This window comes from Corvus cornix, chromosome 4 (assembly GCF_000738735.6).
Source record: "Corvus cornix cornix isolate S_Up_H32 chromosome 4, ASM73873v5, whole genome shotgun sequence".
Classification (NCBI taxonomy): domain Eukaryota; kingdom Metazoa; phylum Chordata; class Aves; order Passeriformes; family Corvidae; genus Corvus; species Corvus cornix.
The window spans coordinates 32166017-32283415 of record NC_046334.1 but is presented as its reverse complement, the minus strand read 5'-3'; the positions used below and the strand labels follow the sequence as shown (position 1 = coordinate 32283415).

Below are 117399 nucleotides of genomic sequence, written 5' to 3'. Positions count from 1 at the left end.
ATTTGCTATTAACAGTGTCATAATGACTAGCCTGAATAGATTTTTATCTTGTTCTTGTTTAGCCACCTCTGAAAGGAAACTACAGCTAGTTAGGAAACGTGAAATGAGTCTGTCAGAGATGGTGACAGCCAGAACTCCTTAACCTCATCCTTCCCATTGTCTTACACCAAAACTCATCCCTCAACACTCTCTTGTTGCTGTTTGCTTTGGTCCTCCCCCTTACCCATATCTGAGCTCTGTTCAATATAGTAACTGAAGTTATATTTACATGGTATTTTGTGTTGGCTACAAAGTCATTTGCAAGTGCCTACTCCAATTATGTTCAAGTTGGGGAGCTCTCAGGTGAATCTAATTTGCCTTGTGATACCTATGTCCTGAGGACATTGTAATCAAATAGGCTTTTACCAGCTGTAGAAACTTTGTTATACCAATTCCTTTTCCTAAGAAAGCAACCTGGAAAAAAAGTGAAAAAGAAATGGGAAGAAAATTGCATTTTCCTGAAGGTGGCTTGTTCTAGGTTTTCAAACAAAATGAAAAATCTCTACACAATTTGTTCTGTAAAAATGAAAGGAAAAAAGAAATGCCATCTGCCCTTTGGAAGTCCAGAGAGAAAATTCACTGGGGGGCTTGCCCTTTCCTTGCCAAAGTCATTGCAAGTAGAAGGGATCTTAGAAGGATTCTTAGGTGGTAGGAGGCAGCTACTACAGCTATCATTTCTTCCTCATGGTGTAAATAGGGTTTTGTAGAGAAGTAACTGAAGCTCACAACTGGAGTGAGATCCTGTACCACACCGGGCTTGTGACACAGACAGCCTAGCCCTCACTGAATTATACATAATTAATAATATATTCTCATTTTTAGTCATCTGCAACAAAGAACTGCAAGCCCCAGGGCCTGTTTTATACTGAGAAATCACGAGTTCTCAGAGCGAGTTGAGGTGTCAGCACAAATATAACTGTTACCGACACACCTTCACAAACAACAGTAAGATTAACAGAGTTCATTTCTGCCAAAATTTGGGATTATAGCTAAGGGCATCTCATTCCCAAGAAGAGTAACTCCCAGAGAGGTTGGTTTTTTTAAAATTTATCTTTAAGTTTTAGTAATTGTACCTAAAAAAGAAAAAAAAGGGTAAGTAGGTAAGTAGACTCCTCACCTTCTTTCATCCTTTCTTTATTGTTTGCTGCAGTGAAGGGCCTTCTGCACTGGACTTGTTTTGGAAATTTGCAACTTTCCTTAATGCAGAGGTTTGCACTTGGAAGTGTTTGATCTTGCAGTATGACTATTACTGCTCAATTAAATTTGATATACTGTGAAAATGAGTCACACTTTGATCAGGGCTATAGAGATTAATCTCTTCAGCTGTAATGGGGCTGTTGACTGACCAGATGAAATTGTCCCAATGGTGGCAGCATAACATAAGAAATAAAATACGAAAATATGAAGGGTTTCCTCTTCAGTAAGGTTTTTTAGGCTGAGTCATCATCACCAAAGAGGTATCAGTGTTCTCTGGAGGTGGGATTGCTGTTAAAACCAAAGCACAGCACTTATATTGCTGCAAATTTGGAAAGAAAAACATTTTGTTTTTTGCAGTCAGGAGACCAGGCCAGGTCAGCATTTCACACGAGATGGACCTTGCCTGGCAGCCATCTGGTTAAGATCCTCTGCTAGGATTTCAGAGCAGGAAAGATAACATGCATTAGGGATCTTGTGGTAAAAAAAAAAAAAAAATTCTTAAATGTGAAAGCAAAACAAAATCTAGCACGTGAAATTCACTAGGTGAGGCTGCTGCAGATGAATAAAGGCATAATTATGCAGCTATAAAATGACTGACTTTAACAAGTAAGCTCTTTTCCAGCTTAAAAAACCCCTCCCATCCCATCAAATTTTGTGGGGATTTTGTATGTCCTGATAACTTTCTGATTATACATGTGAAAAACGAGGTTCACTCTCCTGTTAGAATTTAAAGAGTTTAATATAAAGACAATAAGAGACACATAAAATAAAGCAAAGGGATAACGGCCGGGTGCCTTGGCGCTCTGCCAAGAGCACACCTGATGCTCGAGGTGAGTCCTTTTTATACCATTTTTACTGTCTGTTCTCTATTAATATTCAAACTTTTCCAGGAGCTGTTCTGCATAGCCACTCCTTGGTTCCGCCTTTTTAGAGCATGCATAGTCTTCTGCCTTGTGGTTTTATTTCTTTTGATTCTTGGGGTTGGGCCCGCTAGGTAAGAGTTGATAGTAGAGTGGATCTCTTAATTCTCCAGACAGTCAGGGCTGATTGCAGCTTTGGGCCTGTTTGCCCCCCGGGCAGAGCGGTGATAGCGGCTCTCGGACCCTCCTGGCCGCCCGTTCTCCGGGCGGAGCAGCCTTTGGGCCCTTTTGTTCTCTGGACAAAGTGTTGATTAGCAGCTCCTCGGGCCTGATCCTCTGCTCGCTTGGAGGTTATCTTACTTGCTCACACTTGCTAACATTCTTGCTAAAACGAGAGAAAACTACATCCACACAGCAAAAAGCATTTCTAACGTTATATAATATCTACCTTAATACTTTGCGAGAAGCCAATACTATAATATATGTTTATAACATACATCATTGCATCTTTTCTAATTTTCTCACCTGGGCCTGGGCCTGCATGGTCTTGTATTTGTCCCAAATCCATGCATGTAAAAAGCAGAAAAAATGTAAACAAGTTTGTCAAATACAACAATTTACTGGTGAGGCCTTGCAGCACTTGGGAGCAGTCTGAAAGAAGAGAAATATTCAGGACGGGGAGAGTTAAACATCGGAGGTTTGAAAGGCTTTCTTCAGGAGCATCTTCTTTTCTGTGACTCTTCAGGGGGATGTGTATCCAATCCCTCTTATCTTAGTGAAGCAGCTGGGCTACTGCTGCTGTAAATCAGGAGCAAAACCAAGGGATGGTGACAGGCAAGAGTTATGGCAGGGTGGTGGTGGTGCCTGGTGAGAGACAGCAGAGCAGCTTAAAACGAGGTGCTCGGACTTCCTGTGGGAGGGAGAGATGGGGGATACGGAGCCTGCAGTGCGGTGGCGACAGCAGGGAAGGGGCAGAGCTGATACCTGTGGGGCAGATCCTTCTCTGGGGGGTGGGAGCCCCCACCCCCCGAGCTTGGCATGGAGCAGCTGGGAGGTAAGTGTGGGGATGGGCTCAGGGTGGGAGTGCTGGCAGTGGGTGTTATATCACACCCTGCCTCTGAAAGCCACTGGTGCCAGAGTCAAAGCCACAGGAGCTGATTGCACACCACAGCCTCTCAAAATTGCAAGGCTGGTGATGCCTTTCTCAGTTTGAGGAGCAGAGGCTTTTGCTAGCACACAGTAATATGGCATCTTCGAGGGCAGTGATTATGGGTGGGATTTTTAGGCATTCCTCTTGGTCATAATTTTGATCCTGTTCACCTGGCTTTGGCGCATGGGTGATGGTGCAGTCAAAATGCTGGAGCTGCTGCGTAGGAACCGGGTTGCATAAATACATATGCACAGCCTGATTTATCTCCCTCACTGCCTGATTCCCCAGCAGAGCCCCAACAATACCACTGGGCTTCCCTGTGCTTTAGAGCAGCCCTAAGGATGCAGGGTTCAAACATGCAAAGTAGCCTCTGATGAGTCACTACAGAAGAAAAGGGTTTGATGAGCAACTGAGAGTTGTCACGCAAGACTACAAAGGTTGTTTCAGGGCAGTGATCTGCTTCACATCTCTACACGGAGCAACGCAACAGGTTCCCCGTTTTCCTTCCTGCATTTGAGGTAGAGTAATACTTGTTGCCCAGCTGGGGTCCCTGAGGAGCTCTTGGATCCAGGGACTGTTGGTGCCTTTAGTCCCTGGTGCTGGCTGTGAGGGCGAAGTGCTGCAGACAATCAACCTGGAGGAAGTCCAGGGGACTTGCAGCTCCCTCTTACATCCCTTCTGCAGGGAGACCTTACTTCAAAGTGCCCCCCCTCCACCAGCAGCTGTTTCCTTCCTCTCTTGGTCTTGGAGACACTTAAAATAGCACAACGTTTACCTGAACTCAGATGTAACCACAGTGGAGGACAAAGGAGTATTCTTGCTAATGTCTCTGCTTGTGTGGGACTAGCTGTGTTCTTGCAGATGCCTTTTCAGGTTTGGTAGGCAGCCAAGCAACAGCTGTTTGTGGTACCATCTTCCTGAGCTGGGATCAGTGCACTCCAGTACTTTGTGCACCTGCCTTTTGTCATGCATAGGTCTCAGTTTTTCTTACTGTTTAGGAAAAGAAAATAGAAAAAAAACCCCAAACACAAACAAACAAGCAAATCAGATTAGGGATGCTCAGTGGGGGATTTCTAAAGGAACTCCCTGTAAAATGTGAACTTGCCCTACATGTCAGTGCCTACACAACTGCAAAAAGCTGAAAGCCTCCCCTCTGCTCCGTTTTGTTGGGACAAAAAGTGAACATCCAGAGGTTCCTGGGCCACCTGCCTCAGAGGAGCCAGACACAGCATCTCTACAGCTGTGAGGGTAGAGGCTGCCATCAGGGCATGGCTGATCATAATGGACATTGTTGTGGAAAGGTGGTGTCCCACAGAGAGCATATATGTCAGGATGTACCCCCATGGCAGTGGAGCATGGTCACAGAGGTTTCCCCTGTGACCTGCAGCACCTGTCCACCATATCCTTTCCTCTTTCACTTACTTGGTCATTTGTTTGCTGTTACATGTATTGGCTGTACCAGACTCGCAATAGAAACAGCTCCTCCAAAATGCCACTTTTCCTACTCCTTTCCTGAGGCTTCAGACAACCTATCATGGAGCACAAGGGAGACACTGCAGCTGTGGGCATCTTGCAGGTCACAGATCTGCACCTATAAAAGCACTGCCACTGCCTCTTGCAATATGGTGCACCCTATTTCCTGCAGCTGCATGAAACATTCCCGGTCATGTTCCAGCCCCAGGCACTGCAACAGTGACAAAATATCACAGTAACAGCCCACGGCCACTGTGTGAAACCAGACCCTTACTCATCAGCTTTTGCGCTGCTTCAGGAACACTGTCCTACCCTTCACCATAGGTCTGTACTCAGCTTTGCCTGAGGTGGACCTTTAACATCAGCCATGTTTCTAGCAAGAAGCACTTCTTACCAGGAGTATAATTTCCTCCTTTTAAATAAGATCAAAAGCATTCAGCAATAACCAGTTTGATCTATGACTTGCATTTCCTCTTGGACTTGCTATTGGCTTATAGGGATTTACATTCCCATCAGCACTTTCAGAACAGCACCACACAGCCTGAATGGGTATGTGCGTGGGTGTGTGTGTGTGTCCAGGTTTCCTACATCCCTAAGATTATCAGTCAGAAAATCAAATGTTGGGGCATTTGCATGTCATTGTTGCTTACCTATTTTTTCTACTTAGCCTAATTAGCTAACTAGGCTCATTTAATCCCCAGCATTCACTAATCCCAATTAGGGATGGGCCCAAACCAGGACCTGGATCCCAATTAGGAGATAACAAGCTCTTGGCAATCTGCTGCCTCCAGAAATCCCTGCAGCTGATCATGGTGTGTGGGAGTGCAGGAGCCCCCATGAAACAGCAAGGAATTGTAGACCCACATCACCTCTGTGCTCAAGCTATACAGACAACTGAGCAGCAGATCAGGATCTAAATGTGTCATTTACTTTGCAATGGTCTGTGTATATCTCGAGCACTATACCCTCTCCCCCTGCCCCCCAAAAAAGTGAGGGGGAGTTGGTTTTTGCACCTGTCTGTATCAGTTGTATCAAACCATCTATAGTGGCCAGAAGAGCCCCTGGCCATTAAAGCTCATATCTCGTCATCCTTTGCAGCTGCTTCTTGTCCCCTTGGCTCATTCTGAACATGACATGGTGACAAACCCACACACATGCTGTAGCTACTATGCACAGGTAGCTGTAGCAAGAAATTATGCCCAGATGAAAAAGTGACCTTGTTCTGCAACAGCTGTGGTCAATTGGACAGGCCCTGGGGCTTACTTCTGACTTGGCTGTTGAGAAGGGCTACTTGTGTCTGCTCTCCTTCCACATGCACAAGGGAGGGACTGTGGCATGCAGACCACTTGCAGGCACTTCAGCATGTCCCCATGAACATCAGGTCCAAGAGTCCATCACTATTTCACCAAAGCTACAGATCTGAAGGATGAGGTATGAGTGGTCTCCTCCAGATCCCACACCACTGACATGGTTTCTTTCAGCACAGAGTCGCACAGAGAGACTAATCAGCACTTGCCTCCTTGATGTTTTCAAAGAACCATGTCTTCCACTTGGGACTGTACCTCGTCTCCATTTTCCCCCGTACTAGGGAAGGGTTTTACCTTCTACAGGGCTGGCACCACTGGTGAGACACGCTGCATTCCCCTGCAGGGAGACAAAGGGCTTCTGGTAACCTGTGTGGGCAGAAGGCTCCACATGAGCCTCCTACAGCCTTTTCCTAAATATGTTCTTCTTCCCCCAGCCAGGGATATCTGACTCTGCCAAGATGTGGATGCATAAGTTGCCAGCTCCTCTCACTGGAATTTAATAGCTAGCTCACTGACCAAAGAAAATCCAATTTGGCACCAAAAAAAGCAAACAGTCTAATTCTGGTCTCTCATATTTTTTCCCTGCTGGTGCAGTTCATCAGACTTTTCACTGATTTATACCTTGGATGCAACAAGAGTTTCAGACTCAAGGTTATTCTCCTGTCAGGTGTAGACATGTCCTCACTGTAACACAGAATGAAAGGATTTATTAGCTGCGGATGTTCACAAAGGGAGAGAGACATGGAGCTCCTGGAGCAGGTCTGGCACAGGGCGATGAAGATGATTAAGGGATGAGGACAGGCTGAGGAAGCTGGGCCTGTTCAGCCTCAAGAAGAGACAACTGAGAGGGGAAGTCATCAACATTTATAAGTATCTGAAGGAAGGATGTCAAGAGGATGCAGCCAGGCTTTTCTCAGTGGTGCCAAGCACTGGGACATGAGGGAACAGGCAGAAACTGATGCACAGGAAGTTCCACCTGAACATGAGGAAGAACTTTACAGTGCAGGTGGCCGAGCACTGGAACAGGTTGCCCAGAGAGGCTGTGGAGTCTCCCTCACTGGAGATATCAAAGAACTGTCTGAATGCAATCCTGTGCAATGTGCTCTGGGATGACCCTGCTTGATCAGGGAGGTTGGACCAGATGACACCCTGTTGTCCCTTCCAGCCGGACCCATTTTGGGATTCTGTGAATGTTCACATCTGTATGACAATTATGTGGGCAGTGGTGGGCCACAAGTCCCCAGGTACCTGGAGAATGAGGCTCCTTCTGGTAAGTGTCTTTGATGAATTGTTTTTAAAAGCCTGGTGGCACCTTAGGGTTTTTTTCCCCATTTTCTTCAAGAGGACCACTAGAAAATTAAATGATTGTAGTTTCCTTTGCTGTAGCAGAGCTTAAAGGGGAAATTAACTTGGGAGTTCATACACTGCTCACTGAATTCAGCAGGGCCTTTTCTGCCAGCTTCAGTGGAAGTTCTGGAACTGGCTCTCTATCAAAGGTGACTTCGATTTTCTGTGGTTGTGTGGGCCTTTCCTCCCATTTCTCTGTGGGGAATAGCTTTGGGAGGCTTCAGAGCTCAGATGAAGTATTTGCTGTAGCTAGCCCTCAGCTTATTTTCTTCCTTGCATTGTGACTGTTCCTCTCTTTTACAGTTGGCAGCTGTAATCACTGCTGGCCTCCTCCTGCTCTACATCCCGCTGTGCTACGAGGATTTCCATTTCCATGTGGCTCATGTGTATGCTCGCCTGGGGTACCCCAATGCCCAGCACATCCTGGGACAGAGGTATCTGCAAGGTAATGTTTCTCCAGCCCGTGGCTACCTTGCTGCCAGAGTGTGTGTGCTTATAAGCCAGAACCACAAATGTGGCTTTGTGGTACCAACACACTGCTGGATTTGGACACTGTATGTTATAACCTGTCTGTGACTTTGTTGCCTTGTCTCACACCCAGGAGCTGGAGTGGAAAAAAATGAGGACATGGCCATGCACTGGTTCAGGTGAGGCACAAAAATCCCCCAAGCAATTCCTGCCATGGGAAATTGGCTTCTTCTGGGGAAAGGCTACTGTGGTATGGGAGGAGGAAAAAGCTGGCAATGCTTTGCGGGGAAAGCTGCACTGAGCTGTCCTGTGCTGGTGGGAAGGAGGCTCACAGGTGGCAGCAGGGACAGTGGGAGCTCCTGACTTCTCACTGTGGGTTGTATTATACACTTTGCTCCACTTTCCCCACCTGCTAGTATTATTTTTTTTCAATCGGTGGGAAAAAAGGAAGTGTCTTGACAGTGAGAGTGCAGAGGGATCCTGGTGCTGTGTGGCTTTATGGGGAGGTTTGCACTGCAGGTGGGCAGCAGGAAAAATGCACAGGTGCAGGATGGGAGTGAGCCAGGAGCTGCTGAGACTACAGGAAATCAAGTTACAGCAGTGTATTATTTTCCTGCTCTCAGCACACCCTTCCAGGAGGCTTCTGCCATGTAAGTGATGCAGCCATGCCTGGGTGTGCATTTGCTGTGGTACCCATAGTAGTTACACCTGTGGTGGAAGCCTGGGCTGCATCCCCCAGAATACTTCCATTCTTGGTGAGAAATGGGAAGGATTAAGGACAGGGAAATTTACTATGCTACCCAAAAAGCAAGGGGAGAGAAGTAGGCACATTGGATGCTATCTCTGCCTGCTCAAGGCATAGAACAGCATCAAGCTGCAGGACTTTTAGGGTGGAAATAACTATGCCTGTGACAGCAGGAGATGTAAATCAAGAAGGCATCATTAAAGACATCCATACCTAGAGAAACGCTGAAGCCTTCATGCTTTTCTGAATAAGGATGTTTCCCAAATCAGGGCCTGAAATTTCAAAGGAGTCATATTTCAAAAAGTGAATGATACATAACTTTTTCCTTATTTGCTCTGTCATGGTTTAATTTCAACTAGCAACTAAGTACCATGCAGCTGCTCACTGGTTTCTCCCCTTCTCTCCCAGTCCTGTGGGATGGGGAGGAGAATTGGAATAAGGTAAAACCCATGGGTTGAAATAAGAGCAGTGTGATAATTGAAACAAAGTAAAATGTAACAATAACAATAGTAATAAAAGAGAGGAATAAACTCCAAGAAGCAGAGGTGATACCCAGTACAATTGCTCATCATGCTCTGACCAATGCCCAGCCCATCCCCGACAAGCAATCAGCAGCTCCTGACCAACCTCCCCAGTGTATACACTGACCATGATGCTCCATGGCATGGAATATCCCTTTGGCAAGTTTGGGTCTGCTGTCCTGGCTGTGCTCCCTCCCAGCTTCTTGTTCACCTGCTTGCTGCCAGAGCGTGGGAAACTGAAGAATCCTGGATTTAGGGTAAGCACTGCTCAGCAACAACCAAAGTATCAGTGTGTTACCAACATTACTCTCATACTGAATCCAAAGCACAGCACTGTACCAGCTGCTAGGAAGAAAAGTAACTCTCTCAGCCAAAACCAATTCCTACCTTGCTTGAAAACATTCAAACTCAGGTTTTCTTCTTCTGTATTTCTCTTACCATTTTCTGTGCTTGTCTCTTCCTGGCTGTAGGCAAGCTGCGGGGCAGGGCCATCCCCACTCCTCCTTCAACCTGGCAGTGGGGACACTCAGAAACATGACCATGGCACTTGAAGAAGGGTAACCTGAGATAATCCTCTTCCTTCCCATTACAGCTCAATTCCCACCTCCTCTTGGGGAGGGAAGGAAACCTGGTGCTCTAGGTACTCCATGCATGAAGCTACTCCAGCATTTCTAATGCCCTCTTTTTGTACTGTCAGTAATGCAGCCCAACCTGAAGCAGGGAAATGGAAAACCACAGTTAGTCCAAAGACATTTTTAAAATTAGGTGTCACAGTACCTAAAATGCCTGTGGTCTGATTGCATATGTTTTTCCATGATGATTTCCTAGTGAGGGCAAGGGACAAGACCTGTACTGGTGTAGAAAGAGCTATTGAAGTGACATGTGAATTTTCTGCTATAAAGACCTGCCTTTCTCTTTTAAGGGAGTTCCCTTTTCACTCTCCTTCCATCCAGTGGGGTCAATGAGAGGTTTCCTGTTGACTGCCTGGGGGTGGGTTGAAACTGCCTAGGATGAGTTTCTGTCCATGATGTGCACGTGCACACAGCACACACCAGTGTTCCCGAAGACAAAGAAGATTTGCCTTGTGCTTTGTACAGTCACTGTGGAGGTTTGTTCTGGGGCTAAATGAAGCTGGAACAACTGATCCTATCACAGTGAAACCCAGCCCTTTTTTGATTTTGTGTATTGTTTCATTTTGAGTATTTTCATTTGCTCCAAGACTGAAAATTGAAAATGAAGTTGAAAAGAGCAGTTGTAAGCTAAACAAAGCTAAGAAAGCATTGTTTGGGTAAACCTTGTGATTTGAAGCCAGTGCATTCTGTTTCAGTCTCCACTGCATATTGCATGATCAGACTCACATATTGGTGGTATTTCAAGAACTCCAAAGCCATTTCTCCTTCAACTAAGAAGAAAAAATCACCAAACCTAGAACATATGAGCTCAGACCACAGGAAAAAGCAGAAGGAAAATCAGATCATTTTCTGAATAGGGGAAAGTTAACTTTACAGATGTTTAGATGTTTTCAGATTGAGTAGCTCTGTTCCTCTTAAAAAAGCCTGAGTAATTAAAATTTAGCTAGGACTGAATTTAGGACTTCCTCCTAGATTTTCTTGATGAAGGTTTCATGTCCTTCAGGGAAGTGGAGAAACTCCTCAGTGTGGCAGCAGCCCATGGGCTCCAAGAAGCTCAGCAACTTTTGGAAAACATCCTCAAGAGCAGAAACCTTCCCTGAATGACTGCTGCAACACCGATGCTCGTCCAACCTTGCCTTCTTCTGCACTCAGCAACCCCACTTTCTCCTTGCTGAGTGTCTAGTCTTTAGGTTGAATCATTCATTGGACATTACATTTGCTTTGTGCTGCATCTCCATGGTGAGATCTATGGCAGTCACGTGCTGCTGCTCCTTCTCCGTTTGCTTCCTGCCTTTCCACTTCTGAAGACCGCTGGAAAGGGGAGATGGAGGAGATCAATAGCCTTCAAGGTTACACTGATGATGGGCATATGAACATTTTTGAAAAAATTCCCATCACTGTTGCACAAGCTCATCTGCTAATGCTAAGTTAGATCCAAATATTGGTCTGGGCTTGGTGCAGTGTAGTTGCATGTTTGTGCCACCTTTCATGCTCTGCTTAGGCACTGTGATAACTGATCACGACTAAGGCTTTATCACTGTAAATCAGCATGACATGCATGCATGATCCATTTGTGCTGGAAATGGCAGTGATTTAACAGAAAATATAAATGATGCTCTCACTTAACATCTATTGTTCCTTATCAACATTACCACTGTCATGCCAGTTCTGGGGAAAAGTAATTCAATTTAATGGAAGCTGCCTTCTTTTTCAGGGTGGTCTCAGTTTAAAACCACAGTGAGCAATTGCATTTCATGGGAAGTGCACTCACAAAACAAAGACCGGCAGAGTTTTGCTAGCAATAAAATAGTTTCCCAGGGCTTTTGTTGGTGTGCAATGTTTCCTTTCTTCCTACCATGATTATTCAGCTCACTTGTTGCATGACACAAGGTCCTGCATTCTCCCTGGGTGCCTGAGGCCACACTGGTGAGCCCAAAAGCAAGGGGCTGCCACTGAGCAAGTCCATGGTGGGGTCCAGACTTCAGTTTCTGGGAATTGCTACTGTGCCATGACTTGTAGACAAAGGGATGAAGGATTTTATCCACGCTCCCATTTTCCTGTCGTCTCTTGGGTGCCAGCCCCAGTATCTTTCTAGGGTGATCCTGGCAGCAACTGAGGGGCATCCCACAGGCACAGCATGCCAGCACCCCGCACAGTGGAGACTGGTGGAGGCTGTGTGGTGGCCACACATTAAGGGATGGCCGGGCCTTGCCTCTTCTCTGCCTGGCTGTCCCCAGGCTGGGCTCCTCAGGGCCAGCTCCGCATCTTGCTCCCAACAGGAGAGGCCAAAGAGGAGACCTGTGGCCTGGCTGTCCTGCCTCTCTCACTTGTCCCTGGCAGCATGCTGCAGACCAATGCTCTCTGGTGCAGTGCAGCTGCCTGCTCCCCCCACTCATCTCCTTTCTCTTTCCCTTCTGCACTCCCTCCCACACAGCCCTTTATTAAATCTGGTACCACAAACTGCACAGCAGAGCAGAGCTCTAGGTGAGTTTCTGTTTTCTACTCTTCAAGTAGAAAAACAAGACACCATTTGCCAACTCAAAAAGGAGCTTATTTCCATGGCCTCTGCAGTGGCTGTAGACTGGTGCCCTGAGCCAGGACCCTTTGAAGGCAGGATAATATTTCCCTTGGCGTGAGGCTTGTGCTGCATCACATCTCATACCCTGCTCTTTTGTTTCTCATATAGTAAACATGCATGAGCTGTAGCTCCTGATTTGGAAACTAGACCTATGCTTTATGTCTCATATGCAGAGAGATGCACCAATTAAGTGCATCAAGCATCCTTTCCAGGCCTGTGCTACCCTCTTTTCCATGCCTGGGGGCAGGAGAACCTTGTCTTTGTCTCCACAAAACAGCATCCACCCAGCGAGTAACATGAGGAGCTGTCTCAAAAACCCCACTGAAACCCAGAGTCAGTGTGTGCTGCCACTCCTCTACCCCCAAAATAATCCTCCTTGTTTTCTCCATCCTCCCTAACCGCAGCAGCCAATGTCAGGGGGACATCCAAGCATGGTTGCAGAGAGTCATATCCTGTTGCACACTTCTGTCAGCCAGTGATGGCCAAATCCACACACCTTTCCTGTTGCCACCGGCTCCAGGATGATGCTGTTAGTGGCCCAGATGTGACATAAGGCACTACCTCAGTGAGCTAAGGCGTACTAACCTAAGTATGTGAGAAGCAAATACGCTGAGAGCCTGGTGAGCAGGGTCATTGCATTTCACGGTGTGCTGGATAGCCCCTGGCTGGATGCTAGACACCATCAGAGCCACTCTGTCACTCTCTCTGCTACTGGACTGGGGAGAGAAAATATAACAAAAGGGTCATGAGTTGAGATAAGGACTGGGAGGCATCACTCACCAAATACTGTCATGGGCAAAACAGACTGAACTTGGGGATATTAATTAAATTTCTTACTAAAAAAATCAGAGCAGAATAATGAAAAGTAAAATTTAAAACCAACTTCCTCCTCATCCCTCCCTCCTTCCCTGGCTCTACTTCCTCTCCTCCGAGTGGTGCAGAGAGTTGGGGAATGGGGGTTATGGAGAGTTCACCCCAGCTGTTTCTGTCACTGCTTCCACCTCAGGGAGGGGAGTCCTTCTGGTCCAGTGTGGGGTCCCTCCCAGAGGAGACAGTTCTCCATGAACTGCTCCAATGTGGTCCCTTTTCATGGGGTGCATGAAAAGTCCCCTTCTGCTCTTCTCTGGCCACAATTACATCTGTCCAATAACTTTTTTTCCCTTCTTAAATATGTTATCACAAAGGCATTACTATCATTCCTGACTGGGCCAGCCTTAGGCAGTGGCACATTTGTCTCAGAACCAGATGGCATTGGCTCTGTCAGACACCGGGGAAGCTTCTGGAAGCTTCTCACAGAAGCCATCCCATAGCCCCCTCACTATAAAAATATGGCCACAAACCCAGTACAAACAGGACTTAAGAAATCATCTTTTTCTGTCCCCCAGCCAAAATGAGACAGCAGGCTTTTGTATGCTCATCAGTTTTTCCACCTGACAATGTCATTGCCCAGCACCAAAATGTCCATTAGCACCAACCATAAGATTCTGCAGCTACCAGACAACAAGCCAGCCTCAAGGTGCCTTCACTTCAGTGACAAGGTGTAATTCTTTTGTCTGCTTTCTCAAAAAAAAAAAGCTGTTTTGGAATATAAGGTATCAGCTGTAATTTCCTTATTGGTGTACATGGTCTTGTACAATGGGAGAGTGACCAGTGCTGTCCAGGTGGCCTCTTTTGTAATAAAGAGCAGTAAGAGCTGGACAATAAATCACAAGCAACCTTGCATGTGATTTAACATAAAGAAAACAACTTTTAGTTTAATAAAGTCAGTTATCAAACAACAGCAGGAAGAAGCCATTGCAACTCAATGTGGAAATAAGATTTTACCAGAAAAAGATGTACACTGGTTTCCTGCAATTTGCAGGATTAGGTCTTGCATTTTTACCCTTGCACCACCTACCCTTGAGACACAGGTGTCTCCCACCCTAATTGCTGTCCATACAATTTCACCCTGGATTTTCTTTCAGTTCATGGTTTTGCAGTTGATGGCTGAGGGTGCACACATACACATCCCTCCTGCTTTTTCCCTTTTTCTCCCCAGACCTGCTTTGCCATGGCTGTGCTGGCTCCTGGTAGGTGTGGGCACCCTGTCACCTCTTCAGGGAATGGCCCCCAGTTGTGGAGCACTTGTCCCACACAGCACTGGCTGGACCTCCCTGGCAGCTGCCAGCCCTCCCCTCCTTGGCACTGCCTGTACTCAGGCAATTAGAAGGATTTTCTTTCCCAAAACACAGCTCTAATTATAATCTAATTCATCTTATTTGAAGTACAGTTTGGTAGTATTTCCATTATGCAAATATCAATTTATTATCCTTACATTATGTTTTGACTACAGTTGTGTTGCTAATTAGAGGTAATTTAAGTGCTTTTAAAAACCCCATCCTTTCCTCTCCATGCACCCTTACTTCCTTGCAAACCCCACAGTGCAGATATTTAGCACGGAGTCAGTGATGAAAACCTGCAGTTATCAGCTCCGTTTGCATCACTCTAATTGACTTTCATTATGTTAGAAACCACTTAGAAGGCACGATTTTTTCTGATTTACTTGGAATCAGGGATGGAGACACGAAAGAGAGGAAGGTAACTTACTCCAGCTGCATTTCTAACACTTTTCTGCCCAGACTTCCAAGTGCATTTGGTGTGGCTCTCCCAGTAACTGACCATGCTGTTGCCTTTGGCTGAGAGGCAAAATTAGAACTACATTAATGCTGGTCTAGGAAAGACAACACATTCCTGTCATAAGAGAGACAAAAGCTGACTCCAGGAATCTGGCTGAAAAAATCCTAAATCAGGCTGTTGTGGAGGTATCCGTGTGTCCTGTTTAGTCCCACCAGCAGAGGCACTAGGAAACCAAGAAAAACCCCTATGATAACAGCAATTCCCATCTGCCCTGGCTGAAGGCAATGGGAGAACTGTCGGTTTTGGTCATGGTGATGCCTTAAGAGGCCTCCCAGAAACAGAGACTAGACAGGAGTAAGGGAATAAAAGTAGGTATTTATTTGAAAGGCCTTCAAACGTACCCCCTGGGGAGCCTGAAGCTATTCTCAAGATGGACCCCAAGATGGACAACAGGTCACGAGTTCTTCACTCTTTTATAGGTTTGGTTCATTTGTATAGCAGGGTTAATTCTCCAATTAAAGCTTGAGTTTTCCCCTCAGCTTACCCCCCCCTTAGCGGCTCTTTGGTTTATACTTTTGGCCTAGGACAGTCTTAGTGTCCTTGGAAAGCAGGGCCAGAGAGGCTTTGTTATGTCTGCCTAGCATGAGAGAGCAGAAATTAACAGGCTACAAGAAACTTCAGAGTCACACACTAAGCAGCACAGAATTTGAAACATATAAAAGTTAAAACTAAAGGCATCAATGGAGGCTGCCTAACTCATTATGGGCATTAGAAGGTGGTCAGTGGAGATTTTTTTGGGGGGCAAAGGAGGCAGCCATGGGGAGATGTGTGGGAATAGGGACTAGGCAATGGGAGTTTATGGAGGGCTAACACAGTCTGTCACTGACATCCTTAAAAATGTCCACAGGGTTACTTCTCCCAACCCCTTTTACAATAACCATTTCTTCAATCCACTTTTCTTCTGTGGACTTTTCTGTTGGGCATGTTAGGTGTGTCTGCTGCCACAGCTCAGGGCAGGGAGGGATCCTACCTGCTATGCAGGTGGCAAAAAGCTTTCTGCCTCCCAAAGCATCTCCAGGGCCATCCTGGCTTGATTTGGCTGGCATGTTTTCTGACCATAGAAATATTGTTTTACCAAACATTTTGAGGAGCTCTCAGAGTTTCCCAGAAAGATGACTTTTAGCAGAGGGAAGGGAGTGTTATTGCCTCTAATAAAAGCCCACTAGAATGATCAAACCCATACATGGCTAAAGAAGCTGTGCAGCTCTGGCTTTGAAGCGCTTGCTTCAGCAGTAGCTGAACATTAGGGGTCCCCAGTGGACTTTCAAAAGCTTTGTTAGGAAAAAAAAAAAAAAGGAAAGGAAAAAAAAGAAAAAAAAGGCTGAAGCTTTCCTGAATTTGTCTACAATATAAATCCCAGTACCCCACCCACCTACCAGGCAAACTCTGTTGATACCAGGGGCAAAACAACAGCATTAATGCTCTGACGTAAAATGAAGACAGCAGCCGCTGTGCTGGGCCTACAGAAACCCAGGGCTCTTGGAGAGGGCCTTTTCTTTCTGCCCAAAGTCAAGCTTCAAAGCCTCCTGCTCTGTTTTGTTCTTAATTGCAAGTGCTACTGCAGTAGGAAGGGTTGTTTTTGTTTTGCCAATCCCCTTCCCTGCTTTTAGTTTATTTTCCTCAGGAGACATTATCTTTCATTTGCGGAGTGAATTCAGGGTCCTGTAATGGAGACTTAATGGGCGTGGGCAGCTTTAGGGGAAGCTCTGCTGTGGCACTGCCACACTGCACCAAACCTCCTCCAGCTGGCAAGGAGCTGGGCTCTTCCTGTGGGACAGGAGCCAGCAGTGGGATTAGGCAGATCATTTGCACTTTTTGCATCCATCAGATGTTAAAAGGGCATGGGACACCCCAGCTGTTCCCCCATACAAAACACAGCCGGCCCTTCACTGGCACTGAGATGAAGACCACGGCTCAACTTCCAGAGGAAGGGAGGGCAGACGGCGAGGCCAAACACTGGCACTCATGTTTGGATGGGAGCAGCGAGGCTCTGCCCAGCCCACCTCAGCACTGGTGGTATTATGGAGAGTGTCCCCTCTTATCACTCCAATGAGTGCACAGGCCAACACACTGCCAAGCCCCAGCAGATTTCACTGCTGTATGAAGCTGTTCTGCACCAGAGAGGGCAAGGCCTGGGAAGTGGTGGGCTTTGCCAGACAGGGGGATCCCATGCAGGCCCAAGCAGGTCACTTGCAAACACCAGGCAATCACAGAGCATCGCACACAGATCTCCCAAGGTCAGCATTTTGTGGAAGCCACAAGGCCTGGAAAAGGTCTCTGTGTCTTGGGAACCCTGCTCAAAGCCCCTGACTATGGCATTGGTGGGGTTCCTGTATCTGGTAAGGGAGGAGATATTACCTACAGTGCAGACAGCTTCAAGAAAGCCATTTTGTTAAACATCCCACTGCTGAATAGCAGTGCTTTAAGGAGACCCCCAGAAATGGAAGACACAATGGATTTGTCTTCCAGAGGCTAAAATAAGTGTTATGGTAAAAGTGTCTGACAAGACCTGACAGCACTTTAAAGGGCTGTCATTTCAGTGTCCCACAGCTGACAGCTCTGTCATTCAGCTCTCAAACATTACCACATATGATAACCCACATCGCTTTCACTTATGGATTTAAAAGGTACAAGTACTGTAATACTATGTCCTTAGTGCACTAAGAATTTCTTAAGGTAAGACAGATGCAAGATGAGCTTTGCATTTTTACTTGGTTCATGTTCTGCATGGGATGCTCCCTGGCAACTGGTCCCAGAAGGATTTAGGACCTTTTGTAAAACCACCTCTGCCACATAATGGGTACTGCTGGGACAGCACCTGGCAACATCCCCTCTCCACTGGCAAATTCCTTTTTTTTTTTTTTTTTTTAATGGTAAAAGTCGCAAAGCCCTGAAATTACTCAAGGTTATCCAAAGCCTGGATGGGGCAGTGTTAATTAAAGGTGGGTGTGAGCCCTCAGGCCTCCCTGGGAACACATCTTAGCACGAGGCTGAGTGGTTCAGGGGATGCTGCAGCTCTCAAGAGCTGGCAGTGCACTGTCAGCCCCAGTGCAGCACTGCATCACAAGTCCACAGCACAAGCCTAGCCTTACAAGCAAACACCAAGGTGTGTCTGGCCTCATCCCCTGCCCTGGATGTACAGGGAGGAAAAGCAGTGCAATGTAAAAATCGAGGCTGCATGGAAACCTCCATCACAAAATAAAATCTAAATATTTTAAGGTTGTGTCCGTTTCCCTGATATTATCAAGGGGCCTCTGAGTTTCCTGCTGCCAAATTGTCTTTATAATGAATTAGACTGTAGTTCTGCCTCACCAGAAGAAAGGTGTGGATCCACACCTCAGGGAGCAGAGTTTTTCACTGGACAGTAAAATATATAAAGAATACTAACTCTAAATGCAATTATCCTTAGGGTATTCCCAAAGGCAGTAAAGCATCTGTGATTCTCCAGCTCTGTGAACTTTATCACTACCAGGTATGTCAACACATACTCTTCAGCAATCAACAAGACCTGTTTGGGGAAAGACTTAAGTGCAGGCAGAATAAGCATCTTCCAGTGTTATACATCTTAACTGGGACTTTCTGAAAACACAACATCATCAAGCTAGACATTTTAAACCAGGCACCACCATGTTTTCAAACCCGTTTTCAAACCCTTTTCCAAGCAGCTGTTTTCCCTCAGTCACAAGTTGGAGATCAGGGCACCCCTGCTAGCTGTGAGCTTTGCCTCACCCCAGTAAACAAGGACTCGCTACCTTTTTTTCACACTTGAGGCACTGGGAAGGAAAGGCACAACACCTTCCCCCCAAGCCTCCCTTAGAGTTGTGGATAATTGCCATCTGCTTTCATTTGCTCATGATTAGGCAGGGGGATCAGATAAAAACCCACTGCATGCCACACAAGGAGTCTGGAAAACACCTACCTGTGACAGGTTACTAACACTAATCGGCTGTGACTGTGAAGGTGGCACCTCTGCAGTTGTGCACCCCCCAGTTCATCCTTCTCTGCTCCACCAAGTGCCCTGGTGCATGTCCTGTGGCTCTTTTAGAAGAGCACTAAGATGGAGGGGCTGCTGAGTTGAAACCCAGAGAAAGCCCTGGGCATGGAGAGAAGGAAACAAGACCTTCAGTAAAGATAAACAAACTGTACTTCTTTTTCTCCAATTGTAGTATGCTTGCCTTCAATATGGGGTTAATAAGAGGATTGAAGTATAGTCACATTATAACCCAAAATGAGTTCACAAAAGGAATTGAATTGTCCCTTAGGAAAAGAAAAATGTCTGGGCACTGTTTGGAAACTAAAAGCAGAATTATCCTCTGTAGCTGGAGTACAGCAGCAGGTGGCTATGACAGAAACAAGGGGACCCCCACATGCACACTTTTAATCTTGCCTGCTCAGGGAAGGATTGGTAGATTTTGGGAGAAGAGCCTCTCAGAGGTGGAAAGTGTTTTCTCAGAGTTCAGAAAAAATAGATGAATTGGGATGACAGCCTCTACCTGTTGCTACCACACATCCAATGCTTCTCCAATTCCCCACAAAGCAGCCATTTAATTAAGGAGTCAGCTTGACAAAATTAGAATAAACTCTGCTGGAGCTCAATGATGACCAGATCCTTTTTACTGCCAGTTTTCCTCCAAAATGAATAGCAGGCTATCATAGACTCCATCATAGATGGCTTTTGCCTGGCTCTCCTATTTGCCACTCACATCAGTATGGCTGACTGCCTTAAAAATATCAAAATCAGCCAATTTTCCCCCTTTCCCATATGACTCATCCAGCACAACACTGATTGGCACTCATTTGTTTCCCAAAATGCCTGTGTGATTGTGTCCAAGTTATCAGCAACAGCATTTTTATGAAACACTTTTAGCAAAATGTCAGTGGCTTTGCCCAAGCTCTGATAAATATCTGCTTAAGATGAACTGAATCCAGCAGGCACTTTACCCCAAAGTCTCAATTCAGCAACACAACTAAGTCCACACTTAAATTATTTTCTATTAAATTATTTTACAAAGTGGGATGAACAAATGAGTCAGGGCCTTGAGTCTCTGGCATGTTCAGCAGTTCCCAGGCTGTTTGCCCAAAGCTTACTGACAAAACAGCAGTAAAAACTGTAACAGAACTCACCTTTTCAGTGATGAGGGGAAAACCCAGTTGCACACATCCTCCTTCTTATATGAGGTGAGAACAGACCAGTAAGTAGTTTCCTGTACGCATTGAAAGATAAGATTTGGGGTAATTTTTCCCCTATGTATATAATGGCTGAAAAACTGTAGCATGAAAAGCCTTTTGTGGATGCTCCAACATTTAGAAAAAGCTGACTAAAATGAATTCTCATCATCCAAAGGATGAGTGCTCGGCAGAGAGATGGAGGAAAGGTTCCAGTGCCACTGAGGACTGGCACAGCATTGCCAGCCCAGCTGGTCCTTTCCTGACCACCTTTACACCTGGCTGTACGAGGGGAGCGAGTTTTGTGAATAAAACGCATGTTCACAACCTGTCAAGGATGCAGTCTGGTGCTCCATAAGTCCCATTTCATAGCTAATAAAATTCAAACCAAAACCCAGAATCCTGTTGGATAAGTAAATATGAAGCCACTGTGACGTGTTTCCATGCAAACTTTGCTGGAGCAGTGACAAGTTGTCGCTCAAAGACCCTGAAGATCCCTTGGTTTCTTGCCCATATATAATGATGGCACCTGCCTTTGCCACCCTCATTCACATATAGAAATGACCTGCCTCGAAGTTGGCAAGCACTCATCCACCCAGCAATATCAGCTGATCACTACCTTATAAATGGGCAGCTCAGATAGTGCAAAATTTCTTTTCAGGTATTTCTTCTGCGTTCACCTTGGCTCCTGAGGATGGGAATTTTGTGTATGTGTCTCTCTCTGCCTCAGCACCACTGCTGTAGCACCCAGGTCTCTTGGCCAAATAGCAAGACCACACTGCAGCAGATGAGCAGAGCTAAATCTATCATCCATTTGTCCTAAAGCTTGATGGAAACTCCTCTTAAAGCTTTCTTGATCTAACTTGCTGAGACAAAACGACCAAGGCAACTCCCATCTCCATAACATCAACACTAAACTGGGCCAGTCCTGGCAGGCAGCAGGTCTGAGCAGTAACCTGGGGACTTCAGGCACTGCCCTGATTCAACCAGACAAAATAACCTAGCCCTGATGGGCTTTAAGCATCTTAAAACCAGCAGTCACATAAACATCAGAGTTCACTGATACATCTACTGGCATCCTGTTACCTCTTACATAACAGCAAGGGCAGTTTTCAGTGTAGCAGAAGCACAGCATGAATCGGGGGAGGCAGCAGCACCTGTGAATGAGATGCCCACCCCACATCACAGTGCAGGAACTATTATTGTATTTCCTAATTCCCAGCTGCGTACACTCCTCTGCTCCAGAAGCCCTGGACACCAGCCACTGGTGCCTCAGCCCTTGCAAAAGTAACACACCCAATTTTCCAGTTTGCTCTGACCACCATTTGCATCCCTGTGGCAAAACATCCCTGGTTTTTTTTTTTTGCTCGATGCAGGAAAACACTGGCCTGAGGAAACCCTTTAGAGTTCCCTTTCCTCTTGCATTTGTTCAGCATAGAGACACAGGGTACTTGTGTTGGTGAGAGCAGGGAAAACCAGATTTGGGCAGAGGGGAAGACAGCAAGAGACTACAAATTTTCTAAGCCCCAGCAGAAGCATCAGGTGATTACAATGACTCTTCCCTCAGTAAATGCAAGTGGCAAATGTCTTTTGACTATCTACCTTTGAATAAAGGTGCTGCAAGAGGAGGCCTGTGCTTGTGACTGCTCTCTAAATAAACCAGTCTGAATGTATAGTTTACATTGCAGGGTCCCAGAGCATGGGCTTTTCCCAGATGAGAGCATTTTATTAACTAAAGAAATGCCATGAGACCAACAGTAATCCACCCAGGATGCCTGGAGCAAACTCTTCTTTTGTAAATGGATAAGGAAGTTACAGGTGCTTTAATGCCCACAGCAGTAGAGAGAGCACCTGGTTGCCCGTGGCCCAGGCATTCTGGTACCAGAAATCTGGGATGTGTCTGTAAAACTGATACAGCAGTGGCTGAAACTGCAAACAGGCTTTGGGCACAGAGGAGACACCAGAGAAGGTACCCCAACAAGTCCCCTCTGAAGTCTAAAACTCACACAGGGAACTGTAAAGGCTGTTCTGGCCATTCAGGTACTCATCTTTCAGTGCAAGCGATCTGTTCACACACAACAGCTATCAGAGGCACCAGGAACAGATACATCCATAGGTCCTTTCTCCCCCACAGGTACACCTGGCTGAAGGACCTCTGCTGAGAGGCAAGGATCCTGCTGATGTCACATTTCATTACTTGGATCTCCTGGTCACCTCTTTCAGCCTGGTTTTCCTCCTCCAATCCCATTAACCAGCCCACTGCCATACCTAAGAGAAGTCTCTAAAGCCATAGCACGGCAGGATGTCATTTTGAGAAGAAAAAGCAGCATGATGGCTCAGTTTCTTGAGCTGCTCTACCAGAAGGTTGCAGGGTAGATGCTCCTGCACAGGGAAGCCCTTTAAGAACATTACCTCATCTTTAGGACAATGAGTAGGGGATGAGTGCAGTGAATGTTGGAATTTCAGGAGGGTTTTTCTCTGCTTGATGTTTTGTTTGCCAAAAGAGAGGTGATGGGTGGGTCCTACCTTGGCAATGTATTGTTGCTGTCTTGTGAGCAAATCTCTCTTCTTTCCTTCTTTCTGATGGGCAAGGACCATCGTGTCCTCCCCTCTCCAGAGGATGAGGAAATGAATTCAGTGTGAGAAGGTAGCTGAAGGGCCACCTCATCCTGGTAGCCAGCTCAAACAGCAGGATTTGTTTCTCACTTCATGGCATGAGGGTGCATCATGCTGGTTTCTGCTCTCCAGTTCTGAGCAGGCTAATGTACTTCAAACTGAAGTAGGCTCCTCCAAGCTTCGCATGGCTCTGATTGCATAGCCTCTGCAATCTTGAGTAATTATCATTGCCAAGGGCTCCTCAGAGTTCAGCACGAGGACTGCCAAAATTGCAGTGCTGCAGAGAAGTCCCCTCCCTCAAAACTCTTTCTGACCCCAAGTGCTGCTGGGAGAGTTGGGAAGGGAAGATCAGCTCAAAATAAGAAGGCTGGATAAAGAAAGAAGGCCTTTCTTTAGTTTCAAGGGTGCAGCACTAACACACCATTTTTTCATGCTACTTGGCAGCACATCTCAACTCCACTGTTCATGAAGCAGCTTGTCAAGGGAGGAGTTGTTGTCCCCACTGGCTGGGACTATGAAGCACGTCCTTGGTAGTGAGCAGGATTTCACACTGCAGACACCCTCTGTTAAAAACTAAAAGTGTAGTCTCGAGTGTCAACACAGACAAGTTCATTTCTTGAATCTAAGGGTAGGGCTATGCCAGCAAACAACTGCCTTCATGAAACTAGAAAATGAGGGTGGCAGAGGAGGCTAACAATTCATGGCAGTGCAAAGATCCAGCCCCTGCAAATGATACCCACTTGAAGACACTGCTTGACATTAAAACCATCATGATGCAAAATCTACTTGCACTGGGGGCTGGGGTGGGGAGTGGGCACAGGATATTTTCCCATAGCTTGAACCACAGCTCAGCTGTGACTCTTTTGCAGCAGCTCAAGAGAAAAAGGACAATTGCTGGATATTTCAAAAAAATTGAAGAGAGAAGACAAAAAAAGCAGACACTGGTTTGGGGACAAAACCATTAGCTTGAGCTGCCAAAGAAGAATAGAGAAACCAAGAGAGAGGCTCTGGAAAAAGCCAACAGAGGAAAGGTCAAAATACTGATGCTCTGCAGTGGAGCTAAGGGATGGACACCCAGGGCAAAGACACAGACATGCCTCAAGGCCAGAAGGCTTAATCCCTCTGCCACAGGAGCCGCCTTACACTTAGCCCTGTCCCTGAGCAGTGACAGGGAAAACTGCAGGGTCAGGAATACCCCTCTCCCGAAGGGCATTCCTCTGATGCTGCCTCTCCCATTCAGTGTTACTCCATGCCTGGGGAAGCACCACGGCAGGAATCTGCAGAGCCCTCCCACTGCCAGCATCCTCCCCTGCCCTCTGCACGGCATGCTGGAGCTAACTCACCTTTGAACTGCACTTTGTTGAGCTGTGCTTCAGCAAATTAAACTATTTATTAGTCCAGGCTTAATGAAGCCATTCACCACTCAAAAGGTTCACCTGGAAATCCCACAGCGTTACCCTTGTGGTGGGGAGGCTGTAGTCAGTGCTGAGAGCATCCCTGTGCAAGACCCAAAACACAGGCAGTGGTTGTGCCACTGCAGACAGGGTTGCCACTGTCCTGGGTGCAATGCTCAGGCTCCATAGACATATTTGGGTTCTTCTGGTTGGCTGGGGTTTTCTACAGGGTCCTTTCCGGAAAGTCTTTAGGCAGCCTGATGATTTGTAAATATTTTTCCTCTGAGAGCTGTTGGGGTGGATGGGTGGCCAGAATAGCTCCAAAAGAATAAAAAATATTAGTCCATGGCTCATTAAACTAACATTACTGCTCATCTGGAGCACAGGAAACTGCTCCTCCAGACCAGGAAGAGAAAAATCCTCATTTTAGGCACCAAAAGGCTTTCCATGTTTTTTTTCTGGAATAACTGCAGCCACTAAGGAGTAAATTCACTTCCAGGAGAGAACACTCAAGAGCCCACAGGGATTCACAACTGCATTATAGAGAAACAAGTGCCTCAAAAATTTACAGGTTTTTAGGAAAATAAATGTTTGTTTTGCCTCCCTCTATGGGGAGAGAGAGAGAAAACCCCAAAAACATTCAGGCAAACAAGTCTATTAATATTTACATAGAACATAGGCATATATTTGCTCCATAATGTGTTAGCTAGAGAACAAACCATCTGCAGCCCTCCACCCAAAAAAAAAAAAAAGACTCCCAGGTGTGAGTACCAAAAAGTCCTGCTAAAAATCTCCTGACCTGGTACAGCTCCAGACCAAAAAGGAAAGAACAGAACCACCCTACCACTACTCCCTTGGAAATGGTTCATATTAGCAGTGGGGGCTTTGCTCCTCCCTGAAGCCACCTGTGGACAACTCCTATCAGAGCCAGCTGGTGCAGCTCACCTAACCACAAGGCTGGGGTTTTCCCCTTTATTTGAAAACCAGCTTTGCTACTGGCTTGGTTGGGCTCCACGTGGAGCATCGTGCTCCTGTTCCTTATGTTATGGTTTTAAAGGCAGTCACAGTGATTCACCTGTGAATGATGTTTACTGTGTCCCACTAGTCTGCCAAGGTTTCTGTGCATGACCTTGGTCCCAAGAACAGAAGTGACAGGTAAAAATGCCCAAGGAAGAAAAACTGAGAGGTTTTCTTATTTTTAAAATACTTTTTGCTTGTTTTTAAATAAAGTTTCTGCTTAAGCCAAGGGAAAATCTGAATTTGTGGCCTGCCCACTCACCTGTGTACAGCAGCAACCCTGGCCCCTTTGTGCACCACTGGGCTCAGGACATGTGGCTAGCTGCAATGAAACACAAGATTCAGGAGACCTTGTTTACTTTCTGCCTTCCTCAAAAATTATTACTGATATTTTGTGGAGTTGGTTGAAGTATTTAAGAGATTGAAGTCATTGACCATGATTTCTGACAGTAGATTCAAAGCTGGTTATAGTGTCTCTCTGTGAAGTTTTGCACTGCTGAATTAGATCAAATGCTGATGCCCTTGGGGACAATAAAAATAATTCCAGCTTGTGACAGAAAATGAATTATAATTCAGAATAATTCTTAGTAGAAATCATATATTGTTTAATTACAGCCATAATGGCTATTTGATTTTGAGATAAGAAGTGGTTACCATAGTGACCCAATTCTTAAAGACGATTTTTGCCTAATGCTGTATAAAACGCTTTGTGTTACCTGCCTTCACAAGAAAGCAATTTACGAAAATGAGTTTTCCTAGTGTTAGGCCTGGGGTATGAACAAGCAACATAGGCTATATATGGAAAAACATTCCCCGTTTCGTTACTGCCTGAAAAGCCCATTTCCCTGCAAGCACACTCATAGATGTTGTCTCAGACTCAGAGCAAGCTACAAATCTTGCTCAGCTTTCAAGACCATGTAGACTCAGTGGAAGAATTTCAAACCTTTGTGGAGTATTAGAAAAAAAGAGTGAAGGAAATCAGAGACAGAGACATATTTGTTCTGCAGAACAAGCCATCCCCTACTGCCTACCATCAGGGAGGGTAAAAAATGTTTTTACTTACTCTGAACAGTCTTAATATGTCTTTCTCTAACAGACCATCCATCAACACTTTGAGAAAACATACCCTGAAGTCACAAGCGTTGCTAGAGTCAAGCAAAGGCACATTTTGACATGTGAAGTGAAATGCTATCCTCAGTGAGACTAGTAAAAATTATCATTAGTCAAGAATATAATCTTTTTGGGGCTTCTTTTGGTAATCCTTGCTATTTCCCTGCATCCCTATGGTGGATTTAGAGGGCCTGGTCTGCAGGGTTGCTCTAGAGAGTGCAGACCTGCTCCTGTGCCAACCTGTGTGGGAAGCCAGGTGTCTGGCTGCTTCCCGCTAATAACCCACCACATGTCCCTGGCAGCCTAGGAGGGTGATGCATCCCATTTTCACTTGGGTTGCCTGGTAGTGAAACCTGCTTGCCCATGGGCAGGACCCCTGTGGGCAACCACAACCATGGTCATGGGACTGAAGGACTGGGCTCGTTGCTGGACCTCTGCTGCCTTGTGGAATCCAGTTGTTTGTCTACCTTCAGATCAAAATAATTTTGGTTAATAAAGAGAGAGAGTCAGAGAGAGAGGCAGCACTGATCCAGCTGGGGTGGAAAGTAGGTTTTCTCATGTCATTGTAGGTTTTCTTGTCATCAGTGGTTGCCCTGCAGTGGACTACTTTTATATACAATATCCTATACTACATTCACCCTTCTTAAATTACTTCATGGCCCTTGCTCTGATCCTCAGGATAGACCTGATTTGGGAGAGTACGGAGCTGACAACCCCTGTCCAGTGAACTCTGGGTTTCTCACTCCCTGAGGTGTCTTCTCCTGCCAAAAATTCCTGGCAAACTGTAGCTAATCATGTGCAAAACACTGATGCTGTACCTCCAGGTGATTAGTATACCAAGCCAGCTCAATTTGGGCTTAGTTTAGGCTGTTGGCTATAAATAACCTTTTATTTTTGGAAGGTAATAGATGAAAACTTCTTCCTTCCTGAAATGGAAAGGAAGTGGGGTGTTTTAAAGGTCTTACACCTTGCTTCAAAGCTGACCCACATGGGTCAGCTTTGGGAGAAGATGAAACAGGAATGTGGCTTTTGCAGCTTCCCTGGGATGTGCAGTGAAGGGGCAGGGAATTTCTCTCCCTCTCACCATTGAGCAATGAGTATTTTCAATAGGATCTTTAATTAAAAAGTGTTGGGCTTTACAGTAAAGGTCTCCCAGCCCCTGCTGCCATTGTCCAGCGGGGATGAGGGAGATCAAGCCCTAGAGCCTTCAAATGTTTGTCTTACTAAAAGCTGCCCCTCTTCCTCAGTGCTTCCCTGTCCCTTACCCATGATGACACATTTCTTCTAGAAGCCATCCAGTCCTGTCCCGAAATGCACATGGTGCTGAGTCCACTCAGACAACCTCAGCTGTTTAAACACTTTTGCTTTCCAAAAATGTTGGGTCCAAAGGGCAGAGGATTAGATAAGAAAAATCCTAAAGGTGATTTAATACTTCGTATGAAAATGCTAATATGCTAAAGCAATTCCAAATATGTATTTAATATATAAATAATTATATATAATCCTACTGGTCTCAAAGCACTGAGTATGAGAAATGAAGGATGCGAATATGATCACCGGAACAAGCCTGTGCTTCAGCTCCCAGACACAGGAATTAGAAAAGTGGGAAGTCATCCCCACCCATTCTTAAACACTCAATGTGTTGCCTATTACCTAAACCCAACAGTTATAATGGAAAAATTTTTGTGAGAAATGATCTTCCTCATGTAAAGCATGAGCTTAAAATATCCTTATTCAGCATTGGATGCATTTCCACCCCTCTTCCCACACCAGAGAGCGCCCATGAGACCAATGGCTGAGGAGCAGCCCTGCCTCTGGCAGGGCTGAGATGGGTTCCCTGCTGCTCTCAGGAGCACCAGCCCATCCCTCTGAACACAGGTCCAGCAGCAGCATGGCTAGAAGAAAACAGAATATTAATTCTGGTTTTTTGCTGTTTTACCTTTCATGACAGAGCAGGTCCCTGGGAGCAGAGCAAACCTCCTCAGCCCTGTTACAAAATTCTGGCAGAGGAATAGTTGAACACCTGAAAATGTCAAGACTTCAGAGACTTGAAATAACGATCTGAATGGTTACACTTCCAACAGTTCAGAAAAAAACCCACAAACTTTATTTTATTTTAATTGCTATTTACCTGGGTTAAAGTTAAAACACTCTTATAAGAGTTAAAACAGCAACAGACTAATAAACCTGGAGGAGGAGGGTTAAGGAAGCATTTAAATTTCTCTTTGTTTTGGGCAGGTGTGGTTTGGTGGGGTTTCTTTTGCCCTCTAAAGGCTGCAGTGATCCTCAGGTTCCTCAGGCTGAAGGCAGAGGGAGGTGCAGGTCTGCCCCACGAGGCCCCGTGAGGCCCCACGTGCAGAGCTGTGTCCAGCTCTGCCCAGCAGCAGCAGGATGTGCCTGTGGAGCAGGGCCGGAGGAGGCCGTGGGCATGTGTGGAGGCCTGGAGCACCTGTCCTCTGCAGGCAGGCTGGGAGAGCCGGGGCTGTCCAGCCTGGAGAGGAGCAGGGTCCGGGGAGGCCTCACTGCGGCCTCCCAGTGCCTAAAGCGGGCAGAGAGCGATGGGAAAGGGGAAGGGTTTTAGACTAGAAGATTGGGGAGATTGGGATCAGAGATTTGGCAGAGCTGTGAGGATGGTGAGACATTGGAACCGGCTGCCCAGAGAAGCTGTGGATGCCCTGTCCCTGGAATGTTCCAGGCCAGGCTGGACAGGGCCCTGAGCAGCCTGATCTGGTGGGTGGCAGCAGAACCAGGTGATCGTTGAGGGGCCTCCATGGCGTTGTGGAGCTCCATGGGTGTGCAAAACGGAGACCCGTTACTGGGCATGGAATGTTGGCACCGGTTGCCAGGGGCACTCCTGCTCCCAAGGTTGTGTTGACACCGAGTCTGCTGAGCCAGTTGACGGATTCTCTGCTGCGCAGCAGACGTGGAGCATCCGTCTTCTCCATCCCAGGTGGGAATAGAGAGGGATTTGATGACCTTTGCGAGGCAAACTCTGGACTGACTGTACAGGTAAGTGCAGCCGATTCTTGAAAAGGCTTCTGATGCTGAGGGGCTGGCCTGGGCTGCAGGATGGGCTGCAGGTGGGCTCAAGTACTGGGGTCACGGACTTCCCCTCCAGTTACGGACAGAAACTGGAGACTCGGCAGTGGGAGTCTTGGGGCATGGGGGTATTCAAGAGAACAGGCATTCCAAATAGATGATCTCTCCTTTTCTGATAGGTTTGGAAGAACAGTTTTCTGGAACCCTGAAAAATCTGCAGTGGGCTACCAGAAGGAAGCTAAGGGATTGATCTCTTCCCTGGCATTCCTTTTTTGGTGTTTGTCCCACTTGCTCTGCCAGTGGTTTTAGATCACGGAACACCATGAGCTCAGTAAGTACTTTACTACTCAATGCAAATCTGATTCTTGAAACATTTTCCAAGGGACTTCTAGAAAAGAATTCTAGAGTTTGGAGTAAATGCACAGAAACAGAAATCTTTCCAAACTTCCTGTGACTTCCCGCATTTGGATACTAAAGGTTCTGAACCTCTGTGGGTGCTGGCAATAGTTCAGAAATGCTTACAGTGTGAGTAACAACATGATGGAATTGGGAACTGGTCTCCTCATTTTCAAGCCATTGGACAGGCTATTTGCTGGTGAGGCAACATGTAGGAGATGAGGGGCGATGTCTTTTCCCTGATGTGATGTGCTAAGGTGAAAATGGTCCATAGCACCATTTGATGCCTATTCCAGCCTTTGCAGGAGTGTTTTTGGTATCCTCGTGTGCTGTCATTGGTGCTGCAGAACCCGAGGGCCGTGGTAATATTGCTGCCACAGAAAATGCTAAGGCTTTGTTCTCTCTCAGCGTCAGCGAAAGCGCCCTGGAGGAGCACTTGATTCCACACAAGCTCGGAAACGGAGCAGGCTGCTGCCCTCCAGTGCAGGTGGAACTTCACAAGCAGAGCTAATAGACCTTGAAGGAAGTGGTACACTTGCTTTTGAGCCTGGTAAGAACAGCAATTGCTTCTGGAAGGTTTGGGTTCATTTGAATGTGTGCTTTTGCCAGTTTCTAGGTCCTTTACTGGGGAGGATGGGAAACCTTGGGGTTTAGGAAGCACCTGATATGGCATCCCTAACAGCAAGGCTTCTGACAGCTGTTTTGGTTTGTTCCTGAGCTCAATACAGTGGCCGCTAGTGGGAGATGAGCTCTGCAGCAAAGGTCCTCAAGTGCTGCTCAAACACCTGAATGGGTGCTCTGATGAGCTGGCAGTCACCATAGATGCCACTGTGGAGGGTGGCAAGCTGAGTTTGGGATCTCCCAAGCTGGATGAAGATAAGGAAAAGTTTGTCTTTAGCTGTGCCCCATCCCTCAAGGGAACAATCTACACTATGGTAAAACTGTAAAAAAAGAGGATCCCCTCTAGTGTTGGTTGGTTGCTTTTTTCCTTTTGTGTGCTAAACATTCCCCTGTGTGAGATGAATCATTTCTTGCTGTGAAGCTCCCATAGCTGTTGACATCCAACAGAACTTGTGAGGGACTCAGCTGCTCTTCCTCTTGCACTGCCCCTTCAGAGGACAGGGCTGGTAGTGCTCCCTGTGGACTGCTGGGGCAAAGCTTGAGTGCAATGTTGGACGTGCTCCTGAAAAAAAGAAACCCAGGGCTCAGTGAATCCAACCTCGGCCTGCTCCGCACTGGCAGCCCTTTTAACTCTTCTGCAATCTCTGATCTTGATTCTAACGTTCTGTTTTTCAGCTGGTGAAGAAGTCATCATAGATCTCACGGGCGAATCTTCTGGGCCTGAAGTCATCGTTATCAGTGACGATGAGTCTGATGTGGTAAGTAGTGAATGGCACACTCCCCTCCATCTTGCAGTCAAATTAGTTTCCTTGCCTGTCGTCTGGCATCTTACTAAATACCCTGGCCTCAAAGGTTGGAACATGGCTCTGATTTACCACATTAGACACAGTTCCCAGTCGAGCCCAAACACACTCATGAACACATCAGCATCTCTGAGAATCGCTTGCAGAGAGGGGATGAACAACCTAAAAGAGGTTTTTTCTTCAGTGATTTAAAGGAGACCACAGGAAGTCTTTGACTTCTCAAATGAGAAGTGTTTTAGCTGCAACATCAGTTTAAGGTACCCCTCTCACTGAGGTGTAAAACACAACTGCACCTTACTGGGGTGCAAACTAGTTCTGTTCCTTATTCCAAGAAGCCATTAACAGAGTCACGTTTGTTTGCTTTTTTAAATTTACCCCTTCTATTTTGAAGGAATTGATTTACCAAAATATGGGTATTGATCTAATATCGACACCCAACTAAGACGGACATAAACTCCCTAACAGTGTAGAGTTAGAAAGTGTATGGTTATTCCAGCGCCAGGCAGCTGTGCAGGATAGCTCCCTAATGTGCAGTGCAAAATTACAAGCCAATACAGAGTCTGTTTAATTAGAGAGGTCTTGAATATTCAAAATACAAATGCAGATTTATAACACTGACACCTTCCATTCTCTTCTTCATATAGTATTTAGTTTGAAAGTCATGAAGCATGCGTAGTTTGTTCTTTGAATTGCATTGGTTGTCTCTTTATTTGGGGAGTGGTCTTAAAAGATGAAGTAAAGCTACTCTCCCTCACGTTGACCTTTCTACCTTTCTGATTTTTGACAATACAAATTACTCTTAGGGGACTTCCAGTTCCTCCTTTTGTGATTTCTGAATAGTCTCTCAGAGGTGGAAATTAGTAATTGTCTCCGTTTCTTTAAATCTATTTATCAGGGTTTCTGTTTCTCATTAAAAGCACAGCTAAACAAATAGAAAAGTGACAGGCAATTAGCTACCTACATCTAAAAACTTATTTCGGGTCTGGCTCTCTTTAACTACTTATTAACATTTTATCAATTCCAGCCGGGCCATCTACTTTAACTAATTTCAACAAAGCTGGCCTTTAACTAAAATCTTAATGCTTCTTTTAAAATCCATGTTTCAGAATATTTTTGATCCAGCCCACAGTGCAGTGTGTCTGCTCAAATCTGGGGTGCCACTGCTGCTGTGCAAAGCAGAAACATGCAGCAAACATAGCATGGCAGCTATCTCCTGACAGGCTTGTTGCTGAACTTTTGCAAAGAAAAGGCCTCCAATTTTACATCAGAATTTGCATGACCCACCTCCACTTTTACCAAACACAAGAGCAGCTTTGGGTATGGGGTTTTATGTCTTCAGCAGCTCTTCATGTACTAAGCAGTGTTCAGGTGAATTAGCCAGTTTGGGGGAGAACGAGGGAAAGAAACAGCTCCAGCCCAAATCCAAGCAGGGACTGAAACAGGGGAGCAGGGAGTACCGTGTTCAGGGTGGTTCCTAAGTGCCTCCATTTCTACCGCACTGCAGGACACGGAGCAGAGCCAGCAGCAGCCACATCCTTCCAGAGCATCAGAGAATTCATCTGAGGCCCTGGCAAGGGATGATGAAGAGGAACCAAGAGAAAATGATGGGTATGTGAGAGAGAAAGGGTCTATCTAAACTCCAACTTCAGATATGTGGTAGGAACAAGTTTGTGCCAAGCTTTTGGCTTCTGCTTAACTCTGTGCAAATACTTCAGACCTGGAATAGAGTGGCCTGCCTGGAAGAGAATTAAAATAAACCCAGCAAAATCCAGCAGAAGCATTTTTTCTCTGTTTATGAAGCCATAATTGTATAGAAGAAAAGGGCTTGACATGCTGAAATGCTGGCAGTACATAAAAGGTGTTGCAGTGCTTGTGTTTCTGGGCTGGGATGTTGCTTAATCAGAACAGGCCATGTTTTAAGTACCACCATGTTCTTTGTTGGTAACCCTTGGTGCCCAGTGAAATAAATGGCTGCATGTTCAAATGGCTGCACATTCTTTCTGGTTCCGTTCCCTCTAGTGCATGGCCAGCAGGTCCTGCTAGTCCTGTGACTAGGGAGGACGACAACTCAGAGGTGCAGGACAGGGAGCAGAGCCAGCAGTCCCCACTTGGTTCCAGGGAGACAGAGAATTCAGCTGAGCTATGGGCAGGTGACAATGAAGAGGAGCCAAGAGACAACAATGGGTATGTGACGCATGAAGTGTCTCTCCAAAGTGTAGTTTCCTACATACAGTTGACACAGGATTTTGCCAAACTCTTGGATTCTGCTTGATTCTGTTTGAAGGATTCTGATTTGGAACATAGTTGGTCTGTCTGGAAGAGAACTAATGGAAAAGAAACCCCTAAACCCAGCAAAATCCAGGAGAAACCTTTCTTCTCCATTCAGGAAGTCATTCTTGAATGTTTCTTACACTATGCATAGTGACAGACTGAAATGCTTGCAGTACATTAAAGCTGTTGCACGGATTGTGTTTCTGGGCTGGGATGTTGCTAAACGGACAAAGCAGATGTTCTGATTTCTGCAATTTTATGTCTTGGTAACCCTCTGTGCACTGTGAAATTGATGACTGCGTGTTCTTTCAGTTCTTTCAACTCTAGTGAATGGCCAGACCGTTTTGAGAGTCCTCCAAATTCGCAGGATGACATCACAGAGGTGAGGATCATGTTCTTATAAGATGTTCTTATCATTTCTGCTTCGTGGGAGGGGAGGGGACAGAGGGGGAGCTGCACAACTCAGTTTTCCCTGGTGGGATGCTGTGGGCAGCTGGCTGGAAGCACAGCCCTTGCTGTGAAGCTCCAAATTGCACGTCCATCCACGTCCCTTCTTGGTGGTATCCCTAGAGGGAGAAGCCCCTGTCAGGCTGGCACCGGCAGATCTGTGCGTTCCTTGTAGTTCTAGCATTGACTGACAGACTGCACATACTCCAAGTTCTGTTTGCCTGGTGCCAGTAGAGCAGCGAACTAAAATTATTTGCCCCAAATTCCTGTAGTTGTGGTCTCCGTTCCTCAGGAACTGTTCATCCAACATGAAGTGTTTAGGGCTGTGACTGCAGAAGTTGCCCTTCTTGGGGCTAACGAGGGAAAGAAAAGGTTCTAGCCCAAATCCAGTCAGGGAACTGAAACAGGGAAGCAGGACAGAGTGGTTTCAAGCAGATCCTAATCTGTCTCCATTTTCACCCCACTGCAGGACTGGGAACAGAGCCAGCAGTACTCGCTTGGTTCTATCTCATCAGATAGTTCATCCGAACCACTGCCAAGCTTCCTTTTTCTGGAACCAAGAGATATTGAATTGTAAGTGACAGATAAAGTGTCACTCCAAAGGCTAATTTCTTGTTGCTGTTGTCCGCAGGGACGGCGGCAAGAATCACGACATAATTCCAGGGAAGAATAGCTTCCCTTATTAGTTTAGAGACAGCTTATATACTTTGGGCCAAAAGAGTGGCTGGAGGTCATTGGTCCTTTGACCATCCACCTCCTAGAATGATTGGCTGAATGCTACAACACCCATTCTCAAAATACTATTCTCAATGAACCAAAACAATATGCACAGTAGTCCCCAACAATCTGCACCTGCAAAAATAATTTACAAAATAGCAAACGGTTTCTCAGCTCGTTTTTGTGAGAACGGAGACTTTCACAAGAGGGTGTAAAAAGCTTGAAAAATTTCTCTGCTAGCCTTTCTCAGCATCCATAATTTCTGATATATGGTAGCCACAGGTTTTTGCCAATCTTTTGGGTTTTGCTTGATTCTGCTTGAAGAATTCTGACTTGAAACATAGTTGGTCTGTCTGGAAGAGAACTAATGGAAAAGAAACCCCTAAACCCAGCAAAATCCAGGAGAAACCTTTCTTCTCCATTCAGGAAGTCATTCTTGAATGTTTCTTACACTATGCATAGTGACAGACTGAAATGCTTGCAGTACATTAAAGCTGTTGCACGGATTGTGTTTCTGGGCTGGGATGTTGCTAAACGGACAAAGCGGATGTTCTGATTTCTGCAATTTTATGTCTTGGTAACCCTCTGTGCACTGTGAAATTGACGACTGCTTGTTCTTTCAGTTCTTTCAACTCTAGTGAATGGCCAGACCGTTTTGAGAGTCCTCCAAATTCGCAGGATGACATCACAGAGGTGAGGATCATGTTCTTATAAGATGTTCTTATCATTTCTGCTTCGTGGGAGGGGAGGGGACAGAGGGGGAGCTGCACAACTCAGTTTTCCCTGGTGGGATGCTGTGGGCAGCTGGCTGGAAGCACAGCCCTTGCTGTGAAGCTCCAAATTGCACGTCCATCCACGTCCCTTCTTGGTGGTATCCCTAGAGGGAGAAGCCCCTGTCAGGCTGGCACCAGCAGATCTGTGTGTTCCTTGTAGTTCTAGCATTGACTGACAGACTGCACATACTCCAAGTTCTGTTTGCCTGGTGCCAGTAGAGCAGCGAACTAAAATTATTTGCCCCAAATTCCTGTAGCTGTGGTCTCCGTTCCTCAGGAACTGTTCATCCAACATGAAGTGTTTAGGGCTGTGACTGCAGAAGTTGCCCTTCTTGGGGCTAACGAGGGAAAGAAAAGGTTCTAGCCCAAATCCAGTCAGGGAACTGAAACAGGGAAGCAGGACAGAGTGGTTTCAAGCAGATCCTAATCTGTCTCCATTTTCACCCCACTGCAGGACTGGGAACAGAGCCAGCAGTACTCGCTTGGTTCTATCTCATCAGATAGTTCATCCGAACCACTGCCAAGCTTCCTTTTTCTGGAACCAAGAGATATTGAATTGTAAGTGACAGATAAAGTGTCACTCCAAAGGCTAATTTCTTGTTGCTGTTGTCCGCAGGGACGGCAGCAAGAATCATGACATAATTCCAGGGAAGAATAGCTTCCTTTATTAGTTTAGAGACCAGCTTATATACTTTGGGCCAAAAGAGTGGCTGGAGGTCATTGGTCCTTTGACCATCCACCTCCTAGAATGATTGGCTGAATGCTACGACACCCATTCTCAAAATACTATTCTCAATGAACCAAAACAATATGCACAGTAGTCCCCAACAATCTGCACCTGCAAAAATAATTTACAAAATAGCAAACGGTTTCTCAGCTCGTTTTTGTGAGAACGGAGACTTTCACAAGAGGGTGTAAAAAGCTTGAAAAATTTCTCCGCTAGCCTTTCTCAGCATCCATAATTTCTGATATATGGTAGCCACAGGTTTTTGCCAATCTTTTGGGTTTTGCTTGATTCTGCTTGAAGAATTCTGACTTGAAACATAGTTGGTCTGTCTGGAAGAGAACTAATGGAAAAGAAACCCCTAAACCCAGCAAAATCCAGGAGAAACCTTTCTTCTCCATTCAGGAAGTCATTCTTGAATGTTTCTTACACTATGCATAGTGACAGACTGAAATGCTTGCAGTACATTAAAGCTGTTGCACGGATTGTGTTTCTGGGCTGGGGTGCTGCGAAATGAGACTAAGGGGATGTTTTGATTTCTGCAATTTTATGTCTTGGTAACCCTCTGTGCACTGTGAAACTGACGACTGCATGTTCTTCTGGTTCTGCTCCCTCTAGTGAGCCGCCAGCAGGTCTTGTTAGTCCTCCGGCTAGGGATGATGACAACTCAGAGGTGAGGATCCACATGTTGTTGTCTTTTCAGATTTGTGGGAAGGGAGGGGAGAGAAGGGGAGCTGCACAACTCAGTTGTCTTAGGTGGGATGCTGTGGGCAGCTGGCTGGAAGCACAGCCCTTGCTCTGAAGCTCCAACTTGCACATCCCTCCAAGTCCCTTCTTGGTGGTGTCTGTAGAGGGAGAAGCCCTTGTCAGGATGGCACCGGCAGATCTGTGCATTCCTTGTAGTTCTAGCATTGACTGATGGAAGTCTTTAGTCCCAAATCCCTTCTGTGGTTTCCTTTCTTGAGCTGCTGATAACCCAATATGAAGTGTTTAGAGTTATCACAGCAGTATTAGCCAGTTTGGGGAGAAAGAGGGACGGAAACAGCGCCAGCCCAAATCCAAGTAGGGACTGAAACAGGGGAGCAGGGAGTACAGTGTTCTGGTAGTTCCTAAGGCCCTCCATTTCTACCCCGTTGCAGTAGCGAGAGCAGAATCAGTGGCACCCACTTATTTGTTTTCAGGGCAGCAGCTCTTTGTGCTACTGCTTTGAATGTTCTTAACTAAACTTAGAGGGCAATACCCCACCCTTCCTCACCTCCTGTGCTATAGCTGCTTTCTGAGCTGAGGTTTGCTGCAGCACAGGGGTGTGCACCAAAGCCTAATTGTATCTTCTTTTCTCTCCCTTCCCTTATGCATCGATGGAAGCTTCTTCAAGGTGAGTTGAAGTTTTACAGTTGAAAACGGATTTTATCTAAAGTGTTATAGGTCTTTTTGTTGTTCTTTTCCAAGAAACTCGAGTGGCAGGGATTGAAACTACTTTTAGCAAATGGCAAAGGCCAGGGCTAAAGCCTCTGGCCAGTGTCTTAGAGAATGGATCCAATGTGTGTGTGATGGCCTCCATCAGTCATGGCAGAAAATCCCTGCAGTAAAAGTTGTAGCGGAATACTTATGCAGAAGGAACTTTAATTTGGTGGCTCTTTCTGCAGTTTTAATTGATTAGTGATTGATTAGTGTTACATGGACACTGGAGTTGCAGAGGTCATTGCTGCCTGTGGTTTCTGAGAGTTAAAAGGCAAACAGCATTTTGTGACCCTTTGGGTGTTACTGACCAGGCCATTAAAGATTGATCTCCCTTTAAGTTGGTCAGTATGTTGTCCACAAAAGTTGGATTTGTTACTGGGGTGCAACAGGTCAATAATTATACACTTGAGACAGACAGTGATTGTTTATTCCAGCCTTACACAAGTCTGGGTGCTCAGTGGTATTTCACAAATCAGGCACACCCGCTATCAAAACTTTTCATTACTTATAAATTTTAGCAAACAAAGGAATGAGTATTATTGGTTACAAGTTACATGGTTATCTTATTAGTTAGTATTCTGTCTTCTCCTGGTTAATGATTGTCTCACTTCTCCTGGTAATTAGTCTGCATGCTCAGTCTCTCTCTTCTTTTGGGCTGGAGAGTTTCTTGAGTTCCTGCTCCGTGAGTCGGTGGTCGCAATCTCCCCCTGCTGGAGTTGGTTTTACCGGCCAGAGCTGATTGCAGGACAGCTGGGATTTTTGCTTACTTCAGTTTTTTCCTTGTTTCGGGAGCTGTGCCAGGGGTCCTTTTGGCGCAGCAATTCTGCATTCTTTGTGTCCACTCTCAGTGGGCATCCTTCTTGGCAAGCTTTGTTAACCTTCCCCTAGGTCTGAGCTCCTTGAAGCATGACAAGCCCTGAACCTTTACAAGGCACTTCTACCAACAAGGAATCAGTTTTTCTAACCCATGGAATCACTTAGAGCTTGCTTGGTAGTTGCTGTCTATTTCATGGATTAAATCTCCCTTCTAGTTGATTGGGCTTGAAAGTATACAAAGATCCAATGTATCTATACAAACAGCATCCTTCCTTAAGAAATCTTTTACATATTCTACATTTTGCATCCCATATAACTTCTGAAAATTAAATTATAGTGTATCAACAGCAAAGGAGAAACGTTACACGGAACAGCCACGAGCAGGTGGATGGCTCTGTTAATGGAACAGGAGCTAATGATGCACCTGTGGCTGATGCAGCCCCTGCAGAAGAGGGAGCAGAGGAGGAGGCCACTACAAGTTCAGAGTACGTATGGCTCATGCCCTACCAAACACGGAATTCTGTGCCTTTTTTCCTTTTCTGTACACGACTGAGTTATGCTGCTGTGCCTGGTTTATCTGGGAAGCCTTCCCTTACTCTACTTACTTCCCTCTTTCTCCCGTGTTGCATGATGAGCGAATGATACCTTTTTCATTTTGGGAGAAAAGGGCAGCCCAAGGCAGATGTACAACTTTGCACACAACCTTAGAGACGAGTGTGGGGGTATGGCAAGGAAGGGGGATTGGTCACAGGCCACAGCTCATAATGTATTGCATTTACTTTTTCTGACCAGCTCTAGTGGCGCTGTTAGATATGGAAATAATTCCATCGTTATCAGTGAGGCTTGGCATCATGGGACCGGCAGGCAGCAGCCGGGCAAATGCCAGCAGAAATTCCCTGCTTTTTCGCACGGCGGCATCAGCTGGCTGCGTCTCTCCTGGAGCTGGAGCCCTTCTTCCCAGGGCAGGCTTGCACACAGGCGGTTGTGGAGGTCATGCTTTTATGGCCAGTCCTGGCAGTCACCAAGGCCTGATTTGTTTGCATGTGTGATGGGGATGTTGCAGTCCAAGCTGGGTGCCTGCACAGTAAAAGCCCCATTCTGCAGAGAAACAGGAAAGTCCTGCTGTAGGAGCACTCCATTAGGATAAGAAAGGTGCAATGCATTAGACTGATGAAATTAAATCAGGTGTCCGTGTCACTAGGGGAGACAAAGAACATGAGAATTATGGTATAAGGTTTTCTGAAGTGTTTCTTTGGGGTGGGGGGGAAAGACACAGGTTTTAATGAAGCTGGTGTGCTTTGAGCCTTTTGGAAAGGCAACGTAGGAGAGAATTTGAGTATGGAACTTTTAGGTGTAAATATACCACCTCAAGGGCTTCTGCCGTTCTAAACCATAATGCATTTTGCCAGTGAATTTGTAGATGTTTAAGTTTTGGTTGTTTAGTCTGTCGGTGAACAAATCCCACCACTTGATTAATATAAAAAAGGAATACTTTGTTCCTTCAGTCTCAAGCTTCTCTGTTACTGAATGAGCCTTGCTGCTCTGTTTAGGTAAGGCTGAAAGAGCTCAGTGCTTCAGCATTTAACATTGACCAAGGGCTCCTTCCTGGGGCTGGAGCTGGCCAGAGCCGTGTTACTCTGTAGCGTTAGACTTGGGTCCTGGAATGAATATTCTGGGGTGAATAGTTCCCAGCGGAAAGCTGGATGCTGCAGTTCCAAAGCTGTTATTGATGACCTGGTGGAAGTCAAAGCTGCCGTACCTAAACTGCTGGAGACTGCTGTTACTTCAAATCCCAGAGCAGAGTGACTGGCTGCACCTTTCTCCTGGTGAAAGACCAGGACACTCTTTCTGTCAGGGCAGGGAGACCCTAACTGCTCATCATGTGCAGCAAAGAGAGTTAAAGACAGCAGGGTTCTTCAAAGGAAATGTGTCATGGCTAGTCAGTGCAGTTGCATGATCATGTGAGCTTTTATGTATCAATAAGCACTGCAGTGTGGTGATATTAACAGCTGCATGTTCTTTCTGGTTCTGTTTCCTCTAGTGCCCAGCAAGGAGTTGTTATAAGGTGTCCAATTTGCATGGATGTTTACTCAGAGGTGAGGATCCACGCACTGTCATCCTTTCTGCTTTGTGGGAGGGGGAAGGGGCCAGAAGGGGAGCTGCTCAAGTCAGTTGGCTGATGTGGGATGCTGCGGGCAGCTGCTGGAAGCAGAGCCCTTGCTGTGAAGCTCCACAAGTCCCTTCTTGGTGGTGAAGGTACAGGAAGGAGCCTTGGCCAAGATGGCACTGGCAGATCTGTGGGTCCCTCGTTATTCTGATTGCAGGTACTCTAAAGTCTCATTTGCCTGGTGCCAGCGGAGCAGCAAAGTCAGATTCTTTCCTCCCAATACATGTTGTGGTTTTCTTTCTTCCAGATTATGCAAAGTGAACGACAGCTTGTGTCAACTCTGTGTGGCCATGTCTTCTGTAGTCGGTGCCTCGCTACTGCCCTGGAGACTGCTGACATGTGCCCAACCTGCAGGGTGGACCTCAGTCCAGAACTGTATCATCCCATTTATTTATGAATGCTTCTGCTGCTCAGAACAGACTCAGATGTACCCTGGAGAATAAGCGATGTCAAGACTTGTTTCTTCATGTATATAGTTCTTCCTGTATATAGTTTCATTTAATTCAATGAGAAATGATTGATTTAAACATAGTCTGTCTGCTCCTCTATGCTGGACTCTGCTGACACAGAGATGTTGTTTAACAGGTGGAAATAAGGCTCTTGCTTTGAGCAGTCAGAAGCTCATTCTTTTCATCCCACTGTAGTCATTGGTTTGGGGGAAATGTGCTAAAGACATAAGCTTTGTAGTCCTTGTGGCCAGCGTGTGTTGTATGGGGAGAAAGAAACAGGCCCTGCTGGGGTGTGAGGCCTTGTATTTCTCAGGACAGACTCTGGTGGATGTTTTGGTAAAAATGTCATGATTTTGGTGTTCTGAAGATTGAAAGAACAGCAGGTTGTGCACGCATGCAAAGAAAACAGTTTTCTTTGAGAATAACTTGTAGGTATCCAGACAGCTTTTCTATGGTGCAAGCTGCTCCATTATGTTGTGGTTAGCATCCCATTGATGACTGCCAGCTGATGACAGGAGCACTGCCAGCTTCTCTGAAGCTCTTCGCCCTTCTAAAAAGCCTGTAAGCTTCAGGGCAATCACAAGAACATAGATGTTTAGACTACTGTGTTCCACACTTAGCCTGCAAAACAGAAGACAGAAGTAAGTAGTGAGGTAAAGAAATAAAGCAACCACCATCAGCATCACCATCACTATCATCATCATCTTCATCATCACCATTTACCTTTCCCACTGCAAAAGCAAATTGTCTCCAGGGGAGACAAGGAGCCAGTAGCAGCTCCTAGACCCAGGGTGCTGATGTGGGCTGGCAGCAGGTGGCCCTGTTCAACACAGGGAGTTACATGGGACATGACCAGCAAGTGCCAATGGCATGTACCTGTCCATGTATTCGGGAGAAAGCATCCCTCTGAAGGCACAGCTGTTTAACCATCTGCAGGGCTAAGTGAGACCTACACTTCCCAAGCTCTGGTTTCAGGGCTGGTGAACATCTCCATCTGCCAGCTGGCCATGGTACTTCACAGCTCAGTGGCTGCTGCTGTTGCTGCTGCAATATCCTTCCCTGCATGGCAGCCCTGCACAAGGGCTCCTCTTGCATTTCCCCTTGAAAAATTCTTCAGTTTATAAGCAGACTTTTCACTTCCAGGGGACGGAAACCCCAAGGAAAAATAAACCATCACAGGCTTTGCTACCTACCCACCACCACTGCAAGTGGTGCACCCAGGGTTCAGCTAAGGGCATTTGCAATCAGAACACCAAATTTCTTGCTGCTTGAGGAGGATGAAAAGAAAAAGACGGTTACTTCGTTACACTGACATTTCTAGTCTCTCTGGATTAAAAGACAGAAGTGTGCTGCAAGTTGTGCAATACAAAAAGCTCTGCTTCCTTTTGTAAATGAACTTTTTAACAGGTATTTTTAGGATAGAATTCTTTAGTTCTCTATCGTAAGTTTATAGATTTCATAGGTTGTGTATTTGGGAAGCTGAGCTTTTACTTCTTCCAACAGATCCAAACCACTGCTTTGATCTTGTTTGCTTGTTTTACACCTGCCCCAGAAGTTTTCAGTATTTCTCTAGCAATTCGCTGTGGTGTGCTGGAGATTGCAAGTCAGCTTAGCTAAAACCAGTTTTGATTAATGTGGGAGATGAAAGCAAATGGCATGGGAGTGGTGGTTGGGGCATTGATGCTCTGAGGTGGCAAGAGGCGGTTTTGGGGGCTGATATAACAAGTTTGACTACCAAATATTTCTGGTAAGGCACCTGCTGTCACATAGCCTCAGGTAAGCCACAAAAACATGGAGGGGTGAACAATTAAAAAGTTAAATTACATTTAAATGAAAAAAACCCAAAATAAAACAGGGTGGGTTAACATTATCCCAATATTAGCCTCTAAAAAGATGACTGGCCCTTGCAGCTTCCCTTGGTTTCTATTTCACTCGCAGGACTTCAGGCCTGAAAGGTGTTTCCCTGGACATGAAACCTGCAGAGCAAAACAGGAGTGACCTTTGGATGGCGGCTGTCCCTGTCCCCACCACAGGCACCTGTCATGCCTTGGCAACGTGATGAACTTTCAGTCTTGTTTTTTCCCTTAGTAATGTGAGAATAAGGTCATTCATTTTCTCTTACAAAACACAGACTCTAAGTACTCATGTGCTCTATTGGAAAGAGTTCTCTGAAAGCCATGAGATTATTTGATCCATAATAGGGTTTCTTCTTCCCTGAACACGACCTTGAATACTTAAAATTCTTTCTCCAGTACTTGTGGTCATTAACTCTTCCTTATTTTGCTCTACCAGGTATGTTGTTTAAACTCTACACTAATTCCTGCTGCTTCCAACACACAGGGGCAAAATAACTAATTTAATATGTCAGACACAGCTATGGAAAATAGAAACCATATGTGCCTAATGACTGAGGCTCAGCTGAAATTAGTGCATTGTCTTTGTGCTGCAGCTGAATCCTAATGATTCTGTTCCTAAAACTGGTACAGTAAACCAGCAGGTTAGGTGTCCTCATTTAATGAGGAGGGAAATAAAAAAAGTCTGGAATATTTTAGACCAAGCATTTCTGGATCTAGAAGTCACCTCCACTCTGCAATCAATGGTAAGGCTCAGAAAGCTGCAGTTTTTTCAGACAAGTTTTTTTCCAAGTGCAAGAAAGCAAGACTCTTTATCGCCCCATCAGACCCACGCATCTGCCTTGCAGTCCCTCAGAGACAGCTACAATCTTATCAGATCACCTGGTGCACTCCAGGAAAATAGAGGGGGACACACTTTAATTTCATTCCCCAAGACGATGCACAGGTACATAAATTCACACCCACTTGCCCCAGGGATGCAGGACCCCACTGAATTTTTCAGTGTCAGGATTCCTCCTCCTTATACTTTAATTTATGACCTGTGTGGAGGTAGAAAACTGAGTGTGTGCACAAAGCACCACCACAGCTGACCCAGCCCTGCTGTGTTGAAAAGGGCAGTATTTAACAAAGCCACGTGGAGGAAGGCTGGGACGTGTTTTCCAGACTACAGATGGCACAGGGATGACTTCTGTGGAAGTTCCTCCAAGGAGTATGTGGGGCACACCTCACCAAGGGGACAATCCCCAAACAGCTCATTCCATTATTGATCTGTAGGCACAGGAGAATTGATTTTTTTTGGAGCTTTGAAAGCCCAGAAAGCAGAGATGGAGCATATTGACATTTTTCATTTATCAAAAGCCACCCTTTACCTTTGCTCTCAAGACATTGCATGAAGCAGCAGGCTGGCCCCTCCCCACCTGCCCAACTCCTGTTTATGCTTCTCATTCCACATTCTTCCATCACCTTCACTGTGTTGCAGTCCTGTGCATGCTACTGCTTCAGGCCAGCGAAGTTTCAAAGAACTGCTAAAATGCTGTCTAAAAGAAGTCTAAAAATTATGAGCTGTGAGAAACTGTTTGAAGGGGCAAACATCACTCTGGATTGCATCATGTACAGGTTTTGAAGCTGGGCACTGGGAACAGGGAGTTGGGCACCCACCTTGAACACCAAGGTTAAAATGGAGTTTTGAGCCGTATGTTTTTAGGTACAGAGCTCCATGCTGGCTGTGTGGAGGGGGCCAGATGGCGCCCATCACAAAGGGCTCTTCTCAGTGTGCAGACACCTTCATGGCTGTGTGAGGGCAGCAGGCACAGCCTGGAGAGGGGTGGATGCTTTGTCCCTTGTAACACTGTGGTTTTTTAGAAGAGGGAAAAGCAGACTGCCTGAGGGAGCAGATGAAAGCAGCACCTCTCCAAAGGGAAGGAACGCGGCAACAGGACAGTCACAATTTTCCCCCTCACTGAGACCCATCATCATCCCGTGCCAAGGACCAGGAACTGAAATGTACTGAACTACTGCACAGACCCCCAGCAAACCCCTCCTCCCACTGCTCAGCCTTCCTGCTCCTATGCTGGCAGCCAAGCTTGGGCAACTGAAGGGGACCGAAATATATCCAGGTTTTTGGAGGATGGAAGATGCCCCAAAGCCTCCATCCTCTGCCAAGAGAAGCATTTAGGAGGGTGCAAAGCAGATCCAACAATAAGAAACCTACCTGGGAGAGAGGGAGGGTGATATGGGAGGCAAAATCTTCCCAGTTAATACACAGTAGTGGCATCTGAAAGAAATTATTGGGGTGATGGGGAACACAAGTGCCTCAGGGCCAGCTTTCCTGTGAGGTGGGCTCCTGGTGTCTCTCCCAGCCCCTTGGCCATGCACAGTCTGGCACAGGTGTGTGATAGCTTGCCATGGCTCCTAAAAGCACCTGGCTTAAGCAGCATGAAAGTGCAATCTGGTTCATATCCTGGCCCCATTTATCTCTGTCTTCCAGAGGTTTAGGCCAGGCCCTTCATGCCGAGCACTGAGCAGAACTAAAACTATAGTGCAGTAGGATTAAGTCTTTTCTGTCCCTCTCTGCAACGAATGCCCACAGGTTTGGGGATGTGAGGGAGCGACCTAGGGAGAGTGTGGTAAGCAAGCCCAGCAAGCCTGGGGCCGATAAGGGGTTTGTACCCAGTAGGTGCTTTTCCTCCCATCCTGCCTCTTGCTCCCCGTTCCGTAAGCAGGGGCTCTGACTGAGAGGGGGGAGCATTTAGACATTTCTGTAGCTCACCTTTGGGATTTGACCTGCAAGTCCAATCATCCCCGATGGTCAGCAGAGCAGCTGCAGGTACCTGCAATCACCTCCTCTCTGCTCTTTCCATCAGGTGTGTGTTCCACTGAGGTCAGCTGCTAAATCCCAAGGGAAAAGTCTCCCTCTGATTACTTTCTTCTAGTAACAGCTCTTTGTTGAGCTTCCTAGTACTGAGTCTTCTTTGGAAATGCGCACGTGGGTTTTGTGAAAATAGGACTGAAAGACTCCGAGTGTGACCAGCCTGGCTGGCATGGGGCAGCCGCAGCTGCAGCCTGACCTGCAGCACACAGCACTTACCATACTCTGAGGGCTGAATGTCTGAGGTGGTTTTCTCTCTCACATGAGGCTTTTCTTTGGATGATGTGGCAGCAGAGTTCAGTTCTGGCTCTGAACTCCCCCAGGCTACGCGGATTTCGTTTGGTATGCTCTTCCTCACCCTTCCTTCCTCACTTTGCCAGCTAAATTCAGACAAGGTGCTTGTATGCATAAGAGCTGTCAGAAGAATAACTTACAAGTACAGGAGCTAGAAAAGTCTTGAAGTGTGAAGCTGGCAGCCCCTGAAGACCTGCAGGGACAATCCAATCCATCTGGTACTCCAGGGTGCAGAGCAAACAGACTTTTGACTAGTTCATAACCGCAGCATACGCAAAAGGCTCAATTATTGCTTCTTAAAAAGCCCAAATTATCTCCTGGAGTTGGAGACTGACAGCCACACAGTCTCCACAGCGTTATGCACGACTGAATTTTTGCTGGCTTATTCTCTGCTGTTCTGTACTGCCTGTAATTGCATTGCATTTTAACTGTTTAGCATTGTCAGAACTTCAGCCCCGGGGGCAGCGGAGGTGGTGAGAGCTCAATACATCAAATTACTACCCAAAGAGCAAGCAGACAAAAAGCAGAGCAGGGAGGGAGGGAAACAGACAAATGAGCCACGTTCATTAGAAAAACAGCAGCCCTGACTAGGGAAGTGTCCTACTGATGAAATGAGAAAGGTGAAAGTTGTTAATAAAAATAAAGAACACAGTAACACAGTTGCTTTTCTATCAGAAAGCACCAAATCTGGTGAAAATAAATGCTCTGTGGAAAGCAGAGATGGAAACCGATGAAATGCTCTTTTCCCACATAGCACTATCTTTCTTCCCAGTTTTATTTAGTGTGTTTTTTTGTGGTATTGAGTTCTGTAGCTGCACTGTTTAGTGCTGCTCCCTTGAGTGCCGTGATGTGGCCCCAAAAGATGACAGCACTGCTACAGAAGCCCCTCCATGCGAGGCAGTGAGGCAGTTTCCCACAGGCAGGTTTGTGTTTCACTCTTGACCAGCCAGAGGTCCTGATTGCTGCTCCTCTCTTTGGAATTTTGCCACCCATGCAGGTCCTGAAGTGCATCAGAACTGTTGATGAGGCTGCCCTATTGAGGCACCTCAGTAGCTTTGACCTCAAATAACAGACTAAGCTCTGTGCAGTTTAACACCTTTAAATTACAGAACATTGTTGCAGGGCAGCACAGCGGCCACAATGTGACAGCCGCAGAACGAAGGGGTTACCTGTGGGTGCCTGAAGAACAGCCCCAGAGCTGCCCACCATGGCACGGGGTCCCCAGGACCCAGCAGGACCGGCTGGGTGTCCCTTGTAGGCCACCAGCAGGCTACTTGTGGGTCTTTGTCTTGCCTACCTGCAAAGCCATGGGGGGAGAAGATCACAGAATGATTTGGCTTGGAAGGGACCTTTAAGGTCTAGTCCAGCCCTCAAGATGAAGCAAAGACAGAGGCACATCCACAGGCACAGCCAGCGCAGCCAGCAATAAACATGCTTGTGGTAGCAGAGAGGTTTCCGTCCTTGTCCCAGTGCAGCCTGATAGGGAAGCGCCTCTACTGTGGCTCTCCACCCAGGGAACATGCAGAGTAGATGTGAGGGAGCTGAGAAGATCCTTCAGCTGTCTATGCTGAAAATTTTGAGGGTATTGACATTTCATGTCAGCTGCATTCACCAGGGTTAATTAAAGTCTGTGTTTTATAGATTGTCCTTGGCCATAAACGGAAAAGCTGCCTCAACTGGAAATCAATAGAGTAATCTTTAAGCTCTTTTATTTTATTAGATATAGGGTTCTAATTTGAAAAAATTGAGGAGCCATAATTAATGGTGCCAGAGAGGTCCTGAGATGTATGTTCAAAGCTTCCTGAGGAGAGTGCTTTGCTGCAGGCAGCATGCTGGAGATGCCCAGCATGCTGGGGCACAGCACTGAGGCCAGGCTCACTCAGCTCTGGTGAGTGAGCTCCCAGGAGCACTGCAGAAATCCAACAGCAAATCAGTAGCCAGCACTCTGCCCAGAAATTGAAGGGAAGGCTGTAAAGGCAGTGCTGTCACCACAGGGCACAGCAGAAAAGCCATATCCGGGGCTGCTGACAACCAAGGAGTCTCACAGATGCTGCCAATGGCCTCCCTGTCCCGAGCCAGCGAGACTGATGTGCTTTATGCCTTTCTCTAAGTCTACCGTGCACTGGTATGCAGTGAAATGGTTCACCCCTCTTCAGTGGGGTGGAGTCATTCCAAAACTACAGGTGCCTTTGGGGGTTTTGGAAGGTGAAGTATCCTGAAAGGGCTTCTGCTTTCCCTTGCAACAGTCTTGCTGGCAGGCCATACAACTTTCCCACAACAAACAGGCCAAGGAATATTTTTCATTTAAACAACTTTCTGAGCAGTGCCTGTGAAATAATTCTGTCCACAGACAATGGAGTGTCAAGGATCAGAATGATTCTTCTGTGATCCAATAAGCAGAATAAACCCCAGAAGACTGGCCCATTCACAAGCAGCCAACATGAGGCCCTCGGCCAACCGTGTGAGAATGAAATGTAAGTACTTAGAAGGCTAATAAGCTGCTTGTGCTTGAAAAGCACTTAATGCTTACCTCTTCAGCATTTACCTTTTAGAAACAATTATTTTCAACTTTTCTATGCTGTTTTTCTCATTTCTAGACCTTTTCCCTGTAAATAATGATGAAAGCATTTTTCTGTCTGCGAGTCAGATAAGTTACTTGATACAGCATCTTAGAGTAGAAAGCCAATAGTCAATAGACTGTGCCACATGGGGTTTTTTGTGTTTGGTTGGTTCTTTTTCTTCAGTGCTCACTTGTCTTGTTTAGAGCTGGGTCCGAAATCCCAGCATTCTGCAACTGGTCACTCCCAAAATATTGCAAAGCTTTTTACTGAGCAGGGTTAGACTCTGGGAAGAGCTCAGGGAAACTTTTCTGTGCTTGAAGATAGTGACTCGCTTTTCCAAGTTGAGCCTGAGATGAGCAGTGCTGAAAACACTTTCTCCTGGCAAAACTGAGCCCTGCACACTTTGCTGGCAGTGATTAATGATACCCCAAAGTCTTTGCCAGCCCAATACGTTCTTTAGTCTTGGATTGTAACATGTAGATCAGAATCATATACTTGACCTACAAACTTGTTCAACTAGTATCTCACGAGCTGAACTAATTTGTAAGCAGATCCAGTTCAATTACATTTCTGTGGGCACGTTCATTCCACAGTGAAGTGGATGTCATTCACTGCTTTAGCAAATTAGGACACAGAAGCTGAAGAACACAAAATTTAAATAGGACTGTCCACAGAAGATTTAGCCAAACTTTAGCGAAAAGACTTTTACAAATGTAGATCCATTTTCCTGGTATTCTCATACAGACAAAACTCACAGTGGAGGACCAGCTTTAACTTTTGGGGGCTTTTTTTGCCATACTAGTGGCTAGAAAAACTGTAGTGGCTCTTTTAGACATGTATTACAGTGGAGCTGTTGAGCCAGACAACCTGAATTGATTTTTCATTTCTTTTTCATCCACCTGAGCCATTGCATGTAACTTCTTTAAATACTGCGTTCTCTCTGCAGACAGTTCATCACCTCCTGTTAAAGCCAATCCCAGCACCTCCAGCCCTGTAGAAGAAAAGTGCCCCAAATATTCTTTCAAATCCTTTCTGTGCTTTACAGATATCCTTCAAGCAAATCTGTCTTCTCTCCTTCACACCAACATTAATTCCCTTGTGATTTTTTTAACAAGCATGGAAGTTCATATGTCTCCCTTTACCACAAGTTTTGTCATTTCAGGGGTTAAGAGGATCTCAGGCTCTTATTTCTGCTCTCCACTAAACTCACCTCTTTTACTTCATACACACTCAGCACAAGTCAGTCCCTTTGAGAGATGTTTCCCAGCCTTCTGATGAGTTGGTTGTCTGCCGTGCCCCTTATCATGAAGAGCCCAAACACCTTCCCTGTTTTGGTGTTTTTCACTTTTCCAGTATCAGGATTTGCAGAGGCCTGCTCTCTCCCTATCGCTGATTGTAATGAGGAGGAGTTTCCACTTGCCACCTCCAGCATGCCTTCTGCAAGGTTTCATGGAGCTCCTGCCACCACCATGCCCAGAATATATAATGTCTGCTCTCCAGGCTTGTCATAAAGGGTCCAGCTCATTCTGTGATACAGGATCACAGAGTAATGCACAACAGTTGTGCTAGACATGGGTAATGGATTGCATTTCTGCAAACAGAAAAGGATAGCTACTTAATAAAGATAATAAATTTTAATAGGCAGTACATTTTTTTTCTTGACACAACATGGTATTTTCTGAATGTATTTTGCACAAAAACACAAACAGGTATTTCACAATCTTTCTCTGCTTTTTTCTACTGTCCTTTCACTGTGATACAATATACCACAAAATATCTTGGGTTTTTAATCAACATGAAAATCCACAGTGACTGCTTTTTTTTTTTGAAGGAAACTTCACCAGTCAGGAACCAGAATAGTTGTAGATGCCAACTAGCATATTTCAGATGGCCTGACCTTTCCAAAGTAGGCATCCAAGACTCCTCTGCTCCTGAAGAACACAAGTGATCCAGGAATACCTGAATGAACCACGTAAGTTCAGCTGCAGCATGGACACTTGTTTGTTCCCCATCTTTTATCAAGCTTCATCAAAAGTCTTCCATGGTGCCACTAAGACAGAAGATTATCAGACCCACCCAAGTGGAAGTAAGAGCAATGGCCAAGCACAGGGAAATAAACACTTTTCAGATTTGTCTATAGACATGAACTAATAAATCTGCTCAGTCTCTTACCATAATGCTAGGCAAGTTTTAATATTTCAGAGAAGGAAATTGGAGAGAGAAGTTCCTCAAAAGTATTGTATCAATAGGTAACAAAACTTAGATGATCATCCTGGATCTTGGTCCTACACTTAGACCAACAGTTGTCTTCTTTCAATTTTCAATTAAAAAAAAAGTAATTCCTGGAATGCTACAAGTCAGTGGATTGAGACTGAGCAGATGCTCACAGTAATATAACTTTCAAACATTTATAGTTCTAGAAAGGTAGGGTACATGCAGATAGAAGCACTACTTGATATTTTGGAACTGCCAGCTCTGTACAAATTAAGAGCTACTGTAATTAGCACTTGAAACACTCTCTAAACTTCCAGAGTTATTCAATAACCCACAGGAATCCAATGCATTACACAGAACACAGGGACGAAGGTTCATCTGTGAAATTGCTTCCCTTGCTGATTCCCACTGTGTGCCCCAGGCTATATGGGAGTCATATTTGTAGCAAACATAATGCAATTAGCCAAGGAACAGGTGAAAACCAACTATTGCCTGCTACATTACAAGGATTATATTCAGTAATTTACAGAATTTAAAAGAGGCTCAGTGCAAGGTATATTCCTCCCTTCACAGAAAACAAGCACACACTTCAGCATCTCAGCCGGGCATCCCACCCTGTAAACATTTGTGACAAGCAAAGCATGTGCTACAGTGAGGAGTCTCATGGAAAACATTGAATTAATTTTCATAGTGGCTGTTTGCCCAGTCCTGTTTCAAGGGTCAGGCCCTGTTTGTATTCTGCTACATACAATTAAAAGATCCCTAGCTACCATAGGTTCAACAAAGTATACTGACATATTCCTTCCTCTGTGTGCAGAAAACATTTTTAGTAGCTACTATGCAAACATCACCTAATTTTTACATTATCTTCACCCTTCTTCTTTTTACATTCTCTTCAACCTGTTTCCCTGCTTTTACTATATGTGAAAATAATAAATATATATGATATACCAGTAATTAAGCCATCAAAAAATTACATGTCTTTCCAGAAGTGAAAGGAGATGCTTGAGATTTAGAAGTCAAAACCTGGTCATTGACACAAGTGCCCCGATGGTAAAAAGCTTCAGCTGCTCCACATTTCCCATTGAAATGCAACTTTGGTGGGATGTTCCTGGATATTGTGATAAAACAGGCTGCTTCACATCTGAAATGACAAGTGTATCTCAGGATTATTATTCCAGGTAGGGTTGTTCAGGAACATAGGAGCAAGCTAAAATGGAAGACACAGAATAAATCCAATATAGGTTAGACAATAAGGATTAAATTCATTGTCCAGGCCATTGTCTTGCATCCACACAAACTGAACCACCTCTGGGTTTTCAATAATGTAGGCAAAACTGCATTCTGCTGCTCTAATTCAAGGAACAAAGGAGGTAATTTTGTCCTTTTTATTGGCATCAGGAAAGCTCGGTCTCTGCATGCTAGAGGAAATGAGAATAGGCCAAAACCATCAAAGATGTTCCTCACATCTCTGGTCAGCCAGGTATTTCTCAGTGGAGGGTGATGGGACCCATTCTAGAGGGGCTTCATCCTACAGTGCTGGTGGGAGGCTGGGCTTTGCCAGAGCCTCTGTCGGGTCCATCCCACACATGCTGGGACACCCAGCTCCTCAGGCCATCCTTCTCCCCTACCTCCTGCTCTACCCTGGTCACTTAGGACCCTTCCCACAGCTGCTTCCTTCTTCCTCAGCAAAGGACCACAGCTCTCCACAAATGAGAGAAGCAGCTCCATGGGAAGTGGATACTGTGGTGCCTGAGAAAGCTTCATAAATGAAGGACAATGCAGTGCCCACATAAAAAACTGGGTTTCAGAGGCACTCTGATGGTCTCTGCCACCTCACACATAAAAATAGCATCCAGCACTTGCTGTGTATGTTAACCACCAAGGATTTCAAGCGGTAATAAACCACCTCAATCAAAGTGCTGGCTTTTTTCATGAAGTGAAAAAGATTCAGATTTTTCATGGAAAAAAAAGGAGCAAAAAATTTCTGGGTACCAAATCTTTTTTTTTTAATAGGTATCTGTCTTTAAAAATCTATTCTTTCTCACACAAACAGAAAGAAAATTTACTCAGGGATTTACATCCAGGAAATGCTGAACAGTTAAAGTCACATGCTCTTGCCTATATAGGTCTGTCTCTGGAGCTGGCAGCTTCTTCAGTTTGCCTGTGAATCTGGTCACAATGGTGTGCTCAAGCTGAGCTTTCTTTAAGACATTTTTCCTTGAGGCTGCTGCCAACTTAAGTCATTGTTCTTTTTGGTTTGCATTTTTAACCCTTTTTTTTAGTTATGTGGCACAATACCAAGACTAAAAAGTATTAAAGGGACTGACAAACACTAATGTTACAGGATGGAAAACAAAGGCTATGAACTTACATATTTATTGCTGAGACGTGAAGAGTTGCCGAGTTTTATTCTTCCCATGAGATGAGTGCTCTCCTAAGACACAGAAAATATATTTGCATCAGATAAACATGGAAAGACAAAAGACCAATGAGTCTAGCAGGAACACATCACTGACCACTGTACAAACCAGCCAGTCTCCTTGTCAGATTTACTTAATGCCAAAAACTGTCCACACGATAGATTTTTAGCACTCTTCCTAGTTTATTGATTATCTCCCCTGCGATTTGCTCAAAAATGGTGGGTTACTACCACAACATATTTTCCAAGGCAGTTCTCAAGGGGGTTGAAGAGGAATAAAACTTTAATTAATTTATAGCTATGATTAGAACATTGAATTATAACAATAAGAAGATAGAACTATAAAATTAATTTTTGCCAGTAACACTGACATCAGCTCAGTTCCTCCAAAGCAGAAGAATAAATATTTAAGAACTTCACACAATTCTCAATCCTCCTTCCCTGGAGAAGCAGAGGCACTACCAGCAGTTACAGGCAGGCAAATAAGAATCCAGATGAGGACGTGTTTACAGATGTCCTATTTCCAAGGGCATGTCCCAGGAATGGCAGTGGAATTACTTTATGTCAGAGATTTGCACATGGAGATGAACAGGGAGTGGCATTCACAGACTGTCCAGAGCCACATGGAGATAGGCATGAGGGTGGGAAACCCCAAATGCCTCCAGGAAACTGCCTTCTGCCTCCCTACTCACCTGCAGGAGACAATTTAATTCCTTGTGCACACACGAGAGGCAAGGAAGTGATGTATTACATTCCAGAAGAAGTGAATATGTGTTAAAAAGCTACAAATGATCAATGGCCTGGGGTTGCAAATTGTAACACAAGTTAGGATTATAGAAAAATTCACTGATTAGGCATTTAAATGATTAGCAGCCAAATTAAATAGTTGCACTCCTGAAGAGAATGGAAAAGACTTATCAATAGTTTTACAACAGCTTTTCTTCACAGCAAAAAAAGGCTCTTTAATTTAGTCCAGCTTTTTGGAGATGAGTATAAGACTTGGTATCTGCTAAAAACTGTTCAACAATAATGTGCTGGAATGGTGTTCACTTCCCAAGGGTTCAATTTTGGAAAAAAAACATTTTAAAGTAATTTTGAAGTGTTGCTAAGATAGAGCTTCAGAAGTTCTGATCATGTCACATTTCAGGTAGAGAAAAGAGAATCACAGGTTTCTTCTAGGAAAAAACTGAAACATCTTAACAAGGCATGTTTTTTGTTAGATAAAAATCTTGTTTTGAAAAGCTAAAATAAAGTGAACCAGTTCAAATATTGCACAGTTTTATACTAACAAAGGAATGAGATTTTCAAGAACGCTCATTTCTTAGTTTTTTTCCCCTTCTGCATGTCTCTACTTTCCTTGTTTAATATATAGAAATAGAAGATTAAATAGAGGATGAAAGAGAGAAGTTGGCAAAACTGTTTAAAAAAGAAGGTGATGGAGAAATTGTGAAATATATTACCATGCAGAAGAAAATATTCAATAGTGGTAATAAATATCAGTACTTTTCTATCAATTCCACTCTCAGCTGTTTTTTCTGCAGACAGATTCACATGGAAGCACCCCAGGAAAATAACATGTCTAAGGGCAGGCTCCAGAGTCAACGTAGCTCCCCGAGAACATCCCATTTATGCCACTAGACCTCGGATCAGTGTATGAAATGGGCGAGCAGCATTGGCTGCAGAAGGCAGAGTGTTTGAGTGGTACCTGCCCGCAGCAGTAGCCAGGCCAGGGGGGGTGACTCTGCCTTTCTGTACACCCTGAGACTGCAGCACACAGACACTCACGCCCTATCCAGATTTCCTGCTGCTACACCTTTTATCCCTGGAACAGTGAACAGTATAATATCAATGTCTGGTGAGAAATGGATGCAGGCAGGGATGCTCTATGTTGCTTTGCACTTCCAAGAGGGCAGGAGCCTGCAAGACTTGTGAAACGAAACCAAGTTATGGCTGCTCCATGGTTGTAAATATGCCTGAAGATATTTGTCATAAGGTCTGCGATCATTAGTGCCAGCCAACAATTCAGTGATAATGAGACAATGATTATACACTGGAGAAGAAGTGGTCACAGATGCTCTCTGTTCAAGAGATAAAAGGGTAATGGATGGGTTTAGATACAGGGCTGCAGTATGCCTGGAGATTGCACAGAGACGTGTCCAGATCAATTTGGGAGTTCAATGGTTCAGCAGTTTGATGTTCTGCTAAATATCCAGATGCAACTCAAAGGGCAAACCAAGAACATTCAGATTAGGTGCAAGTAAGAAGACATTTATAATGATTTCAAAACAGCGTTAACTGACACAAATAGGTTCCAAGACTGAAAAAAACCCAAACTTGCCCCCAAACCATCACCCACCAAAACAACTGGTTTGAACCTTGCTTCCCATAAGGGAAATGAAAACTAAATACTTGTGTTCGGTAGCTTGTTAGAACAGATGGCATTTTAATAGATTGAAGAAATTATTTCACACTGAAGTTTTTGGTGACTGAGAAAATAGAGTGTGCACTGGAGGTGCTCAACCAGTCCAGATAGATTACCTGGATCCTTTAAAGGCTGTCACAGAATCATAGAATTGTTAAGTTTGGAAAAGACCTTTAAGATCAAGTCCAACCATCAACCCAGCAACATCACCATGTTCACCACTAAACCATGTCCTCAAGTGCCACATCTACACATTTTTGAACACTTCCAGGAATGATGACTCTGTCACTGCCCTAGACAGCCTGGTCCAACAGCAACCCTTTTTGTGAAGAATTTTTCCCTAATATCTAATCTAAACTACCTTGGTAAAACTTGAGGCCATCATTGAAAGAGAAAGGGCGTAGTTCCACAAAATATACCAACAAGAGCAAAATTGCTGCACAACATTGTCAGTGAAAAACTGGGATTTTATTTATTCTGGATTATGCATTTAGAGAAAGATGACACACAAACTCTAGTGTTGTGCAGCAGGAGATGGAAGGTATCAGGAGAAACTTGAACTGTCAGCTGCTCACTATTTAGGTATTCAGCATCTTGAATAAAGGTATTGGTTGGTGTTCTGATACTCTGATCCAATTTGATGGGTACTATGGCAATAACTTTCTGATAATGGGTTGAAAATTCACTGTATATTTGTCCGCCTTGAAAAGTAAGTGCGCAGCCTCAAAAAAAAATGGGAGATGAAGGAAACTGGAAGAAAGTATTTGGTGCATTTTAAGTGCTACCAACTGCACAGCTGCAAGTGCTACGTGCCCCCTTTACCTGTGGTCCTGCCTTGTGACACCTCTCCTGATGGAGGAGGAGTTGTGGCTCAGATAGATTGGCAGAGGGCAGTGAGAAGCCAACCTCATATATATCACGCACTTCTACAAAAACTGAAAGAAATGATGCACAGTTTGAGAAAGAGGCCTTAGGCAGAATATTTGGAAAATGAAATCAGATACTGATGTGGAAGTTTTAGCTGACAGGCAAAGCCTGCCATTACACCTTTCATTCTCCCTCTCATCCTCCAGTGTTGCATCTGTTTGTTGATTTTTGTCTAAAATTGGATTGCAAAAACAAAGACATAGGCATCATGAGGTCTCTAACTATTACTGTCATATAACAGACAGATCTCTAGTCAAACTATCAGGTTCATTGCTGCAGGAGGCTGCAGATATCACAGCAAACAAGACAAATTTGTGGAATTAATAGCCACTGAAATCTGTGAAACACCAAGGATACAAAGTCTGATTCAGGATGTCTCCAAGCCACAGGCTGCTGGAAGACTATGGTGGAGGACAGGTTATTGGAGTCCTTTCCTGTTTGTCACGCTTCCTTTCACACCTCATGTGATCCACCCTCAGTGACAGGATTTGAGGCTACAGAGATCCAAGGTCCGAGCAGGTACAGCTGGCTCAGATGATGGTTTCTTAGCCTCAGTACTAAAGGAGTTGGTGCTGTAGCAACCACCACAATACAGCACTGGTCTTTCACATACACAGCCTCCACGTGGCTACCCTTTGTACACTTCTGCTAGAGCCTTGGTCACCGATCCACCCAAAGAAATTGGCAGCGTAAGCACTGGGCCTGATCCGATACACCCTGCACACATCCTCCTCTAAAACATGGCCATGGTTCAAAAGGATAAAGATAAGGAAGACGTACAAGGAAAAAACCCAACTTTTGTACTCATAAATCCTCATCCTTCAGTGTACTTGCTTTGAGTTCATAGAAGGTAGACTGAGTACACAGATACTGAGGGCTGTTCCAAGCTGAAAGATAGCCAGGAAAGAAATAGTGCTGCAGTGAAAATGCAGGGTTTTCTTCCTAATTAAAATTTCACTTGTGCAGTATTTGTTTTGATTTTTCACTCACAAATATATCCATTTCTAACTATTAATGTTGCATCCTGATGCCAATGTATGTGAATAAGTAATGGGTACAATAACTGAAATTACAGATTACAATAAGGTCAGTTTTGAAGCTCTGAAACAAACATTTCTTTGTCTCACCGTTGTGGAAGGATATTGGATTAATCTCACTACAACTGCACCTCTTCCCCTGCCCCTCCACATTTGATTCAGAATCTGAATATAGTATTCAGAATACACACACACTGCAGAACATCATGACATAAAAGAGAGTACAGACTGAGTACTATGAGTACAGAAAGCCTTTGACCTGGGTAAAGCCCTATGACATTATTGGGAAAGCTGGAAGTAAAAGGATGTAAAAACAGTCTTTCACATAAAAAATAGGTTGTACCGCATCTCAGATTATATTGTCTGTAAGAAAGAAATTAATTGTGCTGTTATTTCACTGTAATATCTGCTGCTGAGAAATTGCTGGTAAGTGGCACTCAGGTTTGGAGCAAAGAATTAAAGCAAGCTTTCCATAAAATCTGATTGCAGAAGCCTATCTTTTATAAAAGTATAAAACTACCTCTGCAGACACAGGAAACAAAATATCTATTTTTACCATACTGAGATAAAAGAAAGAGGGGTGTATTACAGATGCTGGAGAACAGCATTAACTGGGAACCAGTGGCTGGGTTTGATGTGGGCCAGTGGGTCCAGCACCTGCAATGTACTGCAGCTCCCCTGCCACACACTTCACCATTTCCCTGCAAACTGCTCCTCGCTATGGCTAGCACGACAGAAGGATCTGAACAATTCACCATGGCAGAGAGAGGGTGTGTGGAAAAGTTCAGGCAAAGGACAGGAAGGCAATTGCTGCCGAATGGGCAGCAAAGGGTGGGAGGTGGCTCCCTCATGAGGAGCATCTCAGAAAACTGCAGGCTGTAAAGTCAGCAAATGCTTCACAGGGGAAAACATCACCTGACCCTCAGCAGTCTGAATGTAAGAGACTGCTTTAAAAACCCTTGAAAATATGCACAGCTCACAAGTCAAATTAGAAATACAGAAGGAAGCATATGCTGTTTTGACTACGGTTTGACTATGTTTTTGACTACGGTTTTGTCCAAAAGTTTCAGCTGGAAGTGTGTGCAGTCAGAACTTGGTGGTGAGAGTAAACACAAACAGAGTCCAACCACAAGCTGTAAGGAGCTAAGAAAGTTTATTCCACAGTTTCTGTGAAGAAAGAAACACAACTTCAGGCTATTATACAATACAAGGTTAAAAAAATAGAGTATCATAAAATGAGAAAGAGAAGGAAAGGGAGGGAGGTACTTGACATCTTTTTCTGTTGCAAGGCGAACCTTTCCTACAAAGTGGCATCTAGGTGTTCTACCTGCAGGGGAAAAAACATAAGACCCTGAAACTACGTCTCAGAATAGGAAACAGAAAAAAATCAGTATCATATCCTACATTAGCAGGAACATCCACTCTTACCGTTCCTAAGCATGCAGCATGCCAGCAGACTGCTCTTCACTGACCTACACTGCTTATCTTGCAAGTAATTGGAAGAGGGAAGGGAATTTCCATTGACAGAGTGTCTCATCTAGGGGGTCAGATTCTTCTGCTCCTAAAGACATCTGGATCCTAGATATAAAGAAAAAGAGGTCAAAGTCCCAATGCATGTTGAGAAACCTCATGGCCCACTATGGAACCATGCCCCCTCACAGGGGTAAATTTCCCTTGGTTGGGTCTGTAATGAGGTAAACCCCAAAGATTTCTTACCTTCTTAAATGTCACGGTCTGTGCTTAGATGTACTCAACATAACAGGAAACGAGGTCTGCATCAGCTCCTGATTTGTCCCATTGTACCAAAACCACATCTGTGGTTTGATGAGTGAAGCAGAACAATTAGTCTCAGCATTTGGAGGGTCGTGGAAAGCAGTGACGAAGACAATGGCATCCGACCACACTGTTTCAGAACATCACAGGATTTTCCATGTCCAAGCCCTAGCACCAGTGTGGGTTGTCTTGAGGTACATTCAGTTGAAGCAGCAGATAACAGGTCTAAGGCCATTATTCCTGTTGAACAGCAGCAGCTTTTGGAAGAGATGTGGAGCATATGGAGAATGCAAGTTTTTCTGCTTCCTCGGTTCATGCTATCGTGCACTGCACTGCCATCTCAGAGCACCTCTAGGTATTAAACGATCTCTTTCTCCAGCATGATTGCAATAGGTTAAAGGGGTTTCAAATGGACCAGGTTAAGTGTCTCCCAAATATCCATCTTTGCCTGGTACATTTTCTCATCTCTGTTTAGTAGCAACACTTGAATTTTCATTTTTGTCCACAATGGGTATCTTTGGAAGCCCTAATGCAGACAAGTACCACAGACCCTTCTCCAGCCTCAGGTGCCTTTCAGCAAACTCAGTGCAGAACAGGCAATACGCCTACAAGCCAAGTAAGTCATATCCTACCCTTTCACGTCAAAACAGCTCAGTCTGGTCATAAATCATGCTTTATTGGATCAGCTTATGCTTAGGTGCCAGGATTATACCCATGCCGGAAATATTATGTCACCTGCACATCCCTACGAGACTTTACATTGAATATTGAACTGGTGTGCTTCTATTAAAAGGCCTTTCATACATTTTACATGCTCTAGAATAGTTATTCCAGGCAAGGGCCATAAAAGAAAATTGTCAAGTCATTACTCAGGTATCAATACTTCTATCACGCATCATACACCGGTATGGAGTAGCCTTACCCAATTTTCTATTTACTAACCTTTCTGTAACGGAACAATTTTCATTCCTCGACATTTTTCATCAGTCCTTAAAAGGTGATCAATAGCCTTGCTGTTTCTCAGTGTAATACACAAGAACCCTTACAGAAAAAGTTAGGTCTGTTTTCAAGACAGGCAATACTTTAACCTCATAGCTGATGGTACTGATCTCTTAGTCATCAATTAAAACCCTTCATCTTATATTCTCAGGAAATATAATTGTCACTGACAAGCTAAATGTGCAGTTCTGTGGGCTATGTTGAATCTCAAATAAATATTTTTGCAGGTAGGTTTTCTAGAATGCTGTATTGTAGAAGACCATTTATTCTCCGTAGGGAGAGTCACCCTAAATTTGCCTGTACAGCCAACATGAAATGGCTGCTGTAAGTCCTGCATTTGTACATTAGTGTAAAACTTCTGAGATGATTCAGCATCCTGAGCATTTTTATCCAAGACGAGTTTTCAAGTTAGATGCAAGAACAGGCACTTATCTTGTATCAGGTGTTGCAGTTCACTGACAAACATGCATGAAAAATTTACTGAGTCTAGTTTAGTTTTCAGGTTTTTTTACTTTACATCAATTCTACACCAGTTGTGCCTTAGAGCTCAAAGCCATTAGCAATTCCATCTTTCTAAGAAGATTTATAAAAAATGAGAATATTAAAGCTCCATTTTACCTAGTATAATACCATTAAAAAACATTACATTAGTCCAGGCTTAATTGAAAACCATTCTTTTCCTGTATTCTTTTCACATTAATTGTAGGTATTTGAAATAATACTCTTGAATTCAGCTGTGTCTCTGAAAATGGAGTCTTTCCTTTTTCTTTCATTTCATATCCAGAACCTAATTTTAGAAGTCCCGAAATAGGATCCTTCAGTAGTCCATGGACTGCCACAGGTCAGCCCGTTCCAGCTCAAGGCAGATGGGATAAACAGGGATAAACAGCCCTCTGGACATCTCTTTCAACTATGTGCAGCTGGCATAGTTTTTAGACAGATAAAATAAGGCAAGATTAAACTCACCATAACCTTTGATCAAGATCTATGCACAACACTGACACAGGGCCTTTCCAAGTTGCTAGCTTGAACAGTTTGTAGGTCCTTATTTGTCCTGTATATATTTTACAAAATTATATAATCTCAAAGTCTTCTGTTTGGAATAAAAAGCAAAAATTAAAAAAAACCCAAATGTATACTTCTAATAAAGCTTAATTTGAATACAAATCAAAGCAGAATTTCATTGTATATATGCTTGACCTTAGGGAGGAGCTGCCTATTCATAGTGAGAGGATGATGTAGCCTTGCCTGTAAAGTTAAGGCTGCTCTTTAGAGCTTTCTAATTTTAGTCTTTCTACTCACAACTCCTTGTAGTTTTGCTGGTACGTGCAGAGACAGCCACAATACACACTTTCTAAACAGCTGGACCAAGGAAAGAAGAAGAACACAGGCAAAGAAGTTTTATGCAGGGCAATTGCTGTCAGTAGTTGTGAGAAGGCCCATGAGTCAGACAGTTCTTGCGCCTATACTATAAGAAATATTTGCCTTTATGCCTCAGCTTTTAACGAAGCAAGTAAATCTGATTTCAATGGGGAGGCATCCTAACATATTTGAAATACCTGTATGAGTGACAGATATTTCTGGAAGAAAGAGACTCCTCTGCCAGAGTGCTTTTAAGTTAAGAAGTAAAGCGACTCTAAAAACCTGGGCAAAAGCAGGACTTCAATTTATGTGAATGCATTTTTAATTTTGAAACATATAATGATGTAAGAATTCAAGAGAAAATGGCAGCTAGTTTAAATATGAATTGTATTAATGAGAAGAGGGCAAGAATCTTGTCTTCTAAGTGGTTATGACTCAAACCTTCTAATTATAGCATGCACAAATCATACTTCAGTATAAAGGAATATCAAGCATCCTCTGGATGGAAGATGCTCAGATAATCTGTGAGCCAGTAGCTGATTAACAGGCACCAGAGCTCATCTGGGGGGAAAAAAAAGTGAGCCTGTGTCTTTTCTCATTTACCCTGCTGTAAGCCACAAACATTTCTGCTACTGTCAATGAAGTCACTTTATTTCTGAAATGGCATGAGGGCAGAATCAATCAAAAAATGTCCATTAATTAGTTTCTAACTTCATTCAGTTTAAAACAAACAAACAAACAAACAAACGAACAAAAAAACCCCACAGTGGGGCAGAATGATGTGTCCTGTGGTGGAGCAGGCCCTTCCTGTCCCACTCTACCCCTAGCTCTGTGTCATGAGGCCATGGGGAGGGACCTTGCCCGACTCTGATTTGTTGCAATGGCTGCGAGAGATGCCCTGTAGGCGTTTTGGACTGCATGAAAACTTCTGGGAGTTGCAGAGAAGGCTGGAGAGTCTAAATTGTGCCTCTCCAGCAAGCAGAGGATAGTTCAGATCAAGTGCTGTATTTCAGAGGACTTCCCAAGGATTTGGACAAAAGGAGAATGCAGTGATTGGTCAACCTCAGAAATGTCAGTAGGAGAAACAGATGGCCAAAAAGCTTAAAGACAAAAAAAGAGCTTTATACCTAAAAAGTAGGAAGTAAGTGATGGAAAGACTTCTGCAGATGAGGGGGGACCTACATGACTGAGAAAGCATTGGGTGAAGGTGTGAAGTTTCACCATGGCTAGCTCTACCATGAGAGATTTAAGGGTTTTGATTGATTAGTCAGAATTTTGTTCTGCCTCAGTCTTATTTTGTGCTACTCCATTTTTTTTCAGAATCTATAACTGCATCCATCTCTTTCCTTTGAGACTTTGCTTTCTTTTGTGCATGTTATGAATAACCTTTGTTCCTTTAGGCTTTATACCCCAGATTTTGTAAGAACCTGAAGCACAGGACAGAGGGATTTGCAATGAGAGTAGGATTTTGAATGCAAAGGGTTACTGAGTACAGGGCTCAGTCACTGTACACTGACTGACACCAACTCCAACAGAACCCTGATTACATACAGCACTGACCCCAAGCCTTTTGATCGCTGGGATATTAGCTCAGTTGGTTGGAGCATGGTAATAACCACACCAAGGTTGTGGGTTTGATCTTCATGTTGGGCCATTCACTTAAATTCACCTGAGGGCCCCTTCCCGCTCAGAACATTCTGTGATTTTGCTATTACCAGTCTTCAAACCTCCTTTTACAGCCAGATCTAGCTGATAAATACCATGATCACTGTTACTCCTGAACATGCCTAGCTAGATCACTTACCATCAATGATTTAAAAAGTATTTTCCTAAACCAGTCATACTTCTCATTCCCAAGTACTGGCAGCACACACAGAACAGCTGAACTGCAGCTCTACAGGATCCCAGTCTGGGGATTTGCACTGTAGAGGAATTGTTTGCAGCAACTTTGACCTGACAGAAAGTGAACACGGGCTTGCTATAAGAAATGACATCCCAAAAGCTGCTCTTCTCTGAGCTCAGACAGGGAAACAGACATACACACAAAGGCAACACTCACCAGTCTCAGAAGAAGTTGTCTTCACAGAAAGAAGTTTGACTCCTTCTTTGTCTGACTGGGCCCTGTTGAAGCCAGAAAACATTTAAGCAGACAGTCAGCACACATGCTGGTCAGCCAAACAAAACTCTAAAATTATGGTCCCGAGGAGGCAGCATCTACTCCAGTCTACACTGGCAGGCTTAAAAAGGGCTTTGCATGGGGTGATGAAGTGGAAATCTTGGTGGTGGAAAACACCATATAACAATATCTCTGAAAATACCTTTCTCTTACAATATGTAATAAATCAAGTTTAATGACTCCAGGCTTAATCTAGGACTTCACAGAGGAGGTACATCTGGGGAAAAGGAGTCATACTTTTTCTGTCAATGCAAGCCCTTTAGACATTCTGAATTGCAAAGGACCACTTCAGATGCCCAGGGAGTCAGGGCTACCAAGTAAATCAGCAGCCCAAATGTTGCTTTTGGTCATAGAAGTGGCCACTGCCAAGCTCAATGGCCTTTAGCACGTATCTTCTAATGGATCTTTCTCAGTTTCCCTCTCCTCACACTCCTTATGCTGCTACTATTTCAACTGAGCCTGTGCAAATGGTCTAGTGGAAACAAGATGGGACAGAGGAACATGATATAATGGGGACCAAAAGAAATGTAAATATAAATATAAATAAATAAATACAAAAATAACCCAGAATAAAAAGGAAACACATTAAAAAGAAGGAAAACATGAACAAAAGAAGGGGGGTGGGAAAAGATGTGGGGGGAGAGGGGAGGGATCAATGGGGGAAAAAGTGGAAAAAAAAAAGAAAAAGACTGGGCCAGTGAGTCCTGTGGCACAGTATAAGCTGTTTATCCATTTCAAAATGACCACTTGCAAAACAGTTGAGAGTCACCACATTTCTACCCATGCTGAAACAGCTGCTTATCATGCATACAGGCCTACAATAACTGCAAGTGCAGCACTTTCAACAGGATATTTCTCTTTGGGGTGGCAACTGATTATTATGTTTGAATAGAGAAAGATGAAAGAAAATCCTATGCAAAATCTGCTACATTTACAAGTGCCCTGTGATAGATCTCCAAGCAATGAAAAGGATCCAACTTACTGTTCAGCGCCATTCTCTTGTCTCTCTGGAAGAAGAAGAACAAGTTAATATCATTTTGACTGCTGGAACTCAAACCCCAAACGTTTAGACATGACTATTGCAGTTGCTGGCACAAGGCTCAGTTGTAATTTTGCAGTATTGCATTAAGTTCATTCACACAATCAATCAGCTTCAATAGTAATTGTTATTTTTCTGGTCATCTATGGAAGCGAACTGATGCTGCTCATATTGATGCTTCTGGAAACCAGGGAGAATGACAGAGGACTTGCCCAAGAGCACAACAGAAGCACATTTTTCCCTGCAGCTCCCAAATCCCTGGGTAGCTGGCACAGAGGACATGAGCATGCAATGGTTCTTGAGTACACAACAACTGAGCTAAAAGATACGGGCTGAGGGGACTGAGAGAACAAGGGTGTTCCTGAGGCCGTACCCCCTGTGGGGTACAGCCTGGCACGACATCCAAGAACAGAGTTTGTCATCCCCATCGATGAGGAACAGGTTTGTCTCCAAAATGAATCATATGCTGAATGTATTTTATGCTTATGTGCAAGTGTGGGCAGATAGAAGGGGCTGGGGGTTACATCAGAGACACGGCACCAACTCCATGGCACCAAATACAGGGCTTTCCATCCGCAGGGGAAGTGCACTGGATGGGTCTGGGCAAATCCTACAGGAAGCACCACAGATACCTACTCTATCTTCAAAATGAATTTGCTAATACAGTGCCTGATGACATTTGCGCAGAGGGGAGGCTGGTAAGGAAATGTTCTTCATCTCACATCTTTGTCTCTTGACTCTGAATATTCAGTAATTTCCTAAGTAAGGATCATACCTTCCTCTGTTTATCTGGGTCTGTTTTGCCATGTCATTGGCTAAATTGGTTGTGACACACTGTTTGTCTTGGTTTACAGTTTCAATACCCTGTTATGATTTTGTATTTCCAAGGCTGGGTGATTTCACAGCTCTGCACAGGTCTCCTAACTCACGGCAGCTCACAGGGACAGAAAAACCACAGTCTGGATTCAGATCTGGATTTTCACTTAATGGAGATTTCCACTTACCTGTGGCCTACTTGGGCAGCCCTGGAATATTCATCAAATGGACTCTGATGGAACTATAATCCATTATCTTAAGTGTTTAATGGACAACAGAGAAACAGATACTGACTTTAGCTGCTCTGTCAAAATGACTATTTCTGCAAATACTATTTGCTCAGGGATTTTGTTCCATGCACATTATACTGTAACTGGAAAATTTTACTCGTGCGTCATGTGCGTGTGTGTGTGTGTGTGTATGTATCAGGTATATCCCAAAAGAAAACATTGATATTTCTTTGCCTGTATCTAGAAGAAAGATAAAATAAATAAAGGGATTTTGTTGAATATCTTCAAATTTAGTTTTCACTGTCTATTTCTATCTGATTGATTGTGTTAGCACAGGTGTTTGTTAGCTCTTTGTAGCTGCAAAATCACGAACAAAAGGCTTTACAGCATTATATGTTCTCCAAAAATCATTTTTGCTCACTCTGCTCTTCCTACTGATTTTGAAAATGAAGTGTTAGTTTCCCACTTTAGGCAAAGCACTTCAAAATACAAAAGGCTTTCCCACCAGACTGCCACAACAGTGATGGTTAAGGTAATCTAAAAGAGATCTTTTAATAATGAAAAGCACATTGATTTCCCCCCCCTCCCCTGCAGAGAAAGCAAACCAAATACCTGGAGTTTTCTTCTGGCACATCTTGTACAAAGCCACCAGTGAGAAGACAGAGAGGGTAATGACTATCAGGGTGATGACAATTGGCAAGATAACATCTGCAAAAGAGGGAGAACAATTCTGGCTGCTGCCTCTGGCTTACATTGCCTCTGTGTATAGGCACTAACACACACTAACACACACTAAGGTGAGAGGCACCTCCAGCTCCATTTCACCAAACATTACCCATTTCTCTGGAGCAGGGTAACCTGCTGCTCCTGTTACTCTTCCTGCAACCACTGAGCCTCAGGCTTGGACTCTCTGGGGAGGGAAGACTGAAGCACCTTCCTTCTCCCACCTTTACTCCTTCCCTGACACTTGTGCTGCCCTGTGGAACTGCTTTCACCCATTTTTCAATAAAAGAACAAAGCATCTGCTCCACTGGGTCTATCATAATTTTGAGGAAAACACTCGTCATTCAACCCCAATGCTGATGGCCTCCAAAGGTTTTGTGAGAAAGTTGTGTTCCAGAAATAAATTTTTTGAACATGCAATTTATTTTTTCCTCTTTTTAAAAAAAAAAAAAAAAAAAAAAAAAAAAAAAAGAAAAAAAAAAGAGTTTTAGCATTGTGCACCCAGGAAGACACCAAGGAATTACATAATTCAGTAACATTCCCCACAGCACTTACAACGAGGGATAGAAAATGCAAGATCTCCTTTTAAAATGAGGACATTTCTTTCCTTTTATTATTTCCCACCATCTGCCATTTCCTGACAGGTGTTTCCCAGCCAAGAAGCAAAAAAAAAAAAAGAATTATGTAATGAAGAAAAGCTTTCCTGGGGAAACATATAAACCCAGCTTCTCCCTTTTTATCTTTTCTCTGGCAGCAACCAGCCACATTCAAACTTATCAGGCACTGTTCCACCTGCTGGCCTAAACCCCGTGTCAGGGGGAGGCTGCATTCAATGGCTCTCGATGCAATTAATATTTAATATTCATATAGATGTGTCTGTGCATCTATGGAACTAGAGGGAGACCGCTTACAGTGGGAAAGCATCAAACATATTTTGCTTAGCCAGTATGCTGGGTAGGAAAGAGCAAATCTGCAGCAACACTCTTGCCCCAGAGATGCATAATATTAAAATGAAAGATTAAGTAGCATGCATCAGGCAAATATCAAGTGCTTAAAGAGTCTGCAGAAGACTGCCTCCTGGACCTTTCCTCCCATGACGATAGGAATAGTATATATGTATCATACATTCACAACAACACACTCATATAATATGTACAACATGTATATGAGCAACTTTTTTGTATGTTCCCTTGTGTCTTCTCTCAGAGGGGATGACTCTTTTTCTCTTTTTTTTTTTCAATTTTACCACTCTGAATCAATCCTGTGCTGCTCTACAGTGAGAGCGGTGTAAACTTATCAAGCTCTGTTTTTCTTTGAGAGGAGTTTTATAACCAGCATTTAAATGGTTTGTAATAGGGCTTAAGTCCAGTAAGGCTACAAATAAAAATGCCGGTTTAATTTGTCTGCTGTGCCAATCACTCATCAGAAGCAAAAGTGACCAGCTCAAAACTCAAAAGCCATACAGTTAAGTAAGAATACTCACTAGAATAGCGGATATCACTCCCTGTCTGAGTCTGGTTTCCCGAACTGCTTTTAGGATTTCCAGAAGCTAGACATGCAAAAGAAATACTGCCTTTCAGGTAAACATGTATTGCCAGAATTCCCCAAACAACTCCCTCTGAAAAATCACCCTCCCAAAACAACTTCTGTGTCCCCAGTTCTGGAGCTTCAACTTGGTGCTTCACATCTATATTTCTTCTCAATAATACTTGGAAAACTTGACAAGAGGGGTGGAAAAGTTTATCTAGCATGGCCTAGAAGAAACACACACTTTGTATGGGTGCAGATCTCCCTAGGATTGTCTGCTTGTCCACTTACAGGTTGTGAGCTACAAAGTTTTTCACTTTGAGGAGGTTATGGTACTGTTCAACATTGAAAAGAACTTTTAACAAGTAAATAAACATGAAAGAGAGTGAAAATTAGACCTGTCTCCAACAGAAGAAAGACCAAAATATTCACTGCTAATTAAAAAAAAAAAAAAAAAGTGCTAATAGTAGATGAAGAATTCTGAAGAGGTGCAATATTTGTAGATAGCAAGTTTCTTGAGTGTTGTTATATATGAATGTGCCTGCTCTCTGCCACATTTGGAGAGAGCAATGACTGTTGTGAGCCTCTGGGACATTTTTTAGGGCTGGATTTAAAGGAATACATTTCTACCTTCAGGTGCTAATGTGAATTTGAGTCAGGTATCAACAACACAAAATATTTATTACCTGGCTGCATACAGCCTATGAAAAAACAATGAGTAAACTTCCAGAGAGAAAACAGAAACTGCATATATCGGTGTTTCCCTGGGTGTAATGTATAACACATGGGATTGCATTCCATATTGGATGGAGGCTTGAGCAGACAAGTGCTCACTGCCACTGAAGGAGCTGACTGGCTGGACAGATGTGATGCAAGGTCAAGCATTTCCATTGCTTGGTTAAATATCAGAAGTGGCTCTCAAACAAAGGCATCTGGGGAAGGTGATCTCTTGAAAAGGGGTCCTAGCAGAGGTTATAGCTCCATATAAAAGTGGTGAGAACATGGTAACAGCCATTGAGGTTTTGTTACTCAGGTACCTACTCACAACCCACACCTGTAGGATCGCATGGTTCCTCTTCCAAAGAGCAGAAGAGGGCTCAAACTGTTGGGTGGAAGCTATGAAATTAGTTAAGTCATTAAAACCAATTTCTTATGGCCATTTTGAGGTCTAGAATACAATTTTGTTCTACTAAGTCTCTGAAAGACATGTCCCTGTTTTTACAGAAACTTTTGTATAGGCAGTACTTGTAACTTGTCATAGGTTAGCAAGCATAGTCCCGGAAGGGATGTCCTTGCTAAAGGGTCCTTACAGTTTCCTCTGGGAACTGACAGAACCTATCAGCTGGCCAGTTTGAATATGGACAATTCTTTAAGCCACTTAAATTTGTGACCGCCTCTGTGATCCACATTTAAGAATAGGCAAACTCCCCCCCAAGCTCTCTCTCGTTTCCAGCGCTGGGACAGGTGGCTGCAGGCCCCGTGTGGGGGCCAGCGGGCCCAGCCCAGGCCCTGCTTGGGCCAGGCTGGGCCGGGCCACGGCCATCCTGAAGCCATGGACCTGTTCCAGCCGTGGAACCCCCCCCCACTGCCTTGCCGTGGGCAGCCGGAGCGGCTCGGCTCTCCCCCCTCTCCACTGCGATAAGAAAAATTCAACATTCCAGCTGCAAAGCTGCAAGGCCGAGGTGAGATTAACCCTTTTATTGCTGTGAAGAGCTGAAAACCTGAGGGAAGAGAGAGAGGAGATGCTTAAAGCTGAAATTCTGTTGTGAAGCTACAATATATCAGAGTATCCTGTTGTAATTTCATGAAGATATGGGGGGTGGAGTGTTCAACTCGTAAGCAAAAGCACCTGTGCTGAGATAGGCAGATGCTGACGCAGCTGTAATTTCATGAGAAGTTTGGACAGGGAGAGATGAACCAGATGCTCCAAACGGGAAAGGAGAAAACCTCAGTCCCTAGAGATGCTCCCAGAGATAGTCCTAACGATGAAGATGATGAAGATCCTTTGCTCCCAGGGAAGGAGAAGGGCCTCTGTTTTTGTTCCTGAACGGCTCAACCTTAAAATTGTACCCCAAAAAACTTCAAGAGTGGATCCTCGAAAGCAGTTGCGGGAAAAGTTGCAAGTCGGGGGAAAGGACTCACATGCGAGCAGAGAGACTCCTCTTCCTAAATGGACTGAACGATATTTGGAAGTGGGCGGCTGTCTCGTTGTGATAATGTTTTCATAGCATGAGCAAGAAGAGACTTCTCTTTCTATATGGACTAAACAAGGTTATTATGGAAGTGGTAAACAGACTGAACATCTTAAGGGTTGTCTTTTTACATTGCCAGTGGGAGAAGGGAGGAAGGTGGGGGGAGGAGGAGAGTTCTGAAGGTGGTATAATTTTTTTTCTTTTTTTCCCTCTTTTAGGTCTGTTAATAAACTTCTTTATATTCTTTCAAGTTTGGTGCCTGCTTTGCATTTCTCCAAATTCTTATCTCACAGCAGATAAACAGTAATGAATATTTTGGACCAAACCACTACACTAAATTGGTGTTTCTGCCCGGTTAAAACCGAACCCGTGACATAACTCTAATCCATGGAGTTACAGTAACAAATAAGGTTTGTTTTTCCCAACCGTGTAGGAATTCCCCTTCCTTGAAAAACTGATTTTAAACTTATGCCCACTATTAAAAAATGTTTTTGTGGTTGTTTTCTTTCCCCCTTCCCCACTCTTCTACCCTTATTTGTCTGGACACAGTCAGAAACCTCCTGGGGAAAAATTATCACTTACTAAGTGTTTGTGTGGTGCCTAAACAATACAGTCATAACTGAGACATTCTAATGCTATAGTGCAGGAAACAATCATTGCCCAAGACTTTATCTCTGAAAAATGACTGTTTCTTTAAAGTAGAAATTCTCTTTCCCTCGGTGCCTGTTTGCTGAGGGGTGATAATGTAAGGTTGGAAACTGAGCCATCATCAAGTGACTAAAATAATTCCTATGAATTCTTAATTCCATGTGATTGCTTCAGATTTCCCAAGGAAATACTACTGCCTTTTTTTTACCTTATCTATTATACCACATGATATAGAGGGCAAGCAGGCAATTATCACAGCAATGAGTTACCCTGGATACTGACTGGAAATGTCAACAGAAACAAACTGCACTGAAAAACAGGAATATGTATCCCTGCATTTGTGCAGGAGATGTGTGCCTCTCCTCAGGAGAAAAACTGAGGACTGAAATCCACTGCGTTTTTTTCCTGGTTATGTGTTAATTGACCAAGATGTGAGTAATGAAGGAAAGAAAAAACCATAGGTCAGCATTTTAACTACTTGTGACCATCAATAAGAAACATGACAGCTGAAAAGAAACAGTACTGAACAAAATAGAGTGAGGAACTAAAACCTTAAGCTCATTTCCCCACTTCTTTCATTAAAGTCTCACAAGTCAGCCAATCCTGTCTAGTTTCTCTGGATCTCAAAGGTATTTTCCAGTTATGGAATAATCTGGGATCAGAATAAAAATGAATTGGAGAAATACATCCATCATGGTAACAGGAGCGTCAAGATTCTGCAGGCAGCGGCAGCAAGAACTGCAGAGACCAGTACAGAAGAGGCTGTTTCCTGATAAGCCCAGAAAAAGGAAAATAGGACAATACAGGTTCATTAGCACAGGAAACTTGCCTTACTCTGGGACTTGCTGCTTCTAACTACAGGGTGAGGAATGAGAGCCTGGCAAGAACAAGCGCCTTGGTAAACACTCTATTTATATCAGCTTCCCATGGCATCATGTAATATGCCAGGCCTGATTTTTTTTGTGGTCCCACCACGTTTTCTTTCCAGTATCTGCTAGTCCAACATGGTACTCAGCTGAAATCACAGCAAAGTTACTCAATGCTACAAGCTGAACATCACTTTTCTGCTTCTCTGTACTGTGTGTCAGGTTCATTATTCCCCTAGATCCTTCTTGCTCCCTGAACATTTCCTTTCCTCAGACTGTCCCTTTCCCACCCACACCAGCCTTTTTTCATCGGTGTGCATAGAGCAAACCCTTTTATTGCTCTTACTTGTTAAACTTGTTGGAGAGCTCACGGGAAGGCCTGCAATAAAACAGAAGGAATAGTTTTGTTAGTATCTGTTTTAGACATCCAGAGTCTTCACATCATGCAAACTGGCAGGCTCTAGCAACATGCCAACAGCATTCCCAAGCCCAGAAAGTCTGAGCTGTGACATCCCTTATAGATGGGAGCAGAATCCGAAGCCCAGCCTATGCTAGGTTGTTATTCTGCTCAAGGGAAGAAAATCCTGAATTAATTGATACATTCTTAAAGAACTCCTCCTTCCAAAACCAAGTAAGTGCCTGGGAATGAATAGCTGACCTTTAACTGAGAAGTGAGTGTTTTAGTAAAAGAAACTAATTGAGACATATCTTCAAGAGTCACAAAAGCCTTTAAAAATAAATCTTTGTTTATTACCTTGGTGTTTTTGGCTAGCAGACTGCCCAGCAGCAGGAGTAAGAGGCACTGGTAATGAGGAAGAAATTGACCTTACAGAGCACTGGGCACGATGCTTACTGTCTCACTACTGTCAGCTTCCCCCAGCTACTTCACAAGTTTTTGGGGCACAACACATATTTTTTGTTAGCATGCTGCTGTTTCTGTGTGTCTAGACTGTAGCAGGCTTGGAAATTAGGGCAGCTGTGAACACCTCACATTCATAGGCCAGCTGTGGACAACCATCACTCCCATAAGGACTTTTATTACATTGCATTAAATCTCTTCAAGTCAAAGGGAGACAAGCACCTAACTCCTCTCTGTCTTTGAGAATATCCACCTGTGTGAACTGGCTGCAAAATATTTATCTGCTTGTACAAGACTGACTGTCTTTTGCAAGGGACAAGTGACTGACACTTGGCCTGCCTCTTAAGACCTTTCACACTGGATTACAGGAGCTACCAGGGGAAAAAATACCTCAGGCATTATATATCCTCAGCAGCCACTCATTCTTTTGAGCTATAAATCATAGAATCATTTAGGCTGGAATAGACCTCCAAGATCACGGAGTCCAAATTTTGACCAATCTTCACTTTGACAACTAGACCATGGCACTAAGTGCTACATCCAGTTGTTTCTTGGACACCTTCAAGGATGGAGACTCCACCACCTTCCACCTATTCCAATGCTTGACAACTTTTTTTAAGAAGAAATTCCTCCTCATATCAAACCTGAACCTCCCCTCATGCAACTTGAGGCCATTTCCTCTTGTCCTGTTCCTGGTTGCCTGGGAGAAGAGACCAACACCCACCAGACTATGCTCTCCTTTCAGGCAGTTGAGGAGAGTGATAAGGTCTCCCCTGAGCCTCCTTTTCACCAGGCTAAACACCCCCAGCTCCCTCAGCTGCTCCTCATAGGAGTTCCCTCCAGACCCTTCCCCCGCTCCATTGCCCCTCTCTGGACATGCTCCAGCACCTCAGTGTCATTCTTGAAGTGAGTGGCACAAAATTGAACACAGGATTTGAGGTGTGGCCTCACCAGTGCTGAGTACAGGGGGAAAATCCCTGCCCTGGTCCTGCTGGCCACATTATTCATGATCCAAGCCAGGATGCCATTGGCCTTCTTGGCCACCTGGGCACACACTGGTTCATGTTCAGACAGCTGCTGACCTGCACCAAATCACAGCATTTGGTTACCTTTCTCAAGGCTAGAGAACATTTTAGAAGTTCCCCTCACTGGGTCTCTTCAGTGCTGCCAGAGCATCTGTGGGGGAGTGGTGCCTCTGACCCTGTCCCAAGAGCTCCATGGGAGGATATGACCCACCAGTGTGGCCTCCACGTCCCAGCTGTGCCAGGCTGGGGGATCACAGAGGCAACATCATGAAGGCAGCTGTAACTCCAGGCAAGCATTAAGCCTCTCCCCTGACTGCCCAGGTTGCAGTGCCCCTCTAAACCAGGTTCCCCAGGGAGTACAAATCCACTCTTACACCGTCACTTCACTTTCTGAGCTATGGACTGATGCTTTGCACAAAGACAGCTCCTACCAGCAGAGCTGTAATGCACATTATTCTATTGCTGTGAATATACTCTTTGAAAACCAGAATGCTGCTCGTTTTCCTTCTCTCTACGCCCAATTAAAACCATGGATCACTTCAGCCACTGGGGTGCAAATAACTGCTTTTGCTAATAGTACATGTAACAAGATTTTAACTGCATTTTAATCACAAACATTCATGAAAAGTATGTTTAGGTTAAAAAGCTAAGTACTTAAAAGTCAGCAGTAAGAGCTCTTCTTGAACATACTAAATATTTGTAATGCTAAGTATCCTGAATATACACAGTTACCTCACCCTGGCTTCCTAGAATGCAGAGGAGACTGTTTTCCTAAGGTTTTTGTCGTCTCATCAATCCATCTGCAAATAGCAATATCACTGTGCTCAAAGAGGATCTCTGTGATAAATCATTAGGCAACATTTGTAGCATGTTTGGGCAACATTACCAACAAAACCAAGCAAAAGCTTTCAGGAAGTTAATAAATCACTTGTCAAAGGAACAACACAGAGTACAGAATGCAGCAGAACACATACCTGGCATTAAGGAAACATCCTAACATGACATGATTGCTGCTTACCAGAATACTGCCTTTCCTTCAGCCTGTAAGACGCGGGATGACATGATAAAAATACCATGCGATCACACAGGATGTGGTCAAACTAGCAAACTGTAAGGCCCTATGTGTGGATATTCTTGGAGAAAAGCAGAAGACTGTCAGCTCTTACAAAAAGGTCACTTCTCGGTGAAGTGACTTTGAACCTCTCTCTCAAGTCTGTGGAACTTTCCTTTGAAAGAACATTAAAACATAATTATACATTTTCCCTTGCATTCACTCTTGCAAACAAGGTGAAGCATCTTGGCTCAAAGTAAAACAAATAAATAAATAGAAAAAGCATATGAAGCCCAAGACTGTCACCCAAGTTCACCCCAAAGATTTAAGGCTTGTCAAACCTGAATGCAGGCGACGTAAGGCTCAGCAAACAGGAGGGGCTGTGGGACATGTTTCAGCACCCACAGGCACAACCAAAAGCCTTGGAGCCGTCCTGGCCAGACCTTGCCACTTCAATAAACCTAGACAGCAGAAATTACCCCAGGTAGGAAACATGACAGCATCCCCTGCCCTCTCTTTCTGGGCCTCTGTTATTTTTTAACAACTGCACACATCTACACACAATAAAACTACCAGCATCTTTCTGAAAGGTATCTCACCCAGGTTTTGCTAGAGCATGAAAAATTAAATCAGAAAATTCTCATGCCTTCCTCTCTCTCCCTGTCTCCAGTATGCAAGCAAGGCACCAATTCACCCTCTGTTCAGAGATTGCTTAATCCTGCCATGCAAACAAAGCTGGGCTCATCGGAGTGATTCAGCAGGTGCTTTCAGTTTGCATTTTCTAAATAACCATCCAGTGCCCTTTTTGGGGGGGGGCCTCACATGTTGCTGTTCTCCAGAAAGAGAAGGACAGAAGGAAAAGCAGCATTTCACTGGGTAACAATTACTGTAGTTGCTCTAGCTGCCTGTACAGAGCTTGCTATGTCCTTTGGGGCTGCAAGCAAGATGCTCTGCATAAATAATTTGGGAAGATTTCCAGATCCATCATGAAAAGTGAGGTGTGCAACACTGGCTGTGCAGGTTGCCTCCTTGTGCAGTAAGGAGGACAAGGATAAAAAATTTGGCACCTGACCATGGTTTTATTTGAAATTACCTGCCTGAGTCAGTTCAGCACTGGTGAGAAGCTTGACAGATGGAGAAAGAGACCAAAAACTAAACTCTCCCTATTCTGTTCTCCAACAACTGCTACCTAAGCAGCCTGGATACCCTGCAGTTTGCTACTTCGGTTTTTTGGAGTGCAGCCATATCCAACTGTGTTCACTGGCAAAACAAACGAATAAATTTGGCTGATTACTCAGAGGGGATACCACAGTATAAATCAAAGCAAAATTAAAAACTTGAAAAAGGCTTTCTTGCCCTGACCACACCATAGACCTGTAATAGTGTTAACTGAGGCTTTGCTATGTTTTCCATCTCCCAGAAACTTCTATTTTTGTGTCTCTCTCTTTGTGAAGGAGCTGAAGATATGGTGGGTAATTTTTATCTAATATCACTTTCCAGAGTTCCTACAGTTTGTGTACAGAAAGAGTCAAACCCTACTAGTCTTACTCATAAAAATTTTTCTTAGGGAGATGCCTCCTGTGAATCAAGTGAGTAGGATTTATAATTGGAGGAGTGCAATAAAGATATCAATAGATGAAGCAGGTTGATTCATCTGACAGTTTATTATAATAGATCATTTAATCTTACCGCCCTGCTGAGTGAACTTAAGCTCATACTGCTTTGTGGATTTTTTTTTTGTTGTTTAGATCACAGAATAAAAAGCCACAATACTTGCAGTTTCTCAGATGTATTTAGACTCTAATCTCCAACTTTTCATTAATTAAACAGAAGGAGAAAATTAAATATTAGCAAGCAATCCTCTGTGGAGGTGGAGAAGTAGTGGGAGGTATATTACACATGACAGCCAAAGTTAAAGAAGTGCCTGTGTCAATGGCACGCATGCAGGTTGCTCTCTTTGCTAAAAACAGTCCTGATTGCCCCCTCTAGCCTGGGTGAGCACTACGCAGCACCTCCTCTGTGGCTGGTGCTTTCAATCTCCTTTAATACAGCAATACCGTTCTCTGATATTCCTACAGCTTCCTACAGCTCTTTCCTCAGCTCCCCCACTCATCTCAGTCGCTCTCCAGCTCTCTGTAGCACTCCTCCCACACCCTGATCTTTTGATATGGATGATTGGAAATTTCTCTGCAAAGTGTGCTTTCTCCTTTTTCTGCATCAAGAAAGGAAACTTTCACCAAAATGGCATTTTTTTAAAAATGGAAAATGGTCTCAAAACTAAACATATTTAGCCAGCTGAATTATTTTGGTTGGGCATACCAAATAGAAATGTTCTGGTTTGGATCCATTTCACATTAATTTGTCTTCCTTTGAGCTCCCACACAGAAGACGTGGCTCAGATAGCATAGCTTGCAAGCTGAAGGTATCTCCCACAGGCTGCAGCCTTGGCACACAGCCTCTACTCTGGTGAACAAAAGGCATCTAGTCCCTATATAAGCCCCTGAATGCAAAATTCTGGAGACCCAGCAATAAATAATCGAATGGCAGGGAGAGAGGTGGCATTTCCTCCAGCCTCAGCACAGGATGAAACAACTGGCTTCACACTTGCATTGCTTTAAAGTTATCAGGGTGCAGCATATGGCTTCCCCTGGGCCTGAGCAATTGCACACAGGAGAAGGGATCTGTTTAGAAGGAGCCAAAATATTTTTTCTTAAAGCCTTTAACACATACAGAGAATAAGGGAGCAAGGGTGGTCTGAGGTGCAACCATTTGGGATAAGCTACCTAACACATCAGGGTGAGAAAGGGGATTTCTTGCATATACAAGTTTCAAGAAAGGAGCAAGGAGCTGGTGCTGTGAGGAGACAGGAAAGGTGATAGCGTGGAAATCCTGCTGTGGGCAGAAGTGATTTTGAAATGGCAGTTTTATGGGAACTCGGAGCACTGGCTATGCCAATGATACCTAGACTGACTTCCCCTGGATAGATAGGTTCTTTCTGGCTCAGCCAGGCAATTATAGTTCTGGCATCTCGGGTAGTCTCTGAGCTCAAGAAGATTTATTGGTTTTACAGCAGAGTGAGCTGAGTAAGATGATGACTTTTGCAAACAGACCCCAGGAAGGTTGTAAAACTTTCTTGATGAATTTTAAATGTAAAATGTAATTGTACACACAGCATAATAGGTAATTCAGTACATGATACATAGTCAGATATGCATTCAAATTTAATTTTAACCTGGAGAATTTACCTGTGTGAGAGACCTTTTAATTAAAAATGTTGTAATTTACTGTTTTATTGCAGTACACCAATGGTGAGGTTGCCATACTATGCCTGTATTTGCCAAAAGACATGAAACCTAATAGGAAAGCCAAGTAACCACAGGTCACAGTATGTGCACTATGGGGAATGGGCTTATTGAAATAATTGCAAAGAATTCTCTCTGAATCACTGGCCTTGAGTTGACTTTAACTTCCTTAAAATGCTTATAATCTTTTTCCATGCTTCTAAGCATTTCAATGCATACTGAGCATATGATACTGCTCCACTTTCAAATCCAAATCTATCCTTTATGAGAAAAATCACAGTACACACACGTGCTTATCTCCCACAAACACAATCCAGGGGTTGTAAACAGAGTCTTGTATCCCTTGGGGGAAGTTAAACAATAATAATAATAGTAGGGATATTCAAACAATGACAGCATCCTTGTTGGATTTACACACATGTAGCTAAGAGTAAGTACTAAATGAAGGCCCAAGAGACCTTAAGAAGACCCGAACAAGTGGTTCTTCAAAACCTAGGAGAGCTAAGCCAGCTAGAAGCATAACAGATGATCATTCATATAACCTGGGATCTGCATTCACCACAGGGTTTCTTAGTGAATACATACACCAAAACACACCCAGAAAAACAATAAAACCAAATTGGAGTTGGGAAGAATTAATATATTTTTGACCTTGCATGTGACCACGTTGTACTTTGAACAACATAATTTAATTGGTAATATGCATTAAATTTCTCTCCAGATTTTTTTAACAACTGCAAAAATTATAGCTATTTTCTCCTTTGTCTCCTCTGCCTTGCAGACAGAGAATTTATCTTAATGACCTCCTCTGACAGTCAATGCTACACAATGACCTCACACAGCATATATGAAGATCACTATTATCACTTGTAATTTATATCCTCCTGTAATGACACCACATATCTCAACTGAATGTTTGGAAGTTCACCCATCACTCAACAGAACTTCAGGGCTAGATGACATGGACACAGTGTACCCTGCATGAATAAGATGTGGTCCTCATTCCAGAACGAAGCACAGCAAAAGAAGAAAAGACTCAAAATTATTTGCATCATTTTAACTGCTTGTATAGAGAGAGAAAGTGTATTTTTTTGAGACTTACCTGAGGTTCCAGAAGCAAAAGTGCTTCCTTCTGTACAGACTGTAGAAGAAAAAGATCCCATGGTAGATGCAGCATCCAAACTCCCATTTTGCGCCACTTGCATTCCACTTGCTTGTGTAGCTGGAAATTAGAGAGATGTTCAGCTAAGATGCACCTGCATAAGCACTGTCTTAGATCCTGGACCATTCCTCAGACAAACACTCTGACCATCACAGAAAAGACTTAAGGTAAGAAAGCACTACATCTTCTGGTAACTGCCTCTCAAGGAACAAATCATCCCTATGGAATTGTTACCACTGGCATAGCTGAGGCATCTTCAAAGCACATTGTAGCAAGAGAAACAGCCTCATATCTGTGACAGAAGACAACCCTGAGCTCTGAATTGGGAGCCTAGAATAGTTAGACAATCTTGCACCAAGAGCAACATGAGCAGAAGAGAGAAGCTCAACTCACTGCCCTCCATATTTTCCTTCATTTTAAAAATCATTCAATCAATCAATCAAGCTTCAGTTACAACTATCACATAATGTGACACTGTATAAAGTTGAAGGGATTGCACTTAAGCAAAGAGCTAATTATTTCATTCTGTGCTGTTAATGCCTAGGAAATAACATATCCCTGAATATTAATGTATGAAAAATAAATTGTCTTATTTCTGCTCTCAATCAGTCAACAGGAGATCAAGGCTATTGTGTCACAAGATTTACAGCCTAAGGTGAGGCCAAGCAACAGTGCAAGGCATAACCTGAGCCCATGGAACTGAAGGTCACTGAATGACGAGAAATAATTTAAAATATTCCAGCATTGCCCATAATTCCTACGTCTATACTCAAACCTCAGAATAACAACAGGCAAGACAGTGCCTACTGAATAAAACATAGAGGTGCCCAAGAGTAACCTTATACTTCCTGTCTGATATAAATCAGAGAGGCAACTGAGCTGTAAACTATTTTCAGTGCCTCTTCATATGAATTTTAAACACTGAAACTAAAACAACTCTAAGACATGTTTTAGTCAGCGAGCAACATCACACACATGCAATATATAAATCTTGAGGAATGCTTCATCACACAATTTATCTAGAAACTGATTACCAGTTTGGCCCCTTGAAGAACCCAAAGCTCCCTATTCTGCCACCACACACCTTTAACTTGGTCCTTCCCTTCCCCTCTTGTTCATTAGATGCAGTACCTTAGAAAGGCAAGCTTCAATTTCCAGTAAGCTAAGAAAGAGTGAGTTAGAGCCGCTGGAGTCAGGGGATTCATATAACTTTGGAAACTGAGAGAAGCTGGGCAGCCAGGGATGGTGTCTTTCAAGGCTGAGGCATGAAAATTATGCAAAACAAGCTTAAGTGCCTAAAACTTTCAGTGGGATTCTAGTGATGAGAAGCAGAATTTCATGTCAGCTTCCTTCAGAAACTTCAGCATTGTACCCCTTCAACATGCAAGTCTAACCTGCAGTAGAGATGAGTATAAAAAGCCCCTGTACCTCATTTTTTACTATAGTATAGTGCAAGGATCTGAGAATGTTAACAATTTCTACATTCTCTTCATGGAAGCTTTGAATGAATCTTGAAAAGCAAACTTGTTCCACGTTTGAGTCTTATTGTCGTGGCTTCAGACTCAAATTTTTTATGTCAAATTTTAATCTGAGATCAATTTTTTAAAAAGGAAAGAAACCTGAGGTACCTACCTCTCCCTACAAAATGCACAGGCTTGTAGCAGTAACAGCAGCCATCTTGTGGCTCCCTTGTCATAGGTTAGTAAAGGATTGCATGGGAAAATGAAAAGTAAGTTGGAATAACAGTAGGCCTTCATGTGCAGAGACACTCAAACACAAATATGCTTTGTGAACACTGCAAAACAATCAGGTGTGTGGGAGAGAGGAGGAGGGAGGCAGCCGGTTCCCCTGAAACCCCACAGAGGGCTGTTTTCCCATGGGGATCACTCATTCCACGCATCTTATCAGTCCTGGCAGCAACCCAGCCTCGGGTGCTCCTCTTGTGTTTAGGAACTGTGAGAACAGATTGTTCTCAGGAACACGGGCTGTGCACTGGATATGCCTTGGCAGGGGATCGGGAGGGGAGGGATGATGGCATTTCCATTTTATTTTTTTAAAAATTTTAATTGGGTGAGATTCTTCCAGTGACCCAGGTAGCACCAGGTATGAACAAAGTATGACTTACACCTTTACCTAGGGCTTGGCATGAAGCTTATTGCATTTATTTTGTCAGACTGCAGAACAGGCTGAGTGCTCCCTGTGAAGGGGTGAAGTAGATGCGCTACAGGGCAAAAATCCGTGTGCCAGTTTTCACCACTTCCAAGACGAAAAACGCAACCTGGTGGGTACGGTTCCCTTAATTCCACTGCAAAATTAAATCCTAGCAACCAAATTCTCTGCTGACTCGTGGCTTTGAAGCAGCTTTTAAGCAGCAACCAAGCCTCATGCCTAATGCACAGCACAGGCTCTACCACCAACACATTTAGCAGATGAGACAGCTTCTGCACCAAAAGCCTGTGGGAACAGAAGCATCTACACCCAGCCACTGCTCATGTACGGAATGCTGCTAGAGATCTGCCTGCCTGGTAAATCCCGTAACTCATCTCTGTGCGAGCTTTAATTTGATCTCGGCGGCAGGAGACAGCACAAGCCCTCGCTGCGGTGGCCGCGCTCCACGCGGGAGCAGGCGGTGGGCTCTGCGCCGTGACTCAGTGCTGTCGGCCCCGCTGACACATCGCTGCAGGCATTCGTGCGCCTCGCCTCAGCCAGCTGCAGCGGAGATTCCTGCCTGCTGCCAGGGGGAGGCCTGGCCTTGCAGAAGAGCAGCACAGCACAGAAGGGTGGCTGCAGCTGCTGCTGCTGCAAAAGCGCCCGTATCATCGGTTAATGGGTTTGTTGTCAACAGCTGATTATGAATAAAAATGGTAAAGCAGTATAGAGTGTAAAATAGCTGTCCACATGGGAATGATTGCTGCAGCAGCAATCTCTGGTGGTGATGCAGCTCTCCCTGCTGATACTTTGATAAGATAAATGACAGTGTGTTAACACGTATTTGGAAAAGGGATAATCAACAACAGGGAACCTGAAGCTGCTCTGCAAAGCTGCTGTCTGAGCTTCAGGAATTTCCTTGCTCTCTGTGCTCTGAAAACACTTCATTCTCTTTAACTTGCTGAAATTCGACACATATCCTCACTTGATCTTAGCATGGTTTTCTACTTAACCTATGCATAATCCACATATATTATGGCATTTCCCTACAGTACTTTAAATTTTCTTTACGGTAAGCTGTTACCTAACTAGCTTTGACATTGTAAGATGCTTCAAGTAATCCACAAATACTCTGCGTATATTCTGTGCACTGCAAAGAATATAGACATCTGTATTGTATGTGTTGATACCATTCTTGACCAATTAATCAACCAAGGAAAGACTTTTAAGGGGCAAAACAAACTCCACCCAAACCACGTTAAAACACCAGCACAAAAGGTTTGTTAGATGGAAGACTAAAGCTTTTCCCTTGAGCTCGTATTTTTAGCATTAACACACATACACATTGCCCCCATAAGCCTGAAAAGCCACTTGCATTAATGAGCGCACAAAAGCTTTGAAAAATCCCGTTGTATCAATCCCAATGACATTTTTGCCCATTCAGAGGAATGGAAATTGGCTAGGGAGGTAACCAAACAGATCTCAGTTTTAATGTTTACATCCATAGTTGATTGCATCTGCTGTCTGCAGCTTTATATTTTCTGGTAAGCAAAACCCCAAAGTATTTTAAAATACGTATTTTAAAACTTGTCACTGCATAAAATGTCTCAGCAGCCAACTATACTCAGTGTTTACCTATAGTATGAGTTAACAACCTGAGGAAAATTGAGCAATACCTGTTAGTATAATGCTTTTCTGGTAGCGTTCCTGAAGTAAAACTTCCTTTTCAATTACCAGTAGTTTGATTAAAAAAAAAAAAAAAAATTAAATCCTCCACTGTTTCCCTTTGTCACTATTTAATAGTTAATATACCATTGCACCATAATGTATCATTATCCAGAAGAGTGGCATGACATCACTCAGAAACACAACAGTCAAAAATCCACTCTTATTTGTCAATTAACATCTTGAGTACTGATCTTATATAAGATGCTTGCTCCGTATCCAAGGGAGGAACAACAGAATTTTTTGTTGCATTTCATTTCTTATTCCCTTTGATAACTTCAAGTGTCCCAGGATACGAAATCCTGATTGCAGATGCAATTTTCTGTGGTGTGACACCATATAAACTCTTGTTTTAAGGGCCTGAACCACACACGTGAGGTCACTGACTAAATGCGAACTCTTGGATTTGACACCTTATCTTGATAAAAAAGAAGGCTAAGGAGACCAGTCTAATGTTGGCTTCTAATACAATAAACAGGGCAGAAAGGCAAGAAGGAGAGATTGTACTTGTGGCCTGCAGAGGAAAAGAACACTGAAGTCTTAAAAAAAAATGAAGGACAAAGATGTTTGCATGATTTCAGTGTATGGAGCACCGGGGGCTTTTCCTGGATCTATAATAAAAGGTGACAGCAGCCACAGAAATTGCAGCAGAGACAGGAAGCCCTGTCAAATCTTAGTTGTGTGAATGCTATCACTTGCTGAAGCTTTTAGCAGGGATTGAAGCAGAGAAAGGGATGACTTCCATTACAAAACAACAGAGGTGCCTGCTTTCTACTAAAAATCAGATGTAGCAAAAGTAAATTTTGAAGTGTCATAAAGGCACCACCAATTTCTGCTTCAGTTTCATACAGCCAGTGCAAAAAAGGGGAGAAATCAGTGCTAGTGAAAAAGAAAAAGAGAGCAGCCAACTTTCCTCTCCTGTCCATTTTGAGAGCAGGAGTTTTGCTGTGCCTGTGCTGGCTTCAGGGAGTGCTGCTCCCCTAGCCCGGTGCTGCTGCCGGGGATGCCGGCAGGGGCTGGGAGGATGCAGGGAAGCCAGGGACACCCTGCTGTGCCCATGCAGGGGGTGGAAACGCAGGGATGGCTGTAGCCTGCAGCCCGATGGTGGCTGAGAGGTCTGAGGGTTTTCTGCAAGGCCAGTCACACACACACAGCCCCTGTGCCACGCCCTGTCCCAACACCAACACCTTGTGCCCCATCCCACTCCTTCGTGCTGAAGCCAAGGCTATGATTTTCTTGAAATGTAGACCAGAATTTAGTCTTAAAAACCCACTAAAATTTGTTTTCACATACAGATATTTCCAAGGACTACTTTTGCATTAAAAGATGATACACATTGTTTTAACTTAGGGCATTTCCGATGTCCGGGACACACTGTCCCAGTTTTCCTTCTTACTAAGGGGATTGAGAGACATGTAAGCCCTGTTTTTAGGTTAATTTACCAAGCATTTTTTAATCACAAGTTGGTGGTGGAGGGTGCTTAGCTTAAATGAAGAGTTTTAAAACGAAATCACAACACAAACAGCTAGGGACTGAACTCTAGCTGATGGGAAGAGAATGCAAGAGGAGTGGAAAAGAAGCACATTGCTGAAAGCTTCTTGCCCAGGCCCATCACACCTCCAGCACCACTGTACCCCCAGCACCAGTTTTTCAGTGCAGAGCAGTGGCTGGAGCTAAGCTGCACTGGCAGGCATGCCTTTCCTCATTAGCTTTCCTTCCCCTGCTGGGAGCTCTACCTGTCACCAAGGTTTAGTTCCAGGTGGCTGTGCTGCTCCGGTACCCACAAGCCAGGAACCTCTGCCAAGCTGAAAGGACCAGGAATCACATCCGTAATGCAACGTGCCATGCTGTGGGCTTCTGACAGGCCTGCAGTGTCACAAATGCAAGCTTTAAGAGATTCTTTGGGGCCTTTGGTATCACTTTGAGCAGCCTGTGCACTGGCCAGGCTGTATGTATTCTCTGACTCATTGACACTGGCATTTAAAAGCCAAGCCAAAACCCCAAAGGTTTTGGGCTGACAGTCAGACCACTCCTTACACAATGCACAGCAGGAAAGCTGCATCAGTAGAAAATGAAACCACAAAGCGAAAGGGGAATAGTTCTCCAGGCAGCTTAGCAGGCTTGGGTCCATGAAGGGTGGCTTTAAAGGAAAATCTGCACAAAGAAAGCATACAGACTGCTTCACAGGAGTCCCTTTTTAGGCAAACTAGCCAAGGGAAGAGAAGTCACATTCTAATAATTTGTCACAGTTCAGTATGCTATAAACATCAATTCTGAGTGCATTGGTGTGCCACTGACTACCGAGATAAATATCTGGAGGGTTTATTTTTAACTTTTTAGTTAATTAAATATTAAAAAAAAATGAGTGTTTCAAAGCTCTGGCTCATCAAAAGACTGGAGCAAACATTTACGGTGCACATCACAGACAAGCAAGGGAGACTAAATTTCCTCTTAAGTTTACGAAGGTTCTTTTGGATGTTATCATACTTTTTTAAATTAACCCAACTACTTTGCTGGGTATGTGGGTTTGATTTTTTTGTTTGGTTTTTTGTTTGGGGTTTTTGTGGGTTTTTTGTTTATTTATTTGGGGGTTTTGTTTGTTTGTTTTTGTGTTTCTTTTTTTTTCTAAATTCCAATCTGATATTCCAGGCCAATACACATGGTATTCCGAAGATTTATGGGAAATAAAAGTATCTTATAGAAGTTTCTTATAAAAATAAGAAACAAGGAGGTGTTGTTTTGACACCATTCTGATCACAAAGAATAATTTTTTTTGACTAAATTTTTATTGGAAAAAAAACCCAAACAAAGAAGAAAGTAAAAAATTAAAACTGTTCCAAATACATCTCTCTCAATTACAGGGAGATTAAAATCCAGTGTAATGGCTTCAGATCACCTCCATTACAAATTAAAGGTGTAACTTTCTTTGTGGGGGATTCTAGGGCAAGATTCATTAAAGATATATAATATGGTAGGATGAATAGCTCTGCTTCCCCAAATCACCAAATCCAAATCACCAATCACCAAGCTACTCTCTTTTTGACCTCCTTTTATTGTTTCGCAGTTCTACAGAAATGTAGCATAGAATGAATCAGAAATGGCTCAATGAAATCATCACTTACTGTTTGCTGTGCTGAAACTTGTATTTGCTGCTGAAGTCACCACTGTTGGTCGTGGTGTTGTACCTTGTGTTGCTTGTTTTGTAGCATCAGTTGAAGGAGGCGTGGAGTCTAACATAGGAAAGACATTCCATTTATTTCCTCAATTTTGTAAACACACATAAAACACACCTAACTGCCCTGCTTGCAGCCTGATTTTAAATTATCAAAATGATATTTAATTTAAATTCAAGAATAACAGGGGCAGGGTCCCCTTCACTGCAGAAAAAGCCACTCCCTGTCCCATAGGTGGGTCATCCCACTGAAGACAAGCCTGTGATAATGCAGTTGGAAGGCATAGCTTGGAGCTTCCTTTAAGACTGACCAAACAGAAGCTCCTGCACACATCTGCAAGGTTTCACCAAAGAGTTCACTCTCTGTAAAACAAATTCCCAAACCAAGAGACACTCCTGCTTAATTTCCTCAATGATCACTAGAACAGCATCAGTTAACTTGGAGATTTTCACTTACTGCTTGCGATGGTTTCACTTGCAGCTCTGGTTGAACTTGCTGCCAGCACTGACGCTGTCAATGATGTTGCCTGTGAAGCTGTCGTATTCACAGGATCCACTACTGCAAGAAAGGCATTCACATCATTATTGATTTATTTTATCATGCCTAAAACAAAAATCACATTCTTCTAGCTGTGTTCTCTTACCAAGGCAGTGAATTCCTGTTTAAAGGCTGGCCCTTACAGAGCTTTATTACCCACATATTTTGAAAGACGATTGAAAGGGTTGATTTCAGGGGGAGATTTGGCCTGTGAACAATCTGCAAGTTGCCTACTGAAATGTAGCCACTGTACCTTCCAGCCAGCCCCTAAAGGAGAGGCACATGATCTTTGGGGGTTATATAGAGGTGCTTGGTGTGACTTCTAAGGGAATAAGTGAGGGGAAAGGAGCCTAGTGTGGATGGATGGGTTCACTGTGCTGCTGGACTACCCCTCTGAGCAGCACTTTGCTGCATACCTGTTTAGCAGGAGAAGGGATGTAAAATCTCCATGAAGAAGTGTGAGTGACACGTGGGAATACAGCTTATAGATCACAGGTAAAGAGATGAAGGGGAACAGACTCCACTAGTGTTTGGGCAATTTTTTCCTGTGCTTGCCCACCCTGAGACACATTTGAGTCTTCTTCATTGGCCAGCTTTCCTAGACCTTCTTCCTCTGCACTCAGATTTCTGGGGAAAAAGGAGCACCCAGCAGGCCTTCCTCTTTGGAGTACAGTAACGCTTAGGACATTGTGGGTGATATGAATAGTATTCTCTAGTAAATTATATTCCTTGGGGTGAACTCGGTGCCCTTTGTATGGTGGCTCCTGTTTCTCTCTTCAAGAGAAGTGAGACTTGGAGGAGGGGAAAGGGCTCCTGCAGGCAGCAGGGATCCCTTTCCAGACACTGCTGATATGGACAGATGGGAGCAGAATTGCCCAAACATCACTAAAGCAATAGCAAGGTTTAAATCACCTTGTCTTGCTGTGTATGGATGGCATCCTGCAGGTTCCATGTACCCCTGGCACTTGCTCAAAGGAATGGACTTACCAAATTACAGCCAGGGAATCTGGACTAAAAAACCCCATAATGAACCAATTTAAGAGTTGAGTTTTCAATTCTGTAATCTAAGGCAAACAGGAAGTGCTACTGTGAGCTACAGAGCCTCATGTAAATACCTGACAACTAGTACCTCTACCTACCTACTACCCTTTCTAGCATTTTTAATGGATGGCATACATGAAGGAACAGGAATAAAGCATTACATGTAATTTTCTCTCATATGACTTAAGTACTTCTAAATGCAACATTCACACTGGAACTTTTAAAATATAACTCATACTCTCTTTCTCTGCTCTCAGTTTTCTGGCTGTTCACCTAGAATAGCAATGCCTCAAGGAATGCCTCCCCCTTGTTCCACACTCACAAATTGCTTTAATCTCATACTGGGTTTCTAATGCTTTTCTCATAGTGGCATAAATACCAACACTGCTTTCCCTTCCATGAAAAAAAGCTGCAAGAAAAATTTCAGTGAAACATTCAAAGAGCTAATTCACTGTGAGGTGTTGGGCCTTTATGAAGTGTCTTTTAAACAGACATAAACATCAGGGTTTTCGAGAACTCCATAAAAGAACTGCAACACAATTTGAATAGATCTAAATCTTCTGCTGTAACAAACATAATACATGCATATTTCACCTGGTTGCATCTTATCCACCTCCATTACTAGCACTTCAAGAGTATACTTCATAATCTCAGTGCTTTCAGCCCCACAGCAGACTCATATAAAAAAATAGAATACTGTGTCCATGTTTTCTTCTCTCACACGTATAACTTCTTGGATGCAGCAGTCTTCAACATTCAGACTAATAAAGGAGTTCACATAATTGAAATATGGTCAATATTGATTTTTCATACATTTTCATAACAAAGCTGCACAATAAAGAGAATTGAATGTGACAGTCGAAGTTGTAGACCAGAAACACAGATTTTTAATGTCTGAAACAAGTATTTTCTCTGTTAAGTCTTCTTGAACTGGCAGTCTTTGGTAATTTATTACTCTCTGGTCTCATTTGAACCACTCCTTGAGAGTTTAGGAACTCACAGAACCTTTTTCACCTGAAACAAAAAAGCGTAGTCTGCTTAAATTAACTGGCTCCATACTAAGATACTTCGATCCTTCATTTGCAACAGAGTTTCATTAGAGACTCAGGGAAATACATTGCTCTACAATCAGCCTGTAAGAAATAATTCACCCAATTTTGCCCAGAAGCTGGAAAAGCTGAAAGCTAGAAAGACAACAGGATCTTCAGAACACCAGATAACAGCGAATTGGAGCACTTACCAGCTTTTGATTTTACTGCAGAAGCGCTTTCACTGACAGTAGTGGTTTGATTGCCATCTTCTGAAAGAAACGCAGAAAGAATCACGTCACTTCTGCACATTCCAGACCTATTTAGCACTACAAAGTCATAATACCAGAGAGCAGCAAGGACCTTCCTGGAAAATCAAGTTCAGAAGCTAATTAGCAGAAGCAACCAAATCATGTAACTGCTACCAACCTTTTCAAGCTGTATCCTAAATCCCTTCATTTTGCCCTGACTGCTGTAATGGGGAGCATCTGCTGCTGCCTCCCACCTCGGACTACGGTGCAGTTTTCCCACTGGTGTCTCCCAGACTTGTTGGTAGGGGGAGATGGAGCAAATTAAAGTTTTTTGCTCTCTCCTCCTCTCCTTGAGTACAACCACAGCTGCTCTGAGTCTTCAGGGTGGAGGATTAACTAAAATAACTGGCCACTGGAGTAAGGAGCTCTTCTCCTGTCTTGAAGTAACAAGATTGTACTTGCTCCCTGGCTAGTATAAGCACTTCAGGAAGGCTTTTCAGCATCACCCTGATCCCTAAATGTGAGGGGAAGAGGAGAATTCACAGAGCATGGCTTGAGAAGCACCACACTGAGTAATGACTGACGTTCTCCATTGTCCTCAACACAGTGCTCCAGCTATTGGGATTTTACTGCCATAAATGATGCCAGTCTTAAAAGGTCATTAGTAGGTGCCTCTTCAATCTTACAAAACAAATAAATCATCCAAAAAAGAAACTTCAACAAACAAAAAGAAAAGTAATTTCTGTCTCTTCTTACTGTGTTGAAAGGTTGTAACAGCATAACTCAACAAGTGTTTTGGCTTCAAGCAAGATTTTCAGTCTTATTGCTAGGATATTCATATTTTTCTACTAAAAGAAGTTGGGGGTGTTGAAGGGGGTGAAAAAGCTACACTGACTCAGAAACAGGCATTTCTCAACCATTTTAGATGGCTGTGAGACAAGTACAGGTACATTTGTGGAGGAATAGATCAGCTCTGTAACTGAATGGGAGAGGAAAATGGCACCGGCTAATCCGCATGTGCTGTCAGATTTGAAGCATGACATCCTGTCAGGCTGCATTAGCATGCTGTAATACAGACATGCTAAACTGAGTCAGGACACCATGTCAGTATTCTTGTGTGACTCCATTCATGGTAATATCTGCTGGCATTCTCTCTTTTGAGAGAACAGTCAGAACAGTCAGTTTTGTTCCCTTTGCTCAGTGTACTGCGCTCCGATTAACATTTCACAAGCATCACCCGAAGCCTGCAAGAGCCACAGATCTAACCTGGAAAAAAAAATACATAATACAATTGCAGGGGCTCTGCAGAAATGTATTAAGGTTTAACCAAACGAGCCCTTACAACTTCTCTCCAAGCAGTGTGCCCTCTTGGCACCTGCATGTGTGTAATAGGTCTCAGCCCTTTCCCAGTGAGTCTTACTTTCTTGGGCATCTTTTCTAGGCATGCTGTTGCCTTCATAATGCCTTGTCACAGCACATGCTGGCCCAGTTTGATATGGGCATATCCTATATAAAATTAAATGAGTCCTCTATGGGCCTGCTGCTGCCCCAGCTCTACTCCCCAGAACACAGTCACACCATGCACAGACTCGTGCACATTGCATTTAAAATACAGGTTTTCTTGCCATTTAGTTACCCAGTCACAGTAATGCTTCATAGCCCACACTTGAAATAATTGGAAAACAAATTTTATCCAGAGAGACCTAAAGGCAATCTTGTTTCCCTAAACAGTGAACATTTTTCCATCTCTTCATTCTCATTATGTGCTGCTGACAAAGCTCCTGTAATCTCCCACACCACAAGGCCACAGCAGTAGAACAGAATGTTTTTTCAACAGTGCCTACATTTCATATGGTTTTGTTTTAACGTACCTCAGTATCTACCATGTCTGTAATGCCAGCTAAATGTACTAGCTGGCCAATCAGCTCGTTCCCAAACTCACTCTTCCCAAAACTCTCCCTCTAACTCAGCACGACTTTGTAGAAAGCTCATTGCAATATTTAGATTATTCATCCTTTAAAGATGTTCCATTTAATAACCATGTTGATAGGCCAAGGTTTCCTTAAAACTAAAAAAATGTGAATATAAGTCACAGTTTTATTATGACTCACTATTGGTTGATTTTATCACAGGTTAGAGATAAACTAAGGTAAATTCAATTAACAGAGTACAATAGAGTCTTATGAATTGTTTTCTTGAAATGGTGAATAATTAAGTAAACTTTAAAAATAAGTTGAAAGCAACATATAAGAATGTTTAAAACTTGACAGGATGGGGGGGAACTGTTTGATTAAAAGAAATGATAGAACTGGTGGCTTATTATGCTCTTATTTGCAATGTTAAATTGTAACTAAGGAGAATCCTATGGGGGATGAAAGCAAGAGATTAAAAATGATAGAGAAAATAATTTTCATCCATTAGAGACTGCTGATAGACAAAGAAAAGGACAGAAATCTTCATTTTTCTGCTCATGTCAGGTCGGCTGCAGCCTCAGATGATGGACAACTAAGTAAAGTTACAACTGCATTTTTTTTAGCAAATTTGAATGCAGTGATCCCTTTGATATGAGAGCACCTTGATGTACTCTGATGTAGGAGTAGCCAAATTTACTCAGCAATTGCTCCCACACAGAAACCACTGCTATTTGCTGTGTTTGCTGGCAATAAACCCAGCTAAAAGAGCACAGGTAACCTGTGATGCAGCATCCTTGAGTCTGGAGAATGCACATGGAGCTAAAAGGTTCTCAGACACTACACTGGGCTAAGTAAAGGAGGGATGGTAACATCCAAAAAGAAAAAAAAGAACAGACCAGGTCTTAAAGCAGATAATAAGGCAAGAAGAAATACAAACCAGGAGAAACGTAAAAGGAGAGGAAGAAAAGAAGGGAAGGGCAGAAAGGCCTAGAGACAGTAAGACGGTCAGGGTGGCAGGGAAAAATAAGGAGGAATTAAGAAGAGATCTAAGAACATGTGACACATGGCCACAAAACCAAACTAAAAAGAGAGTAACTGTTGTGATTTGTTTGGTTGGGTTTTTTTCTCTTTTAGTTTCACAGAATTTCCATTTATTGTCTTTTCTAGCTTAGATTTAAATGGCGTATTTGTTCTAAAATGAAAGCAACACTACATTCATTGGTCTTTAGATTTTGAAATGGATGAACTGAAACACTGAACTTACTTTCTGCTATTAAATTCAGAAGGGTTCCCTGAATTTAGACAGGACTGACCAATAGGCACAGTTGTCCTAAAACTACAGCTTTTGATGCAGGCTTTAGTCTCTAAGATCTGAGCTTAGAGTTCTCACAAGCTCTTAGCTCTCTCTCTTATTATTTTTACTTTTACACTGGAGAGATAAACAGGTTCTGACCTCGTGTTAATTAGATGCCTGTTATTGCTATAATCAGGACAGGAAACAAAAAGGAATGACTGCATGTTATTATATCAGTAATTCTTTTTATACCCTACAGGACACCACAGGGCACAAACTACGAAGTTTAAAACACCACATGAAACAGATAACACAAAATTGAATGCCAAAGCAATTTTTGAAGATTAATAGATTGTTCAAAGTATATATTGATTCTATTCATTACATGAATTACTGAATTTAAGTGCTGTCTGGTTTGGCATCAATATTTAACTTTGGAAAGAAATTATTTTTATGGGAAAGTCACTATCGTTACAGATAACAAGTGGAATGGCCTGATTGACATTTCTTTCACTTGACAGTGCACTAGATAGACAAAACTGTGTGATTAAAATCCTTCCATTCAGATGAAAAACTTGGTTCAGCTTCAGAATGTTGTTAAGAAGCGTATGGATTCCTGGAGGTGGGAAGTTACTGGAGAACTATAAAAATCACCAAGAGTCTAGAGAAAAAAGGACCTCTCAGGAAAGATTGCAAAAATTGCATTTGTTCAGCCTAGAGAGGAAAGGATCAGTGGAAGGCACAGCAACAGCAGTAGGTGAGGAGCTGCAGCCAAGACAAAGGAATAAACTTATGTCCACTGAAGTTTTGAATGAGAAGTAATGGACAAGGGAAATTTGGACTGCAAACTCTACAGGTATTCCAGTGCCTGTGTCAAACTATTGGCATAACAGCCAGAAGCTGGTGTTTTAACCATTTTGCTGATGAGGATGTAATATATTCCCACTCAAAACCTGACCAATGCTCTACAGGCTGTAGCTGGGAACAATTACCAAAGACATTTCCTAAGGAAACCTGTACATAATAATTCCTTGCTTCAAGGTTATAAAGCAGAATCTACAGGTGTTGATACTATGTTTGTTTATTATATATTATCATAGAATCACAGAATGGTTTGGGTGGGAAGGGACCTTAAAGATCATCTTGTTCCAACCTCCCTGCTGTTGGCAGGGACACCTTCCACTAGACCAGTTTGCTCAGAGCTCCATCCAGTCTGGTCTTGAACACTTCCAGGGATGAAGCATCCTCAGCTTCCCTAGGCAACCTGTTCCAGTACCTCACCACCCTGACTAATTCTGCCCTAATTCTAGTAAAAAATTTATTCCTAATATGTAATCTAAACCTACGCACTTTCAGGATGTTATATTATGGTTGTTTGTGTGACCCTGGGCCTTTGCAACTACACACAAGTCATGGAGAAGTCAAAATTTTTTCAATTTCTGTTTTTCCACACCATCAGAAATAGTGATCACTTTCTAGCCCATGATAATTCTGCTAGCCCTCATGACCATGAAAGAGCCTCTGTAACCACTGTTCCAGCAGTACCCATGTAAAGACTGTATAGTCCATAAAAAACAAAATTGTCCTTTGTTGAGAAAGTGACAGCTGTCCTTGTAAGAAAATCTGGTACAGATCTGGGAACTCAAAGTTCCTAAGAAATAGCTGCTGCCTGACAATGTACACAACTTATTTACTCTTACCTTTAAGCTCTGTTGTCTGGTACATTTTCTCTTTCATTTAATGCTGCTTCATTTTTACGTTCTCTTATCTGATCTTTCCCCAGGCCCAGTACAGTCCTTGCACTTCTCTTATTTTGGTTTTCACTACTCATTTGTCTTTCTTTCCACTGCATGACCCTTTACCCTAAACCCTGAGATAAATTTTTTTCTTTTGTAATGCATTTTTGTGTAAAGGTTCATACATTATCCAAAGAACAAAAATACAGATGTACTGTTAGAAGAGGTTTAAGTGCAATTTTAACAGTGTTGTTTGAAACCATCAACTCCTTTCTTGCTATTTGAAGATCACAAATAAAAAATCTATTAGTGAAACACTCCAGAGACAAATTTTTTAAAAAAAGGAATACCACCCCACTCCCCCCGATATTTTCTTCTGGAAGAATTAATTTTATAGAAGTAATACTGTTTCTAGTGCATTTAATCCTTAAGGACTCACACTTCAGATTTTCCCTCTATAGTCACATCAACTAGATTTTTAATGGGAATCAAGGTTCTGATGTAATCCCGTAAATGGCCAAAGCTGATAACAGTGTGTAGTGAAGGATATTAAATTAAACAAAGCCATTTGAAAACTTCATGAATTTGAAGCAAACTCAAAAAACCCCACAACACTCATGTTTTCATATCTCTTTAGTATGCAAAGCAATACTCACAGTGTGGCACGCCTCATGCATGCATTCAGATGTGCCTGTAACAGGACCTGCACGCAACCACTCAGGCTGTGACAGCACCTGGTGAAAGGAAAGCTGTGTCCCCAGTAACAGCCCCGTGCTGGGTCACTGCCACTTCGCTATCGTCAAGAGCCAGAATTGCACAGTGTTTTTCCAGCCTGGCCTCACAATGGTTTTGCACTGCTGCAAAAGCTCTTAACGCAGCCTCCTGCAACGTAAGCCGTTTTCCACCTTGGGATTTTATCTGCTGTGAATATCTTACATTAGCAGCTGGAGGGACAAAGTAGACCCTGAACAAAGTTACACTGGCCATGGTTAAGGTGAACGCCTGTGAGATGTATTTAGATACTACAGGCAATGCTAAAAATGATAAGGCAGGGAGAAAGGCCACATCCTTTGCTGCCTGATGCCAATCAGCTGAAAGCCTGTGATTCCTGCTGCCTAGGGAGGTGGGAAACCACCTCCGGTTTGCCAAGCTGCTACCTTCCTTTCAGTCACGTCTCTCTTCAGCAACAAACCAAAAACACATTATGAAAATCCTACATGTGGAGATCTTGCATTTAAAGTCTACTTTCTACTTCTTCACTGTAGCTGCTGGTCATGGTTTGCAGGCTGGTGTCACACGACAGAGACAGCCTGCTGCAAAAGAGTGGGAAAAACTTATAAGCATAAGCATAGGGGAAGACACAAAGGCAGGAAGAAGCAGCTCCTGGGCCACAGACACATAACACTCTTCCTTTAAAAGGCAAAAGCACCTGGAAACAGGTGAAAGAGATGGATATTAGGGAAGGGAGAGCATAAATGCAAAGCCCCATAGCTAGGAAAGGAGACAGGGACAGGGCTCCTCCTGCACGGCATGGGAACAGGCAGCAGCAATTGGGGTAACGTGGGACTTGGTTTCTGCAGAGGAAACATAAACTGGGTGGGCTGGAGGCAGCCAGCAGCAAGAGCTGAGGGGAGGAAGGAAAGGGAGGTAGCTGCCACCATTTTTCCAGCAGGGACCAGGGAGAAGGCAGGAAATGCAGCTTCGGTGCCAGCACTGCCTCAGAGCTCCTCCTGCTCACTCAGGCGTGTGGGGCTAGCATGACCCAACACTAAGCACTAGCAGAGAGCTCCTGGGAATTACCAATCCCCAGGCAAAAAGCTCCCACAAAGCCTGCTCACAGCACCCAGCAAACAGCTCCTGCATAGGGATCTGCTGCACAGAGAAATATTGACAAGGCAGCTGCCAAGGACCAGCCTCAGCCAACGTAGGCCGCTGAGGGCTCCCCTCCTCAAAACATTAATGAGAAGCTTTGGATGAGTGCCCCCGTGTTACTGAGTATTTGAAACAACCCAAGCACAGCATGATTTGCCTCTCTGCATGTGTGGACATAGAAATCTGGGCACTTAACTAGCCAGTTTTAAGGGGGGTTTTATTGCCTTAGAAGAAGTGCAAACTCCCTATCAAAGGCTTTTAATCACAAGCTTTCTCAGTGTGCCTTCTGCTCACGTGAAGCTTGGTGGATATCTCTATTACTGTGGATGAGTACATTGTTCGCACTCCATAAAACAATAAATGTGCTCAGCATGCTCATCAGCACTCCAGCCTGCCTTGAATGAAAGCTCCAAGCTCTGAAATTCTCTTTATTTAAACCTGTTAAAACTATTTAATAGGTTTTAATTAAACCCTTTAAAGCCATTTAAACCACCAGATTGCCACCCTTTGATTGTGATATATTTGTTTGTCCATGTGTAACATAAAAGGTACGAGTTTCTAAGGACTATATTATAGTACAAAAAAATGAACTGCCACCTCCCTCACCCTTGTGTTAGTCAAGCTAAATAAATTTGAAAAATGTCCTTAGTGGGTGCAATTTTACATAGAAAGCTCTATACATATTGTGCATTGCTGAGTAGAACAAGAAAAAGACATAAAGGAGAGCCCCTTCCCTTGCAACAGGAAGGAATAAAAGTGTTGATGTAAGTCACCCCCACCCAGAAGGCAGAGAGAAAACTGCAGTGCTTACAGCTTTTGCCTCACCGTGCTATTTGCAAGCCTATTTTTGTTTCCCAGAAAGAGTGTGTTTGGGTAGGGCAAATCTAAAACAGCCAGAGCTGAGCCCGGGTCTGTTGGTAGCTCCCCTTTGCAATGTGTTGCAGAAGTTAGGAAAGTCATATAGTTCTGTGCTGTGTTTGTGATCCCAGTGCATCTCCAGCAGCATGACTAATTGTATAATTCAGGAAAGGGTCACAGCAGTGTCTGCTATGATGAATTTATTTTTAGAACATCCGGGATCAGCCTAGACACCCATTTTAGCCACACCCGCCCATGTCACTCTGCTCCTGACAAAGCTCTGAAAGCCTCTGGAACATCAAAAAGCAGTTCCTGTCAGAAAACTCCGTGGAAACACTATAAATTGCTTCTATAATTAATGTAATTCCATGCTCAATGGCCCATTGAGACTCTCTTCATCTTTTCCACTCCGCCTAGAACAAAGGTTAAACGGTACAGAATATCCCAAAGGGAAGGCCCCAAACAGCCTTTGCAAGCCCTGAGCAAGTACAGTCTCGCTGGAGTTACTTTATATGCAAGGATGAAGGGTATACTTTGAAAATATCTCATTTCTCTAACTGGCACATATAGCAGATAAAGATCTCCTTGTCTCTATCTTGCCAAGCTGATTGAACACTCACGTTATTCTGAATTTCTACCAATCTGATACAACTGCTAAGATCAGATGCAAAACTGAGACTCTGTTCTTACAAGCTTTTTGCCACAAAGTATTCCTTTTTAAAAAACAAAGTTGTTACTACAAAGAGCACTTGCAACAGAGTGTCAGCACTGAGGACTTATCCTACCAAAGAGCAGCGGGAACTGCTGCATTGGCCACGCCAGCTCCCACTCTGAGAAACAGCTTCCTAGCGGTACAGAGCGGCCCACACTCAAGAGCGCTCAGGCCTGTCAAAATCCCAGCTCCCAGTCGGCGCTCTGGGAAGTCATGGTGAGCTGGGAGCTGATCATATCATGCAGGTGAACAGCTATAGACATCCCTTGTACTTTTATTGGCCATTAGTGTGATTGTATTCCCCATGACAATTACAACTATTACAATTGTCAATAAGCTGTTCCATTCCTACAAAACCCCTTCTGCTCTTCTTCAAGCTTTTCTCCTGTGAATGATCAATCCCCACTTTACATTCTGCATCTGGAAACAGCATTTTCTGCCAGCTCTTAGAAATGCAAGGTGAAAGCAATTAGGGAAGAAGCAGACAGTGCACTACAAGGAAGTGTCTCCAAGCCAGTAAAATAAATTGTGCCTAGTTCACCTAAATTCAAGAGCATTAAGACATGCCAGCCACATGGCTCCATTAGCACAGGGAATGGCTTGCAAATGTAATGGAATCCTCTGGAGCCATTTGAATTAGACAGGGTAAAATGTGCAGAGAACCAAAAAACCATTGTGCACTGGAAGGTTTTTCTGCCTCTGATATGTGTGCTGTGTTCTTCCCTTGCTGTCATTAGCACATCTCAGGGACTAGGTTATTTGGCATAAATCTCCAGTAAGTCCTTTTTGTTGCTGCATGTTGGAAACAAGTGAGTTGTTGCAAGCCCAACAGTTTCTTAAATACATTTGCTGTCTTCTGAATCACAGCAAATATATTAATACACTACTCTTATAAGAAAGGACCTTCCTAAAAAGAACCTAAATTTGCTCTGCTGGAAGAGTCTTTCTGGGCAGCCAGCCTTTGGTGTAGCTACAATTTCCAAGGATTATGTGATGAGAGTCAAAACAGAATAAGACTCCATAGGATGTCTAAAAAGCTCCACAATTCAAAGAATTCAGTAGTTTTCAGAAAGAGATTTTAACAGTCCTGTGCAAGAATGAGTAACTACAATGGAACTGCACACTGGTCCCAAACACTTCCTTCAATACACCACAGATTTCTGACTTAATGAAGATCTTTATGAGTCAAGGGCAAATGAGGTTTGACAACTTGGCAGAAGTTTCAGAGTGTCTATAATTCCTGGGTAAAGAAAACCCTCAATTTTTTGCCTTTGTGGACTTCAAATGGCCATGGAAGAATTAGCCATGTATCATGTCAAAAGCTGTCCCTCTCTACTGGACATGAGACCAGGAATTTGGGTGGAAAGGATTTGAATTTCACATTTCTTTGCAGAGTAATTGTCACCTATTTTTGCCATTTTGTCTGAAAATATTTGGTGATACTTTTGCTTCTCTAACCTTTGAATGAGTTTGCAAACACTTATATTTACATCATCTATATTGTTGTGATATATAACCTGTGCTGAGATGAGAAGGAGTAATTTATCTGTCTAGGAAAGATGATTTCAGGCTGTCCTCTCACTGAGATAGATAGCACCCATACAATAACATTTGAAAAGTTATCAACACTGTATTTCAAATAAAACCTTAGACTCAATGTTGGCATGAGAACAATGGGTATGAGAAAAAGTAGGAAAAGTAGTAAAAACTTAAGGAATATATGGGGTTCTGATCACTTCAAGTAATTAATACGCAATGCAAACACATCTCAACAAATAAGTATTTTACAGAGGAAAATAACTCAAATTGGCCAGGAAGGTTAGTAAATCTCCTGGCACTGTTTTCCTCAGATCAACTAAAATCCAAAGCTTTTGCCATTCTTATCAGCTGTTGCCTCAATAGTCAAATTTCTCAAACCCAAACCCAACATTAATCTCCTGTTAAAGATTATGAAAAAAGAAATCTGCAAGAAGCATAAACATCTCATTAATACCATCATGTTAATTGATTTAACCCTAAAGTTACACTGACACTCCTCAAACCAAGTACCACACTGAGAAATCACAGCATTAAGACAAACTGAATGTGCTTTTTAGAATGATTACTTATCTTATAGAAATCTTCAGACAGCAAGGCTGGTGTAATGCTCCTATCCCAGCAAAACACATAATTTTGTTAGAGCGATAAGACAAGGCAGAATGGTTACAGCAGATAAATGTGATGCAAAATTATGTGCCACTTGCTCTGTGGTTTCAGAAACCTGAGATGCATTGCTATCTACAACATGCAGCTAACACCCAGGAGCATGTTACTGCCGCTGAACAAAAAAAAGGGATTCAAAATAGTTGTAGAACTATTCTGCTTATCTACTGATAAACCGGATAGAATTTGCACTTGTACGAAAGGAAAGCATTCACTTTCCACATAAAAGCAGTCAGAAAATCCTTGCCCTGTTTCTAGTTTGAAACATAACGTTTTTGGACCATCAGCTAGTCAGTCTGGCCTGAAAGGGGTTGTTGTCTACTCTGACTACTGAGAAAAAAAAGTCTTTTAAAATTAATTTGGACCCTTCCAGGCCAGCCTCTAGTCCATGGGTGGGTGGCAGTAGAGAGCTTCCTACCCCTTTCTACAACACCCTAGCAGATCACACTTGCTGAATTTTATTCTAAGTCATCATATCAGCAAGTGATCATCAGCTCAGTCTTCTCGCATGGGGAGGTAGGGCCAGAAGGCAGTGTGGAGATAACATCATATTAAATTGTGTCAAACCCCTCTTCCTATCGCAGGCAGGTCTGGCGGATACCACATGGCAGTGTTAGAGCATCCAAGGGTCCATTTTCACAAGAGAAGTGCCAAGGTATGGCTACTTGATATCTCAGCTGCTGGAACCGTGACAGTGACTTGCAGGGCCGGACATGGTGCTACTCAGGGGTTTGACACTTCTGTTTAAAAGGGAAACCTATTTTAATAGAGAAACACGTCTTTTAGAGCGCTAGTTGAAACCAAAAGTAGATGCTTGTCTTCTAAAGGAGCCAGGTCTTTGATTCTTGACTTGTTTTTGGAAATAACACCTGCTACACACAAATCCAACTTTATCTCTCTATTCATAGAATTGCAAAATAAACCCATTAAAGAGTCTTCCTTGAGCTGTTGTAGCAAAAATTACAAACAACAACAGCCTCTCCCCCACTTCATAAGGCCCATAAATAAAAATCAGTTTTCCACGAGATTTTACTGTCTTTACATGTTGAACTTAGTCTGGCTATTGAATAGTACCAGTTATAAGTACTCCCTTCCCAAGGTTAAGAGTTCCTTAAATATTATTTTTAATTTGTAATTTTGCAGTACAAATTACAGTACAAAAATATAAGTTCAAGTACTTTTGCAGGTTTTCCACACAGGACTCAGATGTATAAACAATCTGAGTCCAAATTCAAAGTACTTTCCTATTCAGGAAAAAAAAAACCCACCAAACCAAACCAAACCAAACCTCAACAGATCTTTTTTCCTAATTTATAAACTAGTAAACATTTAATAAGAACTCTAGGTTTGAATACAGATAAAAAGAGTCAGCTAAAGAAAAGAGAAAACATTCTGGTAAATTTTCAGAAGGGACAACCATTTTTTGGGCATGTTATACGGCATTATGTGTTCCCAGGTTTGGAGCTGAATGCTGTAGGCAACTTGCCCTTCATATTCAGTTTCCATTTATTTTGGCTGTAAATCATAACCAAGCAGGTATCAAGCCATCTGCTTCTACCCTCAATAAATGCAGTAAACTTGCTTTCAGGCTTGGGGCTACAACATGCAGTTTTCTTCTGTCCGGTAATAAATACACCTTTAAAATCCGTTAGGCAAAAACTGGCCCAATATGCAAAAGATCTAATGAATTAAAGGAATGTGGCAGCAGGGAAAAAAAACCAACCAAAAAATCTGTACAGGAATAAAAATTCAATATTCAATTAAAGGGCATGATAAACTCCAGCACTATAATTTGATTTTTGACAAAGCTAGTCTTGGCAAACTGCTAGGAACAGTAAAAGAACCAAATACAATTTTTTTTTCACAACAGGCAAATTCACAAGACTTTCCAAGTTTTGGCTCAAGCAAGTTAAAGGTATAAGAAAGTCTTATCTAAAGCCTATTCACATTTCTCAAATTTTCAGAAATGAGACAATGATCCAACTGTGACAGTCTGTGCCTTGCTGGTTGTCCAGAGAACAATACATGAATAATAACCCCGAGTGAGGGGAGACCATTCTTAAAAGCTTTCACTGCTCAAAACAGTTTAGTTAGAATTTAAATTTAAAAATTAATTTTTAAAATACTTGAAGGCTTATGAGCTGAGAGCACAGAAGACGGAAAAGAAAAAGACTATCCATCTCCTCTAGTTTACATCAACAAGAGCAGAGTTCAGACAGCTGCAAATGTGTGTAATCACTACAGAAGCCCTGGCTCAGTGGAACTTTTCTCAAGCTATCAGCCTAGGAGTCAGGATTAATCAGCTGGGCTGTAGGCTTGGGATGCTACACTGCATCCCCTTAATGAGGAAGGGGGTTGGGAAACACATCTTTTAGGGCTGATCCACAGTGAAATGGAACAGCTCCAAATTACTTCAGGGGCATTTAGACCAAACTCTGAATGCCAAGATTTGCTCCTACCTTTCAAAAAAGAAAAACAGCCTTGCTTTTTGTAGTGCCATCAATTTTGACAGAGCACTCGGACAAAGCTACTCCTAGCTGTCACCAGGGGTCAGCAATCGGGCGTTAATAACCCACCCCCTGGACGTGTCCAACGCAAGGTGATACATTCCAGCTCCCCCGCTCGGGTGCACAGCCTGAACACGTCCAGATCGATGCTGGGAGGAGCACAACCCACTCTCCTCTGCCATCATTGCTGCAAGAAGCCAGCCTGGGTGCCTGAGTGAGAAGGATGCAGCGCTGTGCTACCAGCACTTTGTGGAGGGCGTTTGCTGTGTTGTGCTGTGCAGCCACAGCCACGCTGTAGTACAAGACCAAGGCGCAGGAAGATGCAACATCTAAGCACTTACATTATAAGCACATGCCAAGGCTTATCCTCCCATCTTTTAGAAGAACAAACTTCACCTTTACACATTTTAAAAGTAATGACATCCTAAGGCAGATTCAAGAGCATTTGTATTTGATTACTATAATTTGACGTATTTTTTGACACATTCCAGTGCTGTCTGTTTAAAGCTGGAAATTCTATGAACCAACCCAGAAAGCATTTTTATTCAAGCTACATTTTGGAACAGGTAAGAATAGAGGGCAATATGCCAGGAGGACTGAACACCTTGTGATGAGCATGAAGGAACTCCTGTTTTAAGCATGTGATTTAACTCCCAGAAGGTTGAGAAAAGTCAAGATAGGAGGAATGAGTTGTCAGGAGGCTATCAGCCTCCACATCTGTACATAACTGAGCCCCCGGTAATGTGCTGACAGAGGGCAGACTCCTCCAAAACAATAGGGGCTTTTGAGGATGAAAGATCCCAAGACAAATTAGAAAATTTTATAGAAAGGCACTCTGAGAATACACCTGAAGAAAAAGCATGAAATTTGGAAGCCCTACAGGAGACCAGGTATGTTCTCTACTAACCACAGTTGAAATTTCCTAGTCCACTTCTGTATGATATACAAAAGATAAACAAGCACCTTGTGTGTGGCATATGAAAAATTTGCAAGCCCACACATTTATTTTTGTGAGCTTTGAAGGCAAACTACTCCAAAACCTGGGGGAGGGAGTATTAAAACACTGCGGTGTGATTTGACCTTCTCTAAGTATTACTGATCATAATTTTAAAATACTACAAACAACTGCAGAAAGGTCTTGTTGCTGTCTCCAATGCTCAAAAAAGGGAGACTGAGCACAAGGGAGACTGGTGTGAGTCTCCTGACCATCAATTCCCAGCTTCAGATTACAAGACTCTGCTGTTACAGCCCAGATGTCCAGAGCACTTTAGAGATCACAAAAAGTGGAAATCCAAATACTTTGGTCCAGCTTTGCACAACAGACAATAAAATCACTTCTGTCTTAACAAGCTGATGCATGGGGTAACCTGAAGGAAGCTTGTAACTTTACTTTCACAAGGTAGATAAAGACATAGTCCAAATTTCCCCATAAATTTTCTAAATTTTCTAATGTGAATTTACCAACAGAATTTCACTACCACATCTACCTTGCAATTAAGTGTTAAAAAATACTTTTGCAGAACCAAAATTGCTCAGAACAAATGTATCATATATAAAATCTGCTTATTCACTGTCATTGGTTCTGCCACGTTCATATCATGCAGAGGAGGCAAAATCCTTTTTTAAGAAAGGATTGTACAAAATTAGCAGGATTCCTCCCACCTTTGCATGTTGCTTTGTGGTAAGCTTTATGGACTGTTGTGTTAAATACGCTCTTTTTGATGCATCTGCACTTTGCTTTTCAGAAATTGTGAAATTAAAGCTTCGACAATGACAGGAAGGCTATTTTTACTAGGAGTAGCAGACAGAGAATAAATAGTACTTCAACACATTTTTGGGGCTTGTACTTACTTAACATAATTTTAAAAGCAGTGCTTTCTGTGGCACAAGCTTATTTTTAATCTCCTTTATTGATCTGTTTCCCTAAGAGCAGTGAGCCCAAGCAATGGCATAAGATATACCACAAAAGACTAGATTTCAACACATAACCTGAGCAAAAGTTGATTAACTTTGTTTAGATCAGTTAATCTAGTATTATCAATTTTTAAAGGTCTGATTAAGAGATCCTTTTCAGGAAATCTATAGGCATTTGTGGAAGTTTTGGCCCAGAAGGCTGCGAAACGAAAGTACAGACAAAAAGCAGATTTTACTTTAAATGTATCTTTTGCCAAAGGTGATGATAGACTCTGGCCCTTGTTGCAGTTTCTCTCACCCTTTCAGGTTTTACTTGTTAATTCTATTTTAAAAGCATGATCTTTCAAGCTGAAGAATAATGCAAACATCAGTTCAGTGACCGCCTGAACACCAAAAGTTTGATTAAAAATGTGCATTTAAGAATTGTACCTAAAAGATATTGCACCCAGCAACTCACATGACCCCTAAGCTTGCACCCCTCATTATATGACACTTGATAAATATTGCAAGCCCCTGTATCTTTGCGAGCAAAACTAAGATTATTTCTGAGAGAAATTCTTGGCCAAACTTACTGCTGGCATAGTGCCAGGGAAATCTATCAGGATGGATCTGATTTGCAAGAGCAAAAATTGCAAAATCTTTCAGATTCAACTCCCCCCTTAAAGCCATCTTTACAAAAAATGCTTTAATGCATAGAAGAAAAACAGAACTGAAAACTTTTGTAAATACACCTCTGCTTTTAACTCCTCTCAGATTTAGGAGCTTCATGACACTTAGAAAGAAAGCTGTCACAAAAATACAATGGCAGGAAAGTTTTTCACAGAACACATATAACTCGACTGCCAGTTAGTACCTTCTCCTCCAACACACAGTCTTTCAATCACTGCAGCAGAAATGAAAAAAAGCACCCAGTGACTGACAGCTAAGCTTTGTTCACAAGCCACTTGAGAGATGTGACAAGTCTATCCAAAAAAGCCAAAGAACTTACCTCCTACAGTGCAAACACACAGTACAGCAAGGAAAAAGGAGGCAATCTCCAGGAGTTTCATGCTTGGTGGTAGCGGTGGTAGTGCTGTCAGCTCTCCCTTATGCAGCTGGGCAGGGAGTGCTCTCTCACTTTGAGGCAGGCCTTAATTACTCCATGGAAAAAGGTGTGTGGTGACTGTGCCTGGTCACTGCCCATTCCTGCTTATTTTGGGGACTTTGATAAAGAACAGGAGGAAACACAACATACTCCCTCTGGGAGTTCAGTACAGATGAGATTTATTGTTTCAGTCCTTACAGGAACTCCTTCTCTTTGGCAGTGAATCATGTTTTTGTTAATACATTATTTTGTTCTTCTTCAGTCATGAGGTCAGGAAGGTTTTTGAACAGAGGCAAATCTTTCCTTAGGATATGCTATACATCACCAGCTTTCATACTGTAGCTTGGGATACTTTTAAAGCAGAAATTTGTGAGCAGCAAGGGAGCCCAGGTAGAGGGGGATAACACAGCCAGGAGCAGAGGAGCAAAACAAGCAACAAGAGCCCTCATCTGGCTCTTTTTTGGGCTGTGTAAAGTGGCCTTTGTGAAAATCACAGCTGCCTCATATTAAAGGTAGAGGGTCTCCCTGAGAGAGCTGCCATCCTGCAACCAACAGGATACAAGGGGCACCAGAATAGGGAGAGGAAGTAGCTCCAACAAGGTGCCCCAGCAGGGAGAGGCTCTGGGCTGCACAGAGTTAGAGTAGGGGTGGGGGTTTTTCCTTTACATGAAAATGGGTCCTCTTATTTTTTTAAATTTGGAAAGTGGCAACTATCCTTGACTGTATCTGCTCCATTAGTAATGGAAAGGTTTTTTTTGTTCTTCTGTTTAGCTACTTGTTGTGCCATGGGATAGGAATGCAGTCCCCATAGCAAGCCTCTTACCTGGGCAGTCTAATCAGCCAGCACAGATTCTGTCCCTTCTCAGGACCCACTGTGAAACTTTGGTATCCCTCCTTCTCACAGCAATTTCTCCAGCTTCTGTGAAAGAAAGCTAAGCAGAGCTCTAGAGTTAAAGGCTATCAAAACATGATCTTGTAATAGTCCTGTGCTCTGCACCTTAACGATTCAAAGCAGCCGATGGCAATTAATCACAAAACTTCAACCACAATGAGAATGAAGTGCAGAACTCTTCTCCCTCTTTGCCAGCTCTCAGGAAAAACTGTGGGAAAATTGGCCTCATAAACAGCCTAACTCATTAAATAGTCAACTCTACTTATTTCAGTAATTAAGATTTTTCTTTTCTTCATGACAGGTTCTAGCTATAAGGAGCAATTTTGGAATGTCTTCCCATGCAGGAACTCCCAGGTGCTAAGCCCCAGTGCTTCCAGCCACAGTGATGTTTTATTCATGGCATGAGGAAAATGGTAACAGCTTGGCATTATGTGTGGTATCACAGAACTGTTTAGGTTGGAAAAGATCTTTAAGGTCATTGAGTCCACCTGCTAACCCAACACTGCCAAGTTCACCACTAAACCCTGTCCTGAAGTGCCACATCTACACATCTTTTAAATACCTCCAGGGATGATGAATCAACTGCTTCCCTGGGCAGCCTGTTCCAATGCCTGACAACCTTTTCTGTGAAGAAATCTTTCTTATATCCAGCCTGAACTGCCCCTAATGCAACTTGAGGCTATTTCCTCTTGTCCTATTGCTTGTTAATTGGGAGAAGACTGACACAACTTCTGTTTAAAAAAATGACATTGCTATATCTTAACACTGCGACATATCCTGTTTATTGCAGGTGATAGAGACTGGTGCTCAACAGAAATCTGATGGTAGACAATGAATTTCTGGCACTTCATTTGGACAAACTTGGGTATTTGCACCCATGAGAGATGCAAATGTTAAGTTCTCCTTAGCTGGACTCTGTTTTCAGCATTATTGAGAAGGATCCCACAGTAATACAAAATTGACTCAGAAAGTGGTGGGCCACACAATGACACTTTTGCCAAGTTCATCAGAGAATATGGCAGGGAGTTAGCGCCAGTGCTCTGTTTCTATGCTCGTTTTCTGCTGACGTAGGACCAAAAGTTAGAATGGGCTAGGAAAGCAATAACCACTGCAGCAGAAAGCCTTCAATAAAGATGACAAATCTGAACACAGAGAGTGAATTCATCCCAGGTTAGTACTGTTTCTGATGTGATAAGAGGGACTCTAACCTTTTATTGCTACCACCTGAAATGTTAATGCTGAAGAAGGATACAGAAAAGAATATTATTTTATTGACTGAAATGAAATCTCTGCAAGATCTAAGAGGCATGAAGGTATGAGGACAGAATCCCTTCCTTGGGTTTTGAGACCCAGAGAAACTATCTGAATACCTAAATGAGTAATGGTTTACTGTTCATCTGAATAGCAGCACCCCAAGGAGTGCTCAGTGTACTGTTGCTGCAGCTGGAGATGATGACTGTGATGGTTCCCTGCAACTCACTGAGGGCAGAAAGGGCACAAACTGTTGCAGCCCTGCAGTAGCCACCCATATTGTAGGTAGAGGTGTGGAAAAGTATCCCCAGCCTCACACAAGGGGTTGGGAGAGAAAGAAAGAGAAAGAGCCAAGTGTCTTTGCCTTACACTATGTCATGCAATTCAGGTTCTGTGTTAGAGAGTCCTGATGCAACTTTTTGCTCCCTGAAGCATCAAGAGAACAATGTCCCTCTCAGATAATGATGTCAACTTCAAAGGCAGCTGACTTCTGCTAGATCAAACTTGGGCAGAGAAGCAGCATGCACATAAGAAATAACAGGAACAGAAGAGGGACAGCTCAAATAACTCACTAAAACAAAAATTCTGGCTAAGGCTGAGTTGTAGCTTCTGGCTTGGATTATCTGAGCTGCAGAAGAGATCCTCACAACTCTTGTCAATGGAAATAGTTATTTTTCTTTAAAAAGAAATCATTTAACGTTTCAAAAGCTTCTAAAGATCTTTGCAGCAAAAGATTATTCTTCTATGTTCACTGAAAAGATTTCTTTTCTTTCCCTTCCTACCAGCAAATAAGTTTTCCTTTATTGAATAAATGTTTTTCTTTCTTTCTTTCCTCAAACCAAGAAACTTAGCTTCAGTGCCAACGTGTGCTTTGTTTTACAGAGAAATTTGGTCATCAGTACTCCTGCCAACTGTGGTGTTCCTGCCAGTGTTGGGATATCTGGAGTTTCACTTCAAGCCCCAGAACAAGTGACTGCGTGACAGTCTCAGTTTCCACATCCTTTCAAGTAAGATTTTAGCCCTCCTAGTTGCAGAAGAAAACTTGAAACATGACCAAAGAGCACTCTAGAGAATTAAAGGACTCTCTGTTTTAAAATACCATTATTTTGTAGTCCAATAAGGGTTGGGGTAGCATGAGTTATATATTCATTTTCGCCAGTGTGGTATTTCATTATTAAGGGGAAACCATTTACAGCCACAGTGGATTTGCAGCTACAGCTTTATTGGTCTCAGGCTGTATTTATATATCCTTTCTTAGTTCAGATTGCTTGGAGCATAACATTGCCTTTTTATGCACAGTTTTCCTATGAGGTTCAAATAATCCCCTTCAGATTTAGAGAATGTAAAAATTTTACATATTGTTCAATATCCTTGAAGCACCACTGCATAAAACAGGTAATAATGTGGACAGCAAAGTGCTACCTTGGTGTGGGCTGCTGACAATTTCCAGTGTGGGTGTGAAGAGTCAATTTACCAAAGTCTTTACAAAAGCAAAAATAAAAAGGTACAAAAAATACAGAGTCTTTGGTGTTTTATTAAAGTGGAGAAACAAACACACTGACTAAATTTTTCAGCCTTTCCCATTAATGCTTGCTATCCTTTCCATTGATGGTTATTTTAAGTCTTATAGCAGAATGATTAAAAAAGAGCAAGCTAACCTCAAACTCTATTGTTTTGCTCTATCTGCATTTTAGCAAATACACCTAAAGCAATACTGCACCAGAAATTACCTATGACTTACCTGTATATTTCATTATACTTACTTCCATAAACAGGGTAAATTTGTGTTGAAAAATGCAGTTATAACAGCGTGGGAATATTTTGTTTAGTTATGCTTTCTGTCCTTTTAAAAATTCTTTTTAAAAGTACTTGAGTTTTAGCCTATTACATATATTAAAATTTTTATATGAAGTACAACTTCAAAGAACTCGAATTTAGCAGTAGAAAACCAAGATATTTTGATGGCTATGCATAGAAGTTTCTCTGAAAATTCATGCTGTGGGACATAATAAAATGTAGATATTTTGTTCTGAAATTTTTAATGGAAACATTGGAATATGTCATGGACTAGAAATATCAGTATCCAAATTCTTCTGCACAAAATAATATCAAAAATATGATAGACCAGGCTCACAAATGTATTTAAGTGCTTAGAAACCCAAGATAGCCACCTCTTCTTTGTAGGATGGAACTGCTTAAATCTCATTGATTTGATTTAGAGCCAGCTGCTAATGTGAAAAATTCCACTAAATCTCTAAGCGCTTTTATGTAGGCAACTAAAGACCAAAACACATTTAGTCTGTGGAGTTTTTTTACGAAAGATTTTTTCAAGGCCAATGGAATTACTGCATCTCTGACTATCAGAGGATCAGAGGATTGTTTATTTGCACTACCAACAGACTCTGTAACGATATCCATTACCACAGAGCATGTTTTTCCTACTCTTTCCTACTACATGTCTTTCCCACCCTTACACACCTGGAACCCTACTGATATACTACAGGGACTCAAAACATGTTTGAAGGATCTGGCTCAATGTTTGTCCACTTGCAAGAGGTATAAATCAAGCCCATATTTGCAGAAATGTAGTTGCCACTCTATGAGAGTGGCAGATTTCAAAGGATTTTTGCATGTTTGAGGTATTCACAAGATACACATCACTCTTAAAAAGGTGCAGCAACCTCACACTCCCAAGCTACCTGTCCCTCTCTCTCCCGTACGCTCCCATTGCTGCTGCAAGCAAACCATGGGACAGAGGGAGGGCTCTGCACTCAGATGTTTTGTGTTCCTGTTCCAAAAGCTGTATTTCCATCCCAAGCCACACTTCATTTCACCATCTCATGAGTCTTTGGTATCAACAAAAACAGTCTCATTTTTGTGCTCAGGCCTTATATTCCAATCTAGTAGACAACATATTTTAATGGAAGGGCACTGATTTACCCTATACCTTATGGATTGGTTCACTGGCTTCAGGAGTTACTTATATCTGGATTATGTACTTTTAAAGCTGGTTTTGTTGACTAGTCACCATGCAGTTTTCTCTTGACTTTGTGACCTCCTCACCTGTAGTTGCAATGAGCAGCTTAACAGCCAAGGTCTTTCCATCCTAGGCACCATCCTAGGTCCATTCTTTCACTATTGGTGAGCTACTGATGGGTAGATGTTTTGATTTTATTAGTCAGAGAGAAGCTTAAGCAGAATACAGTGGCCGAGAGAAGAAAGTTATGAAGGGAAAAATGCTGCAGTCCTAAGTTGTATTTCATGCTTAGATATGGGCAGTCAGAAGAGCTGGAAGAGAGAGACCATAAACAGTTGTTTTAGGGATATAAAAACCAGTGGGTTTGCAAACTTAGAGCAAGGAACTTCATGTCATATAAAGACTCACACGGAATGTGTTTATAGGATCTGCATCCTGTCCTGAGCTAATGAAATGGGAAACAGTGAGTCAGTCTCAGTTTCTCGTGTTATTCAAAGCGCATGGAATGATTATATGGTTGGCTGTCTCAGAAGAAACAAAACAGAAATATGTGTTTGAACCATGCCTTAATTTTCCAAAAGGCTGGATAAATCCAACTACTATCTATCCAGAGATATACCTCATCTTTATTGTGGTAAACTGCAATGAGCTCGTTCTTCTTGGGCCTGATTAAAAATTAGGCAGCGGTATGACACTGCAGTGGACCCCAGAACTGAAAAGCAAGATGTGTTTCCTGTTCCAATTGTACTTGTCATTTTTACTGTTCAAGATGTTGTTGGACATTAAGCTGCTGAGCTGAGGTTCTGTGGTTTCTCTTTTCCATTTGGTTTCCTCTGCACAGGCAATGGAAAAATGTATCAGATTTCCCATCAGTCTTATGAGGGGATACTCTGTGCATTGTTTGTCTAAGCTATAGCTTTTAACAGTTTAGGCCACTAGCATCAGAAATACCCTAGAACATTATAAAATATCTGATTATAAAGAGCCTATTGTACTTAAATACAAGCATTATATCTTTCCTAGCAGCCGATGCTATGACTGTGCTAGTATCCCAGCATGTATTATAAACCTAAATTTTCATCCACTCATTAAAGGAGTCAGTGACAAAAATCTGTCCAGATTTCTCATTGCTCAGTTTTGTTTCTGTTTATAGATGTTGTGAGATTTGGGGGTCTTGGGCTACTTCTTGGAAGACCCTAGGAGCTTCTGAGCTGCAGGTCATGGGGCTGGAAAAAGGAGAGTTACAGGAGATTTGGCAGCTGCGCAGAATTTAATGTTGGGCAGATAGACAGTATGCAGGAACAGCCAGGCCAGCACGCTCATTTCCTGCATCTCTTATTCCATCAAAAAAGTGAGCTAAAGAGATGTTTCATAATGAACAGCTTCTTCTGGAACTCACAGCAAGAAGCCAGAGTTCACATATAATGAATCTGAGCCTAAGTTATGCTCCAAGACAGTATCTATCAGACATTTTTTTGAACAGAGCCTCTCTCAAACTTAAGACAGCTCTTCTCCGCTTGGCATTTTTCCTTGTGCTTTTTTTTTTTTTTTTCGGTTTGTTTGCAGCTACCTACAATCTCCTGCAATCCAACTTCCAGCACTGATAGGCTTGAACTCTTTGTGGCTTAACCTCCTTATCCAGAACAGCTATTACTGCTGCTCCTCTGTGTCTGGCTTCCCAAGCCTTCATTCCTTTGGTGTATTTCAGACTTCCTGTTGTCGCTATCAGAACGAGTCCTGCTGGCAAGCACTTTTTGACACATGCAAAATACAATGCATGTCTGGTCTGATAAGGAAACAACATTGCCAAGAAAAGTAGGTAAAATCCCTGTGCCAAAATATACCCCCAGCATTCCAGCTTCCTAGAAGACTGCATATCTGCCCCTTCACAGATATCAAATACTTTCCTGTTCTCTGCATTTCTACTTTCCAATTTATGCAGCAATCCAGATGGGAATAAATGCTTTCCACAGCATGTAATAGGTAGGCAGTAAGTAGCCAACTGAATATAAAAGCATCCTGAGCACCTGCCAGAAGCAGGTATTTTAGATCATCTACAAATAGCTGGAAAACACACAAAAAATATTTCACACATCCATGCCTTTGGCAATCTCTTATATTGCTGGGCAGTTTGTCATCAGGAACGCACTGACTGACGTTCATCTCTGCTTACACTCATCTAAACTTTTGTTCCAGACAGCTAGGATAAGACCACAATCTTTTTCAGGGAAAAAAACCCCACACCAAACAACAGAAAAAAATGAACTACCAGCATTCTGTGCTTCCACATGCTGCACTTCAGGCTGTTCAGTAGCAATGAAAACTGCCTGTAGTAACAAAAAGCTGTTAATCAACCACTACATATTATGCCAATCACCTTTAAAAATTAACTTTATGGTATACACTGTCAGATATTTGGAGTTATAAAACTATGCTCAGGGACTTAACACCATGGGTCTTTGCAGCAAAAACACCTTATCTCAATTTAACATTACAAAGTGCTGATTTATAGTCAAGACCTATACAAATAAGTTTGGGGCTCCATGAGAAGATGGCTAGGCAAAGAACAGTTTTAAAAAATTGCTTCTCTCCTACATCTCTCCATGAAGAACAGGACCACTTATGACCTACGTGTTATGCTCCAACAGGTTAATATAATTTATTTTCCTTTACAGCTGGATTAGATTAGGAGATTGTTAATTTTCATGGCTCATCTTAAAAGCAAAACCCCAATGAATGCTGGTAAATCAAGAGGAGTCACACTCAGAAGTCCAGCACTTCAGAAACTTCAGTTAAGACTTAGCTTTCATTTTTGTTCAGTGCTGGCAGTAGCAGGCAGACAACAATTGCTTCTGCAAACCAGTCCTTTTTGTTCCTTGAGGGATGGGCAAAGAAAGGAGGAACAATGTCAAGGCTGGGACAGTGCTATTCACACAACCATCATTTCAGGCTGAGTACCCTCATCATGATAATGAAGGAAGTAAGCACTCAATAAAGCAAAGCATATTGTTTTCATCTGACTTTCTACTGTCTGAATAGTTTGGCTGAAGACAGGGAGAATTGCCATCACTGGGAGCACGTAAAAACCGGTTAAGTGTCTATCTGAGATAATGCACCATGGTTTGAAGCAGAAATCTGACTCATATTTCTGTAGAACCCTTACTATTCTGACAGTCAGGAGGTAGAATTTCAGTCAGAATTTCATCAGATAAATAAGTGTATCATTTACCAATTTATTAATCCACTACTTATCTAACTTCTGTCATCACCCACAGATATGGAGAGCCATTTTCAGCCTGCATGTGCAGACCGCAACTGGGGATCCTGGGGGTTACTCCAGCAGGTAACAAGATGAAGTGCAAAGTCTACCTTTGGCTGTCCTAGGTGTCAATTCCTCAACATGGCCTGTCAAACCCATGTGTTAGCAAAAGACGGGTCTCTTGACAGCCCAGACCTGTGACGTGACACGCTGTATTGTCACATTTACTGAAGTGGATATAATGACTGCACAGAACTCCTCCTTTGCAGGAGTATTAATGTACTGACAGAAAGTTCAGTTTTGTAGAGTAGCTCCATCTGCATTAGGAGAACTGTAAAGTACTGGCACTTGTTCAGAACTCCTTGAGGAAACCTAAGATTTTTATTTCATTTATTTGGTATAACCATTTTCTGTCATGCTCACTGAACGACGGAACTTTATGAGAAGAGACTGTTTCAACGTAGCTTATAGCTGCTGGAAATCACTGTGTAACCTAATGCTTGGATCAGCTTACAACTAGAACTGGATCAGTTCAGTACTTGAAAGAAAAAAAAGCATTGGAAAGTACCTGTGTTATAGAAATAGTATCTAGGCATTAGAGGTGCTCCAGCAGAACACCAATGAGCGAGGGGCAAGAGGAGCAACACCTCCCTGCAGCCACAGCCAACCTCCGCTCTGTGGTCTCCCTACTTTGATTGAGTACACCTTTACAGCAATCATACCTTCCTTTTGTTTGGTTGGTTTTCTTTTTGGAGGGGGAAGGGGAGAAGAGAGCTCCTGCACTTCAGTCTCTCGGTAGCAATTGGTGTTAGAAGTACTTTCATTTCCCTGGGATCCTGTTGTTTGGCTGGGAGGCCCTGCGGTGAGTCACTGAGCCACCCACCGCAAAACAACAGGAAGAGTCACAGAATCCTTCAAGAATAACAATGTCTGGGAGGTGTCTTCATCCAGGCTAGATTGCTGGTTGCTGACAACTCTTGCAACTGCATTAGAAATATGCTTCTTTCAGGCCATATTTTTATTCCCTCTTCTAAAATGGATTTTTTTCGCAAATCTTTCAAACAGTAGAGCTGATGGAATACTATTTATCGAGCTTAAAATTTAGTGCATTTTTCTGCATTTTGTTAAAAGATCTGTGTGATAAAGAATTGTTAAAATATTTGATCGTCTTCACAGCTGGTGATATATATGTTTTCAGTGCATGTTTTGGGGAGCAAATAGCAACATTTGCTGAGGATTTTAACTGAAAATAATGTTTCCAGGTGTCCAGCCAGAGCAGATCTGTGCTCAAGCCAGGCCAGATCTACTCTCTAGATAAAGTTACTGGGAAGATTAGTCAGATCTTTCCAGAGCAGTCGAACTGCGCTCCAAGTGAAGTCAATGAAAAAAAAATCCAGAACCAACCTTTGACCAATTTCAGTGAGCAGCAATAGGTCTGATTACTTTGGAAAATTCTGCTCATACCTATTCACTACTTACTTTAATGGCAGGTTAAAAAAATCTGTATTTTGAGTGTGTAATCATTATTCCTACTAAATTCAGCTGGACATCTTAATATTGAAAGTTATACATTCAAGTGTTCATAGAAACAGGCCCTGGGGAGAAGGAACAGTGGCATGTGAACAGCAGTCCTGTATTTCTATTTTCTGCAAATCTCCTGAATCCTACTCCAGTTTCTTATTGCTTTCCCATACATATTGCCATGTTGGCCTCACTCAGGGTGGGGACTACATGGAATAGGGATAATCCTTATTTCCATTGGGCATTAGCTCAGTTTATGTGACAGAACGGAACCTGCAGTTAGAAACAATACCAACAACAACAGGAATTTTCTATCACATCAGATCTAGGGCTGAGTTAGTTGTGAACTCGATGAACCATTAACCTGTGACATTCATTAGGCATGAAAACAAGCAAGCATATGCAATTCTAAGTACCAGAGCATGGAACAAGAAGCACACAACATATTCACTTTGAAAGGCGAGGCAGATGTGATCTATAAATCAATGAAGCACCTGATATTGCCTTTCTGCAATTCAGCTGGCTACTTATACAGGAATCAACTGCCTCTTTTAACCACATGTCACCTTGCTAATGTGACCTGCAGATACCTGAGTGTCCAGCTGTTGCCAAATATACCCTTTTGCATACAGACTTGTCGTGGTAATAAACAGAGAAAGCACTCTAAGGTGGCCACTTGTCCCTGGTTTCTACACCCCCGTAACAACATGGATCTAAAAGCTTGGCTGAACATGTCTTTATTCTTGCTTTGACTTCTGTGAGACTTCTAACATTTTGTTTCCCAGTTTTCAACAGTTTTGACATGCTTTCCGTTTCCCTGTAATCTTGCACCTCTATACATTCTCCTCCCCTTTGTACCTGCATTGAAAATAAACAATATTTTTCCTTGTTTATCCAACAGGCAATACAGTTCACACTCAGCTGGAGTGGGTTCTGGCCATATGACTGCCTGGCAGACCAACACAACTAAGGCCTTGCTAGGCAAATTATCTTCTTGGAGATCACAAAAAAATGATAAATAATTGGCCAGGAGAGGAAAAATGAAGATAGTGCTCACGCTTCTGTAGCTGGCTGATATTCCTCCTCAAGTTACTATGGAGAATTATTTCAGATGTGGAAAAGCCGGGGCTACTTTACTGCTAACATCCTCCTTCAGTTTAATGCAGTTTTCACTTTTTGCCAAATGCATTTCCTTGATCTGTTAAGCAGGGAGAACTGCTGGCACACTTCAGTCAATAGGTCTGAACTCCTGTGGTGTTCAGTGATGGGCTTTGGGATGGGTTTGGGCAAATGTATTGAAAACACTACCTATTAACACAAGACATTAAGAGGAGTTTCTTGTATTTGGAAAAAAACTTCACAGAAATAAAAATACATCATTCAGGAACGAGCTAAAACTGAACATCAGCATGGTCCAAAAGTGGGTGTCTAATGTTTGACTCCTAAATCCTTCTTAGCCACCAGGATTAGTAGCTTGATCTTTGTTACTGGTAATTGCCCAGCAGATTCTGGGAAAGTAGCTCATTTAGGCACCTAAATGTCAGGTTTAGGAACCTAATTTCAGCTTCTAAAATAAGAGCAGCATGATTTTCAGTTACTCTTAGAATTTTACTTTTAGGTCAGAAACAAAATCAGAAGGGCTCTAATTTTCTACTTCCACTTTAGATACAACCCTCAATGTCACCATTGCCATAGTATTCTGTAGGTGGACGAGAGGAATGATGGCAGGGCCCATGGAGGAACACTGAGCACCTGAACAACTCTCTTGCCACAGCCTTGCTTCCTTTCCTCCTTCTGGCTTCTTGTGAAGTGGTCTCAGGTCTTGCTGCATTTTCCCCAGTTGCTTCCTTCCTTTCCTCTCTTTATCTATGCAAAAGGCGCTCATGGCTTATCTGTCTGCCAGGCCTCCAGCAGGGCTACACAGGCTCTCATGTCGCTTTCAGCCCATGCAGTGGAACCATTCCCACCTTCTGCAAGACAAGGGACCACTGAGGTCCCAGGGACCTCCTGCACTCCAGCAGCTGAAATGACCTGCCTTTTTCTGCTGAAGAAGTGGATTTGCCTCTACTATGCAACTGGTGACAGAATGCTCTACAAGGAATTGGAAGATAGAAACAAAAATAAGCTAATTTGATTGGCTACTTTTAAAGAGGTTCTGTTTTCCTGGTCCAGACC

General features: G+C 43.2%; 1 protein-coding gene and 2 long non-coding RNA genes across 5 annotated transcripts; 1 reads left to right on the top strand and 2 right to left on the bottom strand.

Moving 5' to 3' along the window:
* Positions 1-31029: 31029 nt before the first annotated feature.
* LOC109146324 lies at positions 31030-33316 on the top strand. Its single transcript, XR_002048286.2, has 3 exons — positions 31030-31110; positions 32660-32763; positions 33175-33316. It is a non-coding gene; the product is annotated as an uncharacterized LOC109146324 (long non-coding RNA).
* Positions 33317-51259: 17943 nt separating this feature from the next.
* On the bottom strand, positions 51260-105411 carry EMCN (endomucin). 3 transcript variants are annotated; one of them, XM_010411675.4, is made up of 12 exons: positions 105229-105410; positions 89213-89253; positions 86832-86934; positions 86325-86432; positions 79270-79389; positions 72277-72309; positions 68181-68246; positions 66587-66682; positions 64872-64896; positions 63773-63834; positions 53146-53208; positions 51260-51915 (listed from the first exon to the last, which is right to left on the bottom strand). In XM_010411675.4, exons 1-11 carry the CDS (start codon positions 105287-105289, stop codon positions 53150-53152), a joined length of 774 nt encoding a protein of 257 aa, XP_010409977.1. In that variant the 5' UTR covers positions 105290-105410; the 3' UTR covers positions 51260-51915; positions 53146-53149. The 3 variants fall into 3 exon arrangements, with proteins under 3 accessions (XP_010409977.1, XP_010409975.1, XP_010409978.1); XM_010411673.4 differs by having other exon boundaries at positions 86832-86933; positions 89194-89253; positions 105229-105409; XM_010411676.4 differs by lacking the exon at positions 68181-68246 and having other exon boundaries at positions 86832-86933; positions 89194-89253; positions 105229-105411.
* On the bottom strand, positions 58714-63766 carry LOC109146323. The gene is made up of 2 exons (XR_002048285.3): positions 59296-63766; positions 58714-59157 (listed from the first exon to the last, which is right to left on the bottom strand). It is a non-coding gene; the product is annotated as an uncharacterized LOC109146323 (long non-coding RNA).
* Positions 105412-117399: the final 11988 nt, after the last annotated feature.

What these genes read in the sequence shown, in the direction of transcription:
- EMCN (XM_010411673.4), bottom strand. Translation starts at nt 105,289, where the DNA reads ATGAAACTCCTGGAGATTGCCTCCTTTTTCCTTGCTGTACTGTGTGTT. An exon ending in AAGTTTCAGCACAGCAAACA is followed by an intron (nt 79,390 to 86,324) that starts GTAAGTGATGAT and finishes TCTAATTTCCAG; the next exon opens with CTACACAAGCAAGTGGAATG. An exon ending in TTTTGCTTCTGGAACCTCAG is followed by an intron (nt 72,310 to 79,269) that starts GTAAGTCTCAAA and finishes GTTTTATTGCAG; the next exon opens with GCCTTCCCGTGAGCTCTCCA.